This window comes from Nyctibius grandis, chromosome 3 (genome assembly GCF_013368605.1).
Source record: "Nyctibius grandis isolate bNycGra1 chromosome 3, bNycGra1.pri, whole genome shotgun sequence".
Classification (NCBI taxonomy): domain Eukaryota; kingdom Metazoa; phylum Chordata; class Aves; order Nyctibiiformes; family Nyctibiidae; genus Nyctibius; species Nyctibius grandis.
This window is the reverse complement of record NC_090660.1, coordinates 67599892-67744070: the sequence shown is the minus strand read 5'-3', so window position 1 is coordinate 67744070 and position 144179 is coordinate 67599892. Positions and strand designations below refer to the sequence as shown.

The 144179-nt window shown below is 41.3% G+C and overlaps 1 protein-coding gene and 1 long non-coding RNA gene across 7 annotated transcripts; one reads left to right on the top strand and one right to left on the bottom strand.

Moving 5' to 3' along the window:
- Nucleotides 1-25424: 25424 nt before the first annotated feature.
- On the bottom strand, nucleotides 25425-68549 carry LOC137661512 (uncharacterized). The gene is made up of 3 exons (XR_011047869.1): nucleotides 67552-68549; nucleotides 66579-66742; nucleotides 25425-26304 (listed from the first exon to the last, which is right to left on the bottom strand). It is a non-coding gene; the product is annotated as an uncharacterized lncRNA (long non-coding RNA).
- PCMTD1 (protein-L-isoaspartate (D-aspartate) O-methyltransferase domain containing 1) lies at nucleotides 68224-126460 on the top strand. 6 transcript variants are annotated; one of them, XM_068397084.1, is made up of 7 exons: nucleotides 68791-69047; nucleotides 75668-75761; nucleotides 90681-91104; nucleotides 95221-95323; nucleotides 118555-118726; nucleotides 120337-120460; nucleotides 123804-126460. In XM_068397084.1, exons 3-7 carry the CDS (start codon nucleotides 90798-90800, stop codon nucleotides 124172-124174), a joined length of 1077 nt encoding a protein of 358 aa, XP_068253185.1. In that variant the 5' UTR covers nucleotides 68791-69047; nucleotides 75668-75761; nucleotides 90681-90797; the 3' UTR covers nucleotides 124175-126460. The 6 variants fall into 6 exon arrangements, with proteins under 6 accessions (XP_068253187.1, XP_068253185.1, XP_068253184.1 ...); XM_068397086.1 differs by lacking the exons at nucleotides 68791-69047; nucleotides 75668-75761 and adding an exon at nucleotides 68224-68283; XM_068397083.1 differs by lacking the exon at nucleotides 75668-75761.
- Nucleotides 126461-144179: the final 17719 nt, after the last annotated feature.

Below are 144179 nucleotides of genomic sequence, written 5' to 3'. Positions count from 1 at the left end.
ATAACTTACCACCAGGTTTGTGGTGACAGCTGAATATCCTTATCAGAGCTCACGATCTTTTCATGTCTTATCTTATGCTGTTTCAGCCTCTTGGTCACACTTATGAACACTATTGTAGCCAGAAAAAAAAAGCAAAAACAGAAAAAAAAAGGAAAAAAAACTTACAATGAAATCTTTCTCTCACCCAAGGCAAGGAGCTATGCACTGCAGAAAGCTTATGAAGTAGAGCTTAAATGAGATAAAACGGGATTTAATTAATGCATAAGCCTTGTGTGCTTATACAGGACTGCCTTTTCCCTACATTCTGGATCTATGAGCTCAACTTTCTATTTCATTGCTAGGAGCTGAAAAGCATTCAAGTATGAAACAGTGCCTTCCTTGGATTAATTCTGACACTTAGAATTTGTTGTTTCAAGGTTCACATGTGAATATGAGTGTGCTAGTGTGACATTTTGGGGATCACTGCCCATGCAGCCAGAGAGAACAGTCTCACTCCAGGTAAACAGAGCAGCCTGGACTACAGCAGGAGTGACTATATCATAAAACGTAAGAATTATGCCAAAGTACAAGAAGATTAAACTATGTGAGGAGTTCAATCCTGTATCTTATTGTAAAATGGCTGTATTTTTTTATCACAGGGGTTTCTGGTACAGTAAAGACTACAGAGCAAATTCCTTTTCTAAGCAGCAGTTTGGTTCATGTGTTTACGTGACATTTGTGGTGAAGAGAATAGAAACCAAGTTACTAGTGTATTTTTACCAGCAGCAAGCCTTGGTTTTGCACCTGAAATATTCAGTAACTATTTTATTCATTATCTAAACAGGTTCCAAAATTTCACAAATTTTTCTCTGAGGGAAGATACTAGGCACAGCAAGATTTGCGGGGAAAAAAATCCGATAGGTCACTCTATAAAAGCAAACCAGCTGTCAAGGTTTTGCTTGTTCCCTTAATAGGTAGCTGTGGAAAAACGTTGTTTGCATAGAATAATTGCAAGTCTGGGATTGTGGCATTACGTGATGTGCACAGGAGGAAAATAAGGAAATGGAAGGTTTAATTTAAAGTAAAAAATTTAATTTAAAGGAAAACTCATTGAAGAGGGAGAGGGAGTGAGCTAAGAGTGGTAATGGGAGCCCCCCTTCTGCCTGCGGTCAGGGACAGGTAGAAGATGCAAGCTGGGCACAGACTAAGGAGAACTGGTCCTTGCTGAGCCTAAATATAATTTCTTGACATACCTGGCACAAAGATGTGTGGGCAATGGGCACCTACCGATTACTCTGGGTGCTTAAAGGACAGGATATCTGGCATTGACAGTGTTGTGGTCCCTCCCCCGGGAAAACCTTATGGGGTGGGTACAGTCAGCCTCTGGCTCCCGGGAGAGGCAGGCTGGGTTTGCTGGCATGGGGACAGATCTGCAGTGCCCAGGTTTGGCCTGGATGGCAACCCCCTCGCTTAAAGCCTGCAGAGAAACATTGGTCCATCTTTGGCCATGCACATAGATGTGTCCTTGAGTGGCACTTGAGACTCTTACGGCAGGAGTCCCCAGGGCTCCAGAGGGCTTGTAACAATTTATACGAGCTGGGATTCATCCCCGTGTATTTTAAATCCCACAACAGAGAAAAAAAATTTGGCACAATGCTTAAACATGTTAGCGTGAGTTGAACACAGTTGTTCTGCTGACCTTAATGGCTGTATTCACATGCTTACAGCAAGGCGTGCGCTGAAGTACATTGCTGAATCAGCTCTTAAGTGTGTACCAAAATATAACAGTGATTTCTGCAATCAAGGCCAGTGCCAAGCTCTGGTACGTCCCTGCCTCGAGTCAAGATATTAGACCACTGCTGCTGTGTGTAGTATCTGGCATCACTGCTCCTCTTCCCAGGCCTGCTGAAGATGAGCAGGAAGCATCCACACAAATTAGCTCATGCCGCTTCTTCAATAATTCATGTATTTTTGCTCTCTTCTATAGTTAATGAACCTCCCCCACTCTCACTCTCATTCTCTCTCCCTCTCCCATTCAGTCAGTTTGTTGTGGTTTCATGTATCTAATCCATCTGTCGCTCGATTATAGCTATCGAGCACCTGTTATGGATTTCTAGAGTTTCATTCAAGCTGTTGACAAGTTATTCACAAATTGGCCTTGTCACACTGTCATCGTGTGGAGTGCACTTTAGTGAATTCTTTTGGGTACACAAAATAATGAACAGAAGACAGCAAGGCTTGTGAATTAAGCAATTTCATGTCCCCAATATTTAAAGAAGCATTAACAGATTGGAAGTTTCTTGTTAGTGATACATTTTTCAAGCCCTTTTCTTAAAATATTTTGTCTTCTCCATCCAGACCCTTTTGCATGAATAATCACAACACAACTTGCTTGAGTTGTCAGGGCAAGCTATGTTGACAACGATGCCTTATTTTATACAGCCTATGCTGCAGCTGTGACAAGTTGATCATTGCTTCCTCTGCACAACCCTCCTTGTCTAAGCTGCTTTGGTACTAGCAGGGAAAGCAGAGGGCTGGCTGGCTGGCTGTCTAGCCCTCATTAGCTGCAAAGCTCTTCTCCTCAGGTGGTTGTTTTATTTTGCCCTGGAGGACACCAGGCAGAAATCGGGTATCAGAGATGACAAAGGTCGCTATCCAAGAGTGAAGCATCTCCTGAACAAAACCTTAAGAAAAGTTAAGATTAGAAGCAGGTTCAGTTATGTCTTGAAAAATTCTCACTTTCCTAACAAAATTTCAAAAATCTTAGTAACAGAAGTTCTAGAAATAAAGTTTTCCACCCAGTTTTTATTCCTGCTTCCATACAATTGTTGCTTACTCCTTACTCCTTAAGACTTTTGTCCTGCACTGCTCATGTACCTCTCAGCTTCTGTCTGTGCTCTGCTGTCATTCCCCAATGCTTTTGATATTATAAACAGTTTTTGAGTGTATAGTAAGGACCTTGAAAGTAATGTGGTACAAGGACAACATAAGCTAAAAGAGAATTCTACAATACTCTCACAGTGCAGCATGTTGGTGGTGTAGAAGAGTGCATTTGCAAATAAAGGCAGAGTGATTGATCTGTTTGTAGCTATGAAATAAGTTATTCATGTGCAACTTGGCTCAAAGCAAGTAAATGTAGTGCATGCATATATGTATATTTAGATCTATTTTGCATCAATAAACATATGTACATTTTTCTAGTGTAGTCTGCAAATCCTTTGAATAAGATTCCAGGTCTTCAGTGTTTCGATCTTTGAAGAGGATTTTTTTTTCCAAATTCAAAAGGACAGAAAGTACAGTTTAGCAGTTGCCTTGTCCATATGGGGTGCTAATATAGCACTAGAAAATTATCTGGCAATTGCAAGGGGCTAAATTACTTCTGATCACTTACTAGATTTCTTACTGCTTAGGGGTTTGATGTTGTAAGATACAGTTTCCTTTGTGGTTTCACAGGGAGAAATCCAGCTGGTCTGATCATGGCTCTAATAAACCAATAGGTGGCAGGACTTCAAAGCAAACTGTGAAATAATAAAGCCATGTTCCATTATAACGAAGCTTAAAATATAAAGTGCAGCTGTCTCGATAGTTAATAGCTTAACAGTTAACTCAGAAGAAGTTCTTTTTAGAGGTTTTTTGAATATGTTTATAACTATTCATTGTTCAATCTGTGAACTGCAGTTCAGATAGATACTCACAAAAACTTCCTTCCAATTAAATAAAACAAAGTTTCATGGGAGTTATGGGCTAACTTTGTAAGGGCATTTAGGTATTAGAGGATACTCATAGGCACCCTTGATTTTTAAAGTATGTAAGAATCAGATTCAAAGAAATACTTAGTTACCCAAATATTTAGTTACTTATGCTGGCGTGACACTTTTCACCTTTAGGGATCCCAGCGTAAATAGGTTATGATAATAAATCCCATTTTCAAAAAGAACTAATTTACTTTGAGCCAGATCAAAAGACCAAGTTATGCACCTGAGAAGGCTTCACTGAGAGGTTTAAGACCACATCACAGTGAAACCATCACTGCAAATCAGTAATAATACCTTCCCACCTGCTGCTATCTGATGCATTCAAATCAGCCTAATCACAACTTCAGCACCGCAGTAATGAGATGCTCTGAGCCCTGCCTGAAACAGAGGTCCTGCAAGCCCTGACACCAGAGTTTTAGCCCGGATACCAAAATAGTCCTTTCATTAGTGGTTCACCCATCCGGCAGTGTCCTCCGCGTGCCTGAGGCATGCTGTCTCCCAGGACCATGGCAGAAAAACAAATACAGGCCACTTCTAGATGGAAGGAAAGCCCAACTCCAGCCTACGTGATGGCTGAGGAATAATGAGAATAATAGAACAAGCTCAGCAGAGATGGCCTTCAAGACAGGCAGAGGTTTCGACAACTAGGGCACAGGCGGCTTAAGTAGTTGACTTGGCTGCAGTGCCCGCGTCCGGCAGAGAGCTCGCAGCCAAGGATCCTGAGCGAGGGCAGCCACCTCTAAACTGGCATCACATCAGTTGATTAGACACATAAGCCCCATTCTTCAGCCTTGCACTGTTGGCTAATTCAGGCAGCTCCCTGCTCAGCTGTTTGCGTTAAAAAGCTGAAAATCCCTTTCTTACAAGCTTAACAATTCCCATATAGGGATCCAAAGCTGCAAACAGGCACTCAAGTTGGTGCTGAAATTCCAAGCTGCGAGCGACCGAGGAGTTGTGTTGTGGTCCTCTGCCAAACAACGCTGAAAACCATCTAAATAAATCCCTTCAAATCCTAAATCTTGCTGGCTGTGAGGAAACTAGGCTGGGGGGCTTAAATCACTTTTGAAAATGATGTAGGATCCTAAGTCGCCTTTGAAAAATTTACCCTTAAAAGGGGGTTGCTGGAAAGTGATTTCCTTCCCAACTACAACTGTTAACTTTGTGAAATTATTCCTGAAGTGTGCATGAATAAAAATTATTCATAGAAATAAGGGTATCACCATCTGTCTAAATAAAAAGGAAGCATAAAATAGGCCCAAAACCATATTGGTGTTTGGGCTTTTCCAGTGAATCACTTCAAAATAAATAGGTTTTCATTGGCTTTGTGAAAAACATAATGTGTTCCTTCTAATTTTTTTAAACATATAAATCCAACATATTTTTCTAAGTATCTCTGATGAGTGGTCTGGGCATTTGATTAAAGGATCCTGGTAAATGAGGAAGTCTTGACCCTTTGTATTGTTTTCTGGGTGATGCCAAAAAGAAGTCTCAGATGTTTTATAACTGCTGAAGTATTTTACTGTAAGAGCACTCCCAACACCCCAAGTCTTATTTCTTATGAAAAATTAATAAAGGTTTATAAAAATGATATGTTTTACCTCCACTTCGGTTGGTATTAGTCTTTTGTCTTCAATGATGTGATTTAGGGGTGCTCCTTGCTACTCTGAAACGGTTCAAGGAGTGAAAAGTTTTGAGGAAAAGAGGTAAGTAACATTCCGAGAAGTAGCTGTTGAAGATCATTGACAGAACTGGATACATTTGGGCTAGATTCAGGCGTTAGTTAGTTACACCACTGAAAAATCAGCACAACTGTCATTTTTATACATGCTTCTGATGTTGGTGCTTTTCTATAATATGCACCTGTGGTGGGATATGAGGCTGAGCAGAACACCTTGTCTTAGTATTGCTTAGTTGCCTGCTCTCTTGAGCAAAAGCAGCCTTTGTATATCTACTCACTTCTTTCAAATGTTTTTCTTCTCAGCAGCTCTCAAACATTTTAAAACTGGGTTTTTTTCTTTAAAAATTTAGGCCCCCTTTATGGTCACGTATGTGAATATCCTACACATATTGTCATCTCTAGCATGCCCCAAACTCTACATCCCAACCTCCACCTCACTTCCCATTTTCACGGTGTCTATTCCCCCTAAAATAATCATTTTTCCGATACTTTAGGATAAAGTCACCACTGTCAAAGCAATGTGCGCTGTTCTCTCCTGCAGCCCACATGGCTCTCAGCAACCCAACCCAGAGCTGCCTCTGAGAAGGGGAATCTGAGAGAAGGTTTGTAGTACAGAGCAGGGGTGCAAAGTAAATCAAGACAAAAAAAAAAACAAAGAAAATTTTTCTTAGATCTTCTCCTGCTCTGAAGATTTAGTGAGTCTTTCCTGTACGTCACTGCTTCAAGCACTATTGGTCTAAGTTGTCTTTTCAAGCTATACAGGCAGTTGCAGGGCTGAGGTGGCTTTGTGGCAGGCAGTTGTGCTATTTCCTCCACTTGACAAGTATAATCTCCTGCCATGTCTTGTTTCATTTGCTTCTCTTGTTACTGAAGAGATGCTCAGTCTCATAAAAGCCAACATGTCCGGAGAAATTCCGTATACTCTTTCTTTTACAGAGCCCATGCATGTAGATCTCTGAAGGCATACAGTAGATGTTTGACTTTGCGTAGAACAAAGGCTCCCAAATTCATTGTTAGGGAATACCTGCGTGGGGAAAAAAAAAAAACCGACAAAACCCATCCTACTTGCCTTTTGACACGTACTATAAAAAGTCTGTGTTAGTGAGAAATAGCTTATGTGTACAAAATGAAAATGTGCTGTGTCAGCTTTTTTCTTTGGGGATCAGCAAAGAGAAAATTGATTTATTTTTGGTGGTGTTTCCTCCCCTGGGTCTAGAGAAAACCAAGACTCCAGATTATGCCCAGGTAGGAGTTTTAAAAAATGTGCAAACGTGTAAATATTTTTTCTAGTTAATATTGCTAAATTTAAAGCTTTCATTAACTAATTGCTAAGTCTTACATGTGGACTATTTGCTCAAAAATGCCTATAAAACTGTTTAAAATCTTATTAGCCTTTAAATAAACATTGAAATAAATGTTTGCTGTGGTGCTTATTTTACCATCTTTCATTCAGCTATCAACCAGTCTTAGATGGAGAGGTTCATAGTAGTGCAAAGATGTAGCAGATCAGGACTAGAACTATTCCTACGCAGATGGCAGGGTGGATCACTCCTTACAAATATATGTATGCGTATGTGTATATATATATATATATATATGTATATATTGGTTGAGCAACTATCATATATATATATTAGTTATGGTAGATTCATAGCTTTATATTTAAATATAAATAAATATATTTTGATTTTGATGAAAATTATTTTGATTACCCCTGTACCTGAGACAGTCATCAATAGTTGCACAAATAGGACCAGATCAGAATGGTAAATTCTTGCCCATTCTGCACAAGACAATATCAAAACCCATACAAGAATGATGAATCAGGCTTGTCAGAGGAATTTTGACTCATTAGTGGGCCAGGTATATAGGAGGATGAATGCATTTTTCTAATAAAAATTTGCTGTCATTTAAAACCACTGTATAAAGCATTTATTTTAACTCAGTTGCATAAGAGCACAACATTAAAATCAGTCAGGTAATGGTAAGATTCTCTTTCAATGACTTCTCATATCAAAAAGCTGCAATTCTGAATAAATCCCCTTGCAAAAGGCTTTCACTGTCTCTATGCATCGACCTTTCAGCAAACATAAGGTGAGTTGCCATTAAAGGTTTTTTAGGACATTATTGGTGAGTGCAATTTTTTTACTTGAATTTTCATGCTACTTTGCTTTTGACTATGCACGAGGGATATTTTAGATTATTGATGACTGCACCATCTGGCTGTATTCTATTAATACCAATACAACTGAGTTTTGCAAACTCTTTCTCCTTCAGTTCAAACCCTTAGGCAACATATCCTTTCACAGCTACAGCAGGTACTTTAGAGTGACCTTGGTTGCATTAAGCACAGAAAGTATTTGCTTATGTTTTAAGCAGTAATTCTACCTGTACTTTCTGACAGTTGGGAACATGGGGCTTCAAAGTAAGACGATGGAAACAGATTTCAAGGTTAATTATCACAGAATCACAGAATCACAGAATGTTAGGGATTGGAAGGGACCTCGAAAGATCATCTAGTCCAATCCCCCTGCCGGGGCAGGATTGCCTAGACCATATCACACAGGAACGCGTCCAGGCGGGTTTTGAATGTCTCCAGAGAAGGAGACTCCACAACCTCTCTGGGCAGCCTGTTCCAGTGTTCGGTCACCCTCACCGTAAAGAAGTTTTTCCTCATATTTAAGTGGAACCTCCTGTGTTCCAGCTTGCACCCATTGCCCCTTGTCCTGTCAAGGGATGTCACTGAGAAGAGCCTGGCTCCATCCTCTTGACACTTGCCCTTTTTATCTCATTTCCTTGACTAGTGAATCCATCTGGATTTTGCTGAATGCAGAAACTTGATGGTTGGGGGTTAGGTGGTTGTGTCATGGTTCAAAGACACACTGAAGGACCTTACCCAGTATGAAGAGCTGCAAGAGAGCCCTCACCAAGGGAGTGGAAATTCAGCATCAGATTTGTCAGTCCAGTGGTGGAGCTGGACATGGAGAAATTCCCAATACTTTTGAGCCTGGAAAAATTCCTGCTTGGCCTTTAACAGGTTGATCAGAAAGCAGCACAGAAGGTCTGGTTTGAGTTTTTTGTAAACTCTTTTCCTCATGGTTTCCAACCACCACATTAAGAGGATTCAAATATTTCAGTGCTTTGCTTTTAACACCTTTTCTGTTTAACAACTTTTACCTGCTTTGCTTTTAACACCAGCTTTGGCTGGCCTGACTCTTTAGTTTTTAAGTTCTGGCTACGTTGCATGCTATTTTCAGTGCTTCCATGTTTTTTTTAAAAAAGTGTAGTAATTCACAGAATTCACAAGAATCAGGGATTAAACACTTGACAACGTAGTTACACTGAATGCTGTTCTTTGCTTTCACGGGTAATAATGCAACTGTTTAACCATAATTTTATAATCCTTAGAACTCAGAATTAATCCTTGAGAGCAAAACTTTGTTAACACAAGGTGTTTCAATATTCCAATGCTGAGTATCCACGAACCTAAAACCAAAAGCCAGTTATAGAGTTAGAGAAAGTGAATTGCAAATAGTGAATGTCCTGCTTCTGCTGCAATTCATATGCTAAGGAATATTTTTTAAAAAATGAATGTGCAAAAAACCCACAGAATTGTTTGTGGGAAATTTATTAAGAGAGAAAAGGATGAATTAAAACTTCTCAAAAGTGCCATGAGTTATTTGTCAAGCTTGACTCAGAACAAAAACCAACATTGTAGTGGTATTGTCACCTGGATATATGCATGTGTGTCAAGATGCCTAGATAGACAAATAGCAACCCTATTTAGGAAGGTGACAATGGGACTTGAAACAAGGATATTTCTGCTGTGTGAGCTGCAGAACAAAGTCCATTATCTGAGAGCAGGAGCAGGGCTTTACCAACTTTTATTCAGCCACAGTGAGAAACAGTTGGCTAAAAGCATAGTATACTATTTTTGTGTTGGTTATAAACCCCTGACTATAATTCTTAAGGAAATTATTTTTATCTTCTCCAAAGGGGAAATGTTTTGGAAACTCCCTGTGGGTTACTCAGACTGTTGGTTCACTACATGAATTACTCCTTCAGTGTTCTGGGATCCCACACTCTGGATTGATTTGTGATTCTATATCTATCTGCATTTCTTTCTTTCACTGCCTTTTTCTTTCTCCAACCCACATTTTTCCCCACTGGGAAGTAAATTGTTTCATATTTTTCATTTGAAGCTAAGGCTCCTTAAATGACTTCCATTTAGGTTTTCCAAATCATGTTCCATTAGCAGAACAAAAATGAAAACAATTCCTGCTGTGGTGAGCCTTAAGAAATGGGTTGTGTAATGAACCAAGACAATGGGTGATTGACAGTCAAGAATTTAGTCAGCTTTAGCCCATTTAACAAAGCCAGGATACATATGAAAAAAACTCACTAACAAATAGATTCTCATGTCTTTCCTAACGTCAGCAAACAGTCAGCCTTACATACCAAGGTAAATAAATACTCGGGTTTAAGGATTTTGATAGTATATGTCCCTGACAATGAAAAAAACATGGTTAATATTTTTTCTTAGGATTAAAGAAGCAAAATTAACTTCAGAGCTACTATTGCCAGCTCTGTGATTTTGGACTAAAGCACAAGCAATAATGGATATTGCAAAAAGCACAAGGGATCACAGACTACTAGTATAGTGTTGTAATAGCAGCAGAGCAGAATACCAGAAAGAGTGGAGATGCTCAATAATTTCTGGTAAAAAAAGTGGCATGGTGCCAGCTGGGCTCTTCAGTGCCGGCTCACTGCCAGCGCTCTGGGATGCCAGTGGGGTCCTGCAGAGCCACTTTGGTGTGTGGTTCCCGTAGCAGCCAACACTTTATCTTCAGAGGTAGACTGATAAGTACTGTTGAAGCACGGCACCTGCACAAGGAGCAGGTTTAAACCAGGTGCTGCCCTGAAGTGAATAATCCTTCCAGAATATGTGTCATGATGGACTGTAGTGATAAGGCAAACCAAAGGCTCTTCAGGAACTGAGCTTGATCCAGTGGGAATTAGGTAGTTTGATGCACCTCATCCTACTAGCTCTAGCATATCACCAGTGACAGCAGACGCAGGCTGGCTCTACAGAGAGTTGCTCTAATGCGTCTGCACAGGGCTCCCTACAGCATTAGCAACGAAACCGCCTTATTCTGCATGTCTTCCTTGGATGTTCACTCTCCAGGAACTGCAGCACTGTAAAGCACAAGGAGAAACAAAATTCTGTGAGTTATCAGCACGGGTTTACTGTACCCAGAGAGTAAACCTTGCTGGACTGTGTGCCTAAATGATGCCATGTGAAATGGTGAATACACCTTGTCACTGTGTTGCTTATTGTAGAAAAGTTTCAGAAATCTCACTGAGAATGTTCTGGGGTGTCCTGATTTGGCCCAAACCAGGCCAATTAGTCTTAGAGAAACCAAGGTCACTGCTAAATTCCTCACTGCTTAGGAGTGAAGAGCCGAAGGGGGGTTGCACCTGCAGGGAGGAGCAGACAGAGCAGGTAGCCCAAAATTGACCAACGAGGTATTCCATCCCATACACGTCATTCTCACTTTCCTATTTATCACTAACCCACTGCCTCCTGGAGGTGCGGCCCAGGAGGGACGGGCCCTCCTGTCTCCCACTGATTGGTACCAGCTTTGCCAATTCTCCAGTTAAAAGCCTGCAGGTGTGATAGCAGGGGGAGCTACTGCATTTTCCCCTCTGCCTGTGCTGGGGGGAGCAACTCTGCCTGAGGAGGATTTCCAAGCTCTCGATCTTGGTTTTGTATATATTTGTATATATTTGATTATTTCTATTATTCTATTATTACTATTATTATACTCTTTTTCATTATTATAGTTTATTAAAACTGTTTTAACTTTCCAACCCGTAAGTGTCTCTCCCTTTTCCCTTTCCCTTAGGGTGGGGGGGGGAGGAGAGTTAACAGAGAGCATCTGCCACAGGTTTAATAGCTGGCCCAGCTTTAAACTGTGACAGATTTATTGGTGCCCAAGGTGGGGCTCAAGAGAAGCTCCAACAGGTTGCTCTGATAAGTTGAATCCTGGCTCTGGCAGGAGGAGACTTGGAGAGCTCAGCTGAGAGAGTATCAGATTTCTTCCTTTGAGATTTACAAGGGTTGGAAATCAAAACAGATAGTGAAGATGGTAATGTCATTTTTGAATGCTGTGTTATCTCGTCTTTTTATAGAGTTTCTTTCACAGTTGAGTATTGCAATGATGCCTTACCTGCCGTGGGCACTGTGTTATTGTTTGCTTCTTATGAATGTTTACATGCAGTTTAGCACTGGGCGCTGGTCGAAATGTATTGTTTTGATATGGGGTTTGATACTGATTTATGCTGTGATAAACCGGGCAGTTCCTATTCTGATCTCTTATCTCTATGACACAATGATGGGCAGCTTTAATCGCGAATCAGTAGCAGCGACTTCATCTGCACGTTCCAGGCGTCCTTTAGCTGATTGTGTTAATGATTACACTTCCAGTTTTACTTCGGGAAATAGTACCTTCTCCTTTTCTGCCAAGCTGATTCCACTAGATTCTGTGAAATTAGGATGGTGCTGTCTAGGTGGCATATTTTTATTTTTGGTTGTCCTGAATGTGTTTCTGATGTGGGATAAGATTAAATATCGGTGCAGGGACAGTTGTAGGTGTTATGCAGCCACCTCAGATCCTACAGCGTGTGCTGCCGCTACAGCCACTAAATCCACTGAAGCCTCGGCAGCCTGCACCACAGCTGCTACACCCCCCAAGATGGCCACTGCAGCTACTCAGACTCTAACGAGTCTCAGCACTCCCACGACAGCCACTGCATCTACTCAGACCCCAGCATCTATCGAATCTGTACCAATTGCTCCTGTAACCAGGAAGAAATACCAAAAGAAATCAGCTTGTGAAGTGAAGGATGATGACTCAGAGCCTTCTAAGGCAGAGCCATCATATGACCCAGGTGAGGGCCCTTCTCAGGCAGAGTCAGGGCCCGACACAGATGGGGGTTTCCTCGATCGTCCTTTTAAAGCAGACCCATCACAGAAGAAAGGTCCTTCTAAAGCAGAACTATCACAAGAGGAGGACTCGGATGTAGAAATAACCTACCACTCCTTATCCCTGAAGGACCAGAGAAATATAAGGAAAGACTTCAGCCGTTATGACGGTGAGCCTATTATTACCTGGTTGCTCCGATGCTGGGATAATGGGGCGGATAGCATGCAATTAGATGGCAGAGAAGCCAGACAGTTGGGATCCCTGTCCAGAGATGGTGGTATTGATAAGGCGCTCGCAAGAAAGTCAAACACTATCAGTCTCTGGAGGCGACTCTTGTCAGCTGTAAAGAGCAGGTATCCCTATAAAGATGATGTTATGAGTCACCTAAGCAAATGGACCACTATAGAAAAAGGTATTAACTACCTTAGAGAACTGGCTGTGCAAGAGATTATTTATAGACACCCATGGGAAGTTGTAGATCCTGTAGATCCTGATGAAGTGGAATGCAACCGATCCATGTTCCGGAAGGTTGTGAAGAATGCTCCACCAACATATACCCATACATTGTCAATATTAGTATGGGGAGAAGATGATATGGCACGTTCTACTGTGGGCAAAATGGCTAACTGTATGCAACAGTATGAAGATAGTATTTCTTCCCCACTGCAGGCACGCATCTCGGCTGTGGAAAAACTGACTAAGGAAAACAAGGACTCATTTAAACAACTGTCAGACAAACTGTCCAGGATCGAGAATAAACTTGACTCTCTACCTACACAGGCGCGCGTTGCAGCCGTTAGGAGCAAACGCCCTCCTACAGGACCAGCTCAAAGGAAACGGAACACATCACGAGGTATCCTGTGGTTTGCCTTGCGTGGTTATGGGGAGGACATGAGCAGATGGCATGGACAACCTACCAGTACCCTACAGGCACGAGTACGTGAGTTGCAAGCTAAAAGAAATACCAGAGAGAATTTTTCTAGAAGGATGGCTGCTCCAGTTACCAGTGAGCAGGACCCCAGTCAGGGGAGATAGGCCTCAAATCCCTTTTTCCCAAGTGTGAGTAGGAGAAATGAAGGTCCAGTCCCTGTGAGCAGCACGAATCCATTTCTTAATTAGGGGGGCCCTGCCTCCAGCCAGGTGGAGGAGAGGGACAACCGAGTTTATTGGACTGTGTGGATTCGATGGCCTGGCACATCAAAACCACAAAGGTATCGAGCCCTGGTAGACACTGGTGCACAGTGCACCCTAATGCCATCGGATCATAAAGGGGCAGAATCTATCAGTATTTCAGGAGTAACAGGAGGATCTCAACTGTTATCTGTATTGGAGGCCAAAGTGAGCCTAACTAAAAATGAATGGAAAAAGCACCCCATTGTGACTGGCCCAGATGCTCCGTGCATCCTTGGCATAGACTACCTCAAGAGAGGGTATTTTAAGGACCCAAAAGGGTATAGATGGGCCTTTGGTATAGCAGCTGTAGAGACTGAGGACATTAAACAGCTGTTTACCTTGCCTGGCCTCTCAGAGGATCCTTCTGTTGTGGGGTTGCTGAAGGTTGAAGAACAACAGGTGCCAATTGCTACTACCACGGTGCACCGACAACAATATCGCACCAATCGAGACTCCCTGATCCCCATTCATAAACTGATTAGACAATTAGAAAATCAAGGAGTGATTGGCAAGACTCGCTCACCCTTTAATAGTCCTATATGGCCAGTGCGAAAGTCTGATGGAGAATGGAGATTAACTGTGGACTATCGTGGCCTAAATGAAGTTACGCCACCGCTGAGTGCTGCTGTGCCAGACATGCTAGAACTTCAATACGAACTGGAGTCAAAGGCAGCCAAGTGGTACGCCACCATAGACATAGCTAATGCATTTTTCTCTATTCCTTTGGCACCAAAGTGCAGGCCACAGTTTGCTTTTACCTGGAGAGGTATCCAGTATACCTGGAATCGACTGCCCCAGGGGTGGAAACACAGTCCTACTATTTGCCATGGACTGATCCAGACTGCACTAGAAAAGGGTGGAGCTCCAGAACATTTGCAATACATTGATGACATCATTGTGTGGGGTGATACAGCAGCAGAAGTTTTTGGCAAAGGGGAGAAAATAATCCAAATTCTTCTGAAAGCTGGTTTTGCCATAAAAAGAGGCAAGGTCAAGGGACCTGCCCGGGAGATCCAGTTTTTAGGGATTAAATGGCAAGATGGGCGTCGCCAGATCCCGATAGAGGTGATCAACAAAATAACAGCTATGTCCGCACCAACTAACAAAAAGGAAACACAAGCCTTCTTAGGCGTTGTGGGTTTCTGGAGAATGCATATTCCAGATTACAGCCAGATTGTACGCCCTCTTTATCAAGTGACCAGGAAGAAGAATGATTTTCGGTGGGGCCCTGAACAATGACAGGCTTTTGAACAGATTAAACAAGAGATTGTGCATGCAGTAGCCCTTGGACCAGTCCGTACGGGACAAGATGTTAAAAATGTGCTCTACACCTCAGCTGGGGACAATGGTCTTACCTGGAGCCTCTGGCAGAAAGTACCAGGGGAGACTCGAGGTCGACCCCTAGGATTTTGGAGTCGAGGATACAAGGGTTCCGAGGCCAATTACACCCCAACTGAAAAAGAGATACTGGCAGCATATGAAGGAGTTAGAGCTGCTTCAGAGGTAATTGGTACTGAAGCACAACTTCTCCTGGCACTTCGATTACCAGTACTAGGCTGGATGTTCAAGGGTAAGGTTCCCACTACCCATCATGCAACTGATGCTACATGGAGTAAATGGATTGCATTAATTACACAGAGGGCTCGAATAGGAAATCCAAATCGACCAGGAATCTTAGAAGTGATCATGGACTGGCCAGAAGGCAAAGACTTCGGAATGCCACCAGAAAAGGAAGTGACACGTGCTGAAGAAGCCCCACCATATAATGAACTACCAGAGGATGAGAAGCAGTATGCCCTGTTCACCGATGGATCCTGCCGTCTTGTAGGAAAGCATCGGAAGTGGAAAGCTGCTGTATGGAGTCCTATACGACGAGTCACAGAAGCCACAGAAGGACAAGGTGAATCAAGTCAATTCGCAGAGGTAAAAGCCATCCAGCTGGCTTTAGACATGGCTGAACGAGAAAAGTGGCCAAGGCTGTATCTTTATACTGACTCATGGATGGTGGCAAATGCCTTGTGGGGGTGGTTAAAGCAGTGGAAACGAAGCAACTGGCAGCGCAAAGGTAAACCTATTTGGGCTGCTGAATTGTAGCAAGATATTGCTGCTCGGCTAGAGAAACTAGTCGTGAAGGTACGTCATGTAGATGCTCACGTACCTAAAAGTCGGGCAACTGAGGAACATCGAAACAACCAACAAGCGGATCAAGCTGCTAAAGTGTTCCAAATAGATTTGGACTGGGAACATAAAGGTGAACTATTTTTAGCTCGGTGGGCTCATGACACTTCAGGTCATCAAGGGAGAGACGCAACATACAGATGGGCTCGTGACCAAGGGGTGGACTTAACCATGGACTCTATTGCACAGGTTATCCATGATTGTGAAACATGCGCTGCAATTAAGCAAGCCAAACGGTTAAAACCTTTGTGGTATGGGGGGCGGTGGTTGAAATATAAATATGGGGAGGCCTGGCAAATTGACTATATCACACTCCCTCAAACCCGCCAGGGTAAACGTTATGTGCTTACCATGGTGGAGGCAACCACCGGATGGTTGGAAACATACTCTGTGCCCCATGCCACTGCCCAGAACACTATTCTGGGCCTTGAAAAGCAAATCTTGTGGCGACACGGCACGCCAGAGAGAATTGAGTCGGACAATGGGACTCATTTCAAAAACAGTCTCATAGACAACTGGGCCAAAGAGCATGGCATCGAATGGGTATATCACATCCCCTATCATGCACCAGCATCTGGGAAAATTGAACGGTATAATGGGCTGTTAAGAACTACCCTGAAAGCAATGCGGGGTGGAACCTTTAAAAACTGGGATAAGCATCTGGCACAAGCTACCTGGTTAGTTAACACCAGGGGATCTATCAATCGAGCTGGCCCTGCTCAGTCAGACCTTCTACATACAGTAGAAGGAGATAAAGTCCCTGTGGTGCATGAAAGGAATCTATTGGGAAAAACTGTCTGGGTTCTTCCTGCAACGGGCAAAGGTAAACCCATTCGTGGGATTGCTTTTGCTCAGGGACCTGGATGTACTTGGTGGGTGATGTTGCAAGATGGTGAAGTCCGATGTGTCCCTGGAGGTGATCTGATTCTGGGTGAGACTACTTAATTCTGAACTGTATGTTGCTGCATAATACTAACAGTGTTCATAAGTGTCTTTCAGGTTGAAGCAGTGGTGATGAGACCGGAGCTAGCTGCAAGTGGCGTCCAGTAACCTCCTCGAGACTGACATTTTGAACCTGCAACCCGTGGGCATGAACCGTGACAAAACTCATACCATGTCTCCTGCCCTGAGAGACTGCTAGCCAGATGGAAAGCCACAATCCTGAACTAAATGAACTTGATGAACTTTTTTGCATAAAGATGAATCATAAACTACGGATATGTGTGTATATATATATTTTAAAATGAAAAGGTAGTGGTGATCTGAGTATGACGTGAATGGTATGGAATAAGGGGTGGAATGTCCTGGTTTGGCCCAAACCAGGCCAATTAGTCTTAGAGAAACCAAGGTCACTGCTAAATTCCTCACTGCTTAGGAGTGAAGAGCCGAAGGGGGGTTGCACCTGCAGGGAGGAGCAGACAGGGCAGGTGGCCCAGAATTGACCAACGAGGTATTCCATCCCATACACGTCATTCTCACTTTCCTATTTATCACTAACCCACTGCCTCCTGGAGGTGGGGCCCAGGAGGGAAGGGGCCTCCTGTCTCCCACTGATTGGTACCAGCTTTGCCAATTCTTCAGTTAAAAGCCTGCAGGTGTGATGGCAGGGGGAGCTACTGCATTTTCCCCTCTGCCTGTGCTGGGGGGAGCAACTCTGCCTGAGGAGGATTTCCAAGCTCTTGATCTTGGTTTTGTATATATTTGTATATATTTGATTATTTCTATTATTCTATTATTATTATACTCTTTTTCATTATTATAGTTTATTAAAACTGTTTTAACTTTCCAACCTGTAAGTGTCTCTCCCTTTTCCCTTTCCCTTAGGGTGTGGGGGGGAGAGGGTTAACAGAGAGCGTCTGCCCCTGGGTTAATAGCCAGCCCAGCTTTAAACCGTGACATGGGGTAACTAAAGTAACCCATTTTGAACAGATCTGACTTCTTAGACAAAAGGTTGCCATTTTCTGAAATGCCTCAAATAGTCACTTAAAACCTGAGGTGGTAATGACTACTAGATGACTATGAAAAGTGTGATCTGGGCTTTATGAAATGCCAGTCCTTTAAACTAACAGATAATGTATTAAAATGATGTTCATCCAGAATATGGTGTATGGGATTTTTCAAAGCCATTTTTAAGTATTTGATAATTTTTTTTATCGAATAAGAACATAGTATTGCAAGTGGAGATTAGTGTTTAAATAGGAAAGGAATTATATTTGGATGGAGTGTGTAGACTTTTCAGTCCAGAAGGTTCACACTTGGTACCAAATCAATTATACTATCCTACAAAATGTTCCCACGGGATCTGACTATGGTATCATAGGACCACTTATCTTTTCTAGGCAGTGAACACTTGCAACTGCCATAGATTTAGGGGGAGGAGAAAGCTTGTAGTATTTCATGTAACAGGCCCTTTCATTTGCATTTTTCCACCCTAAAGATTAAATCATTATCTGCTGTGTTTTGGGTTCTGGTTAATGGATTCCTCAAGGTTACACCTCAAAATCTGGAGAGACTCAGATCTTAGCAGTCAAAGTCAGCCCTTAGTTACCTCACAGGCACGGAGGAGAGAAGATGTCTGATCTGCACTGCAAATTACCTATTTTCTGCTTTTCAGTTGTTTTTTATTTTAGAGTAAGAAGTGACTTTTTCAAGCCTCATCCTGCATGTTTTTTGATGAAGGCAAGATGAAAACATTCTGACCTGGGGAAAGACCAATGAAGTTGCTATGCCATGAGCTGGTGTGGAGGGAAATTATTTTTTCTGGTTGGTCCTGCAACATGTTTTTTGTTGATAGCACTTCTGGACAGCTCTAGTCTGGACAGTTTGACCACAATGTCTTTATCTGGGAAAAAAAAGAGTTCTCATCCCTCCCCATTCTCCTTCAAAGTATTACTAGGATGGTCTGATGAAAAATTAGGTAATCTTTAATAAAACAGAAGTATTGTCGCAGAAGCCTGGGCTATGCATAGCAGCATGTTTTTCTCGATCTGGAGGTTGTGACCTTAAAGAAAGCTGCAGCACTTACTTCTCAGCCACCTATGCTAGTTTGATAGAAACCAGGACCAGCAATAACAAGTAGGATTGCAAAAGGAAAACATTTGGGGGCCACCAACATAGGTTATTGAAACACTTCTTTTTTCTCTAATAAAATCTTTTTACATAGATTTTAAACTCAGCCTCAGAATCTTCTAATTTGGTAGCTCCCTACTGTAAGAGAGAAGATTAATGAGTGGTTCACACTTAAAAACTTTTGGATTAGTGCTTTGTGGAGAGCCATAAACGAAGCATGTTTCCACTTCCCACTTGTGGTGGGGTACGCAGGAGGGCATTAGGTTTTTTTGAGTCCTAATAATTCACACTCACCACATTGCCAGGGCTAATTAATGCTGCAAGATGTTCTCATGCAGCCTTTGTTCACCACAGCTGTATTCTATTCAAATCACTGGACTACTACAGTTTTTCATAGCGAGCTACTCCACAATCCAGTAGCACTATTGGAAAACATTTGATAGGCAGCCCTTCTCTTCCATTGCTGCATTTCATTTTACCAGGCTTCATATGTAATTCTTTTGTTTCTAATTGCCCTTTAAAAGTTTACAACCATATTGATTTTTGGAAGAAGTTGGGCAATTGTAACACGTAGAGTCTCCAGCAAAAATTATGGAAGAATTAGACTGTAATTGAAAGGAAAGCCGAACTAACAGGGAGGAAATGCTTATTCTTATTAGCCCAACGTATCTTGACCACCTCAACCACTTTGATCTACACCTGCCACCTGTAGCAGGACTGGAGGAAAAAGCTTTTATACTTGTAATGCCAGGGGAGGGGATGGTTCCCTGTAAAGAAGGTGTGTGGCTGTCACCTACAGAGGTGTTCTGACCTCTAAGCTTTGGCACAGCTTTTACCACTTCCTCCCATTTGCTAGATAAAGTGATCATAGCTGTTTTTGTGGAGACACCTGCATGTAAGATTTTCCGAAAAACCCAATCAGGCTGGCAGAATCAGGGTAAAGTGGAGTCGAACTTAATTTTTTGATCCTAACAATAGTCTGGGCAGAAGACACACTGCATTGCACAACTAAAAGCATTTCTGGGGACTGGAAGCAGAGCTCTAGTTGCCTTGAAAACTTCCAAGTCAAACAGGGTTGCAGCTATCAAACATAAATATCTCCAGGATTAGGGAGGACTGTTTTAGGTCTCAATTTGGGATTTGGGAATCCTTCATTCTAGCCAAGTCCTTCTGGAGGATTTCCTAAACTCTATAGCAGGTATTTATTTCAACTAATTACGGACAAGCTGTTCTGGAGAAAATGAGTATTAGTACAGGACTGAAATGTAATAGAAGATGCATCTGATGTCTGTGAAACATTCCCACTTCCAAAAAACATCAGAAATTTTTGCTCATTATTTTAAAAGGAACTTGAAGTCATCTGATAATATAAGTAGCCCTTCCCCAAACCTTCAAAAAACACGGACAACTGGCTTCTGGCTCTCAGCATCTTGTGCCTTTTGAGAATTTTCTGTGATTCTTTCTCTGCTGATAAATATCAACTCACAAAATGAAAACAAGGCAACCATGAGTGAGTGTGACCCTGTTTCAAGTGGCAAGAGCAACCATGTGCATCCTGGAAATTTCAGGTTGCAGTGTAGGATCTATAAAAAGCCTATCCAATGGATATGAAGGAGTTAGCCTAATCTGGGAATATTACCCACATCATGACTGGTGCTTCTGTGAAGGTGTGCCTGGATACAAACTGCTAATATTTTAAAGTCTCCACTCCACGAAGTTAGAAAAAAAATGATTGTGATAAAAATAAAAAGATAAAAATATCACTTGTTAAAAAAAAATCTATAGAAATTAAAAAAAAAATCTATTGGAAAAAAAATCTATTGGAAATTCATTTTATACCACCAAAATAATTTATACTAAGGTAAATAAACACAAAGAAATGTGTGTTTTCTTTGTGGAACTAAGGAAACACTTAGGAAAGAAATATAACAAAAAACACTAAGGAAAGAAATATAAAACCAAATCACAGATTCATGTTTTATTAGTCTTGTAGTTGCAGCATATTCCACGAAATGTCAAAAAAATTGTTAAAGATAACAGTTGACTACAGCAGCCTAATAAAACTTCAGGACTAAATTTTAAGGAATCTTTACAAATCTCATCAGAGCGCATATTGTAATGCATTACATAAAATCCTCTTCAGCTTAGATCATTTACAAGCACAGATAATTGTTTTGAAGGAAGTGAAGCAATGAAGTTTAAAGCACCAGATCTAGGAACACTATTGTTTCCTCGGAACACTATTGTTTCCTCAAGCAGGCTGGTACTAAAGGCTCCTAATCATCCTTAGGATAACAGTGGACTATAGACTGCAAGAAGTAGTGATAAAATATGCGATCTTGTGTTGATGAGCTATAACATAGTACTTGGGGAAAAAAAGTTAACACACCAATGTGGGATTAGAAATATGATGAAACGGGGATAGACATTGATTTATTACTCACAAATAGAAATTATGAAAATTAAAACTATAAATTATTTCCCATTAGTTACCTTCTATGTTTTTTGTAATGTTCTTCACAGCCAGGAATGAACTTTTTAAGTGTCATATAAGGATTAGCCTGTGGCAGGGGGGTTGGAACTAGATGATCTTTAAGGTCCCTTCCAACTCAAACCTTTCTATGATTCTATGATCCTATGGTTACCCATCTGACATAAAACACTGAAATGTAAACAACAATCTTCATTTTGCTGTCCAGCTTTTATCCTGAATTTCCTCTCTTTGGTAAACTAAATAGACACAGAGTTATTCTGCTACAAGGGGAACAAACCTTTTTGTTTATAAAAAGAAACTGTGAAATATCTATATGCTCTAACACTAGGCCATGGTGTATTTAATTTACTTCGTTCAATGAAAGGGTGTATCCATATCAGAATTACAATGCTAATAAGCTACAAACATTCATACTAGAGCAGCCAAGGATGGATAAAGATGTGTTTTAGTACCAGACAGGAGAATTTCCTCAACATTCCTTGGCTGATCTGCAAAGTCCTTCATCCAAAGTTGCATAAAAGTTGTCATGTTACCTTTAATAAAGAACCTCAGTCATTCAGTCAACTTTCTCCTGTCTCTCTCTCAAATATCCTGAAAATAACCTTCAGCTTCTTTAAAACATAAAGCTTTGGCATTTTTGAGAAACTGTAATGAGCCAATAAACTCAATTTGGAGGCTGGTTAGTATCACATAAATTAATTTCCCTGCTAAATGATCAGAGTCACATCCACCTTTTTCACTACCATCTGCCTCACAACAAAGTTGGCACTGTACTCCTTTGAGAGGCGGACTGTAAAAGTGTCATTTCGAAAAGGCTTATTAACAAAATCCTTTCTAAGTTCCAATTTTCCTGTTCCAGGGTAATGATCACAGGCAGCATATATATACCATTAGAAGGAAGCACTTAAATGTCCATATGGCATGTACTTTAAAAAAAAATAATAAAAAAAGAGTAAATTAAATGTGTGTATGGATCTATATAAATATTCACCTTCATTTTCTGGGATTTTCCTAGGTATTTGATCATGACAATTCTGCTAGCTGTTAGTTCTGCCTATGAAGGAACAGTCCCTGCCAGCTGGGGTATTTCCCCTTCTTGCCTCTGGACTATATAATCACGCATTTTGCCACACCTATAAAATGGCATTGGGACAAACCACTTTTCCAGAGCTTGCTCTTAATTTCTCCTCTCCATCTCACCTCTTTTGATGTGTGACAGACATTTAAGGTCACTCACTTGGCCATCTCATTTCGTTCCTCAACATAGCCAGGTACTTGGCAAGTACTTTGACATAGTCCGATGGTGGTGGGTATGCAGAGAAACATACATATGCTTCACCTCCATGTAGAAAGTCGTCTTTGCTTCTGAAATTCTCATTTCTAAGTTCTCAATGTCAAAGACCATTCCTAAGCGTATCAATGCAAAGCTCCAAATGGGTCTTCTCCAATTGACTGGCGTTGCCCAGAGCTCGCCAAGGGGAGATGTGGCGTGTTCACCCTCCAGCCCAGAGGAGAAGGTAATGTACCCACGCAGGTAAGGACTGCAGTCCCTCAGCAGCTTCTGGTGGAAAAAGACAGCGGACAGACTCAACACCACTGCTCTGCAGCATCAGAGCAGTGCTGCTGGGTATTCTGGCTTCGCCTGGAGCTGCTCATCACCTCCTGGGACTCTGAAGCACCACTCGCAGGTAGCAGGGATAGGGCATGCTGTGCCAGCTCTCTGAGGAAGAATCAGTTCAGAACATACACTTTCGTTTTCTAGTGCCCCTATTTCTCTTGTTTACATTTGTCTGCTATTTACTGCCTATTTTCTTCCCCTTGCCACATAAATGCTTTTTCTTCCTCTCTGTGAGATGTGGAGAAGCAAGCTGTCTTTGTACTTTGCAAAAGCCACACAAGCTCTCCAAGCTTAACTTAGCCCTTACATTTACCAACTGTTGTAAAGCAGGAAACCATCCCAACATGGTTCCTAAACTCAGATTAAAAACGTATTTCTGCAATTCCTTACTTGTTGTGAGTAAACGTACATGGAGGCTAAGATTTTCATTATATTGAGAAGCCTGCAGTGAGGGCAAGGAAGTTTTAAATTTAGACAGGGACTTTGATTTCCTTTTTCCAATAATGAAAAAAATGTGGTGACAAAATTGATTTATGGGACAGTGGGGTAATATGTTCTTCCATGTGAAGGAAGGGAAGAAGAAGTTGAATATTCAAGTTAAAATGTATATATATGTTTCCCTTTTATGTAGCAGGCATTTTACAGTTCCATCAAATAGAATTTTACCAGTGTCATTTATTTTGCAATGAATGGTTCTGTCCCTTCCTGGGCCAAGGTACTGGTGGGCCATGAGCTTTCAGACAAGGGAGCAGTATCAACATGACATACAAGCACCATGTTATGTTGTTCTCTTTCACTAAATGTCCTGCAGCATGCTATTGTTCTACCATATACAATGCAGACAGTAGCTGTGGTTTATTTTCAGGAATAAGATGTATTTTTTTCTCCAAATTCTTAAAACCTCCATTGTTTTCCCCCTTAACACTAGCCATGAATCCTGATGTAGTAACAGGAATTACTTGGGTTACAAAGATCTCTCTTTTTTAAATAACTGGACAAGACACCATTAAGATGGTTTCCATAGTTTTCTATCTTATTAAGTGTAATCAGATTCTTCAGTTTTAATTTTCCCTTTTAACATTTATTTCCTCTGAAATAAATGTTCTCTAATTCATCATTCTGGAGGTCAGTGCAGATTTTTCTGCTCATTATAGGAGCACATTCCTATTCTTACCCTGTCGTGACTGCAACCTGTCTCTCTGATCCTGAAAATATGAGATGCCTATTTTGAGCTAGGAGAGGTTGCTCAAAAATCATCACTGGCACTATTAGCTAAACCCTGTGGTCTAGGACTGGGGTGAGATCCTTTTGGTCTCTTCACTTTGGTTAGGTCCAAAAACTGGCAAATGAACTGTTCTGCACTTCCTAGGAATTTCAAGTAATTTCCACATGAATGAGGTTTAACTGAAACCTCTGAACTCACAGCTCTTTTCTGTTTCTCTACTTGAATTATGGAGACTTCCAAGTTCACAAAAATGGGAATTTCTTCTGGGGAAGAAAAATCTTGTGTAGATTTCTGCCTGAGCATACGAAAAATGTGAAAAGTGCTTTCAGGGAACAAAAGGTAGCTTCCTTACTGCAGGAAGCGTAGCCAGTCTACAGATGCATTGCAGCTTCTTCCTTAACTGCTGGGTGGTTTAGAGAGCTGCCTGCTAGCTGGTAGCAGCCTAATTGCCGTAGCACAAAGTGACTGAGCCAGATTTTCTCCCCTAAGAAACAGGGCACGCTGCACTACTTAAAAAATTTTAAAAATACATTTTCCTGGGGCTTGTGGTTGACTTTGGGTATGGGAAACATTCTAGCAATGCTTTATAAGTACTGCTTGCCTTTCTCTTAGTCCTATCCTCAACATCCTACAAATTCAGCCTATATTTCATTCCCGTTTTACAGGTTCAGAGCCATCTCACTGCCAGATAAAAACACAGGCTTTGTTTACAGTGGTCATTAAAACACCTATCAGTGTACCTGAGATCTCAGCTTGTCAAGTGAATTTTAATCTGGTCAATTTTCCACCATGTATACGGTCACAAAAAGCAGAACCCTGCTAGTCCTTCGTGCAAGTAAGAATACGTACACAAGGCACATTGTTAGTATTATCACTGGAAGCATACTGTGCACTCACATAAGGCTATTTTAATGTGTTTCTGGTGTATCATACCTTTTTATAGACATGGTTGCCGATTTCAAAAAAAGTCATTTTTGATAGCTTGCTTAAAACCAAACCTAAAGATTGGAAATACAGCCACCATTTCTCTGTACACGTTTTTGGCACAAATACAATTTTTTTTAGGGTACATTACTTGATATTCTGCAGATGAAAATGAGCCTGGTCACTCTATGTTTTCAGATGACTGGATGCAAATCTTCAAAGATGCAGAAGTTACATAACAATATTTAAGATGACATTGTGCTTGAGGTGGCAAGCCCTGCTCAAGCACAACAATATACTATTTGGAAAGCTTGCAAGGTTTATTAACCTGACCACAGCACCATGTAAAATGTGGCTCTGCCATTTCTTATTTTGCTCTGAGCATATCCAGACATGAAATATCCTGAATAGCTGTATTTTGACATACAATTGTGAATAGAAAATACTTAGCTGGGAGGAAGGCATAAACAAGTAAACTACAGTTTAAGTTGTTGTCTGCTCAGTTTCTACAGTCAACTGACTTCAGTGAACAAGGAGCAGGATGAAGCCACAGAGCCCGAACCTGCGCCCTCCTTCTGGAGCACAGTCAAATGCTGCAGCAACCACCACCAAGCAGGACTGGAGATATATTTTGGAACTGTTTAGATGCTCATCCTGAATAAACCACAACATTGAGGTAGATCTGCATAAATCTCTTTCTTGGAAGTAATCTCTCCCAGAATACTAAACGGGCTTTTTTAGATTTATAAGCCAGTTTTTTTCAGAATAGAAACCGGAAGAACATACTTTTAAATGTGAGAAAACTCAAAACGGAAAGGGAAGACAGAAAAGAACTTGAGATCTTCCCAGTCCTGAGTGTTGTAGCAGGGCCGGCCTCCACATCCAATCTTGGTTTCAAAATAACAACTCCGTGACTTGCTGAGTGCCCATACTGCCCTCTCTCAAACCTTAGGAAAGGGTGATTTTTTTTCTTATCTCCTGTTTTGGCTGTGATTTTGACGTTGCTTTCCTCAGCAGTCACCCACCCATGTTCGCTGTATTGTTTCCTTGCTGGCTCTTCCATTTTCCCTTCTGTCTGCCCTGTTCTTCAATTGGGAATCCTCCCTCCTCTGACGATGTCCAAGAGTTTCTGGGGAAGGTGGCATCTCCAGGAGGCAGAAGAGGACCCAGTGTGCAGCAGCTAGGACGAGGCAAGGTGACTTCCTTTCTGCTGTCCTGCAATACACTGTTGGAAGAAATTAACAGACAAACTTCACACTCCCCATATCCCCTAAAAATACCCCAAATCTTATCATAATGCACCTTTAAAACTAAAAACAAATAAAGAAAAAAAAAAATAAGATTGCCATCTGAGATATGGAAATACACCAAAGCTTAATGTGGCTGAGCAAATATGCCATTACGGTATACACTGGTACATCTAAGAGTTTCCTTCCCAGCTGGAGCACAGAACAAATGGAGTGAATAGGCAGACAGTAAAAGCAAAAGATAACTCCTTTCCAAGCACCATTACATTCCTCCTTTCCCCCCATACGTATGCACTCTAAAACAGTGCTTTCTGGGCTGCGCTTCTGTCAGGCTCTGCAGGTCTTTAAGCTCACACATCTGTGGGTCCCAAGCAAGATACCAAGCCCCTGGTGCAGACAGCATTGAGATCTGTGCCACATTCAGTATTTCAGTGGTGCCTGCTCAGCATTTCGACACATCAGTACCCCACTGAGTGCCCTGCTCATGCGGCCTGTGAGCATGTCCTGGGTCATACCACTGGGGCAAGTCACCTACACCGAGTGCTACAGCTCTGAGCCTCAGGCCAAGGCAAACAAACAAAAAAACCCCTTCAAACCTACCAGAAACCAGCTCAGCTTTACCAGGCATAAGGACACAGTCTTAAGAGCTAACAACAATCTTCCATGAACAGAAAAGAGTTCATCTGTTTAACAGCTATATTTGGAAAAAAAAATCTTGGTAAAATGTGGGATTGGAGACTCTGCCTGAGACAATGCTAAGGTCCTGCATCACACATCCAGGTGCATTTTCTCCACCCGTATTCTGAACAAAGCAAAGCCATACAGGACTGAAAATCATATACCTGCATCAGTGCAGAAGAGGACCTGGACTGATCCTTGCTGGTGTAAGCTGGTCCTGAGGGGTAGGACTAAATACCACAAGTGCAGCACCGAACAGGTATCCACACACACATATCTGCCTGGCTTCGGGTCCAGGTCTGCCACGGGTTCAGCTGGTCCCTGGCACCAACGGAGCACAAACACCATTGCCTGCTCACGGTCAGACACATCTGAAGAGAATTTGGATTATTTAATCTAGAATAACAAAGGCGAAGAGAACATTTGTCTTCTAAATATATCAACTATGTAAACGCTGGGGACAAACATCTGTTTAAGTTTAAAATTAACTTTTGATCGAGGCATAGACTGGGTTCAGATGAACTGTGAGGGTCTCAACCAGCCTTTTTGTGGGGATTGCAGGCAGCTGCAGAGGGGAAGGCAGGAGAGGGCAAGAGGAAGACAAAGCTATATTAAAGCTGATTATTTATAGACTGTAGTTAGGGGTGAATCAAGAGATGTGCAGGAAAAAAAAACAACCCAAACCAACCAAAAAACAGTAAGAAAGTAAAAAGATTGTAATGGTTAAGGCAACAGAATACAAGCCTGTAAACTGTTTACAGTCTGCCTGCTGTAATCAATACATATATTTTGTTGGGATTGGAAGGCTAAAGTCAGAGAGACATGAGACAGGTGAATGTATAAACAACGTCTGTCTGTGTAACAGTGTGAAGTGCCCATGACTGTTCAGGGAACAAGTTACTCAGATACCACTGCCCCTCAGAAAAAAATAAAGTTTATTTGGCTAAAAGGTGAAGATGGTGTTTTCTGGGTACACATCCTGGTACCAACTATTTCACTATTCTAAAATCCTCGTTTCCTTTGGTTATTCGGGTTTCATTCCCTTGAAAAGTTTCAGTGGTCAGTTTGTAAATACCTGATCTGGGCTGGGGGGCGGGGGGGGGTTGGCGGGAGTGTGTTTGTTTTGGTTCAGGTTTTGTGGTTTTTTTTGAGGTGAAAGCTTGAATTTTGTTGTGTAAGGGAAAGAAATCAGAGTGAAGGCAACAGCACAGCTATCCTTTAGCTCTGACAACCTGGTTCTCCCTTACAGTTTTGTGGAGCAGTTGGGAAGATCACAGTGTGACCCCCGTCCCGTCCGTCCCCCCCCCCGCCCAAAACACATGACATTCACAGGAAAAGAAATTCAGTGGGGATAAAAGTGGGGAAGGGATTGCTGTTGCGTTAGGGTTTTACTTGTTTCGGACTTATTTTTGCTGCTGGTGATGAGTTCTGGGGTTTACTGCTTGGGTTTTTCTTCTTTTATTTGGCTTCTTGATGTAGCTCCAGCTAGGGAGCAGCAGCCTTCCTTCCCCATTGCTCACTGGCAGCCAGCTGCTCTTTCCAGTGCCATGTCTAGAAGTGAAATCAGAAGTGCAGAATGATAGCATTGTGCTGCTGCTTTTCAGAGGAAATACTGTCTTAACTGACAAGACAACTAGACTATCCTTATTGTTTTGGAGAGCCTGTGGAAGCTTGGAAGTGGGTGGGGACACTTGGTATGGGCACGTGGATCTTTTTATGTCAGATACTGTACTTTTTGAAGTAGCCTTAAGATAAATAACGACATCACTGGACCAGCACAGCTACAAATGTGTCAAGAATTTGGGAAAAGTATGGGAGATGCTTCCCATTTTAGACTGAGAAAAGTGACCCGTGAGAGTGCAGGGAGGATCTGTCCGAAACAACAAAGAGGGAGAGCTGGAAGGATGGTGCGAATATGCCAACAAACTTGAAGACTTTTTTTTTTCTTTGGCCAGATGGTTTGACAGTTGGTGGTATGTCTGGGAATGATAAAGTGCTTGGAAAGGTGTTGCTGACCTCTTATAAGTCCCTCCAAAAAGGAACGAGAGAGTTACCTCTATAGGTGCTAAAGGCCTCCAGTGCATCCCAATAACCCACCTTCAGCAGGGATAGAGATCCTCAGTGAAATAAACTGTATTTGGCCTTTCTGCGCTGGGAAGAGGAACACTCTGTCAGTCCTGCTGACTTCTGCAGTTAATCCAGTGCTTACTAGATGATAGTGGGGTTTTCCTGAAATGTATTGCCATTACATATGTCTGTGATTGATAAGAAATATTACTCTTAACCGATTAAGTGGTCCTCTCTTGATTCTCTATATAGATCTACCCTGACATTGAACTGCCAGGTACTGAAGATGTGGTGCTTAGATATTACAGTGGTAAGGAACTTAAATATCTAGAAAGATCCCTGAGAAGTGATATGCTCTGCAGATAAGCCTCTGCCAAATTCTATTCAAATGGCAAAGAGATAATGTGAATATGACTCTAATGAAGGAAGGCTAGAGTTGCCACAATGCATGCAGGTGCAATTGCTCCAAATCTCTCTTAAAAATCCTTTTTCCTGCCAGTGTTCATTCTTCCTTTAAACAGAAGTTAATACTTTGCTGACATTACTGAACTCCATCATGCTCATTATCTCAGGCTTGCATTTAGATCAGGTTTTTGGAGGTGAAAGACCAATTCATTAACTCTATTGTGTCACTCAACGACTCCCTGTAGAGAGATCATAAGTCAGATGGTGGGTGTCACTGATGGAAGATAAAAGACAGCTATAAAGTAGGAAGACAACTGGTATAATTCACAAAAATGAGGAAAAAAATTACTCTATAGCCCTTAATTTCTATTCATAGTTCAGGGTTTAAGTATGTTATTTAGATAACAGTGCATTTGAGGGATTATTTTTATGAGTTTCAGATATGGAATGGAAGAGGTTATTGGTTGGTTATTTCTTTTTGACTTGAAGAGAAGAAATAATATACGTAACAAATAACACAGCAATTCCTGTAAAAATGAATTAAAAATGTGTGTTTTAAAGCCAGATGTTTTGAAATGCCCATATTTACTAACTTGTCTTGGCTTAAAGTGAAAAAAGTGTGTTTGGAAAATTATTACTTTGTCAAAATTATAATGTTATGAAACTGTTTGAATTTCTGTTAAAGAAAAAAACAGTTGCCAAGAATCAAAATCCACTTATTTGATAAAAACAAAAACAAAATCCCCACACTCTTTCCTCAGTGTAAAGAAAATGTTTATTTTTAGAACACTGAGATGAAAGAATTTCTTAACATTTTTTTTTAATGGAAAGTAGGAACCTACTGCTACAGGTTAAAGACTGAACATGAAGCTTCTCAGTTTGCACACGGGAAATGAACATGCAAAAATAGTTTTCATGCTTGTAATTGAGTTTTTCTAGAAAATTTTCAAATACGAGCCTTTTCAAGTGTAATTAACAACTACTAATGTGAAGAAGCAGAGTCAAATAAGGAAAGCCTTTGCCAGAGAGCTTCGCAGCTTCTGTTCAGCTTCCCAGCTTCTGTTCAGCTTCCCCCTACCTGTTGCTCAACAAATCCGCCAGAGGCAGTTTGGGCTACGTTTTCCTCCCTAAGCTGTAAAAAGCATCGCGGGGGGGACGACGACGACAACTTTTAATAATATCACATATTTGCAGGGGTTCTCTATGCTTCAAAGCACAAAGAAGAAGAGTACTGCGTTCAGCTCTGGGGCCCTCAACATAAGACGGACATGGAGCTGTTGAAACGAGTCCAGAGGAGGGCCACAAAGACGATCAGAGGGCTGGAGCACCTCTCCTATGAAGACAGGCCGAGAGAGTTGGGGCTCTTCAGCCTGGAGAAGAGAAGACTCCAGGGAGACCTTATAGCAGCCTTCCAGTACCTGAAGGGGGCCTACAGGAAAGAAGGAGAGGGGCTTTTTACAAGGGCATGTAGTGATAGAACAAGGGGTAATGGTTTTAAACTGAAAGAGGGTAGATTTAGATTAGATATCAGGAAGAAATTCTTTACTGTGAGGGTGGTGAGACACTGGAACAGGTTGCCCAGAGAAGTTGTGGCTGCCCCCTCCCTGGCAGTGTTTAAGGCCAGATTGGACGAGCCTTTGAGCAACCTGGTCTAGTGGAAAGGTGTCCCTACCCATGGCAGGGGGGTTGGAACTAGATGATCCTTAAGGTCCCTTCCAATCCAAACCATTCTATGATTCTATGATCATCTACTCATGTAGCTGTTTTGCTCACTACTGCTAGATTTCTGCTTCATCCAAAGGAGAAGGTAACCATAGAAGTGCGAGAAACCCAAATGTCTGAGTATATGAAAAATATACATTATGGATAATAGGTTAGAATTGTTTGAAATTAATTTTATTAATTTATGTTTTGTGTTTGCATAACATCAAAATGACATTTCTATAGAATTAGATGTTTACACTTCAAAGTGCTCCCAAAGCCAGAATAAAACTGCAAACACTTAGTGTATACTTAAAGTTGTCTTTTAAGTCTCTGATGTTGTTACTTGCACAGCAAAATAGACCTATTTGACAGAAGTTCAAGGCCAGGTTGGATGGGGCTTTGAGCAACCTGGTCTAGAGGAAGGTGTCCCTGCCTGTGGCAGGTGGGTTGGACCTAGATGATCTTTAAGGTCCCTTTCAACCGAAACCATTCTGTGATTCTATGATTTAAAAGGCAACAGCAGCAGCTCTAGAGCCCCCGGCCCCCCCGCAGGACAGACGCGGGGGGCGAGCACCCGCAGCAGCCGCCTCTCGCCAGCAGAGGGCGCGCTGCACTGGCCACGGCGGCTGCTCCATCTGGTTGTTACTGGGCGGTGCTGGTTGAGCCACTTCGTTACTGAACAGTAGGACAAGAATCCTTGTAGAACAATATTATAACGACTAAACATATTGTAATATCTTTTCGTACTTCAGTACCTTTCAGTAAACTCCCATCTTCCGTTGCTGGCCCTGGGAGTGCCAGCGGGGAGCCGTGCCCGAGAGCTGCGAGCAGTCAGGAAAACAGCAGCTGTTCATCGGTCACAGCATGAAAAACCACTGCACATGTCTTACTTTCAAGGTCTTGAGCTGTTACAAAAAAAAAACACGACTTGGGAAGCTTAAGAAGTTGTTCAGTTTCAGATCTATTCAAACCCTCTTATCCCAATAAACCCTGTTTTTTCCTGTCACAGAATCACAGAATCGACTAGGTTGGCAGAGACCTCCGGGATCATCAAGTCCAACCTTTGACCTAACACCACTGTGTCAACTAGACCATGGCACTAAGACTGCCACATCAAGCCTTTTCTTAAACATGATTCCTTCCTATTAATTAATGATTAAAAGGAGTGCAGTTCCAAAGCTACAGATGAAATAAGTTTTCCTTTCTCCTAGCTGGTTTGGAAACGGCTGCTTTCCCTTCCTCACCCTGCTCTCATGTCAGCTAACGCTCTTTAATGCTAAGCTATTCTTAACCTTAAGTGAAAATCCCCTTCTCAGCTCCTTTAAAGATGAAAGGCACAATTGAAAGGGAACCCAGAAAAAAAGAAATGCTAAGGTGGTATCAATCTCTCTATTATTCATACAGTTATTTATTGACAAATTTAGTTCTTCTTACTGTGTTATCTGGCAGCATCCTTTGCTCTATTTTTCATCTGGATTAATCACTCTTCACAAAACCCTTCATTACTTTTCATCCATTTTATTTCTTCTGTCCCCACTCTCTGCACTCTGAAATTGTAGTCTCTGCTCACTTGCAATATTTTCTGCTATTAACAGACTGGTTGACATTTTTGCATCAAGAAGCAGCTCCATAATTGGATACCTAAGAGTCACTTTATATAAAGATCACTGAGAACCGTAAACCATTTTCTTCTTGACCTTTTCTACCAAAATATTAGCTTCTGAGTCAGCCTGCTTTGAAGCTACAGAAGCACTACATATTGCGTTGTTGATTTCTGACTTCAAGCAATTCTTTTCTTCCATTTCCTCCTATTTTTAGCATCTGAGGGCTGAAATTTTACAATATGCTATTGCTCTTTTATTTTTTTTTTTTTTACAGGAACAAATATCAGCACATCAAAAGCTCACTGCTTTTAGTATGTGTCACTTGAGATCACTGGCAAAAAAATACTTTGTAAGTCTCCTTATTGACTGTCCTGGTTTGGCCTAAACCAGGCCAATTTTCCTTTCAGTGATTTTTACTTTCAGCTAAGTCTTCTCTAAGTAACTGCACTTTCTGAAACTAACTGCATGTTTTGCAGACAGTGTCTGCTTCCAGGACTGATAACGCTTGAAGTTTGTAGTTATCGCTGAGGCACTGGTAGGGATGTTGTGCAGAAAGGCTCTTGCTGTACTTAGTCTTAGAGAAACCAAGGTCACTGCTGAATTCCTCACTGCTTACGAGTGAAGAGCCGAAGGGGGGTCGCACTTGTAGGGGGAGCGGACAGGGCAGGTGACCCAAAATTGACCAACGAAGGTATTCCATCCCATACACGTCATTCTCAGTATAAAGCGGGGGGATCACGAGAGTCTCGCGCTCTTTCTGCTATGGCCGGTGTCCAAGGAGGACTTCGTCTGTTTTCCTGCTGCCCCTGATCCCGATCCGTGCATCCCTGAATCCAGCTCTCGACCGTCGCGAGGCCCAGCCTGGGCCTTCCCGGAGCCTGCCCTGCAGTGCCGGGGGTGACGTAGCTAACTTCAGGGGAGCTCAATCTTGGTTTTGTATATATATTTGTATATATTTGATTATTTCTATTATTGTTATTATACTCTTTTTCATTATTATAGTTTATTAAAACTGTTTTAACTTTCCAACCCGGAAGTCTCTCTCCCTTTTCCCTTTCCCTTTCCCTCTGGGGGGAGGGGGTGGATAACAGAGAGCATCTGCCACAGGTTTAATAGCCGGCCCAGCTTTAAACCGTGACATTGAGTCATAAACCGTGGGTGCTACTAAGAATACTTTTCACAAAAGTTCTGGGATCAGTCATTTGAGCATCACTTTGCTGATAATCAAAATCCATAAAACTCTCAACACAGACGAGAGGGACTAAAAATGAACATTATCCCAAAGGTGAAGTGGTATGCAATCAAAACACTGCTCTTGTATGTAGCTTTTGTAAGTGTTTTGCTACATAGATTATGCTTTTTTCCCCCCTATCAATTATACTGTATTTATAATGAAAATAACTCTACACATTCACATACGCAAATACTTGAGTTGCTCACCTCCTCTCTGTGTTTAGATGCCAATCTTACATCTTGCAGACCTGAAATGCTTTCTGCAGCAATCCAGTCTTCTCAGACAACCATACAATAGTTGTTTGTAAGGAAAATAGTTTTTAATTTCTATGAAAATGGTTCATACCATCTTTCTGATCTTTGGTTAGCAGGGAGAGGGGGATGCAGAGTCACTGCAGACACATTTGGCAGATACAGACAAAGGCCACGGCAGCTCCCCTGCTGCCTTTGGTGTGCAGCCACATAAATTCACCTTCAGTGTATGCAGATAGCTGCCTCATGGTCATATAGCTATGGCTATGGATAGGGTCAGTCTCCTCATAGCATATATAGCTACAACCATATATAGCCTGCAACACCAAGTATACATTAAAGAGTTAGAAGGACTCTTATTTTTCCATGATAATCAATAATTCACTGTCCTGCCACCTGGTCAGAGGTGTTTACTGAGGTGTTCACAGGCACTCACTGAATTTAATGAACATCTGGGAGGGCTGCGGTAAGCAGAAAGACTTCAATATATTTGGAAGGAACAGGCAGTACAGATTTTCCAGAACTACATTCAGTTTGCCTTTCATCAAGTTTGTGTCTAATACAATAAAGAAACTGAATATATTAAACATCTAGAACATGGCTACTAAATTGCCACCTAGTGGTCTTGTAACAAAGTTAATGCCTCCAGCACGCTGATCTGGGTCAAAAAATACCAGAGTGCTTTTTGTATTTTTGTCAGGGCCTCGGTATCGGTGCTCTTTGGCCCCTCGCCCATAGCGTGGTCAGATTGGAGGGGTGGCAGAGCACAATTTCCGGGCCAATGCAATGCGAGATGGGACTGTTGGGACTTCTGGGATGCCGGGGGCAGCTTGTGCAGGACTTTTAGACACTGAAAGGGAATTTCTAGGCCAATCAGCCAGCCTGTGCACAGGGCGAAAAATGCTGCCAGGTAGGAGCCTTAGTCTATTATCTCTAGTACTTGTTTATTTTTTCTTTCTAACAAAAAAGGTAAATATTTTTATATAAAAGGAAATAAAAGGTTTTCTCACTGTTCGTAAAGGACGAAAAAGTTAGGACTTTTGTCCTTCCAAGGCTCAACCAGCTCCAGTGTAGGAAGCACTTTGCTCTGCTGGGGTATTCTCTCATCTTCTAGCCTCACCCTACCTGAGCCATATGTTGATCAGCATGTGCTGTTTACAGAGACAAGCAGATGGGAAACAACGAAGGAGCACAAGTGGAACAGTAAGTTTTGCAGTTCTGCTTTGGTGATTAGTCACGTAGGTCTGTCCAGAAGCTACTATGAAAAACTAAAAATAATTTTCAATATGATGATCTGCATAAGCAAAGTCTTTAGGGATTAATACAACCTCAATCATCGTACTAATAAGCAGCCCGGGATGCACTGGACTGCATGCTGACAAAGATGATGCTCACAGGAGGTGGAGGCAGTAGAGGCTTTGTGTTGGGAAGCAGTCCTGGGGCGGGGGCTACAGGCTACATCTCTGGGAGGACACATCAGTTGTTTCAGAGATAAGTCAGTCCACGGCAGCAGAATCCAAATGATTCATCATCCTCCTCCTCCATCCTGTCACCTGCTGGGGCCTAGTGCAGTTAGCAGCTGAAGAAGAAACATCAGCCCTGGGAGACAGACTGAGAACCCATATTGCACCTTCACTGGGGTCCTGGGTAGTTTAAGATGTCACAAGTATGGCATTGGTCTAAGGATGCTGCATAACCCCAAAGCTTAACGCTAGCCAAAACACATCCCCTTGCAGATCACTGGGTCCTTCATTAAGGTATTGGCACTTCTCACATCTCCTGTCCTCCTGTGATGAACTGAAAGCCCTGTAAGCGAGGGCCACCACTTTCCACAGAATATGAAGTGAGACAGGTCAGGAAAACTACATGAGGAAGAGAAAACAAACAGGGCTGTGGCAAGGGATAGGACTTGGGTAGCAATAAAAACATTAAATTGGTGACAGGAATATTGTCTTCCTACACTTCAGGTTTTGTGACTAAAGTACAGCTCACCATATATAGTCCCATATATGGTTCTGTTTTTTCCTTTCATATCACATTTGGCCTGCTTGACCTTAATCTGTCTTAAGATACAGTCTGATTTTTATTTGTGGGTATTTTCCCTCCCTTTTTTTTGGTTTTGCACATCACCTATAATTCTCTTAATTTGTTTCACATTGTACTTTGTTCTTTTTCAGGATTGATTCAGTTAAATTTGTTTCTCTTTGTTTCACATACTTGATTTGCACACAGTTTCAAACAAATATTTATTGTTTCACTAGTGTCTGACCTCCATTAACTTAATAATATTTTATTTCAATTAAGTTCTCTGTAGAGTGAATTGCTATCTCTAAACTGATTCACTATTTTTTTTTTGCAAGACCACAGCTTCCTGCTTTTTAGATATTATGGAACTACAGTAGTACAGGAACCTGTAAACACAATCCACAAACTGACATGCCACTAATCCAAAGTACCTAACATAATAAAAAGCATGCAATTGAAAGTCAGTTTACTCCTTAATGTACTCTCGGTGATTTGATCTTTAAGGAGTATACAACAGAAGGTGAAAGGTAATCAATACAATACTGTCTGAGAAACTGCAGGTTTAACTGCATACTGGCTGTCAATAAAATTATCCAGGGACAGAACGCCCTATAAATTCAATCAGCTTTTTCAAAAAATAAATTGCCTGTTCCAAACCCCAGAAGTTGGTAAGCCACAAAATAGCATCTAGATGGCAATTACTCATTTGAACTGTAGTGTGTGGCGTGAGTTTCCATTTCCTTTACCCTCTCCTGAGCTGGTCTCTTCAGGGTTTATTAGGATTAGCTTTGACTAAGGGATTTACCCTAGAGTCAATCTCTCAGTGTTCTGCTACCCCAGTAGCTTCCTGATTTTTCAGATCCTGTTCAGATTGCCATGCCAAATGGCATCCACATAACTCTGGAAGACATGCCTTCAATTTCCGGGGCCTCGTGCCTGCAGTAGATAATACTGAATGCCTTCAAATACATCTCTTGACAGCTTCTGCTGCTGTTTCCAGGTAGGAAGCCCTAGATCCTCCTCTCTTCATCCCCACAAATAGCCAGAGTTAATGGCTTGAGATCATCTTAAATGGACCATTCATTAAGTTTTTTACTTGATGTTTATACGTACACTTACAAAACCACCAAATGCTTCCAGTAGGAAGAAAGCACAGCCCAGTGTTACTGTGCTAGCCTCAAATAAGAGAAGTAACTATTTGGTTGACACATGTAGAGAACATGTGGCAGCTTGAGGGTGGTGAGAACTACTTGCATTAGCTTTGAAACGGTCTAATAGCATATTGTCTCAGTCTTGTTTTTATCTTGTATGGCTGTGCAGTTTTTACTCAGTTCAGAGCAGTCAGAATGAACTTGTGCCCCTCAAAATACCAAACTAGTTGTCATACCTGAAGATAGGTTGTGTGGGGCAAGTTATCTACACTAACTCTTCTGGCAGAGAGCTGCCTTAAGACTTTCAAAAACTGAAGTACAGTCAGACACTTAAAAATGGACGCTAGCTTTCTCGGCCAATTAGCACAACTCAGGTTAACTGCCAAAACAGGGCTTTCACGGGAATTTCTTTGAGAATTTCTTAAAGACACGAGCAGGGTATTCACAGTAACACAACAGTTGTGATCTAAAATAAGATTGCTTTTTGAATGTATAGAATGGTTTTCAGTCAAAGGGGTGTAAAAGTTGAAGTAACTGGAATGTTGGGGTTTTTTTTAATAATTTTGAATAAAAATTGTGTGTGGCTGAAACAATTTGACCCCTTATGAGCAAGAGTTAGTTTTATTTATTCATTTTTTATTTTCACTTTGTGTGTGTGTGTCACCTCCAGGAATAAAAACAGCTGGGGATACTGAAGTCAATTCCCTTCTGCCTTTCTTTATATGGAGCTGATATTTATAATGAGCCTCCAGTCAGCTCTGTCATGTTAAAATGAACTTTCTGAATTATTGTTGTTCGCCTGATTTCACAATCAGCCCTTTGCAACCCACAACACTGTCACTAACAATCTAACCAAAGGCAAAAATTTCTTTAATGTCTGGATCAGTTTATGTTGGACAATCTCAACACCTTTCAGCAGCAGTAGTATTTAAATACAACCGGAGTGGAACAAACCAGAATGTCTGAATTTTCAAAAAGCCTTATATATCAGCTCTTCTTTCTCTCCTGCTGGAATCCTGTGAGTAATAACTGTTGTGGCTTTTTTTTTTTCCTTTTCTTTCTATGTCTTCCTAATACTTTATGTCCTGTCTTGGGTGTAAAGGTTAGCAAGTTTTAAGACTGATGGTCTTTGATACAGGAAAGTGACTTGTTAGAAAGCCAGTAGATTTATAAAGCTATATATAAATTATATGTTTAAAAACTTGGGTCAAGAAAATTTATCAATATATCTGTCAGGTACATCTCTGTTGTCCTTTCGATGTGGATAGAGCATACAAACTCTTGTCTTTTGGAAGAATACAGGAATAAAATAGCCAGAGACAGTATCTTAACTTGCAGCTTGAAGTCCATTTCCAGTTACCACTTCATATATATTTTTCTTTACTTTTCCATGACCACCTCTACTTGCTGTTTTTCAAAGAAAGACAGTATCAGGTCGATGGGATTGGAGGGAGGGAGCAGACGTTGCCTATGCCCATTCGCCATTCATCATGTTTTCAATCATCTTTTCATCCCCTCTCCTACAAAACTAAAAACCTTCAAAAAACACTAGCTAGGTAACTCTTCTTCCCATATGTGTATCTGTTGGGGTAAAATAAAAGATTTCTACTGTCTGGTTCTGATAACTATGCCAAAACCAAAAATGGACATAGATTCACAGCAGTTCTTTTTAAGACAATGTATTAGGAAAACAAAGCATCAATAAGGTTTAAAAAATAAAAAAGAAAGTAATTCTTATCTCTGGCAGCAACAGAACTGTTCAGCTGCTAGGGTCCAGGTTGAGATGAGCTTTGAAAAAATGCTAGAGAGAGACCACTGATGCGTATTACCAGGATAAATACACTCTTCGTTATCTAGTCCTCTTTGTTCAATAATGATACACAGGCTCAAACTCTGAATAAGTTATGTGATTTATTTCTAGTCCTATGATAGTGCAATTCAGACTACAATCTGGCTTTAATTCTGCTTCAGCACTGGCAGGGGTTTTACCTGTTCCAAGGGCAGTACAGCTCACCCTTGGCAGGGCTGCAAGAGCTTTGTACCTCTTTGAAGCAGCTCTTAATAAAACCTCACTACTAACCTCAACCACTTGCCTAAAGAGTTATCAAAACCGTAGAACAGCTCTGTCACTGTGCTGTAAATCGAAGGGGAAGAAAGGATGCACCCCCAGCTGTCAGCTCCCACTTTTTCCAGCACTTTACCCTGCTATAAAACACGTGCACCAGCAGAGGGCATGACATGTCTCCATAAAACAGAGGGAGAAACAGTTGGAAAGGAAGGGGAAATTCTTCTAGCCCTGTTAGGATATTGGACTTTTTATACAACTAATCAAAAGCTTAATACAAACTGAGATATCCCAAGCACAGGGGCTATCGGATAATCATCAAGTGCTCATTCATTCCAGTAGCTCCTTTACTGGGAAAAACAGTAGATAAATTAGTTCTCACTTGTAAACAAAGGGTGAAACTAAACTATTAGAGTTGAAACCATATTTTTCCTTCTAAACAGATGAATCTGAAGAAAAACTAAGAATAGTATGTTTATTTTTAACCTATTCATTGCATAGTTTTTGTTTTCATTTCTCCTACTACTTAGCTAACACACTGCAGCCTTTTTCTACTTAGGGAGACACGTATTTATGTGGATTTTGCTTTACTAGCATCAAGTAATACTGAATTCCATCAGCTGAGAAGCCAGCCTTTTGGATATCGTTAGTTAGAGAAATATGGCACAGCTGGGAGTACATTTGTCATTTAAAAATTATATTAGAAAATAAACCTTTCTTGCTTTCATTTTACAAGTCTGCAATCTTGTATAAGGATCCTGAACTTTTTTTTTTGTCTCAAAGAGCTTAACATGTAGACAGCCTCTAAATTTATATCTATAAATTGTAATTTTCTATAAATCAAGCAAAATGAATGCAGTCACTAGAACTAAAAGACAATGACTGGGGAAAACACAAAGCAAACAGCATTTGTCATAGTTCTGTGCAGCTTTTCATTGCAATTGGCTTAACATTTGCATTCAATATTTTTCAAAGTCTGCGGATTGTAGCAGAACTTGTAATGATCCCTTTTTTTCACACACAAAAACAAGTTTACCATGAAAAAATAAATTGCCCATCTTGAGATCTGAGAAGAAGTTATCTCACAAACATTTTTCTACCAAGTAATATCTTGCTACTTTGTAACACTGCTATATCAGAGGTCCCACCACAGTCAGAAAAACCTGACGGGCGTATAGCTACCTCCTCCACAAGTAAGAAGAGAAGAGTTTTAGTGGTTGGAGACTCCTTCCTAAAGGGATCTGAGGGCCCAATATGCAGAGCTGACCCCCATCACAGGGAGGTCTGCAGCCTGCCTGGAGCCCGAATCAGGGATATCACCAGGCAACTCCCCAACCTGGTGAAGGCCACAGACTACTACCCCCTGCTGATCTTCCAGACAGGTGGGGAAGAAGCTGCATCCCGTAGTCTGAGAGGGATGAAGAAAGACTACAAGGCCCTAGGACGGTTGGTGAAAGAGTCTGGGGCGCAAGTTGTTTTCTCCTCCCTCCTTCCATTTTCAGGTGATGACATGGGATGGAATAGTAGGATTCTCTCTATTAACGCCTGGCTACGAGACTGGTGCTACAGGCAGGGCTTTGGGTTCTTTGATAATGGCTGGTTTTATAAGGCAACAGGCGTGACAGTGATACATGGGAAAGGTTTATGTCGTAGGGGCAAAAGGGTTCTGGGACAGGAATTAGCAGGGCTCATTCGGAGAGCTTTAAACTAGATTCGAAGGGGGATGGGGTGGTAGCTGGGCTTGCACCACTGGGGCAATGCTCTAGTGTTGAGGTAGACCAGGAGGCCCCCCATCCCCCTGGGGTGAAGTCAGGGGGTGAATCTGGGATGAAATCGGTGTGCCCAGCTCGCTCCCTGAAATGCCTGTACACCAATGCACGCAGCATGGGGAATAAGCAGGAGGAGTTAGAAATCCGTGTTCGGTCAGGGGGCTATGATCTAGTGGCAATTACAGAGACTTGGTGGGACGCCTCGCATGACTGGAATGTGGTCATGGATGGCTATGTCCTGTTCAGGAAAGACAGGCCGCTAAAGAGAGGTGGTGGAGTTGCTCTTTATGTGAGTGAGCAGCTAGAATGTATTGAGTTCTGTCCAGGGGCGGATCAGGAGCGAGTTGAGAGTTTGTGGGTGCGAATTAAGGGGCAGGCTGGCAGGGGTGATACTGTTGTGGGTGTCTATTACAGGCCACCGGATCAGGATGAGGAGGGTGATGAGGCCTTCTACAGGCAGCTGAGAGCAGTCTCTCCATTACAGGGCCTGGTTGTTGTGGGGGATTTCAACTACCCTGATATTTGCTGGGAGGCCTACTCAGCCAGCCATCCTCAGTCCAGGAGGTTCCTCCAGTGCATTGATGATAACTTTCTGATGCAAATGGTGGATGAGCCAACTAGGAGAGGAGCGCTGCTGGATCTTATCCTCACTAACAAGGAGGGTCTGGTTGAAGAGGTGAAGGTTGAGGGCAGCCTTGGTTGTAGCGACCATGAGATGGTAGAGTTCAGGATCTCATGTGGCAGGAACAGAATAGCGAGCAGAATCACAACCCTGAACTTCAGGAGGGCCAACTTTGGCCTTTTCAAGCAATTGCTAGGGGAAATCCCATGGGACAGGGTACTAGAAGGTAAGGGGGCCCAAGATAGTTGGTTAGCGTTCAAGGACTGCTTCTTCCGAGCTCAAGATCAGAGCATCCCAGCAGGTAGGAAGTCAAGGAAGGGGACCAAGAGACCTGCATGGTTGAACAGGGAACTGCTGGGCAAACTCAAGTGGAAGAAGAAGGTGTACAGATCGTGGAAGGAGGGGCTGGCCACTTGGGAGGAATATAAGTCTGTTGTCAGAGGATGTAGGGAGGCAACTAGGAAAGCTAAGGCCTCCTTGGAATTAAACCTGGCAAGAGAGGTCAAGGACAACAGAAAGGGCTTCTTCAAATACATTGCAGCTAAAACCCACACTAGAGGCAATGTAGGCCCACTGATGAATGAGGTGGGGGTCCTGGAGACAGAGGATAAAAAGAAGGCGGAGTTACTGAATGCCTTCTTTGCCTCTGTCTATACTGTTGGAGGCTGTCCTGAGGAGCCCCGGACCCCTGCGGCCTCAGAAGTCATCAGGATAGAGGAGGAATCTGTCTTGGTAGATGAGGGCTGGGTCAGGGACCAATTAAGCAACCTGGATGTCCATAAATCCATGGGCCCTGATGGGATGCACCCGCGGGTGCTGAGGGAGCTGGCGGAAGTCATTGCTAGGCCACTCTCCATCATCTTTGCTAAGTCGTGGGCAACGGGAGAGGTGCCTGAGGACTGGAGGAAAGCGAATGTCACTCCAGTCTTCAAAAAGGGCAGGAAGGAGGACCCGGGTAACTATAGACCGGTCAGCCTCACCTCCATCCCCGGAAAGGTGATGGAGCAACTTGTCCTTGGTGCTGTCTCTAGGCACATCAAGGATAGGGGGATCATTAGGGGCACTCAGCATGGCTTCACCAACGGGAAGTCTTGCTCAACCAACTTGATAGCCTTTTATGAGGATGTTACCTGGTGGATAGATGATGGTAAAGCTGTGGATGTGGTCTATCTCGATTACAGTAAAGCGTTTGACACGGTCTCACACAGCATCCTCGCAGCTAAACTGAGGAAGTGTGGTCTGGATGATCGGGTAGTGAGGTGGATTGTAAACTGGCTGAAGGAAAGAAGCCAGAGAGTAGTGGTCAGCGGGACAGAGTCCAGTTGGAGGTCTGTGTCTAGCGGAGTTCCGCAAGGGTCGGTTCTGGGACCAGTTCTATTCAATATATTCATTAATGACTTGGATGAGGGATTAGAGTGCGCTGTCAGCAAGTTCGCTGATGACACAAAACTGGGAGGAGTGGCTGAGATGCCGGAGGGCTGCGCAGCCATTCAGAGAGACCTGGACAGGCTGGAGAGTTGGGCGGGGAGAAATTTAATGAAATATAACAAGGGCAAGTGTAGAGTCCTGCATCTGGGCAAGAACAACCCCATGTACCAGTACAAGTTGGGGACAGAGCTGTTGGAGACCAGCGTAGGAGAAAGGGACCTGGGGGTCCTAGTGGACAACAGGATGACCATGAGCCAGCAGTGTGCCCTTGTGGCCAAGAAGGCCAATGGCATCCTGGGGTGTATTAGAAGGGGTGTGGTCAGCAGATCGAGAGAGGTTCTCCTCCCCCTCTACTCTGCCCTGGTGAGGCCGCATCTGGAGTATTGTGTCCAGTTCTGGGCCCCTCAGTTCAAGAAGGACAGGGAACTGCTAGAGAGAGTCCAGCGCAGAGCCACGAAGATGATTAAGGGAGTGGAACATCTCCCTTATGAGGAGAGGCTGAGGGAGCTGGGTCTCTTTAGCTTAGAGAAGAGGAGACTGAGGGGTGACCTCATTAATGTTTATAAATATGTAAAGGGCAAGCGTCAAGAGGATGGAGCCAGGCTCTTCTCAGTGACATCCCTTGACAGGACAAGGGGCAATGGGTGCAAGCTGGAGCACAGGAGGTTCCACTTAAATTTGAGGAAAAACTTCTTTACTGTAAGGGTGACTGAACACTGGAACAGGCTGCCCAGAGAGGTTGTGGAGTCTCCTTCTCTGGAGACATTCAAAACCCGCCTGGACGCGTTCCTGTGTGATATGGTCTAGGCAATTCTGCCCCGGCAGGGGGATTGGACTAGATGATCTTTCGAGGTCCCTTCCAATCCCTAACATTCTGTGATTCTGTGATTCTGTGATTCTGTGATTTCTGTTCTTCAGGTAGAAGTAGGGTCTTCAGGGAAAGCAATACAACAGAGGAGTTCACATACTAATGCATCAATGCATAATTATGTGCTACCAGATAATCTAATATACACTTCTTCATTGTAATATACTAGGAATTTTCCAGAATGTTCTTTAAAAAAAAAAAAATAGGGTAAATAATCTTTTTTAATACAACATAGCAGACAAAATTTGGAAACAGCTGTATTTCTGAAACACATTAAAAACAAAGCTTACTGAATAAACTACATAAAATAATAATTTTATTTCTAGAAAAATACTGAATTATCATTGAAGTTGTTGACGAGATTTTGTCACATAAGAAAAGAAAAAATTTAAAATGTCATCAAATAGTAAGAAAGAAAAGTAATTTCTTCAGTGGAACACATTTTTTTACACAAGGATGTAAAGAACATAGCAGCCAATGATCTTTTTATTACACAAAGCATTCCAGCTGTTCAAGTTTGTAGATGAGTATGTAAGCTTAGACCTTAGAATGTAAACATAACATATTAATTATATGTTTGTTTACAAGGCAGGGATGTGCAGTGACTTAAATCTATTGCTTGGATATCACAAGTCCATTGGGTAATTTTCAAGGTGATTTACAGAATATCATTTCTGAGTAGGATGCACTCACTTGCCTGTTCATCCAGTGTGGTTTTGCTTTCTTACTTGAGTACTGGCATGTCACGGTTTAAAGCTGGGCCGGCTATTAAACCTGTGGCAGATGCTCTCTGTTAACCCTCCCCCCCCACCCGAAGGGAAAGGGAAAGGGAAAAGGGAGAGAGGCTTCTGGGTTGGAAAGTTAAAACAGTTTTAATAAACTATAATAATGAAAAAGAGTATAATAACAATAATAGAAATAATCAAATATATACAAATATATATACAGAACCAAGATTGAGCTCCCCTGAAGTCAGCCACGTCACCACCGGCACTGCAGGGCAGGCTCCGGGAAGGCCCAGGCTGGGCCTAGCGACGGTCGAGAGCTGGATTCAGGGATGCACGGATCGGGATCGGGGCCAGCAGGAAAACAGACGGAGTCCTCCTTGGACACCGGCCATAGCAGAAAGAGAGCGAGACCCTCATGATCCCCCCGCTTTATACCGAGAATGACGTGTATGGGATGGAATACCCTCGTTGGTCAATTTTGGGTCACCTGCCCTGTCCGCTCCCCCCTGCAGCTGCGACCCCCCTTCGGCTCTTCACTCGTAAGCAGTGAGGAATTCAGCAGTGACCTTGGTTTCTCTCAAGACTAAGTACAGCAAGAGCCTTTCTGCACAACATCCCTACCGGTGCCTCAGTGATAACTACAAACTTCGAGCGTTATCAGTCCTGGAAGCAAACACTGTCTGCAAAAACATGCAGTTAGTTTCAGAAAGTGCAGTTACTTAGAGAAGACTTAGCTGAAAGTAAAAATCACTGAAAGGAAAATCGGCCTGGTTTAGGCCAAACCAGGACATGGCATAGCAAATTAATAGCTTATAATAATGTGTGTATTAGAAATCTAACATTTGGAAGTACAATGTTTGCATTTCAGTACAGTCCTAAAATTAAAATACTATTTTCCTTCTGCTTCAGTGGACCAGAGGAAAAATGTCTTTCCAATAAAAGGATAAATGCCCAGAGACATGTATACAAATGACACACTGACACTTTGTGTATGTTTTCCTTCTGCTTGTTCCAGAACTCAAAAAAATACTCCGCTGCTCATAGATGAGAAAAGTCCTTGTCCACCTAAACCTAAAATGATCTTAACTTTCAGCATCATCTAGGCTGCTCTACTAACAGGAAGGACTGTGCTAGGCAGCAAAGGCTAATTGGTCTTGAAAGCAGGTGTCCTGACAAGTAGAATATATGTTCATGAGAAACTATGGGGCAATATTAATTCAAACTCTAAGGTTAACAGGGCCTGTATTTGAGATGTAAAACTCTCTAATGCAAACGAAAAAGTTCTTTGAGTTTAAGTGAACTGATGTTTAGCGACTTCTATCGATTGAGCCTGTAAGTCAGTGAACTAGAACTCAGCTCAAAGCCGGTTTCTGGGTATGGGCCCTGCAGTCCCATGTTATGCTGCTGTAAAAGCTCATGCAGGTCCTCTGAAATTTGAGTTATCAAAGTCAAGGAGACTGCTCTCAGGATTAAAAAAAAACCCCAACTTGTGCTTCATATTGGAAAGAAGGGGTGGCAGAAAGCTTTAAAAATACCTTACATTTCCTACCGCTTTTTTCGACACTTCTTTTTTTAAATGTCAACTGCATATCACAAACACTGTGTAACCCAGTTGGCAAGCAGAGAGGTTAATTTGCCTCATGTCAGTCAATGATTCTTAACTAAAAACTTCTGCAGAAATTATAAAGAAAGACTAAGTATGTATGTGGTAAATTTTCATCCATATCTTAACTAGTAATAAACTTACTGAAAAGTTATGCTCTCTAGCCAAAAGGTTCGCTTTCAACAAATGTTCTGAATAGTTATTGTTACCACATCATTATCAGATCTATAATTTATGAATGTATTGGGTGGGGGCTTTTTTTTTTTTCGCTTTTAACACCATTTTTTCTTTTTGATAGACAATAGGTAGAAGGGAGTTGCGAAGAGTCATCCGAGATTATAGCAAAGCCCCAACAAAAGAGAAATTTAGCCTAAACCACATGTGGAAAAATATGCAGCCACTACTACTGGTGCCAAGATTAGGAACTGCAGGTCAATGGCAGCAGCTGGAGGGAGTCTAAAAAAGAGGTGAGAGGACAGGAGTCACTAGTATGATCAAGGGAGAGATGTCCCTGCGTCACATGTAAACAAGCACTTTAATCATGTTTGCTACTTCATTAGCATCTGAACAACTCTTAAGACACTGTCTTGAGATATGAAAGATGGTTTTAGCTCCCTTCTCCTTTATGCAGGTCCTGGATGTCTTTAAGTAAAACACTTCTCATCTGAATAATGAAGATAAGAATAATAACATTTCTCTATCTCAAAGGGCTATTTGTGAGAATAAATTAGATGCTCAGATGTTGTAGCAATGCATCCCAGGAAGTTAAAAAGAATTTTCAAAACAAAATAATCACATTTACATTACTTTTTAGATATCTCCAATTAAAAAATCTCTTTTTGGCAATCATAAGCTATTTGTATGTAAGCAAGGAATTTCTGGATGGTTAACCCCAGAAATGTGAAGAACACTTATCGGGAAATACTTCAGCTAGTTGACAGCAGAATGGATAAAGAGGAGACTATTAAATTATTAAATGAGCTACACTACAGCTTCTCATACACAGTTTTGCAGCTGGAAGAGAAGTGACAGCTAGGATGCTTAGTTTGGTCTCTTCAAATCGTCTACAGTGAGGCTCTGGTTTGAAAAGTGATTATGTAAAAATAGCACTTCCTACTCAGCAGATCTGTTCTTGTGTGCTTTAGTGGGGAGAGGGAAAAAAAAAAATCACTGCATGTCTTCACTGCTGAGCCACCATGTCTCTGGGGGAAGAAACTGCATTATACTCCAGTTTATGCAACTTCATCAAAATCACCAATTTAAAGCTATAGTGTACCTAAGCAAAACCCATCATCTCAAAATTGTGCCCTTTGAAATCAGACCTGCATAACCTCATTACCTTCAGCTGAATGGAAAGGAATGAAATGAAAGGAAATAAATCCTTCAGATTGAAAAATCATGATTGGATTTCCTCCAGCTTCCTATCATCACCCAAACTAATCAAGCTATTTCTCCCCCAGGTGGAAAATGAAAAGAAAGAGAGAGGTAGTGATGATTCTTTTTTTAAATATTTGGCAAGTAGTCTCAGAGCATGAAGCCCATATAAGTTTCAAGAGGTTACATGAGGACTGCAGAAGGCTAATAGTATGATAACAGCTGCTAGCACAGGGATGTAAGCAATGCAAAAACCAAATTCATGCAGTTTGGCCAGCCTGTTGCCAGGGATGTCAGACTCCTGAGTGATGAGAGTGGGGCTTTGCCACTACCAGCTGCTTCCAAAGGATCAATATATCACAACACATGTTCCTCTTTCAGCCTTTCAAAAGAAGTAGTCTTTATCAGTGTGATTTTTTTCCCCAAGAAGGGCAGATGAAGAGCCTCTTGTAAAAAGGAAAAAAGAAGTACATTTCTTAACACTGGAAAATCCATACTTAGTATCTTTCTAGAGATTTGAAAGGATACTTTGATCATTCTTGCCAATTACGTACCTGTTAGAGGCAAGTATGTTTATGTATTTAATATTCAGCTAATCTCCAAAACCTTCTTTGATCAAACAGACATGCCATTTATCCTCAAACACTGTACCAAAATCTCATCTCTAGATAGCCTAATGTGTGAAGTGATGAATTTGTTTTCAAGTCTTTTACAGAATGCCTTCCATTTTTCACTTCAGATTAAAACACCTACCCTTTTAACAAGTGTATTGCCTCTCCTGAACATTATCTTTAAATATAAAAGAAATCATACCAGAATAGCTCCCTTAGGGTTTTGCCTTTTGACATTTCTCTACTTAGAAAACTTCTGAGAAGCAAAACTAATGGTATTATCCTTGCAGATACAATCCTTTTCTAAATGAACAGAAATATCTACATATTTCTCCTTCCCATCTGTGACACATTCCAGTGTGCCTTACAGACACAGATCCTGAATGACCTTCACAAACTCCCTGAAGCAGTGGACATGGAAGCTTGACTAGCGCTAGAACTGCAAGTTAGGGCTTCCATGCTCCTTCTAAAACGAAAGATTACTTCGTAAGTTTGCAGGAAAAAAACACATAGGTTTTGACATAAGTCAGTCCACCAACAGAGGTTTTGCAACAGAATCTGGACTCAGGTCTGTTATGTTAGAGGTCGACATGACAAATCCTAATAAAAAGTGTCATATTTTTGTGATTAATTTGCATTCTTACAGAACATATGCTTTCCAAGCAACATCCAAGCTTGTAATTCTTTTCTTCCTCTGTACCAAGCTTTCTCTTAAGTCTCTTCAAAAAACATTCCCAAAATGAAAATCCAGCCAAGAGTGCTTGCTTTATTCAACAAAGCAACAGATGCAAACACAGCATCACAATTCCTTTATGTATTTAGAATGTAATATTTGCTTTGAACCTCAGGCTGGGTCTTGGAGATGTTTTAAACATGGTCTTCATGTTTACTGAGGAAGTACTGGGCATTCCTTTCCTTACAGTACCAGGCATCTAACAATAGAAGGTTAAGACCTCTGGCAAGTAAGGCATACAGTCTGACAACTACACTGTAATATATATGGAGTCACCATCAGCAAAGCACTCCTTGTTTATAGTCCTAAAATTGAAGTACCAGAAGAGAGCCTCTGAGGAAAAACAAAACAAAACAAAAAAATACAACACTGTTGTAGGTGCAGTAAGATTTCATTTTCAAGTCCTACCAGAATTACTCTAGTATTTTTGCAGAACACACTTTAGCGTGGCCGCTTCACGGACTAAGTGTACGAGGCTCTGCATGCAGGTAGCTCTGGTCTATCACACTACAGTAGTCTGGGGTCCACCCATCTGATTTTGTACAATTGTTTTCACAGTGTGAAATGCAATTGTACTGACTTACTTAAGCACAGACCGCAGAGCTTGCTAATCTATAAGATGCAAAATAGACAATGAAAACATTAGACAGAAACATTTCATTACAGAAAAAATGCTCCTTTGTAGAGTGTAGCAATCTTTTCATCCTCACCTATCACAAAAATATTATGGATTGTCTCTGTTTAGCCTGCACCCAGGGCTAAACAATAACCAGTTGCTCTACCACCCAATGTCCCCTCCCTGACCAAGAAAGGGAATTGGGAAAAGAAGGAAGACTAGTGGGTTGAAATTTAAACAGGTTTAATAAAACAAGAAAACTAATATCAATACTAATACAAAAGACACAAAGTTATACCCAGCCCATGGAGCAGTGGCAAGTTGCCCTAGGGATAGCAATCAAGGAAGAGGAATGAATCCTAACCATCCCCAGCAAGATTTTCAATTTATAGCTAACCTGACATTAATGCTACAGAACACACCTGTGGGCCAGCCTGGGTCAGCTGCCCTGGATTTAACTGCTAATGGCCTTGATCACTATGGCTGGCCACACATTGAAACAAAATCTAACAGAAACTTGATTCTATAATTTTATCCCCACAAAACCAGGACAAGCATTTTTTCTTACCAATGATTAGATCAGTAAATAGTAGAACTTACTACAAGGATACTAAGAATACTCTTAAAAATTTACAAAGATAAAATTAAGTAGCCTTCAGCAAGTAGGTTTTTTAGGGTTCTCTTTCCAAATCACTAGATCTTTTTTTTTTTTTTCTTTCCCTTTAGTCAGAAGAGTCATTTTCTTTGCACAAATGTGATTTCTACCTGGGACAAATTTGTAGAAACAGATTTACAGAGAAGAATTCTGACACTTTTCTGGCAACTGGCAGTGATGCCTGGTGAAAGTAGCTAAATTTTCCTGTAGAAGTAATTTGCAAAAACTCATGAAAACAGCTTTTGAACTCATCCAAATGTCATCCCCCTAAAGACAAATCTAAATAGAAATGTCAGGATTATAATTTTTTACTCTCTTCAGGAACCTCATTTGGTATACTGCAAAGTCCCCTCTGTCATTATTATCCACGGGTAATAAACACCACCGTGACACTGCTGGAGGAAGGCTTCCTGGCCTTCTGGCTGCTTAGTGCAAAGCTACTCTACAACCACGATGCAAACTGAATGTATTCAGAGGCAGGCAAGAGTGAGATGTTTGTGCAGCAAGAAGCTGAGTTGAACTTGCTCAGGGTGGGGAGAAGGTGATGAGCGATACGGGCATGCGTCCACTCATCCACATCAATGCACCTGCCTGTTGCTGTGGTATGTGCTGGACTCCTCCTTGTGTGGGGTGCCCTGCTCAGAGCACAGATGAGTAAGCAGCTGTACCCCTTGGCAGGGACATGGGTTTGCACAGACACTACAGCCTGACCTTGTTATTTAAAACCAGTAGATAATTGCTACAGATTAATATTAAAGTGGTTTTTTTTTTTTTCACAGAAAAAGCACTGACTTTAAGTGTTGATTCTGATTTCTCTTTTAAAGCTGCCTAAACTGGATATCTATCATATAATTTTGCTAGGAGACTGTTTTGCTTCTAGCGATTTCAACTTGAATTCTCCAAAATCTGGTAAGATCTATTGAAGAATTAAAAAAAAAATGGCAGGTATCCCTGTTTTGTCTAACTCCCCATAATCAGGCACAAGCAAGTAAAAGAGGGTCCAAAGAAAAGCTGAGAGCTCTGTCCCTGCATGTGATAAATTACAGATCACTTGCTTTCGCCTTATGAGAAATGTAAGGCTTGTGGTACAAAAGCTGCCAGAGGACATCTCCAATATTTTGGGCTCCCTACAGTAGCAGGAAATATGTTCTGCGTAGACGAACCCAGCAGTACCACAAGCTGGCTATTTCTGCTATATAATCACACTTTTGGTTTTGTTTTGGTGAGTGCTCCAGTCATAAAAATAAAGTTCATGAGCAATCTGCATTCAACAAAGCAGCATGACAGGGACTTTAAACTGTGTATACCTGACAAAACTCATCTTCAGTGCAATGCTTTTTATATCCCCTGTCTTGATAGTTCATCTCCTAAACAAACTTTAGAAGCCTCTCATTTAAATTATTCATGGGTATAACCTGCTAAAAGGTGCTTCAGATGACAACTTAATAAAGGTTGATCTTGTGAAAACAGAACAGAACAAGATGACAAGAAATTAGAGTAGTATTCTTGGTTTTCCTTATTTTTTTTCTAATCCTGAGAAAGTTGTTTAACCTTGCTGTGCTTCATTGTATTCTCTATAAAATACGGATAATGATACATGCCTATTCTACGGAGAACTGGGAGAATAATTAACTTTACATTGAAAAGCTATGGGAATTAAAAGTATCATTACTTCACTGTTATTGTATAAAAAATCATCCTTCGACTTCCATTAAAGCCTTTGGTATTAAATATAACAAGAGTGGGCAGAAGTAATGAATGCCACAGTCCTTTATTTTCTCTATGGGTAAAGGTGTTTACTTATATGAATCAATTGGCAGATCCAAGTCCTTTTAGAGAAACAGAGCCAATCTTCTGTTTGAAGGAGGAAGAATCCCTATCAAATTCCTATCATCCATTTAGCTTAGGTTCTTCCCAGCTATTTTGTAGTGTTTCAGGTCTGGGAGCTTTTGAGTTTTGCTAGCATTACAATGCTGCTCTAGTAATTACACTGTGAAGAAAAATAATCTAAAAATAAGCTAAAGAAATCAAGCTCTGGTGTTAATGTCCCAGATGGGAGGAGAACAACAGTATGATGCTGACTAAACACAAATCTCTCTGCAGCTTTTTAACAAACCTTCCTCAATACAGTGCTGAAATAAATAAGGTGTTTCAAAGAATTCTTTGTTAAATATGAATCTTATTTTAAGACAGAGCCAATGTCCCAGTGAAAATTAGTAACAACTAGGAGTAGTGCAACATACCTCCCTCTTTCCTTTGCACTAACCAATGACTGTTTCTGAGAGCAACTCTTGCAAAATCAGAAGAGTTGTCAGCAGAAAGATGACTACATCAATATCAGAAGGTCAGAAGCTATTTGATCTATTAAAAAGGAGCATTGTGATAGCTGAGCTACACAGGTGAGATGCAGTAATAAAACCATATAATGACATTCCCTGTCTCCAAAGAATTTGCACTCTTATTATTAGGCAGAGGAAATAATTAAGATTTTGGATGTTATTGACCTTTGCAGTAACACCACCTTTGGATGTTACTGACGCCCTGTAAACCTCACCAAAAAAAAAAAAAGTGTGCAAGAATAACCCTAAGAATATTTAGAGGGTGCTTAAATAATAACCATCAAGGAAGATGCTTACCAGAGTTAATTTATTTTTTAAATTTTTACACATTTATATTCATTAAGTTTTTATGGCTTCAGATAAAATGTAGGTATTGAGTAAGATGGTTTGAAATTTTGGAAACTTGTTATAGCAGGTCAGATTTACATCCTAGCAAGCTGCAAAAGGCTTACCTCATGTCTCACAGAGAAGGCAATTTGCATTATTCGAATGCTGGGTCTTTACCTTTCCGTGGTTCCATGTCTTTTCCTTTCTGTGAAATGAAGAGCATATTTCATCCTCTAACTATAAATTTCTTCAAACATTACAGTCCCCTGCAGCTCTGAGTCACAATCAAGTACTTATTACAGTCTGGACTATCAGTATCTGATTGTGTTTTGATTCCCAAGTTCTGATTGAGATGAATGGTGTCGCTCTTCTGCAACAGCTAAATTAGTTTAAAAAAGCCACACAAACACTACAACCATATACTGTTTGTTTCTGTTGCAGAAAACTGATTAGCCTGCGACAAAAGAAATTAATTCTAATGTTTGAAGGGGGTCGGTGAATGAATTAAATGAAGGTTCTGTAAACTTCTCTTACATTTAATCACTAGAATAAAGAAGAGCTACTGTTATCTTCCAAAATGATCTTTCCTCGCTGCAGGGTAGAAAGTCAGAATAAAGAAAGGTAATACATTGACTTTATTAATGTCAGTGATAGTAAAGATAGATAGTACCAAATGAAAGGCCATGAAAAAAGCCTCAGGGTCCCTTGGCTAGATGAACTTGCAACAGCAGCATACCCACATTACACAAAGGATCGAAGCCACCCTGACAGTCAAGGTCTAAAGGGCCCAAAAGTTCTAAGCAAGAAATTTCACAGAAATTTTTAAGGATCTGGGATAAAGTTGGATTGAATAATGTCTACAACTGCTTCTGTGTCGTAACAGAAAAAACAAAATCCTAAAGGAGAATCCAAGAAAGTGCGCCACTTGTAAAATTGTTCAAAACAGCTCTTAGATGTCTACAATGCATCTTTCATTGTGGTTTTCTAAGATCTGTTTCTAGTGAATTATTCCAGAAAATAAGACGCTTCTACCCTCTCCTCTTCACAACTGAGGTTCAAGAAATTACTGCAATTCCTTTTTCTTTTATATTCCTAAATATTCCTCTAAAGATTATGGCAACTTCTGGAAAGTAGAAGACTATCATAAAATATATGGAGACCCATACAGTAGCCTTCATATAATTTTTTTTAATGTTAAAAGATGTGTACGAACAAAGTGGAGTGTGATTAAATAGCCTTAGTTGTGTGGGCTCTTTTTGTTTTGTAGACCTGTTTTTCATAGATCTGTGTAATTTTACCCTTAATACAGATGCATGTGAAGAAACCCCATGAACCCAGCTCGATACCAAATAATTTCATGTGTCATACAAGTTTTAGCTACATGCTTATTTACATACTGGGTAGTTTCTAGTGGCTTCTACTGCCCTAGAGACTTGAAATCATTTGGATGCTATTCTATTCATAGGTATTAATCACTAATTTTGTGTTCATTATGGGTTCAGTTTGCTATTATATGCCAAAAACACAAGTGGCTTTAATCAGGTGAATTAAAGCATACTGAGAAAAAGCATCAGTTACTTTCTTATACAAAGTTCTTGAGCTTCATTTCCCATTCTGCAGCGCAAGTCTTCTTTCTAGAGAATGAGTGTTAAATCAGCAGGGCTCTGCAATTACTGACTACTTAGAAGCCAAAGCGAGATTCAAGTGTAAACTTTGTTCGTTGATCTAAGTTGATACTGGCACAATCTAAATATGCATGTTTACCTGCCTGTGCTGGTTTTGGCTGGGAAAGAGGTAATTTTCTTCATAGTAGCGAGTATGGGGCTATGTTTTGGATTTGTGGTGAAAACAGTCTTGATAATGCAGAGATGTTTTCGTTATTGCTCAGCAGTGCTGACACAAAGTCAAGGCCTTTTCTCCTCTCACACCACCCCACCAGTGAGTAGGCTGGGGGTGCACAAGAAGTTGGGAGGGGACACAGCTGGGACAGGTGACCCCAACTGACCAAAGGGATATTTCATACCATATGGCATCATGCTCAGCATATAAACCTGAGAGAAGAAGGAAGTGGGGGATGTTCGGAGTGATGGCATTTGTCTTCCCAAGTAATCATTAGGTGTGATGGAGCCCTGCTTTCCTGGAGATGGCTGAGCACCTGCCTGCCTCAGGGAAGTAGTGAATGAATTCCTTTATTTGCTTTTTTTGTGCACACAGCTTTTGCTTTACCTCTTAAACTGTCTTTATCTCAACCCACAAGTTTTCTCACTTTTACTCTTCCGATTCTCTCACCCATCCCACCAGGGTGGAGTGAGCAAGCAGCTGTGGGGGGCTTAGTTGCCAGCTGGGGTTAAACCACAACACTTCCACCGATAGATTTACCTGTAATCTAGAGTGTGCTTTGAGTTCTATTTTTTCAATAGGAAATGGTTATGTGAAGCACTGGCACATCTAAAAATTAGCTAGAAACAGACTTTAAAAACAGGAAAGACAATAGAAATAATTAGTGAGCATTCTCTAATATTAACATATTTTTGCCTATACACTGTCAAACATTTTCATGAATGCAGATTCTGATTGAGTATATCCCAGAAAATGCAAAAAATCCTTGCATTTTTGCCTGCTTCTGTAGCAGGGTAGTAAGTCATACAGATGCAAACTGAGCATATAAAATAAATAATTGTATTCTTTTTCTTTAATATACTGAGACTTTAATTGTTCCAGGATGAGATTCTGCCATTGCTATAATATATAGCATAATGTTGACAAAACACATTTATACTTTTCTATCTCAGAGTCCACTGAAGACTTTCTTGCCACTGAAAGGCTCAACACACACACACAAGAAGAAATGCCATGTAGGTATACCCTCACACTTGCACATAGTCCCATTGTTTTACTTGAGAAGTTGCAGACTTTAGCAGAGTAATTTTCATGCTATAAAAAAACAATGAAATAAAACTTTCTCTCTCATACCTGGGTTTTCTTCAACGGATTTTTTGCTTTTGAAAAATTAGAAAGCTATTGAGTAAAACAGTTAAAGGCATTCAATCCCTATGAAGATTTATAGTTGGTTTATTGCCAAATATTTGATTATTTAGTTTTTTTATTTCTTTGGGTTAGTAGAAAATTGAGAACTTCCAGAAATCATGATGAAACAATCTTTCACATGATTTAAAGGGTGGAGACTTAGGCACTTATTCAGACCTTCTGGAGTACAAAATGCTCAGTCCTGTAGTTGCACGCAAGAATGAGTTAGCTTTAACAAGACCTTCCACTATTACCAATATGTAGTAAGAGGAAAACATTGGCCTTTGGCATTTACTCAAGGCTTAACACAAGCACCGGTTTGCTTACTTGTCCTTGTCTTGCACATGAAGATATGTGCATTAGGCCAAACAAAACAAATGAAAAAGATCACAAATGTATTTCTTATCACAACAGTTAGCCATATAATTTCTACAAGGGACCTAATGCCTACCTAAGGTCATCTGAAACAATCAGAAGCTTTTTAACTTGGCATACCTTAAACATGACTAATTAGTACAATCTTAATCTGTTTATTATACCCTGAACTCATGTATTCACTGCAAAGTTTGGCCTGCTAAGTTATGTCATGAAAGAGCTCCATTTGGGCTGGATCAGTTGAAAAGCTCAATGTCAGGGCTGAGTGCAGCAACAGGCTGTAATGGCCCTGATGAGCCCCACCTGGAACCTCCACTCACAACCCCTGGCCATGGCCCCTGAAGATCCATTTAGCTTCTGGTTGCTCTATGATGTAGGTTTATCTTCCATCTCCATCCCTGCATTGTTGTTCAAATTTCCTGCATTCACCTTAGATCTGGCTTGTTGCCTTGCTTTTGCCTTATGATCCCTGGACTGTTCATAGGATCTATTGCTGTTACTACCCTGCTTTGCTTATCCAGCTCAGATGCTATTGGACTGTGCCCTGGCAACGAGGGCACTGCTCATCCAGTGCTGTGGCTGCTCTCAGCTCCTGGTTTGCCTTTAACCTTAGAGTCCTGTCCTTGCTGCTCCCTGGTACTCAGTAGCCACCATTCCTGTCAGAAGTTAATCACTCTTAGAAGTGAGGCACCTGAAAGCACTCAGCATGTCATGCAAATAAGTATGCATGGAGAAGCACAAATCTACCAGGCTCACTATCAGCATATTTCACACGGAAGATTTGCCTTCAGTATCTTTTTTCTTTCTTTTTCTTCTGTAGCCACTCTTGCTTTTCAGAACCTTTCTAAAATGTGCTAGTGACACTTCCTCCATGATGCAGACACTAGGGTCTAGCTGTGTTACAGTCTATACGGCTTTGTACGAGAACAGCTGAAGGCAGAACATATCTTGCAGTTAGTGCTAGCAGAAACAGCTGCAGAAATGGCCAAAGAGAGATTTGTGCAGACAAAAAGAAGAAAAAAAGTTAAAATCTTGAGCTTTGCTTTGCACTATTCTCATTAGCAACCTCATTTTCTGCAACCTCTGTAACTTCTCAGATCCCAGTTTCATGTCATACCCTTTTCCTTCTCTCTCATCCTTTGTTTCCTGCCTTGTCCTTTTATCCATCCTCTTTCCTTCACTCTTCACTTAATCTTCTCCTAACTACGTTTACATGTCATAAACTTGTGAAACTACCCCAATGCTTGCTGCCATACAGTTCACTCATGCATATTGTTCCTCATATCCATATTCTCCCAACAATCTAGTTTCATATAACTTACTAAATAATGTGCTCCTCAGACACAGATCTGAAGTTTCATTTTTACTGCCCCAGCCATCTGCACATATTCCAAAGACTTAACAATAGTCAACTGCATCATCCAAAAAGCAAAAACAAGCAAAAAAAAATAGGTGTTAAACCTCTGCCAAGTTTGGAGAAAAATATCAATTGTTTTTTTTGGAAAGCATAAAGAGTTTGGAGAAGGCTAAGAGCAAAGATTATGTTCTGTTAGAAGACCTTTAAAAAGGAATCTGCATGCTGAATATTAAGCATAAATCTTTTGCTAAGTCTGTTGGATCTAATGCATCCTTTCTCCATTTCTCATAAAAAATATTTAAAACATAGAATATTAGATCCTATGAACTTAAAAAAAAAGCACATTAATTTTAATGATCTCTATACAAGAAACGATTGTTTCCTTGCCTTTTTGGTAGCCTGTTGGTAAAAGACGGTTTTATACAGTCCAAAAGACGACTGAATTACTGTCTATGAAAACTCAATCCTATAGATTAAAAGACATAAATTCTCTTAGGGAAAAAACTCATATAAAGTTCACCTTCTCACTTTGCCAAAATATTAAATGTGTTAGAAATGAAACTAGAGACATTTGCATTTTTTACATATTTACAACATGCAGCTAGCTGTCCTCATCTTTCCTACTTAAAGGTAAAAGCAGCATGAAAGAAATAGATATAGAATAGATAGCCACTCTACGTAGACCGTTGGTCTTAAAAGCCTCTGAAATTATTGCACATAGGCGAGATGACTATCCGTAAGAGGACTAATGACAGTGTATTATCAGCCCATATACAGAGGAGAGGCTCTACAAGTTAAATGTTAATTCATATAAATTAAATTACATATTGTTCCATGTTTGATTAACAAAATCAGGCAAAATTACAGGCAAATTCCCAACATTAATTAACTTCAGAATAAAATCTTTGCTATTATTTAAGATACAAAATACAGTAACTTCCTTTTAACATGACTCATTCAAGGGAAGCTCATAGACTGTTTGGCTTCAAACTGTTAATCATGGTGGCATACAATTTTTCTCAGTTCGAAGGACTGTGTTGCTCCTAAAGAAAATAGCATTATAAATTTAGCAAAACACCCTATTGATTTCAGCAAAGGACGACACACAGAGTCTGTTGTTGGCTCACTGTCAGTTACAGCCAGAGACAGATCAACATATTTCCATGCAGAATGTCTCGTGCTTGCAGTTTACAATCAATGAGTAGGACAGAGGTGACAATATATGACACTTTCTGCTGAAACATTAATTTTGTATCCTAATATACCTCTCAGACAAGTTACAAGTGGTTGAAAGCAGAAATACTGAAGGAAGACATTTCTATTCCCATCATGGGTCATGGAAAAAAAAGAAATGAAAGTAGGTATCCATAACCTTTTGAAAGAGAAGAATGGCTTAATATACCCTGTTATTTGGAAAATATCATTACAGAGGAATAAGTTACTTCTATATGTGAAATCTAAAAAACAAACACTTGTCCTGGTACCAAATTCTAAAAGACTTTTTTTTACATTTGATTGCATGACTAGATTTTATTTTATAGTATGTCAACCGTTATCTAGATGTGATCAGTTTGTTATGTTCATGAAAAACATTTGGTTACATACTTATCAGTGACTACAGGCCACTGGAACCTTTCCACTGCTACAACCTCAGGCTTGTTCTTAACAGAAGAAAAAAGCACGAAGGCACAAGTAGTACATTGGAAAAGTAATCTGAAGAAGGCCAGACAGCTGATCATGAGAGACACATCCTTGAGACCAATGTCTATGGCCACAGATTCCATTTAATTTCATATTTCATTTCAGTCATTTACATCTTTAAGTTAATATATATATATTTCTAGTATGTGCTTTAAATGTTTTGAAATCTGAACTGAGCATAACTCATGTTCTGACAGCTAAAATAATACTTCTGGCTCAGTGCCATCCTTTGCCTGCAGCCAGGAGCACTCCCAACATGACTGCTCCAGGGTGCCCGAGAGTGCTAACACCACCCTAGCAGAGCATTTCATGGCAAGGTAAAAAAAGCCTCTTGCACCTTCCTAACAAGATGTATGCAGGTATATCACTTTTGGTAATTATCACTGCTATTCCTGCTTACTCAGGGCAACAAAAGAGGATGTTTCTTCTACTGTTGTATCATATTTCCCTGATAGACCAGATAAGAGTTGTGATCACTTAAATGGGGCATGAGAGCTGGGATGCATGGACAGATTACAGGCATCCCAAATAAATGTAGGTGACTCAAACCTCAACACATTTTATTTGCAACTGATCCTGCCTGCTTCAGAGGAGCGTGATCGTGACCCACAGCATGTGTGACACTGTTCAACTGCTTAATGCAATTAATCTCTGAGAAGACTGTATTTCAAAATGTACAGCAACGAAAACCTCTATTCCTAAAAATTAAAAATGCCTTAGTGCACTGGTTTTGGCTGGGACAGAGTTAATTTTCTTCACAGTAACGAGTATGGGGCTGTGTTTTGGATTTGTGGTGAAAACAGTGTTAATAATACAAGGATATTTTAGTTATTGCTGAGCTGTGCTTACACAGAGTCAAGGACTTTTCTGCTTCTCACACCACCCCACCAGTGAGTAGGCTGGGTGTCCTGGTTTGGCCTAAACCAGGTCAATTTTCCTTTCAGTGATTTTTACTTTCAGCTAAGTCTCCTCTAAGTAACTGCACTTTCTGAAACTAACTGCATGTTTTGCAGACAGTGTCTGCTTCCAGGACTGATAACGCTCGAAGTTTGTAGTTATCACTGAGGCACCGGTAGGGATGTTGTGCAGAAAGGCTCTTGCTGTACTTGTTCTTGAGAGAAACCAAGGTCACTGCTGAATTCCTCACTGCTTACGAGTGAAGAGCCGAAGGGGGGTCGCAGCTGCAGGGGGGAGCGGACAGGGCAGGTGACCCAAAATTGACCAACGAGGGTATTCCATCCCATACACGTCATTCTCGGTATAAAGCGGGGGGATCATGAGGGTCTCGCTCTCTTTCTGCTATGGCCGGTGTCCAAGGAGGACTCCGTCTGTTTTCCTGCTGCCCCCGATCCCGATCCGTGCATCCCTGAATCCAGCTCTCGACCGTCGCTAGGCCCAGCCTGGGCCTTCCCGGAGCCTGCCCTGCAGTGCCGGTGGTGACGTGGCTGACTTCAGGGGAGCTCAATCTTGGTTCTGTATATATATTTGTATATATTTGATTATTTCTATTATTGTTATTATACTCTTTTTCATTATTATAGTTTATTAAAACTGTTTTAACTTTCCAACCCGGAAGCCTCTCTCCCTTTTCCCTTTCCCTTTCCCTTCGGGTGGGGGGGGAGGGTTAACAGAGAGCATCTGCCATAGGTTTAATAGCCGGCCCAGCTTTAAACCGTGACACTGGGGGTGCACAAGAAGTTGGGAGGGGACACAGCCGGGACAGCTGACCCCAACAGACCAAAGGGATATTCCACACCATATGGCACCACGCTCAGCATATAAAGCTGAGAGAAGGAAGGGGGGGATGTTCGGAATGATGGCATTTGTCTTCCCAAGTAACAGTTACACATGATGGAGCCCTGCTTTCCCAGAGATCACTGAGCATCTGCCTGCCTCTGGGAAGTAGTGAATGAATTCCTTGCTTTGCTTTGCTTGTGTGTGGCTTTTCCTTTACCTATTAAACTGTCTTTATCTCAACCCACAAGTTTTCTCACTTCTACTTTTCCAATTCTCTCCTCCATCCCAACTGAGGGGGAATGAGCAAGTGGCTGTGTGGGGCTTAGTTGCTGACTAGGGTTAAAACCAACACTTAGCAAGGTTACAGCACCAACTGCCTCTCTGAAGGGGGCGGGAGAGGGACAGAGTGTGAACTACTAAAAGACATTAAAGAGGCAAATGAAACTTAAAGACCAGTACAAATACTCCTTGAAGTAACCTGGCACATAGACATGGCCTGAAGTAAATGATGATTTACTCATTTTAAAGATGCCTTTTTCAATCAACTAGCTCTGGAACTTTTGGGAGTCTTTATTCTGATCTAAAGCTTCATCAGCATCCAACCACTTTTATCTAAGACAGTTATGCTGCATTTGTTTACCCAAATTGTAGATTACTAAGACCAAAGATGCAGAGACACTAGAGCTTGCATATGTAGATGTTATGTCTTACAGGTGAAATCTTTCAAGTCTCACCTGTCAAAGCAACACTAAAGAAAAGTGACTAAACTACTTCCAGAGCCAGGCCACACCTGAAAGCAGCATAGCTGCATTCCAGTTTCAGAGGTCCACATCAACAGCCTACTGAGCCAGCTTGATGTTTCGCTGCTCATCAGAACTGGGGGTGGGTTACAATGTGATATGTGACTGTACAGTCAGACTAGTCCATTACAGCTTAACTATGAGTGGGTTGGTGCTGTATGTGCAACTGAACGGACTCATCTTGGGTTTGGCACTCTGTGGGGTCTGATCCAGCTCCCTTCCTCGGAACCTGAACACTACTTACTAGTAATATTGGAAATGGCATGATGGCTGCTGGGGTACAAATGAGAGCCACAGAAGGTACACTCCATATCTGGGAGCAAATAATGCAAAAATAAAACATTTTAAATGTATGATAGGCAGGCCAAACATTAAGGGTAAGAGAAACTGCTTTCCAGCAGTTATTACTTTCCCCTTTATGTTACTTATAATTTTCTCAACAGTACAGTATTTTTTGCTCTGAGACAAGATGTTAATGTGGGAAGACCAGGTCTGCAAGACAGGAGAAAGCCACTGCAGCACTTCTCCTTTTCAGAGCCCGCTTCCTGAAACAGGCTACGCCAATGATAATATATGATACACCGTGAAGTATGTGCTCACTGTATCCAATTGCCAGAAGTGATATCTACTGTAGGGAACACAGCACAGTATCGGAAAACTGTAACTTCTACTTCTATAGCAAACGCTTTTTGTGTTCTACACCTGTAAAACCAACCAGTCAAAGCTTGTCAAGAAAGAAAATCCATCAAAAATAAAGGAAAAGAAAAAAGGCAATGAAAAGAAAAATGAAAAAGACAAAAGAAAGAGCTCAATGCATATATTGTATGAAGGCAAGAATATCAGGAAGATATCAATATGAGAAGGCATACAAAACAGATACAGTAAATCAACTATAACTTTAAAATGCTTGATAATTAAAGGTGAAAAAAGAGCAGAATGAGATTAGACTGGGGGAAGGAAGTCTAATAAGATTGTGGAAACTAGAGAAAAAGATTAAGTTACATGTAAAACGAATGAGAAAAAGGACGTTACACAAAGACTCATCAAAAGTTGTAAGTTTTAAACATAAATTAAAAGTATATGACCGTTCAGTGTAGTTTCAGTAGGAAGACACTACATTTTTAAATTTTGTGGAATAGAAGGAAAGCAGCAGCTTCTGATCTCCATATCAGTCTAAACACTGGACTAAGAATAACGGGAGAGGTGCCTGAGGACTGGAGGAAAGCAAATGTCACTCCAGTCTTCAAAAAGGGCAAGAAGGAGGACCCGGGGAACTATAGACCGGTCAGCCTCACCTCCATCCCCGGAAAGGTGATGGAACAACTTGTTCTTGGTGCTGTCTCTAGGCACGTCAAGGATAGGGGGATCATTAGGGGCACTCAGCATGGCTTCACCAACGGGAAGTCATGCTCAACCAACTTGATAGCCTTTTATGAGGACGTTACCCGGTGGATAGATGATGGTAAAGCTGTGGATGTGGTCTATCTCGATTTCAGTAAAGCGTTTGACACGGTCTCCCACAGCATCCTTGCAGCTAAACTGAGGAAGTGTGGTCTGGATGATCGGGTAGTGAGGTGGATTGTGAACTGGCTGAAGGAAAGAAGCCAGAGAGTGGTGGTCTATGGGACTGAGTCCAGTTGGAGGTCTGTGTCTAGCGGAGTTCCGCAAGGGTCGGTTCTGGGACCAGTACTATTCAATATATTCATTAATGACTTGGATGAGGGAATAGAGTGCACTGTCAGCAAGTTCGCTGATGACACCAAACTGGGAGGAGTAGCTGACACACCAGAAGGCTGCGCAGCCATTCAGAGGGACCTGGACAGGCTGGAGAGTTGGGCAGGGAGAAATTTAATGAAATATAACAAGGGCAAGTGTAGAGTCCTGCATCTGGGCAAGAACAACCCCATGTACCAGTACAAGTTGGGGACAGAGCTGTTGGAGAGCAGCGTAGGGGAAAGGGACCTGGGGGTCCTAGTGGACAGCAGGATGACCATGAGCCAGCAATGTGCCCTTGTGGCCAAGAAGGCCAATGGCATCCTGGGGTGTATTAGAAGGGGTGTGGTTAGCAGGTCAAGAGAGGTTCTCCTCCCCCTCTACTCTGCCCTGGTGAGGCCGCATCTGCAATATTGTGTCCAGTTCTGGGCCCCTCAGTTCACGAAGGACAGGGAACTGTTAGAGAGAGTCCAGCGCAGAGCCACGAAGATGATTAAGGGGGTGGAACATCTCCCTTATGAGGGGAGGCTGAGGGAGCTGGGTCTCTTTAGCTTGGAGAAGAGGAGACTGAGGGGTGACCTCATTAATGTTTATAAATATGGAAAGGGCAAGTGTCATGAGGATGAAGCCAGGCTCTTCTCAGTGACATCCCTTGACAGGACAAGGGGCAATGGGTGCAAGCTGGAACACAGGAGGTTCCACATAAATATGAGGAAAAACTTCTTTACAGTGAGGGTGACCGAACACTGGAACAGGCTGCCCAGAGAGGTTGTGGAGTCTCCTTCTCTGGAGACATTCAAAACCCGCCTGGACACGTTCTTGTGTGATATGATCTAGGTAATCCTGCTCCGGCAGGGGGATTGGACTAGATGATCTTTCGAGGTCCCTTCCAATCCCTAACATTCTGCGATTCTGTGATTCTGTGTAATAAGTTCAGAAAACGATGGATTCTTCTCATCCTACTAATGGCTGCTCTTGGTGAAACTCTTTGTCCAGTTCTTCAGCTCTAACATTTTTAGTTTCTAATGACTTTCCTACATTGGACATGTCCCTCTGGTGAGAATAATAAAAGAAACAGAAACAGCAACTACCATTAACTCTGAAAACTCTGGTCCTACTGTCTTTCTGAGGACAACTTTTTGCTCCTGCTTCATTGGTATAATGGAAGATGATGGATATTTTCAATTAGGAAAAATATGTGAGAAAAAACCAATTAAATATGTGAGAACTGGCAATATTACATCTTTCACAATTATTTTATTCAGTTATACCACTAACAATTGGAATTATTTACTCAATTAGAAATTCATAATCTTAACATTTCTCTGAGTTATTTTAAAAATTACAATTTTTGTCTTAGCTTTTTGTCTGCCTACGATGTAACATCAAGTACTACTTACCCACATCTTTGTATTATCCCTCTCAAGCCAATTCATCTGAATATACAGAGAGCATCCATGCTCGAAACAGAAATTTAACCTTTAGCTTTATGGATCAGGTTATCTATTTACATTTCAATAGTATTTTGATTATAAGATATTCTGCATTGATTCATCACTATTTACTACTCTGTTGGGGGTATTTTTTTTACGTGAGCTTTCTGGACTACATGCAGACACAACATTACATCCTGTTGTTTTTTTTTTTCCATTTTATGGCCTTCAAAAAGCATCAGTTGAAAAACTCAGGCAGAAGTAACTTCCAATAAAGAAGGAATTCTGATTGTTTAGATCTCAGGGCCACCATGAATTACTTCTTAATTATTTTTTCTCAAACTGACGGAACCTCTATATGGCTAGATAACAGTTATAACAAATGTGGTTGAAGAAGTTAAGTGCTGACATTCAGAACACTTCTTCAGATGTTTGTCAGTAGGGAAAACAAATGGCAGGTAACCCACAGAACAGTAAATATCCATAATTAAAACAGCTACATGAGGATTTGTTTCTATGTCTGCACACAGTGTCTAACACAAAAGCCAAGGCAAAAAGGGAAAGAAAGAACAAAAAATTACCAGAAAAATCTGATTTCATTAACTACAGAAAAGAGCAGAATCAGGAAACAATCACTTTTTCAAAGTGATAGTAAGTTATGAATATTTTCTAAAAAGTTGTGTCAACATTCAAATGCATGCACCAGAATGTGAAATAACTAACTAGGAATAGAGCTAAGGTGTACGTCTCTCATATCGTTCTCCTTGCATTATCTTTCCATTGCTAAACAAGCAAGTAAAGAAATTCTTACTTGGTATGGATAATACTTAAGAAATCCAAGCCTTAAGAAATCCAACAAAACATTACCCTGTTATAACTATAAAATAAGTTATTAGAACCAAGTACTGAAAGAATAAGTTTGCAGAGATGGTAAAAAACCCCCAAACTTTCACAGAATGTTTTGGGGGCGTGTTGGCCCACACAACCCATTGTTTTATAAGGGTGAAAGGATGTTCACTGTGCTTCAGCTAAGAAGTGCTCTACATGGGTTTTGAACTCAGATAACCTATACAGAGCTTTGACAGGCCTGTCATGTAATACTTAAACTGAGATATGTTTTTTTGAGATTAATTTACACTCAAATGAAAAGAAGCGTTGCCCAAATTATGCACATCTCAAATTTAAAATAATGACAATACATATTTTTCACATCAAAATGCAGAAGTTACATACTGTAACAGAAAATATGTACCTTACTTCTGGTTTGATGATGGATAATGCAAGTTAGAGTAGATTTGGAGAATCATATACGCTTGAGTAGAATTTTCTGCTTAGACCTCAATGCTGAAGCTTCTTTTCAGCTCTGAGAGAAGACAGCAGAATGATCTTCCTAATTGGATGTCATGTCCATGTGCCCTGTAAATGGAAAAAAAATGGTATCAGTTCAAGCATAACATGGTAATTTACAGGGAGAAAAGGTATCTGAAAAATTCCCTTAAAATTAATGAGCAAAATATGGCCGTAACGTCTCTCCTGAGTGAATACTGATTAAGGGCACTTTGTCTGACAGGTAACAAGTATGTGTCGGTCATGCATGAGAAGATCTAGGGTATGATGGAAAGAGAGGGAATGAAAAACAGGAAAACCTCATACATGCAATAGGCAGGGAATTACATCTATCTAAAAATTCTTAATAGAAAAGATATTCAATACTCAAGGCCAGCAAAAATTAATTAAGTTTACCATCTGAGGGCAAGGCATGTTGCAATGTAAAAAAGGAATTCATTTGCTTCTCCTCCCCTCCATTTCTCTCATGCAAGGGTGCGTCAGTTGCAGCAGTAATAGTATGGCAATTTGTAGGACTATTGAATCCCTCAGTCCAAGTAACAAAAGACACAATTATTTCTCAGTCTTAGCCTTAGCAGAAACTCTCCTCCTTCTGTTGCCAATTATCTCCACCTCAGCTGTTGCCATCTACAACCATTGTGTCCTGCAGGTTCTAACTAATTCTGCCGCCCCAACAGAGTAATACTCACTCCTTGCCTCTTACCAGCTACATTTTTGTGTACTTCATTTCTCAGGGCTTTTACTTAGAAATCCTGTTCCACCAGTACTCAAACTTTGGCTAAAGCTCAAAACTTTATGCCTCTCAGCTGCATTTCGCAAAACTCTCAATACTTAAACCACTCCAGATTAAATTATCGTTGTAAATGTCACCAAATTACCTTAATTGCTGTTTTTATTGTAACATCCACTCTTGATCTTCAGGTTTTCATACCCAGTACCTTGAAATCCATAACTACTACACCTTTTGACAGATCATTTGGTGAATATGAACTTACTGTTACACAAGTGTGTATATAATCCATTTTCTGATACTGATCTCCAGTGTTTCTCCTTCCTTTCCTTAATGGAAAACTAATTAGCCAAGCTACTGCAAGTCCTGACACCTGTGTAATTTTAATTCTTCAAAACACCAGAAGCTTACTTTCACCACTCTCTGACTTCCCAAATCTCATGTCATTCCTTCAGCCCCCTTTGAAACTGAACATGAGACGAGGCCTCACTTGAAACCAGAGCTCAGAATGACCCAGTACTTTTGAACACCTCGGTCTTCACCACCCGGTACCAGGGCCCCAGGACATCTCGACCTCTACTTACTCCTGTCTATTGCCTTCCACAGTACTTCCTCCTTTACCAAATTCCTCTGAGTTTTCCCTGGGATCTCTCTTCCTCCCTGTTGTTTTTCCAACTATCTCATCTTTCAGAGCATCGGCAACATCAGAGCCTGACGTCCCTTCTCTCCAAGGGGGCAGCGCCACTTTCTACCTCCCCTTGTGAGAGGCCCTACAGAAGCGGGAACTGAGACGCCGACCTCCCCCTCGCCTCGGCTCGTCAGAGAACGGCGAAAACGCCAAAAAAACCTCGGAGGCCCGTTGTAAGCGGAACGATGTCGGGTGAGTACCGACCACCTCGCGCATTTTTTAACCACGGGGCCTGAGAGGCGGCCTATCCTCTTTCGCCCTGCGGCGTTGCGGCTCCTCACCCCGCGGCGGGCCCCGACCCCCGCCCGAAACGCGGGCGTTTGTTTCGCCCCGCCCGCCCGGCTCCACTGCGAGAACCCGGTCCTGTTTTCCTTCCTCAGCGGCTCACGGGGGACAAGCGGGCCGCGGGCCGCCTGCCGCGGGGCCCGACCCCGGGAAGGGCCTTCCAGCCTCGTGGGGGAGGGGGCAGCCTGTGGCCGGGCGCTACCGCGAGGACTCGGATCCCCACGCCCCCAGGCGACTGGTGACGAGCGCAGTGAACAGCGCTCTCCCATTGGCTCTCGGGCTGGCAAAGCGCGGCCAATCACTGCTCGAAGCGGAGCGACTCACCTCCCCCTTCCAAACCGCCCCGTGACGCGGAGGGGGTTCGGCCGCCTGCGAAGGCAGGGTCACGTGACCCTCTGTTTACATCCTCTCAGCTGTTAGGGCTCCTCCTCCCCGCCCCGTCGCTCACGCCAACACGAGCGGCGGTGGCCCACGGACCCCTGTGACGTGCGGGCCGGAACAGGGTAACGCCGGGGCACGCCGCCCTCCGCCTGCGCCAGCTCCCGCTACCTCGGTGATCGCCCCCTCTGCGCTCCACGCCGGCGACCGGAGCTCTCTCCCGCCTGCATTTCCCCTTAGGCGGGTCTCGCCGCTGCCGCCCCGCGCAGGGTCCGGGGCCCGCTGCACAAGGGGTGAGTGTCCCGCGGGGGTGGTGGCGGGCAGAACTGCGCTCCTCGGCCGCGCTGTGCGGCGTGGGGGCCGCCGTCGGACAACCAGGACGGTGAGTTGCGGTGGGGCGGAGGGCGGCCCACCGGCCCCCTGCCCTCCCCTCGCCTGCACGGGCGCTCCGGTTCCCATTGTCCGTTGGCCCCGCACGCAGGCGCGCGCCCTTTGAGGGGCGGGGGGGGCGGAGAGGTTGTTTTCGCGCAGCCGGGACAGGGCGAAGGCTTGGTGCTCCCGTCTGCGGGGTGAGGAGGGACGGGACGGGGAGAGTGTGCGTACGGCCTTCGGCAGCCCATTCCTCCTCCTCCTCCTCCTCTTCCTCCTGCGCCCGTTCCCCTCCCCCCCGCGTCCTTTCGCCGCCTGCGTAATAAATAATCTGTGGCCCAGAAAGGAGTGGGAGGAAAGGTGGTTGATGTAGGGTCAGGTGCGAGGGGACGGGGACAAGAGTGAAGGTTCCAGCCTTCAGATCCGGGCGAGGAGGGGGGTAGAGACAAGGTGAGGCAGCGCTCGTCCCCCGCAGCGGCTCTGCGGCCTGCCTCCTCTCCGTTACGGCTCGGGTGTTTTGCCTTTGAGGAGATGCAGTGAGAACGGGAGCTTAAATTTTTTTTTCTTTTTTTTTCTGTCCTGGGCCCTCACAGCCTCAGGGTCTTGTGGGGGCTTGTGCCGTCCAGGTCCACGCATTTTGGAGGAGGCAAAGGGGAGTGTGAGACAACGTCTTGTTTTAAGAAAAACCTCTGGGCTAAGGAAGGGTATCTCTTCTGTCGGGAGAGGAGGTGGCGTGGCAGGAGCAAGGGGGAGATACTTCGTTTACATAAACACAGTGCGTAAAAGGCCCGGTAACTTCGCTTTCCGGCCCGTGAGCCACGGTGGGCAGGCGGCGGCGGGAGCCGGTGAGCGTTCCCGGCGGCGGGAGCCGGTGAGCGTTCCCCGCGGCAGCCGCGGCGGAAGGTGAAGGCTGCCTCTGCCCCCGCTTTGCCAGCGACGCACATTTTGTCTCTTGTTTACGTTGTGGTCTCTGTTTTGGCTGGGAGCAGCGTAAGGGGAGGAGCAGGAACTCGCTCCGGGGCAGCCACCTCCACCCCGCTCTGTTTTCTTTGTTGTTATCTGCGCGGGGGAGGCGTCCCGGGGTCACGTCTGCCCGGAGCTGAGCTGCGGTCTGCGGTTAACGTGATGCCTCTTCGGCCCCAAACCTCGGGCCGCCTTCTTCTGTGCATGTGCAGGTCTGCTCTTCCCTCCGCGTTTGCCCTCCTCCCCCCTGCCTCGGCAGTTGTCAGCGGCTCGCAGTGAAGTTGGAGGAAGGGGAAGGGAGGGCGGAGGGGGAAGGAATCTTGGCATTTATTTGATACGTAGTCGGCAGCCTGGGCCTGCTTTATACGGCTCTGTCGTCTTTGATAGCAAAAGGGAAAAAAGAAAAAACTCCTGTGGTGGAAGGGCAGAGGATGGAAGACGAAAGAAAACATCTTTAGGGTCTGCATGAGGGAAGAGATGGAAGTACTGAACTGCTGCAAGGTGTGGAGAATGCTTGTGTCCCTGCAGTACTTAGCAGTGCACATGTAGTTACTGTTCTCCTCGTGGGTGTTTTTCGCTCCTGTCAGGTAAAAGTCAAGCACAATTGAACTGTAGACTTTAGCAAGGAAGTAAGGTTTCTTATGCTAATGAGCAGTAAAGTTTGAGACACACACAAAAGAGAGACACAGGTAAGGCTAGTCAGCACTTCAGTGAATTAATGAAGATACCCAATCCCTCTGGACCATATGCCCTCTGTATTACAGAGAATGCTTTTAAGATGCAAAAAAGTCTGATGCTTAAAGTTAATATCGACAAGAGTGTTCTGTGAGAATGCCTTTGTAACCATAATTCATTATTCTTGCAAATGAATCATAATATGTGTGATACATTTTTTTCCCTCCCCACAGGACCCTTCCCTTACTCTGGGCAAACCATCTGTGGAAGGAATCAGGGATGGATAAATGTAGCTGTCTTCTGCAGAACTCCTGCCTGATTTGTTGGGAAAGTTTGAAAAATATTTTGGATGTGTAGGTGGACAAATGTATGAAAGATCTGACTTTGCGTGAATAAATATAATGATGGGAGTGTAAGTAGTACGTGAGTGAGGTCAGAGAGCCACAATGAGTGCTTTGGACATGGACAGTTAGCCAGATGTTCTTTACAACAGTCACTGTCCCTCAGAAATGCAAGGAAAAACAATTGGATGTTGTTGGGAGGTCTGCAGTGAGGAACATGTTGTGAAATTACAGAAATAGAAAAAAGTATGTAATACTGGACAGCCCTGGATGGCCAAATGTTATCACTGGGTCTGTGCAGGATTAAGTTCCTTCTTTGCATAATCTCTGATCCTCACTCCAGAATTCTTGTAAAAATCTTTCTGCCTCTCCTAATTGGCTTTCGATCTGGGTTTTCTGTGTCCAGTCTCAGACTTTGTGTTGTGACTTGCTTTAGATATTTGACCAGCCAGTTTCAATTTTGCAGTACTCTATTTATAAATTTATGAAGTCTTGCCATTTTTATAGTCCTAATCTTGGCAGATTGGTGATTTTTATTGCTCAGTCTTCTGTTTGCTGTCACTGAATGCCCCAAGCTGCAGCAGCTCCTTTTGAAGAGGCTTCTGCTTAATAGGAGACTAAGAATAGGACCTGACTGCCAGACATATATTGTAGTTTTCCGTGCCTGTGCTGAACCATACCAGAGCAGTCATTGGCTGTGTTTCTGTGAACTTGGAAGTGCGGTTGCTTTGAGATGGTAAGTGTGTATTCTGAAGCTAAAGGTAGGCTTAAACATTGTATCAGTGCAGGTGGAAGTCACTAAAGGGCGTATTGGCTGTGACTTTTTTTTTTTCAGGCAGACTTGAAAGAAAAAACAGTAACACAAAGATGAAATTAGAGGTTCTTACTGCAAGACATGGTTAGCAATACGGAGTTTGTTTCCCAAAGATGCTCCCAAAAGTCAGTATAGGCAAGATAATTTTTCCATGCAGTGTTCCAGAAAGGTTTATTCCAGGAGTTTTAGGAGTTCCCCAAAACAAATACATTAAAAGCAATTCTGAAATAGTTAGGCTGAATGGGAATGCTCATCCCAGTCTTCAGTGCATGGTGAGAAACACCTGAGAATACAGTCATTGCTTCTGGATGAGAAGTGCCTTTACACATACCTGTCCTCTTTGTTTCCTGTTGTATACCCATTTTTAGCAGGAATGTCACAGAGATCTCCCGTTTTACCCAGCTAAACTGAAAGTGATGCTCTGAAGCTAATCATTAATTAGCTCTCTGAAGTGCCTTGAAGTCTACAGCACTTGGCACTCTTGAATGCAAACATCATTGAATATTATCTCATTTATTTTACCTACTTAGAATGTAAATTCCTCAGAGCAAAAGTGGGAAGAATATATGTGCCATCTTGTTTTGCAAATGAGTAATCAGGTATGTGACTGGCCTAAAGGCACTCTAGGAATCTTCTCATAGAGTCAGTAGTTGATCTGTATGCTTCATCTTCTTCAGCGAATGAGTGTGGATTTTTTTGGTGGAGAATTCTTTCAATGTATCTGCTTTGTAGAACTGTGATTACACTGTTCCACTTCCTTTTATGCAGTTCTAAGGAGTAAAGTGAGGTAGTTTATATTAAATATTATGGGTATAATTACGTTAAAACATCAGGAAATAACTGCTGTGCTCCAATTCCTTTGGGACTTATTTGTGTGCACTGGATGTTAATGAGAGCCTTCAGGCCTGCCTAATGCAAGCTCTTAAAGCAGTTGCTGCTGCTGTGCTGTTTAAGAAAATTGGACTGGACTTCTGGGCCTTGAAGAAAGGATAGAATTTGTAGCAGCTTAGGATGCTGAATATTATTTTTTTTGCAGGACTGAAAGATAGCTGGCTGCCATTCAGAATAGTAGTGTTCTTTGTCCTTTTTGTCCTGCTACATCATGCCATCTTCACGTTTCAGAGTTAGTTGCTACTGCAAAGTTGGCAGTGATGTTAACTAATCCCAAGGAGCTTGAAATGTATTTCTGATCAGAAGCTTATTGGAAACCTTGAAAGTAAGTAAAAGTAAACTGAAAGTAAAGATGTCTTTAAAAATGGCAGTTAGTCCTAAGAAACTTATTTCTGTAAGCAAGAAGTATTGGAAGTTGTCTCTTGAGAGCAACTGTGATGTCCATTGCTTATACGTTGTGACTGCGATTGACATGTGACTTACTTCTCCACAAATTTTATCAGTCCTTTAAATTGAAGGACAAAAATAGAAATTGTCCTTCATTGTGAGGAGAAAACAATGATTTAGAAGTCATCATAGAGCAGTTTAAAAAAAAAAAAAAAAAAACAAAAAAACACAACCCACAACAAAACCCCAAACTCCACAGCCCTGGAATAGCTTAGAGGTGACATCAGGAGTCACCATGGTAACTCTCAGGCTACAGATTCTGGTGTATTCTCATGTGGGGGAGTTCTAGAGTGGGGAGGTGACTGTGTAGCAGGAGTAAACTGCTCCTCTGGTTAAAGGGCTGTCTTGTGGCAGAAAAAGGCTTGGAGCCCACTACTTAGATGATGCATTTAATGAAGTCTAATTTTGGAGTCTGGCTTTGTTTCATACAGTATTTAGCAAAGAAAGGATGTAAAGATCTAGTTTATTACAAGTGCAGAACATTGAGTTGTATGAGTTGCACAGAGTTGGAGATTGAAGATATTGTGTGTGTTGTTAAGGTGATGTAAAATGTTGATGCTTAGAATTTCTCTCAAGTATTGCATTTCACTCCAGATTTTCTCAAAGTAGTATTTGTTCAGCATACAGTTGGATAACAAATGCTGAATATGGATTTGCAGTGTTTCTAGGATGTAAAAGACAAATGGAATTAATGTTTAAAAACTTGTTCGAGGAAACAATCCAGAACGTACCAACAAAAACTGAATTAGGTTTAAAAACCAATTAAAAAACTAATAGGCTTGGAGCAAGTGGTTTGATAGCAACGTGGGGTGTTTGGAATCCTGTATGAAGGACATCTATGTGAAGGTGCTATAGGGCATCTGAGTTGTCATCATGGAGCGATTAGATAAGAATATGTGCACAACCAACCTTGTGCGGCAGCGTGGTGACTAAACAGGATCTCTGTCCTGATAGTTTTTAGAACTTGGTGATGACAGACTGCATGTTCAGTTCTGGTTACAAGTCAGAGTGTCTCCGGGTTCTTTCTTTTGGTCACTTTTCTTATGAGTCTTTTGGCCAGTGATGCCTTAGCTTTTATCTGGTTGCTTTTCCAATCCTAACTCTTGCATTCCTTTGAAAGGATGCATCCCTTGGCTTTATGCGGTTTGTGTTCTGTATAGGAGTCTTAAATCACAGAACAACAGCAGCTCTTCGTGCTTATTTGTGGGGAGGAAAGGACAGGATGTGGGCAGAAGAGTTTTTGGTTGTGTTACTCAACACTGATTGTTGCCATATCGTAGGCCAAGTAGCCTATAGTTAGCATGAGCACCTAAAATAGCACTAGGGGTTGGTATTTAAGCACCTGAGTAACATAACAAGTATCAAAAGCTTGCTGTTACTATTACAAAAACTTTTCTTTGCATGATTTCTAAATAGATAATGCTTGTTAAAGCTGTCAGTAATCATGATTATTTCTTCCTTTTTTTAACAGTTGGCTTGTTAAAGTCTTAAATGATAGGTACATATTTCTAATGGCAGATTAAGCAATCTTGAAAACTATTTTCAGGATGAATAGCAGGAACTTTGTAATGCTGGATAATGTTCCACCAGGAGGCATTTGTCTGTCATTGGGAAGATTTTTTCTTTTTTCTTTTTTTTTCCAGCAAATGTCTACAAATGTTTTTATAAGTCTAGCAGTAGTAATTAGAATCAAATTAGAGTTCTTATACAATAGTAGTTTAAGATGTAGTGACAGGCAGTATGCAGTAATACAGTAAACACAAAATACTTGTGCTCCTGAGTGTAACTATTCAAAGTATGTGTATTGGTACTATCCTTCAAGCAAAGCAAATAACATTTGCTATCAGCTCCTGTTGTCTTCAGGAGTGAAAGGGAACTAAATTTCAAGGAGAACATCTGAGACATGACATGTCTTACTTAATGGTTTGTTCATATTTTTTTAAAAAAAAGACAAACCTGCTTCTCCAAAAAGCGATACCTGCATCATCAATGTATGACTTCCATAAGTGAAGTGATACAAGTCATTGGAATTGTTTATGGTGATAGCTAGTGAATCACATCTAGCAATTGATATGCCTGTGGTGCTGCTGTCCCAAATGAAAGGCTTGATTCCTATAAATGGTTGTTTTAACATTGAAAGAGGAATTAGGACCATGTGGTTGGGAGAAAATGAGAAGTGGTTACTATTCTGAGAATTTATTTGTGTTATTTCTGTAGCAAATGTTTTCAGCGGATATTCAGGAATTGCCATGTGTTTTTTTTGACAGTTATTTGAAAGAAAAAGCCAAGTAATGCTCCTCAACCCAGTCAGGTTGCTATATAATGGTCTATACATCGAAGTTAAAAAAGAGAACAGAGTTGGAGCCACTATCCTGGTAATCGTATTTTCAAGACAATTGTTTTTGCTTGATAGGTATGGCTAACATGTATGCAAATCAGCATTGCTGAAAGAATGAACTCTGAAGTTCACTAAAGGAGATGCTTAATTTCAGCAAATGAAGCAAAAGGTTAGTATTCCTGCAGTACTAATAATCTCAAGTAATCAGGAATGCTGTGAGTATTTCTACTAAGACATCAGTTTGCCATTAAAGGATTTGATTTCCATCTGAAAAATCTTTGCCCGAGACCCATAAAGTTCTTGTTTACTCTTGTTGTTTGTTTTGGATTCTGGCAGGTGGGGTTTTGCTGGCTCTTCTTCTGCTGGGGCATGTGGCCCTGCTGTTTATTTGCAAAACTCTCCCCTTCTTGAGAATGAACTGCGATATTGTTTCATTCAGTGTAGTTACCTGCTGTCCAGCTTCTTAAGCTTTACTGTGTTCTTCCTTCAAGAAACTCTAAATTTGGCATTACTGCAGTCAGGTCAGTGAAACAGGAAGGACACAGAAAAGTTGAGTTGCTGAGTTTCTTTATAACTTCTGCTGAGCTGACAGGTGCGACATTATAAATCCCATAGGCCTTAGTCTCTGGTTATATACTTCAACTAATTATGCATTCATTATGACTAAGACTCATTACTGGGGAGTTTCCTGAGATTCTGTGATGTTTTCTGGAGTAACTTGGTTAGACAGAAAAAGTCAGTGTATGATTTGACTTATCCATTCTGGGATGCTCTAGACAAACTGGAGTTGTTCATGATATAACTAAGGCAGGTTATGTGACTGTAGCAGCCTCTTGTGTTGTATCTGTAAACTACACTTCTCTTAGGTGAAAACCATGTGCTTTGTGTGACTGAAAAAACCTGATGGGTGGTAGGATTATGGGGATGAAGATATGCTTATATCGTGGAAGTGCACAGCTGCTATGTCAAGCAATGATAGGCTCTCAACTTCCATTTCTTGGTGAAATATTTATATATCTTGAAATGGTTACTGAAGCTTTCCCAGATGCTCCAAATACCCTCTAGACCACATCTGTTGTTAGTACTGTAAGTGAATCATAACTTTGGAGCCATATTTGCAATAGCACTTGATCCATACCTGGAGACAAAAGCAATAGTGCAGAAACATTTTCAAGTTAAAAAATGTACTTACGTATTTTGGTTTTGGCTTTTAAAGAAGGCCTATAAGGGGTTTTGTTGAAGTATTTCTAGTTCTTAGTTCAGGCATGCATGGCTCCAGGTCCAGCCAGTAGTGAGGCTAAGCACGTATTCTCAGTAGCACACAGACATGCATATTCAGCATGTATGTGTATAAATACGTAGTTGGCCACCACATCAACACAGAAGACACAGCGCTAATGCAAGCACAAACAGTGCCAACGGCCTTATCCTGTTGCCCTTCCTGGATGATCAAGCTGAATGTCTGCTAGTGGCAAACACATGCATGTATATCACAGAATCACAGAATCATCTTGGTTGGAAAGGACCTTTAAGATCATTGAGTCCAACCATCAACTCAACACTACCAAGTCAACCACTAAACAATATCGCTAAGCACTACATTGCTCGTCTTTTAAATACCTCCAGGGATGACAACTCCACCACTTCCCTGGGCAGCCTGTTCCAATGCTTGATAACCCTTTCTGTGAAGTTTTTCCTAATATCCAATCTAAACCTCCCCTGGCGCAACTTGAGGCCGTTCCCTTTCTTTCTATCACTTCTTACCTGGGAGAAGAGACTAACACCCTCCTCGCTACAACCTCCTTTCAGGTACTTGCATACAGCAATAAGGTCTCCCCTGAGCCTTCTTTTCTCCAGGCTAAACCACCCCAGTTCCCTCAGCCGCTCCTCATAAGACTTGTTCTCTAGACCCTTCACCAGCTTCGTTGCCCTTCTTTGGACTCTCTCCAGCACCTCAATGTCTTTGTTGTAGTGAGGGGCCCAAAACTGAACACAGTATTCAAGGATATATATATATCCTTGGAAGGATCCATATATAGTATGGATCCTTCCAGTTACTGGGTTTAGACACCTGTTCTGCCCTGAAACTGGCCCTGGGCTCTATTTATCTCCCATTGCCTCTTGCACAAACATACTCAGCCACCCCAAAAATGTTACAGGCTCTCCAGCAGCTCATTTGGACTCCCCTTGCCCTCCAGCAGCCAGCTCCTTCAGTTGCCTCACTAGGACAGTCTGCGCCATCCCTGGTTCCCAGGCTGTGCTGCTGGTTTGCTGGCTGCTCTGGCTTTGTACTCCCTGTGATCACACCCTGACCTTCAAAAGCTCACCCCCTCTTTTGCTGGCACCGCAGACCCATGGGCCCCTGTGACCTGTGGTCTGACTCCACGTGTCACAGACGCACATGCACACTGAATAGAGCCCCAGGAAACGAGTTACAAAAGGAGATAATGGGCAGACAGGACAGAACGCTGTGATTTGAGGCAGAGTGCAGCTAGACACACGTACTGACCTGCAACCTGTTCACAGGTGACCTGTCCCTCTTGTCACCATAGCCCTGGTTTTCCCATGCTTGTTCCTCTCCAAGCCACTTTTGATCCTGCCCTTTCCCCACCTTTGGTTCCTCCCCTAAACATCCTATGACAGGACTTGTGCAATCCCCAAGTGCCTTTCCTCTGCATCCCATGGTAAATCGAGTAGCCCTGTGAGTGGTCGCACCTCTCGGTCTGAAAAGTGCCCTGGAGAAGCCTGGTGGTGGTGGGGCCTGTGATAGCCCTGGAAGCAGCTGCGTCAGGGTGTTCAGGTAGGTTCCCCCATCTGCAAGTGTGCCTTTGGTCCTTTTTCTGTGTGCAGAATAGCTTTCATTTGCATAACCTAACAGGGTTAACTTTGATATGTGCTGGCAAATAATCTGTTTAATCATTTGCAAGCACAGTTGAAAATTTATGGTAGAAGTTACTGGCTGGCCACGCGTGTGCATACTGTTACAAAAGCAGTATTTTGAAATGTTACCTCAGAGTAGGGTGTTTTAATAGCAATAGGAACAGGGAGAACGCTAGAATGATTAAATAAAACGTTGTGGAACAGGCTTTGATAGCAAGCTTTGGTAACAGTAGTATTGCTGTAACCTTTTCATGTGTAAAATAAGGAGTTGATTTTTTTTTTTCTGGATGACCAGCTTTTGTGTAGAGACTTCTTTGGTAGATTTTTAAAATATATTTTGTTTGTAATGGACTTGTATGTTTTGACATACAGTTTTGCTAAACCGTCACTTTCCTTTGGTAAGAACCACGAAGGGGTAGTTAATCTTTGTTTTATATAAAGTAAGTATCGGACATCTTCAGAAATAGGGATTTATGGACAAGGTTATGTCACTTTAGGGTATGCTGTTCATAGATTTACAGTATGTCTGGAGAATGAAGTAGATTATGACATGAGCCTTAAAGTGTGAGGTGCTTGGAGATACAGAAGTGCCTCCCACTGTAAGAGAAGATTAGGTTCGTGGCCGCCTGAGGAACCTGAATATACATAAGTCTATGGGACCCGACGAGATACATCCCAGAGTCCTGAGGGAACTGGCTGACGTAGTTGCCAAGCCACTCTCCATGATACTTGAAAAGTCATGGCAGGCAGGTGAAGTGCCTGGTGACAGGAAAAAGGGAAACATTACAGCTGTTTTTAAAAAGGAGGATGCTGGGAACTACTGACCTGTCAGCCTCACCTCTGTGCCTGCGAAGATCATGGAACAGATCCTCCTAGAAGCTATGCTAAGGCACATGGAGGACAGGGAGTTGATTCGAGACAGCCAGCATGGCTTTACCATGGGCAAGTCCTGCCTGACCAACCTAGTGGCCTTGTAAGATGGAGTGACTACATCAGTGGACAAGGGAAGAGCTACAGATGTCGTCTGTCTGGACTTCTGTAAGGCCTTTGACATGATCCCCCACAACATCCTTCTCTCTAAATTGGAGAGATATGCATTTGATGGGTGGACTGTTCAGTGGATGAGGAATTGGTTGGATGGTCACATCCAGAGGGTAGTGGTGAACAGCTCAATGTCCAGATGGAGACCAGTGACAAATGGTGTCCCTCAGGGGTCTCTACTGGGACCAGTACTGCTTAATACCTTCATCAGTTATATAGACAGTGGGATTGAGTGCGCCCTCAGCAAGTTTGCAGACGACACCAAGCTGAATGGTGCGGTTGACATGCCTGAGGGACGAGATGCCATCCATGTGAACCTCATGAGGTTCAGCAAGGCCAAGTACAAGGTCCTGGACCTGCGTAGGGACAATCACTGGTATCAGTACAGGCTAGGGGGCGAAGGGATTGAGGGCAGCCCTGTGGAGAAGGACTTGGGGGTACTGGTGGATGAAAAGGTGGACATGAGCCACCAATGTGTGCTCGCAGCCCAGAAAACCAACTATATCCTGGGTTGCATCAAAAGAACCATGACCAACAGGTTGAAGGAGGTGATTCTGCTCCTCTGCTCTGATGAGACCCCACCTGGAGTACTCCGTCCAGCTCTGGAGTCCTCAGTACAGAAAAGACATGGACCTGTTGGAGCGAGTCCAGAGGAGCACCTTGAAAATGATCAGAGGGCTGGAGCACCTCTCCTACGAAGACAGGCTGAGAGAGTTGGGATTGTCCAACCTAGAGAAGAGAAGGCTCCAGGGAGACCTTAAAGCAGCCTTTAAGTACTTAAAGGGGGCTTATAAGAAAGATGGGGACAGACTTTTTACAAGGGCATGTTGTGATACCACAGGGGGGAATGGTTTTAAACTAAAAGAGCGTAAATTCAGACTAGTTATAAGGAAGAAATTTTTTACGATGAGGGTACTGAAACACTGGAACAGGTTTCCCAGAGAGGTACTAGATGCCCCATCCCTGGAAACATTCAAGGTCAGGTTGGACGGGGCTCTGAGCAACCTGATCTAGTTGAAGATGTCCCAGCTCATTGGCGGGGGCGGGGACGGGGGACGGACTAGATGACCTTTAAATGTCCCTTCCAACCCAAACCATTCTATGATTCTATGTGCGTGATCTGGGGATTAAAAATAAAAAGTTAGGTGCAAGTAGATACCCATCACCGTCTTTGACAAGACAAAAGTAACTGTTAGTGTGCATGTGTTTTAGTAAACAAGTTACATTTGAAAAAAATTGGTGAATCCAGTGTAATGCATCTGGAAGATTGCATCGGTGAAAGAATTTTGTAGTATGGTTCTGAGGAAAAGAAGCAGGAAACAGGAGTAGGCATTACTCATTCTTCCCTCTTGAGGATTACAGGGCTAAGCAATAAAGTAATTTCTCAAAACATACTGTTGCATTTCACTGGACTATTTTAAGAATCTAGTAAACAGGATCAAGACTTGATTTTTTTTTTTTTTTTAATCTAGTTAGTGTTTCATAAGAGGAGGATGCATAGTAAAGTGGAAATTCTCAGGCTGTGAAAGTAAACATTTTGATAGTACAGTGTTAAAAGTTGTTTGTGCTGCGATTATTGCATGCTATTTGATGCTTTTAGATATATTTCTAAAGATCAGAAAACCCAAAGGTTTCAGTGCACTTGGAGCTTGATAAAGTTGATTGGTATTTTTGGTTTTTGTTTGGGACTGGTGTTGTTTTTTTGTAGAGACTGCAGTAAATGCATAGCTCTAAGATGAGGTTTCAAGTGTCAGGAATGTAACCATCTTCTATTTTTACACTTGACCTCATTTCTATTTTCTTTTGCTAAAGGCAACAGGCGTATGTTGTTCTGTTGCTGTTGGAAGTGAGTTATTTAAATAACTTGAAATGTGTATGTGCAATAAGCTTTTGAACTTTAGCACTGTCTGAAATAGTGAATATTTTGTCATGGGCCACATTTCGCTTACTCAAAATTATGTAAACTGTGACTTGATCTGCTTAAGAACTATAGCTGCAGAAACTACATTTGTGGTAAAACATTAGGAAAGTATGTTTCAGTTCTTGTACTAAACCTGCTTTGTATGTCATGATAAAAGAGGATTCTTCCTTCTTCCTCCCCAGCTGTTATTAGTGGCTCTCTGAAGGTGATACTGAAAGTAAAGAAGCATCATATTTTACTGTGGTTTATTACCTTCTGGTCACCACAGACTAAATTATTAAGCATTTCCTTTTATGAAAAGAAACAGGTTTTGTTTTACTAGTTCCTCTGAAATATGTGCAGAGACAGCAGTTTCTTTTCTCAAAAACAGGTGCATGATACAGACTCAGTGAATATCAGACATCTGTATGTATTAAGCATGACTGATTGATATCTGTCTTATGAAGTCCTGATATTTTAGTCTTGCCAGTGAACAAGCCACTATCACCTGGTACCTCCTGTTTCTGTGGGCCTGTTAGGCCTTCTAGAGAAGCTTCTCATCTTTCTCCTTTCTCCCAGCCAGTCTGTGATAAAGCAGTACTCTTCAACTAGTTTATACTTCACAGACTTAAAATAGTTGTAGACTGGGAATAGGCAGAGCTGTAGTCACACCTCTCAGGGACCGAGACCTTTAAAAAGAGTGTGCTACGTAAGAGGACTGCCAGGTTCTTTCATGGACACTTCTGTCAGAGAAAGGGTAGGGGATCTTCTATATGTTGGATGTTGGGTTCAGCTGACATCCTTTGACTGTAAGATCTTTTGGTGGAACTTGAACAGGTCACTAAGCCATCTTAGGCTCCCCGGAGATGAGACCATTTTATGCAGTGTCTTACAAACAAGCACCACCAAACATTTTGGACCGGCGTAGGCAGAGAAACAATACTAATTGTTTTGAAATCTACAGCTGATGGTATACTATAGGGTACACAGAATTGGGCAGAGCTAGTGTTCATTCACTCGTAAAGGTATACGTACAGCCTCTTGAGATGTAATCACCAGTTTGCGTATAGTTGACCTCTAATCATAAGCGACAAGCTGGCAACTGTTGTTTTGTTGACATCTTATCACTGTGTACTGTGAAAAAAGTATGCCATGCTGCTCTGATTGAGTACTATTACCAGGAACTGTCTAGTTCTACCACTCAAGCTGCGTCATATGCTGCCATAGACATCAGTTCTTGTCGTTGTCAGTCAAGTATTCAGACTTTTGTTAGCAGTTAACGCTGCTCTCTGAAATTATTGAAATAATTTAGTGGGGTTTTTTTTTTTAAATCTTGTAGACTATCATTGGACTTGCACAGTGAATTTTAGTTCTTTGTTTTTTCTAATGAAACTAGCTAACATCATCTTTCTTTTTGGAAAATGATTTTCAGAGCACTTAAGAGGCTGTTTTGTTATCGGCACTTCTGTTCATCTGCTTCAGAATACGAGGAGGAGCTGGTTCTGGGGACTGAGCAGCTACTCATTATTAATACTGTCCATCAATAATGGACAAACTCTTTATGCCTGACAGACCAATGTCTTCTGCACAGGTAATAATGTCAGGTGCCTAAAATCTCGTGAGAATTTTGCAAAGATGGGCTCATCAGAGTGTTCCAGAGCTGTTTATCATCTCATCAGCCTCTCATCCATGGAGGCTTTTTCATTTTACAAATAAGAGCATTTCTTAACAAAAGTTTTATGGCAGATACTGGCTAAATTAAAAAGTACTGTGAAATTAGATACTAGCAAATCCTTTTAAGAAAAGGAAGTGTTTCTGTATGTGGTCCCCATTTGAAGCTTTTTGTAATATGAATGACTAGATTCAAAATGTTTGTAGGTGTGCAAATCCCAAAGATCTCATGATTTGAGGTGGGATGTGGGGGGAGAATAATTTTGTGCAGATGACCAACAGGTATTCTTTACTAGCAATTAATAAGTCAGTAAACTAGGGCAGTGAGACAGCTTTCCTGTCTCAGCAGGGAGTTTTTGCAGGATATAATTAAGTAAGGTCAGTTAGTGGCCCAGAGGGCATGCTAGATGGTGAACATTGAAGCTGGGTCTGTGGTGACCATAGTGACAACTATTGGAGAATCATAAGCACAGCCCTAAGTAGACAGAGACTTGTTCTCTGAGGGTATAGGGCTGCTTTAGTGCTTACTGGGTCTATAGATCTGCACCTTTAAATTTCAGAAACTATCCTGTACTCTAGGTTTCATCCCAGTATGGGAAATTACACTGCTAGCTGTCTCAGGTGGAGATGGTGAACTCTTATTTCTTAGTTTTGAAGTAGGCATCCAGAAAATGTTTATGTGGTGTCACAGGTGGGAAACTTTGAAAAAGAAACTGCTTCTGAAGCCTGTGAGGCTCAGCTTTGCAAACATTTTTTGGTTACACAGATTTTAAGCAGTAAGGAGAACTGAGTCAGGATGTGGTGTTAAGCTATGCATTAGAAGTTCCATCCAGGAAATACGTAGGATTCTTTGCTTTGCTTTGTAATAAAAGGTAATAAATTTTGAAGTCTTCATCAGCATACCTGAAAACAGGTTTGGCATATAGAACTGGTGTATAGAAAACGTTCCTTTCAGCATTCAATCCTTGCCATCATTTGAAGAGGGCAGATAGAATTTCAGATGAGAAAAACAAATGCAGTACAGAAGAAGACATAGACTGAGAAAGAAATGTAGCCCAGTTCAAAGAAGGAAAAAAAATAGTGCCTTTTTTTTTTTTCCTGGGTGGACAACCAACAAAATTCTCTATTTTATTTTGTACTTTTAAGTTCTGTGAACTGTCTCTGTTTAAAAAAAAAAAAAAAAAAAGAAAAAAAAAAGTAAGAAAAAAAGGTAGCTCCAAAAATTATGCCCTTGTGCAGCTACCAAGGTTAAGGTCATTTGATTATGAAATCTGCGCTCATGTGCTTGTCACTGTTCATAGATTTGTGGAGTGCCATAAGCCTCAGTGCATCTTCTGAGAGAAATGCAGTACCATGTGTGTGCTGTTTGGTGTATTTAGGTGACTGGGGGTGGAGGAGGAGTGAGAGCAAGCACACACCTGGAATCTTGTATAAACAGCTGTTGAAGGCCTAAACAGGAGCATCAGGGTTTAAGCTTACATCAGACTTGACAAACATTTTCTGCCCAAGTAGGTCAATGCAATTCAGGTTAAGTCAGTAGTTGTAGCTGTTTACATTCATTTGGCTTAACTTTAATCCTGTGGTCTGCTTCTTGTTCCATTGCTATATTACAAAGAACCTTGAAGTATGCTTTGTGGAGTGCATTACATTGGAGGGCTGACTGTACTTGGTTTTGTACTTGTTTCAGTTTAACTTGAAAAGCTGCTTGAAATGATCCACTGAACAGTAGATTAGGAGTGAATGTATTTGAGTGAGATGAGTCTAGAGTATAGACTTCAAAAAGGTGTGTTGTTTCTAACAGTTTTCCTTTAGTAACATACAATAGTATGTTTCTGTATCCTGAAAACAACAGTTTTCTTTCTTCCTAAACGATTTGAAGTGACAAAACAAATAGCTGTGGAAGAGAAAGCAGTTCAAGTAGCATCTATTTTTCCAAAGCATTTAGACTTCCTATTGACTTCAGTAGCAGTTTAGCAGCAAGGCGTATGTATAAAAAGCCTAAAAAATGTTTGTAGAGACTTCATTCTGAAATACTGCTGTGTTCCCCAGTTTATTCTGATTTTTTTTATAGTCATCTACTAAAATTACCTCCAGCACACAGTTCGTATTTAGGTTTTCTGCAGCCTTTGCCTGGTGAAGCTCATGTTACAATTTCTCTTTTCCTTTCAGACAGTAATAAATCATTCTGTGTATTCAAAAGGTCCTGCTGAAATCTGAGACTGAGCTCTGCAGTTTGGAGTTGAATTTCCTCTTGGGCAGGAAGGGGAAGCTAAACTAAAAATGGAGTCCTTTTGTTGTAGGAGTTGCTGGACAGGACAAGAACAGGCAAAACATGATCTTGAGTTCATTATGGCTGCAGCAGCGGCACAAATTGACTCTTAACAGAAGTAGGTCTAACACTTGGTTGGTGGCCTGGGAAACTTTAAACCTTTGCTGATGAGAGTGGTGTTGCTGACTTCTGCCATGGGTAAACTGAAACTGTTAAATGGACTGAAGTGTTTCAGACCCTTGTGTGCATTTGTGGTTAATTGCCTTTTATTGCCAGTCACAGAATTTTCCTTTTTGGGGAAACTTAACAGCTGACTCCTAGGTCTATATTAATGAGTAGCTCAGTGGCTTATTGTTGTCTCTTCCCCCTCCTGGGTAAGGTTCACATGTCAATTTTGTATGCCACCTATGAGTTTAAAGTCATGTATAGTCATGTCTTGATTCAGTGTGGTGTGGTGTGCTCCAAGCTGATATCTTAGTGAAAATAGTTCTGAGGAGGAAACTTCCATTACTTCTGAGGAGCAGACTTGAAATATGGCTGATTCCATTATATTTTCTCTCTTGTTTTTCATCCTTTGAAACAAAATAAGAGTCAAGTTAGTAGGCTCAAATAACTTGTATTTTTAAGGAGTCATCTATGTAGAGTCAGGATGTGTCAGTATTACAAGATTCTAAATTTGTAAAATATTTGACATTGTATGGATTTAGCAGAGGCAAGGTTTTGTCTGTCAAATTAACTGGATACCTTGCTAGCATGGTATTTAATTTGTATTTAAGAGAGTGTGCAGTCCTTAGTGACCTAAGGAATTAACTTGAAGTGCGAATGTATTTGTAAAAATTCTGAAATGTGCAAGACTTGTGTCCCTTTGAGAGCTGGCTAATAAACCTTGACAAACCTTACATCTGGTTACTAATTTCTCAGATAAGAGTTTTGCATAGCTTGTAAAATGGTGAAGAATTAAAATGCACTCAACCTGTCAGCACTTCATAGAATCATAGAATGGTTTGGGTTGGAAAGGACCTTAAAGATCATCCGGTTCCAACCCGCCTGCCATGGGCAGGGACACCTTTCCACTAGACCAGGTTGCTCAAAGCCCCATCCAACCTGACGTTGAATACTTTCAGGGGGGGGGCATCCACAACTTCTCTGGGCAACCTGTTCCAGTGTCTCACTACCCTCACAGGAAAGAATTTCTTCCTAATATCTAATCTACACCTACCCTCTTTCAGTTTAAAAACGTTCCCTCTCGTCCTGTTCACTACATGCCCTTGTAAAAAGTCCCTCTCCAGCTTTCCTGTAGGCCCCCTTCAGGTACTGGAAGGCTGCTATAAGGTCTCACCGGAGACAGCCAAAAGACACCTGTTCAGCCAATGTGACAATATTAAAAAAAAAAAAAAAAAAAAAAAAGGTAATTATTTATGATAAGGAATTCCAGTAATATTGGTTATGAGTTAGGTCAGAAACAGGTCAAAGGTGTTGTGATACAGTTGTGGGTTTTTACAGAAACTGGGAAATGTGGTGACGTTTCATTTTCATTGTGAATATGAGAACAAACTTCAAGATAAAGAGTTTCAACTTGTAAAAATAAATTTGTGAGTAGTGTGGAATGAGAAACAGAGTTTTGTAATTGTAGTCGGTTTTAATCAGTGAACAAACTTTTTGTATTCAAGACTATATTGAAATTTTTACTCCTAAACTACAGTTTCTGTTGGCTTCTGTATTCCAAAGATTCCTAAGGCTAAAGGCAATTGCTCCATTTAAACGTTACGCACCCTTCCACTTTCTTCTGAAATTTGTTTACCTATGGGTGTAATAGGCATCAGAAAGCTGCTCGTGCTCTTTGTGAACTGCCTGCGTTTCAGTTTAGGTATGGGTGAGCTTCACAGGATGTTTTCTGTGAGCTTTGCAGCTACGTAGGAAGTTTTATCATAGTATGCTCTGCTGTCTTTATCTTGGTCCTGGGTGAGCTGCAACAAGGAAGCTTTGACTAACCTGCCCTTTTTCTCTAGCTACGCTAAAATAGCTTGTGGGCTGGCTTATTGCGTGCTTAAAATAGTAGAAAATGTATCTGACTTCACACATCTATTGCCTCTCTTAGAAGCAAGTAATTTTACTTTCAGAAGGTAAAAGCTTACAAACATAAAAGCAAAGGATGAAAGTAAAATATCAAAAAATACTTCTCTTCAGAACAAGAGGTCACCTTTCATGAAAAGTTCTCTTTAACTTCCTAGGTTTTTTTTTGTTTTTTAACAAAAATACTTTCCACTTGAGTAGCATTTTTGCATACCTGTAGTTGTAGAGGCTGGAGTAGAGCACCATAGTTCATCAATGAAAGCAAACCAAAAGCAAACAATATCACTGTGTACCTAATGCCACACCTTTTTCAGCCAGGGGCAGTGTGTCCAGAGTGAGGCACAACCCTTCCATGACACTTCCAACTAGCCACTCCCTTCTGCTCTGTAAGCATCCCATGGAGAGAAGGGTCTCTGTTTTCTCCCCCACTTCCCACAATGTCATGCTGTGTACCAGAACTTTTCTGTTCTTGCCTTTGAAATCCTGCGTGATAACCACTAGTGAAGGTGAAACGCTTGGTGGGTATCATCGGTAGAAAATCTTGTGATACTACAGTAACTTTAGCTGTCAGATAATACCAAGAATATAAAACTACAAAATACCAGAAGAAATTAATTCTGTTTTAGCATAGTGACTGTATTGAAATTAGCAAATGCTATTTACGGGAAAGAAATTTTATGTGAAACTAGTGAAGACATTTTTAAATAGAAACGATAAAGCTTTAGGTTGGAAGAACAGCCTTTTTCTGTCTGAGCGGTTTGTGTATTTGACTGCTCACCAGTTGAGTGCAGATGGTTGGTGAAGTTCTCCATCTGCTGGTGCGAGGTGGTGGATGCACTCTGCAGGCAGGGCTGGGAGTGGTGTTGCTGTTTCTCAAATGTAGCAGCTGCATTGGTCGTCAAGAAACTCAGTTCTTACACTTACTTTTTAGTTAAAATTATTTCCAAACATATCTCAAGACAATCATTAACGTTATAGGATGAGGGGATGGTGAAAACTATTGTTTTAGTCACTGTAGATTGTTTAACTTGTTAACTATCATTCGATTCAGTAGTTCATTGAACTTTTAGATTAGATACAAGTGCAGACAAGCAAGCAGGGCAGGAATATTTCTACAAATTATTTTTTACTTTTTTTTTTTTAAAAAAAAGGATCCTCCCTCAAGTTCCACATTTCCTGTCGAAATTGTCCCTTAGTTTTTTCACAAATAGAAAGGGATGTTCCTGTGCGATTAAACACACACAGGCCTACTTATTCTGCTGTGGAACGCTAAGATGTTGAGAAGTACAGTTTTGCTACTTTCACCAAAGGTTTTCATGCTGGTTGATAATTGTTCCCGGTGAATTTTTTACCTCTTCCTGCTCCAGAATGTCAGTGACAGTTGGTTTTGTTTCAGACAGAAGCACATAGCTGAGTGATGAACAGTCATCATTTCATCCATGATTTTACAGGGCGTTAGCAGCCCTGAGCATTTCCCCTCCTCCCTTTCTTTAAGTATGTTTGTAGTTAAGGAGAAGCATTGTGGCTGTATAATCTGGTAAATTTGAGCTTGTGTGCCTGAAATTTTAAACCCAACTATGTATCAGCACTAGTACTAGATGGTTATTCATCTTTATTAGTGACTTGGTGTTTTATGTAAATTAATGCAAGGCAAGAATAAGGAAACACTTCTGTCAGTCAGAATTGCAAACAGAAGTGAGGTTTCCTTTGTTGGGAGGACTGTTTTGTGATAGCAGGGATAAGAATTGTACAACTTCTGATGTTGGGTACTGTAGAAACTTTTTTTTTCTTTAAAGCAAGAAGAAAATAGTGAGCCAAAACAAATTTCAAAGTTTAATCTTAGCTTTCCCTTATTTAGGATTATGTGTATCTTTATACATGCCCTTTCAACTCAGAACTGATCTTTAGTAGTTTTAGTACCCTTTTGATCCTGAGCTTGATCTTCAGAAATGTGAATTTACTCATTGGACTACAGTCCAACACATGAGCACATTTTTTGCATTCACAAGGATGTTTCATTGCTCTACTTCAGAATCTTTGTTGTTTGCAGTTTCATCCTTCAGAAAAATGGTTCAAACTCTTGTAAGTCTTTGTTTAATATTGCAAGGGGGGGGGGGGGGGGGGGAGCTGCCAAATATGAAGCAACAAGCAATGAATGTTTGTTTCAGGAGGCAGGTGGAACTTTTTAAAAGGTGATATGCAGCAATGCAGTTAGAGAGTCAGGGCTGAGTATGTCTTTGGTTTTTGGTTTGTTGTTGGGTTTGGTTTTGTTTTGTTTTTATTTTGTTAATTAGGTTACCTAGAACATGCACCAAGATTCATGATGGTCATAGTCGTCATCTTTTGGCTATCTAAGTTGACTTTGTAATTAACAACTAGCTCACTATGGGTCCTCTCTTCATCCAGAAGTGGTGGATTAAACTTTGTTTTCCTTTCTTTCAGTCTTCTGTTGCTATTTTACTGGTAATTAATGCAACATTAAAAATGTTAACATCTGGGTTTTATGAGTTCAGTGATCAATAATGTAATAATTGCAAATTAAATACAGATCAGAAGCAATTATTCTGAACTGAACATGCTGTGTGGAATTCATAAAACTTGCTAGTTATTTAAGAGCCAGCAAGCTCTTGACAACTTCTAGGTACTTAAGGAATTCATACTCTTCTAGTGAATATGGCAGGCGTTAGGAGGAGCTCAGATACTCAGAGGGTTTTCTGTGCTGAATCCAGAACAAAGCAATGTGTGGTTGTGTCTGCACTAGTATTCTGGTTCAACTCAAAAGTGAACATCTGAGAAGCATCTCCTGGACATCTCCCACTGTGGGGTGATTTCAGACCATGTAAACCCAGTTCCTTTCAAGTGTAACTAAGTTGGTACGTGCTCCAACTGCTGTTGGACATCTAGTTCTCAGGACGGGACTAGAGCTAGTCCAAAGGCAGCTGCTGTACTCCCCCAAATATATACAATGTGGGAAGTAAGTTCTTAACACTGTTTTCAGTGTCTGTGTAAACTCTTGCATTGCATTGCTTGCTAACGTAGACAGCACATGCTGACGTATTAAAGCTAAGCTGAAAAAACATTGGATTGAGTTAAAATTTGAAGGGCAGTATTTTGATTAAATACTAGCTGTCCTGACTCTTAATAGTTCTACTTAATAAAGTGATCCAATACTAACAATATTGCATCACCCTCTAATAGTTGTTGATTTGTTTCTCTTTTGAAACTCAAGTTATGTAAACTTATATATTTTCCAGGTGTCGTTTGTGATGTGCTTCTGAAAGAACTGAGAACCCATTACGTACTTACACTTTTGGGAAAACTCTCCTCCTAATGTATTTTGCAAACTAATTGAATTAGCATAGAAATTCAGCATGGGAGGAGCTGTGAGTGCTGGAGAAGACAACGATGACTTAATTGACAACTTGAAAGAAGCTCAGTACATCCGCACTGAGAGTGTGGAGCAAGCCTTCAGAGCAATTGATCGTGGTGATTATTATCTGGAAGGATACAGGGACACTGCTTATAAAGACTTGGCCTGGAAGCATGGAAATATACACTTGTCAGCACCTTGCATTTATTCTGAAGTCATGGAAGCACTGAAGCTTCAGCCTGGATTATCTTTTCTAAATCTGGGCAGTGGAACCGGATACTTGAGTACAATGGTGGGATTAATATTAGGTAACTTGAACATTTTTATTTTCATATAGTGTTCCTGCATATTTTTAGAATATTTTACAAGCCCTGTAAAACTTTACTTTTACTTCTTTAAAAATGACAGTACTATACTTAAGACTGGGTGTTTGAGATGTGGTGTTAAAATGTTGTACGTTATCTACAAGCTGTTCTCTGACACTGCTGTTCAGTGACATTTCATGGAGTGTTTTGGAAGAGGCAGTTGCTCCTGCTTGCCTTTCTGTAGTCTAAAATTCTCATTTGAAAAGAAACAGTCCTTTTGTTGCTTAAAAGGAAAAGGCATAGAGGAACAATTTTTGAGGACTAAAATTTTAGTCTGCATTTGCACCATGTTTATGTCCTTACTCTAGGTTACTGTTTTGAGCTTCAGTTTATGGAAAGAAAAATCTAAATTGTAAAGGCTGATGACACTTGAAGAAACTTAATTGAAAAATTATTCTTATCAGTGTGCAAACAATTATTTTAAAATACATTTATTCAAGGATTTTATTAGTGAGAAAGTTTTGGGATGTAGACTGATAAGACTGTTTAAGCACTGCAGGTCTGTAGGTTTTTAAAACTATTTTAACAGATTAGCGCTGTGTTTTTTCTTTTATTTTCAGATACTTTTCCTGTATGGAAAAAAGGTGAAATGAAATATTGCTGTCTAAATTTAAATTTTAAAACCTACTCTAGAGAGAAAAATGCTCTAATTCTACCCCTTTCCCCAATATGTGTGTGTACCAACAAATATTTTATTTTTTTTTTTTTACAAATGAATTTCATTACATGAAATAACTTCATTTATTTTAGTGTGTAGTTTTCATAGATATAATTTTATTGACTGTATTACATGGAGCTCTCATATTTCCTTCGTTGCAGAAACCTTGCTGACAGGTAATATAAAGATTTTGCATATATTCATTTATATACACAACTGAGGTGTGAAGAGTTGGTTTGTTAATTTTCAATTAGTGTAGTTGCTTTCTGTCATCTGTTCTTATTTATTGAAGAGTAGAAATTATCCCTAGTAGTACATAACAAACATCATTTGTTGACATCTCCGACAGTGTCTTTTGTTCCAGTTGATACCAATAAATTCAACAGATTCTACTGTTCTCTTGTGGAAACAGGAATTCTGTTCATTCACAGGTAAAAAATGGAGAGGAAAAAAAAAAAGATACCTACTCTATTAGAGTGTTGCTTTGCCCTTTTCAAGAGTGTTTCTGTTTGAGAGTAGATATTTAGATTGTAATATTTGAAGTTCAGTGTTCTGTTTCAGTATTAATTAGTAAATATTGCTGCATTTTTTTCTTTAAAATGTTGGATGAGGATAGTGAGTAAGGGTATTGATTTATTTCTCTGCCTTGTGGAAAGCTTTGTTATTTCATTATTCTTTCTTAACCATGACGTTTAAAGAAGAAATTGTGGCTTACATATATTGCACTTGTATCTGTGTATTTATGTAACCTATTATGAGTGGCTGTTGGCTGGCTGTTGAATGCTCCTGGGTTTGACCTCTCCTTATCCAGCAGAATTCCTGTCCTTCAGAGTATGCAGAGTTGAAGAAATTAGACAGGAAAGGGCTTGTCTTCTACAGAGGGTGAGATTGGCTGACAGCCCCTGAGGGGCACGGTTACACTGCAGATGTTCCCCCCAGAGCCAGCTCAGGTGCTGATACTTCTCTAGCAGTGCTGAGGAGCCTGGAGCAGTGACTGCTCAGCTCCTTACACAGCAGACTTTCCATGTTTCTGTAGTGCTGTACACAGTCTCTGAAGTCTGCGTAGTGCTGTAATGTGGTTTGAGTGCTAGGCTGAGGCATGGAAGGTATAAATACAATATGTGTGCCTTTATTTTCTTACTCTGCAGTCTTTGATAAAATTACTAGATCATCTTTCCTCTTCATTTTAGTGTTTGTTTTAAACCAGGGAACAGCTGCTTTAACAAAGAAAAATAGATGTAATTTTCTGGCAAATAAACCATACATGTTTTTAAAAGCTCACATTTTTTTTGACTGATTTCAGTGTGCACTGCCATTAGTAACATGTGCAATTAGTGCCATGTGTTTTTTGACGGTAGTTGGGCGTCCTTCAATTTGACAATGTAGCGAGTAGTATTTCTGCAATGTTGACAGTGTCAAAATGACTAGATTAAATTAGCAAATATCTGAAACTGGTAAACACTTGTAAGTACAGCAACATACTAAAAAAAAAAAACAAACCCCACCAAAAAAAAAAAAAAACCCAAACAAAAAACCCCCCACAAAACAAAACCCTGCCACTCCATAGAGATTAAATCAGCTGTTGCTGATACTATTAAAATGTAAATGTAGTTCAGACTAGATGGTGGAATTGCTAGCTCATTATGCTGAAAGAGGCCAGTTGACTTTGGAGAGCAGCAGAGGATTTGCTTTCACATTTTTAGAATGGCTGACTCTGCTTAAATGTAAGGTGTGACTTTCCTGATGAAAGAAGAGAACATGTTTCTTGTATTTCTGTTTGAGTTATGAATACTATGGTTTATCATGTGGCGGTGGTGTTTTGGATTCGTAGATTTAATTTCAGGCTGTTGGAACAACTGACATTTACAGTTTTTTTAGTTCTTTGTTTTTCAAAATTGAGTATTGAAAGGCATGTATATGTGAATTTTGGGACAGATTACATCGATGCATTTTTAATTTACTTCAAATTATTAGGTTAAAGGAATGGCAATTTTTAATTAAAGAAAACATACCTTGGGTGCTGTTGCATGCTGTAGAACTGTAACTACACTGGTTAGAAACATCATAGCCTATTACTGTTCAAGGAAATGTTAAATAATTAAACAACTAGGAAGAGATTGCCTATGATAATGCTTTTCTTAATGTAATAGGTAATAAACTCAATTTACAGTAGGTATGAGTGTCAACAGGAGGTACATGTTTTCACAAGTTCTAAGAACATCACTTGGATGATCTGCCTACCTCTTGCCTGCCATCAGAGAGGTCTTACGAGTGCTGCCTATGGTAACCGATTAGATTTGTTTTATTTCACCTAGTAGAAAATGTTCTAAACTATGTTAAAAATTGCAATTATTAATCAGCTTAGTGGCATATACTTCTTTTTTTTCTTGCAGTAAAGTGAAACCTTTCTCAGTAACCCTAGGTCTGTTTTGTTAATTGGTGTCCTAGAAAAAAAGTGAATTCTCTTTCATTGGAGCAACATCTTTAAGCTAAATATTTAGGAAAGATTTAGAATGCAACAGAGGATATAAATATAAGATTTGTCTAATCTTATTGATGTTTACTTTCCATTCTTCCACTTCCCTCTCCCTTTTCCAATTTTGCACTCCAATGACTAAAGTCCCTGGGCTGTGAGTTCATGTTAAATATAGAATCCCCGCAGCAAATGTGACTATCTGATTCAGATTCCTTCCTGATGTGGATAATCCTCATAATACTATCTCATGATTTTTTCTTGTTCCTGAAAAACAGCATTAACTTTAGGCACACAAATTAACTTGGAAATATACTTGGATTTGATTGCAGAAAAGCAGTGTTGCAATTGTGATGGGATTGTGATGAGTGAAGATAACATGGTCAATTTCAGTGTTCTAGATGGAAATTATTACGTAAGTAAATCAGGAGCAGACTTCTGATTTTGGAACCTGCAAAATAGAAGAGCAGATGTGGCTAAGGGATATAATACCTGATCCCTGAATTGTCAAAAGCTGAAAATTTTATCATAAGAAAACTTTTCATAATTTAAATACCAAAATACAGACTAAATTATAATTTGAAATTGTATTCCAACTAAACACTGTGTTGAAAAAGAAGTTGCTCAGACTGACTTAAATGTAGTCAGAGTCATTTTTTTTTCTACATACTTATGAAGAAAATTCATTCTATAAAATTGTTTTGCCGCGCTTCTCTCCCTCTTCTTCTGTTGATCCTTCGGCCTTTTACCTTCCTCTTAAGCACTGGTAACGTGGATGCAAAAAAATAACTTTGGCAGTGTTGGGGGACTTCTGTGTTTTATGTGATGTTAGTGCTTTCACTGATGAAAGGTGTAATGCCTGTTCCATGTGGTTGTGCTGTGCTTAAAGGAAGAAAAAAAAACAACACCCTGCTGTTCTTATTTGTAGGACCTTTTGGGATAAATCATGGAATAGAGCTTCATTCAGATGTGGTAGAATATGCCAAGGAAAAATTGGAGAGCTTCATAAAATACAGTGATAGCTTTGATAAGTAAGTATCTAATTTGTCTAGTTTACTTTGCAGCAACGTTTTTGTTTTTAAACTGAGCGCGTCATTGGTTACAAGTTTAGGGAGGGGAGAAGAATGGCATCACACGACCAAAACATAAAACTTCCAGTTTGTGACACTAGTTCATGAGGTAAGTTAAGGCTTAAGAAAGCTCTCTGTAGAAGTATGGGAGTATTCCTGCTCTGTAAGACTTAACAAAATTGATTTCCCTGCATTTTGGCTGTGAGCATATATACACGCACACGCATGTATGCGCACATACATGCATATATGCATATGTACTTAAGAGAATGATGTGATATGCAGGAGTCTTCGCATGTATAGAGTTATTTGTATTCATTAGGTTAGGTTTTTTACATAACTGGACATCATCTTTCTGTACAATATTAATTTTTTCTGATCTACCACTGTTCATCTAGACATGAGTGAATTTATCTGATTGTCTTCATGTTTATTACCTGAAGAGATGGACTTAGGAGTATTCATCTGTGCTCATAAAACACTCATTTTTACTGGTATACTTTTGTGTTACACAGGGCTTTGAACCTTATTGGTTCTACCTACTCAGCAATTTATTATTATTAGTTTTAAGTTGGCCTGTAAGAATCTGGATCTTGGGCCTCTCTGTGAAAGGGAAAACAAGGTTCTAACTGGGGCTATTTGTAAAGACTTTTTTCCTTACAGGCAATTAAGTTCTCCAACAGTGATTTTAAGGTAGCTTCTGGAAATGAAGAAAAGCTTTTTCAGTTGTAGGAGTAGCCTAAGAATTGCACGTCCTACACCTCTCCTCTTCCCCAGCGGGCAGCAGAGAAAATTCTTACTATCCCTTTACCTTTGTTGTAATGTGCTTTGTGAACTGCCATGCTCTTGGTTATTTTGACTGGAGCTCAGTCCACTTTTTTCTGTACCCCAAATGTCAGCAGCTCTGGTCTGAGCACAGGCCTTCCTCCTTATGCTCCTAAGTAACGGAAGGCTTCTAATTAGAGTATAAAGTTAAGTTTGAAGTATCATCCTAGTGTTACCTGTATCTGAATTCAATTCTCTACTTCTCATTTTGGCTAGATGATTTTAGTACTATGTTCCCCTGTTAGATTAAACACAATTATGTGAGAGAAGATATGTATGTTTTATTGTTACTCTCTTAAAATTAATACAAGTGCTTATGTTAGCTGAGGTTAATACTTTATGATGCACTTACATAAATCTGTCTTACAATAATGTGTGTGAAATGTAGTCACTTGTGATCATTACTAATATTGCATTAGTGGCTCTGTTAAGTTAGATGTACCTGCCAGCTAATCAAATTCCTGCACATACCTGCATTACTGCATTTCTGTAGGCATGTGTGCTCAGACATAGAAAAAGCTGGTTTTGATTGAAATGTCTTTCCAATCTGGTGATCGTGTATGGAAATAAAGAGAAATTGAGTGAAGGGGTAGCAAGGAAATGTTATTATCATTTAAGCGAAATCTGATTCAGATATTTATGTAAATGAATATCAGAACACTAGAGTTTACACTTTAAAACATGCAAGAACTGGAAAAAAAACTGCAAAGTTTCTAAACTTGGCATAAGTGAATGTCAGTGTTGTATGTGTATTGTATTTGAAGGAAATAAGTGATCATACATAATAAATGATATAAGTATTCTTAAAGGAGAAGAGATGTGTTTTTCCCTAACTCAGAGAAGATCAGCTCTGGGAACAGTGTTACACATGCTGTGTGCTATTTTACAATGATAACTAAAGATCAATTTAACTATACAATGTTATTCCAATGAGGGGAGAAAGTCAGCAGGTTGGTGAAATATGATCTAAACTTTTACTAATTTGTATATTATTATCTTGGCAGATGCTGTTTAACAATCCACCTTTTCTTCACAATAGTAAAATAATAAGTAATGGCTACAGAAACACCCTCCTTACCAGCCTAACAAAAATTATACTTCCATGGAAGTGCTTTTTGATACAAATCTACTTGATAATGGCTGTGCCACAGCTGACATGATACTGTTTGGCTGTTTGAATTTTGTGTTTTGTGGGGGAATTTGTAACTTGTCTGCGTAGCTGATTCTGGCTAACTGCTGTCTTTGTAAATGCTCTGTATTTTAATGTTGTTAATGAAGATGGTGTTTGTGTTTTTCTGTGGTGGGGTCCTTCTATATTCTTTTTTTTTTTTTTAATATAAGCCAATTTGTATAGCATGTCTTGAATTTTAATTTGCCTCTCAAAGTAATGTGCTCTGGGTCAGTAAGTCTGGTTTTGATTCTTGTTTCAGTAACTTTTTCCTGCATCTTCATTTGTAAGTGAAAGATACTTACCCAAAATTGAGCAGACTATGGCATCTGAACTTAACTACTGATTTGGTCAGCTTAGTATTTGGATGAAAGACCACCCAAGAAAAAGGTGTGCGGTGTCTGTCTACTGTTGAACACTGGCGTATACCTAGGAGGCGTCCTTACTGTTTGAAAACAGATTTTATGTGTCAGACTGGTATGAATGAAGTTAATTGAGTGGATATGTGTGTGTGACGGGGAAAAATACCTTACATTTGCCAGCAGGCTCTAACGAGGCATGTGGGGGACAGAAGGAGCACAGAGACCACAATTTGTTTTCCTGGCAGTTAACGGAGTTACGTGGCTGGGGAATTCTGTAAAACTCTGCATTGCCACTTCCCTGCGTTCTTTCTTTAGTGTATAATGTTCTTTATCTGCTTTGACTATTTTGAGCAAACTCATTTTGAAACAAAAAACGGGTTTAACCTTATGGGTAGGTACTTGGGAGAGCTTTGTGATAAATGACCAAGTCCCAATAGGATTAAAGTTTATAATTTATTAACAAATCGAGATAAGAGTGCTGGGTACGCCGGGAGTCTCCGCTCCACCAAGACGCACACCGAATCATACGGGAAACATCAATTTATTAGACAAAGCATACATATTCATTAAGATGAGTAAGGGTTATTACAATTAGTTCTGGGAATGGGTGTGATTATGTTAATTATTTTCAGGAACTCATTATTGTAAGTCTCTTCCCTCTGGCGCTTGCGTTGTTAACCTGTTTGTGTTTCGACAGTTCCTCTTATCTATGCATTTGCCGTTTGTTGGTCCCGCTGATATTTCCTTATCTAGTTACAAGCTTAGCACATGTTACTCTAAACCTACTATCCTACATAACAGGAGGTTCATCCTGGATTTAAGAACACCTTTTTCTTGTTACACGAATCATCCCATTTACGCCCCCCTTTACACAGTCCTTAGTTCCTGCATACGCGGCCTTCAGAATCCTCTGCGTTGTGTCTGCGCCCGCGTCCAGTTGCTAGGTGGTCGTTATCGGCCTCCTGGTGGTCGTTGGGATGAAGGCCGAAGTCTTCCTCAGGTGTCCTTTAGGAGACCTGGGTCCTGTACACGCGCTGTGGGAGTATCTCTAGACATTTGTCATTAGTCAAGCAAATAAGTCAGCGGTCGCATCTGTATATGGCATTAGTCAGCAAACAAGCGAGCAGATGTTTACTTATCTGTATATTTGCGGTTTCTCTTAGCTAAGTTACAGTGAAGCCCTCTACACCCTCATACGATTTTATGAACAAAGTTAATCCACTCATTACAATCCCCCCTTTTCTATTTTATCCTGATTTTGTTCATGAAATCGGTCTAAGGTTTCTTTGGCCCGTTGGAGGGAGGGAGTTGTTTCTTCCTCCCCAATTTGTTTGTATTGTTTACGTAGCAGCATTAAATGCGCAGCTTCCAAGCGCCCTTTAACAATACTAATTAATTTGTAGAAAATACACGGTCCAAAAGTTAACCCCAAAAGTAACAAAATCAAAGGTCCTGTAATTGTCGATAGTAAAGTAGTTAACCAGGGTGAGTAGTTAAACATAGATTCATACCAGCTTTGTTGTGCCTCTCGTTATCTGCGTCGTTTCTCCAGCCCTTCCCGCAGTTTAGTCATTGTGTCCCTAACTACTCCAGTATGGTCAGCGTATACACAACACTCTTCGTGTAAGGCTGCACACAGTCCTCCTCGTTGTAAAAACATAAGATCCAATCCTCTTCTGTTTTGTGACACTACCTCGGATAATGATCTTACTGATTGTTCTAGAGCTGTCATTGCTCTTTCTATTCTGGCCAAGTCTTCATCTATGGCTATTCTCAGGGATTGGAATTTTTGGTTTTGTTGAACCAGAGATGTTATTCCTGTACCAGCACCGACGGCTCCAATGGCCATAAGAGTCGCTATAGTGAGTGCTGTGATGGGTTCACACTTTTGTAAGGAATGAGCCTAAGTAATCTGATGGTCGTATATAAAATTTTCGGGGTGATAGATAAGTCTGGGTATTATAGCAACCTGTATACAATAATCAGATGTCCAATTAAAGATCTTTAGGGATATACAGGGGGTAATCCCACTCTTGAGAACAAATCCATTTGGTATTTGTCGCAGGGAGTAACCAATCAGCGTTTTTTTCCTTTATGTTTTTCTCTAGTGATGTTACATAAATGTTTTCTATATTCAGGGACGTTACCTATACATATCCCTTTTCCAGATACTTGGGATATTGTCATTCCCTGTTTGTGTCCAGCTTCCTCTTTCCACAGGTATTCGGTTGGATTCGTTCCATTGGCTTTTCTGGGTTTACCTACAGTCCCAATGGCTTCATAAAAGGGCGGACGAATATCGTAACACAACCAACAATGTTATGTTATATTAGGGTTAGTATCGTTCGATACTTGATAACTTGCTTCACGCACGTCCCACAAGGGGTTAATTCTGGATTCTGGGGTTGGGGTCCCTGTTTTTATCAAAGCTTCTTGACTAACGCTTTCAGTGGGGTCGGGGTCTATTCCCCCACCTTCTTCAAATTCCTCAGTTATAACAAGGTTCGGTCCGACAGCTAAGGGTTCATGAGGTATTGGTTCCTTTTTGATTACAATGAGCCCTCCTCTGTCTGCCCCTGGTTCCCAATATCTCACTCCCCATGTCTTTCCACCCCAATTCCACCCCGGGTCATTTGGAAAAGACACATTTAAATATAGATATTTGCAAGTTCCCCGACTCCGATTCGCTACACCTCTCATTGCCAGTTGGACATCATTTTTTTCTGGAGGAATACATCCGGTGGGGCCCCATCCAACGGTTAAAAACCTATCTCGACCTCCTTCAGGGGTCCAATAGGCTGCTATAGTTTCACAGCCCCAATAAGCACAATAGTAATGTCCTGGATAATTACAATATGGTTTTCCTGGGTTCGATGCTGGGTAAAAATAATATCCCATGTGGTCCAGGCATGGATCGATGGCTACTAGTTGGCACAATGTTGCTGTAAAACTAGGAGCTCCTGGGGTAGTAATAGTTTGTATTACCCGCTTATTATCAGGCTGGATTAGCGACCATTTGAACGGTTGATGATTAACACTGATACCCTCGGCAGGTGTCCCAGACCCTACAGTTACACACAATAGCAAACATACCCATTTGTGGATTGTTGGTGGAGGCCTTTGAGAAATGTAAATCTGTTTCCATGCCAATTCCAGTTTTTCTATAGGTCGGGGTGCGATCCGGGGAATAATCCAAGCCCATCCTTTTAGTTGAGGTGTTTGGCCCCCGCCATTGCCTGTGGAGAGACTAGCCGGGTACTTACGCTCCCTTTTTGGTATGTCTCTGCCTCCTTCGCCTCCTCCGGTGCCTGGAGCAGCGAGGTTTTTCATCTTCTTGGCAGCAGTCATATCTCTTAGGGGTGTACTTCCAGCCTTTGTGTCTCTCTCAATTTCAGGCCTGTGCAAGGCGGATATGATGCCTGGGGCGACAATGTATTTATGAATGTTGAAAGGATGGAATTTTGAGGTTCGTTATATGGACCACACCCCCTTTGGGATTAAGTAGCTTCCCAATTGAATCCCCCACCCTTGGGGCCTTACGGTTTGTTTCCCCTTTTCTCGTGGGCAACACTGTGTACAGCTACCTCAAGAAAGGGGATAGCTGTATCTACAGTGTCTCCATCAACACTCCTTGGATATTATATGTTTAAGATAACATGTTTATATCTCTTCCAAGTAAATCTAACAGTACACTGTTTCACTACTCTATTCCAGTCTTTTTCATATATTTCCCAAATTTCAGGCACCAACAATTCCCATCCACAAAATAATTGACAGATCTCTATTTCATGTCTTTGTTCTCTCTCTTCTGAATAATCTTGACTTTTTCTACAGTTCATGCAATGAGAATGTCGTCGGTGTGAAGTACAGTACCATTTTCTGTTATACCGTGTGCATTTACAAATTACCCACCCTTTATGTCCCGAAGTGGGATGTTTTATACAAGGTATAGCTCGAAGTTCCCTTTTGGGTTCTCCGGGAATTTCAGTCTCAATTTCACAGCAAAATGGAAAATATACAGGAGCTCCCGCTATCTTATATATACCAGATCCCCCGGTGTGATAGGGTATCCCTCTCTGACACCAGGGTGCATCATTGGTTACTTGTCTAGGTAGTTCAGTTCTTTCGCTGTGCCTGCCAATGCTGTATGCTGAACAACGCTTAGGTACTTTCTTTTCCCTTGCCTCTAACGCACATCATAATCATCCCGTAATGCAAAGAACGAATTCACATACGACATCTCACTCCACTTTCCCTCTCGCCTACAGAACAACATTAGTTGCAGTATTGTGTTGTAACTTACACTCCCGTTCTTTGGATATTTCTCCTTATCCTCTAGGATATATAAAGGCCACCATTGATTACAATATTCTACAAGCTGCCTCTGGGTCACAGGGTCTTCCCCCCACACACACCTTTTTCCAATGTTTTAATATACATCCTAGAGGAGATTTTTCAGAATCCCCCTTCCACCAAGGGTTTGTTACCCCATTGCAAAATAATATCAGAACACAAAAACAGTGTTAAAACACACAGAGACACAAAAGCAACAACAGCACAGACACAAACCCAACGACTTAACACAAAATAACAAGATGCTGGGGACTCAAACCCCTTATACCACTTTCAGGTGACTCGAATCCCTTATACCACTTTTAGTGGGACTCTAATCCACCCCTTCAGTAGACTGTTTGTTTCCCATTTTACAAAGTTTCAAAATTAACACGAATACACGAACAAAGCCACACAAGTACCACAATTACCATAACCACAAATAAATCCCTCACAGTTCAAAGCCGGACCGGCTGTCAAACTGATAGCAAACAGCAAACGGCAAAACACCGCTCGCCCCCCCCTTTTTCTCCTTTCCCTCCCCCAAGAGGGAGGAACGGAGAACACAGAGAGAAACTTGCAAGCTGAAAGTCAAAAGCAGTTTCACTAAGCAGAATGCCCTAAGTACTGCATACAGCTCACAAGCCTGCGCTGACCAGCCAGGGCTCAAAGGTCCAGCTTCTCTTAACGTAAAAACTCCTCCCATCCACCTCTATCTTAAGCCTAATTATAGGATTAAATCCCTACCCAACAAATTGTCCTCTGCTTCTGGTACTAATAAGAAGGTTCCAATCCCATATTTACAATTTGATTCTATTGCCACATTTTTGATAACAGGGACCTTAAAGGGTTCCCCTTTTGCCCCAACCACATTAATTTTATCCCCTGATATTTCACATCCCGGGGGTAGAACCTGTACAGTGGACCCTTCAGCTTCTGTATCTACAAGAAAGATGATTCTTTAGCGCTGAGGACCCACTTTTAAGGTTATCAAGGGCTCTTTTTCACGTGGGGTCCTCTAGCAAGTAGAGCCCCTGACCCCCCCCTAGTCTTTTGAAATGCTTTCTCAGCCCGAATTCTCTTTCTACAATGTTTCTTCATGTGTCCCTTCTTCCTTTCAAATTTCTCTTTTTCCAACTGATTGGGTCTACTAGGTCTCCCTGCCGCCCCTCTTTGTCCTTCCCGGACAGCTGCAACCAACAACCTGGTTTGCCGTTTTTCACTCTCTTCTTTTCGCTTGACATACACTTTCTGAGCCTTCCGCAACAATTCATCTAATCCCCTTTCCTGCCAGCCCTCTATTTTTTCCTATTTCTTTCTAATACCTCCCCAGGATTTTGCCACAAACTGAGTTTTTAACAATGCTTGCCCCACGGGAGTGGCAGGAGGATCCACTCCCGAGCATAATTGAAAGCTCTTTCTCAGCCTTTCAAGCCATTCGGTCGGTGTCTCGTCTTTCTTTTGTTGTTCACTGAAGGCTTTGTTAATATTTTGGCCTCGGGGAACAGGTTCCCGTATTCCCCGGATTATGATTGTTTTTAGGTCTGACATATTATTTCTATGGGCGGGATCTTGATTATTCCAGTTTGACCTATGTAAGGGCCACTTCTGATCTGCCGCCGGACCTGCCTGATGTTGTTGGTCCCATACTCTCATTCCAGCCCCCCTGATCATGTCTCTTTCTTCCACCATGAATAGTATATTTAGTATAGATTGCAACTCTTCCCACGTATACAAATTAGGTCCGAAGAATTGATCGAACCTTTCAGCTACTCCAATGAGATTGTCTAATAGGGCCCCTATTTCCTTCTTAAAATTTCTCACATCGCTGGTATTCAGTGGAACTGCCACAAACCCGATGCCTCCTTGATTGCCTCCGAGGGCTACCTCTCGTAATGGATTTAAAGAAGCTCCCCCAGATGTTGTGGTCTTACTCCTAGTACGTGCCCCCGGAGGTTGATCTAATTACGGGGCGGTTGGTGTTAAAGGCAGAGGCAACGATGGTGCTGGTGGGGGTAGTACAAGCATCTGAGGGGAGCAGACGGAGGTGGATTGTTAAGATATGGAGGTGGTAAGTTATCTAGTGACTCCCATTTATCATTTTTTTCTTTTTCTTTTTCGTTTTTCTTCTCTCCTTTAGACTTTGCATCTGTTTTCAGTGTAAATAATGGAGTCCGAAAAGGACGTGAAGTCCTGGTCCACAACCCCGCATAATCACTTTCCTCCTGACTAAAAGGTTCCTTTGAATCAACATATATTTTTAAGGCTTGGCAGACCCAATCCTCAAAAGATCCGAAAGCAGGCCAAAAGACATGTGGTCTTAAAGGTTTCTTTGGCCATTTTATCATGTAATATTGAACTAATTTTAATTTATTTTTTTTCTTTTCTGGGGCCCCTGTTATTCCAATTTTTAATCATTATCCTTAATGGACTTTCTGGCGGTATATCTGGTAATTCGCTCGCTCTCTTCTGGTCCTGGGTCTTTGACTTTATCTGACCCATCTAGGAATTTTACTCTGGCAATTCCTACAGCCCTTGGTTACCTTAACAAGAGTGTCTTGCAGGAGGCTTAGGATCTATCACCCACCCACGAATCCTATAGGAATTGCTTCGGTCCTTCACCGGCCAAGTCCCGCGCGGGAGATTGGAACTGCGGTTAGAAGACCTCCGCACTCGCTTCGGAACTACGTTCCGTCTCAATCACACATTGCACACACACAGGCAACCGAATCCCACCCAACCGAACAGTATACTCCTTTAACACTTACGACTCCGTCGTCTTTGTTCACAGAATCACAGAATCACAGAATGTTAGGGATTGGAAGGGACCTCGAAAGATCATCTAGTCCAATCCCCCTGCCGGAGCAGGATTGCCTAGACCATATCACACAGGAACGCGTCCAGGCGGGTTTTGAATGTCTCCAGAGAAGGAGACTCCACAACCTCTCTGGGCAGCCTGTTCCAGTGTTCGGTCACCCTCACCGTAAAGAAGTTTTTCCTCATATTTAAGTGGAACCTCCTGTGTTCCAGCTTGCACCCATTGCCCCTTGTCCTGTCAAGGGATGTCACTGAGAAGAGCCTGGCTCCATCCTCATGACACTTGCCCTTTCCATATTTATAAACATTAATGAGGTCACCCCTCAGTCTCCTCTAAGCTAAAGAGACCCAGCTCCCTCAGCCTCTCCTCATAAGGGAGATGTTCCACCCCCTTAATCATCTTCGTGGCTCTGCGCTGGACTCTCTCTAGCAGTTCCCTGTCCTTCTTGAACTGAGGGGCCCAGAACTGGACACAATATTGCAGATGCGGCCTCACCAGGGCAGAGTAGAGGGGGAGGAGAACCTCTCTTCACCTGCTAACCACACCCCTTCTAATACACCCCAGGATGCCATTGGCTTTCTTGGCCACAAGGGCACACTGCTGGCTCATGGTCATCCTGTTGTCCACTAGGACCCCCAGGTCCCTTTCCCCTACGCTGGTCTCCAACATCTCTGCCCCCAACTTGTACTGGTACATGGGGTTGTTCTTGCCCAGATGCAGGACTCTACACTTGCCCTTGTTATATTTCATTAAATTTCTCCCCGCCCAACTCTCCAGCCTGTCTAGGTCTCTCTGAATGGCTGCGCAGCCTTCCGGCGCATCAGCCACTCCTCCCAGTTTGGTGTCATCAGCGAACTTGCTGACAGTGCACTCTATTCCCTCATCCAAGTCCTTAATGAATATATTGAATAGTACTGATCCCAGTACCGACCCTTGAGGGACTCCGCTAGACACAGGCCTCCAACTGGACTCTGTCCCATTGACGACCACTCTCTGGCTTCTTTCCTTCAGCCAGTTCACAATCCACCTCACTACCCGATCATCCAGACCACACTTCCTCAGTTTAGCTGCGAGGATGCTGTGGGAGACCATGTCAAACGCTTTACTGAAATCGAGATAGACCACATCCACAGCTTTACCATCATCTATCCACCGGGTTACGTCCTCATAAAAGGCTATCAAGTTGGTTAAGCATGACTTCCCGTTGGTGAAGCCATGCTGAGTGCCCCTAATGATCCCCCTATCCTTGATGTGCCTTGAGACAGCACCAAGAACAAGTTGCTCCATCACCTTTCCGGGGATGGAGGTGAGGCTGACCGGTCTATAGTTACCCGGGTCCTCCTTCTTGCCCTTTTTGAAGACTGGAGTGACATTCGCTTTCCTCCAGTCCTCAGGCACCTCTCCCATTGCCCACAACTTAGCAAAGATGATGGAGAGTGGCCTAGCAATGACTTCCGCCAGCTCCCTCAGCACCCGTGGGTGCATCCCATCAGGGCCCATGGATTTATGGACGTCCAGATTGCTTAATTGGTCCCTGACCCAGCCCTCATCTACCAAGACAGATTCCTCCTGTATCCTGACTTCTTCTGGGGCCTCAGGGGTCCGGGGCTCCTCAGGACAGCCTCCAGCAGTATAGACAGAGGCAAAGAAGGCATTCAGTTACTCCGCCTTCTTTTTATCCTCTGTCTCCAGGGCCCCCACCTCATTCATCAGTGGGCCTACATTGCCTCTAGTGTTGGCTTTACCTGCAATGTATTTGAAGAAGCCCTTTCTGTTGTCCTTGACCTCTCTTGCAAGGTTTAATTCCAAGGAGGGCTTAGCTTTCCTAGTTGCCTCCCTACATCCTCTGACAACAGACTTACATTCCTCCCAAGTGGCCAGCCCCTCCTTCCATGATCTGTACACCCTTCTCTTCCACTTGAGTTTGCCCAGCAGTTCCCTGTTTAACCATGCAGGTCTCCTGGTACCCTTCCTTGACTTCCTACCTGCTGGGATGCTCTGATCTTGAGCTCGGAAGAAGCAGTCCTTGAATGCTAACCAACTATCTTGGGCCCCCTTACCTTCTAGTACCCTGTCCCATGGGATTTCCCCTAGCAATTGCTTGAAAAGTCCAAAGTTGGCCCTCCTGAAGTTCAGGGTTGCGATTCTGCTAGCTATTCTGTTCCTGCCACATGAGATCCTGAACTCTACCATCTCATGGTCACTACAACCAAGGCTGCCTTCAACCTTCACTGCTTCAACCAGACCGTCCTTGTTAGCGAGGATAAGATCCAGCAGCGCTCCTCTCCTCGTTGGCTCATCCACCATTTGCATCAGAAAGTTATCATCAATGCACTGGAGGAACCTCCTGGACTGAGGATGGCTGGCTGAGTAGGCCTCCCAGCAAATATCAGAGTAGTTGAAATCCCCCACGACAACCAGGCCCTGTAATGGAGAGACTGCTCTCAGCTGCCTGTAGAAGGCCTCATCACCCTCCTCATCCTGATCCAGTGGCCTGTAATAGACACCCACAACAGTATCACCCCTGCCAGCCTGCCCCTTAATTCGCACCCACAAACTCTCAACTCGCTCCTGATCCGCCCCTGGACAGAACTCAATACATTCTAGCTGCTCACTCACATAAAGAGCAACTCCACCACCTCTCCTTAGCGGCCTGTCTTTCCTGAACAGGACATAGCCATCCATGACCACATTCCAGTCATGCGAGGCGTCCCACCAAGTCTCTGTAATTGCCACTAGATCATAGCCCCCCGACCGAACACGGATTTCTAACTCCTCCTGTTTATTCCCCATGCTGCGTGCATTGGTGTACAGGCATTTCAGGGAGCGAGCTGAGCACACCGATTTCACCCTAGGGGGATGGGACGCCTCCTGGTCTACCTCGACACTAGAGCGTTGCCCCAGTGGTGCAAGCCCAGCTACTACCCCATCCCCCTTCGAATCTAGTTTAAAGCTCTCCGAATGAGCCCTGCTAATTCCTGTCCCAGAACCCTTTTGCCCTTACAACATAAACCTTTCCCATGTATTACCGTCACGCCTGGTGTCTTATAAAACCAGGCATTATCAAAGAACCCAAAGCCCTGCCTGTAGCACCAGTCTCGTAGCCAGGCATTTATAGAGAGAATCCTACTATTCCATCCCATGTCATCACCTGAAAATGGAAGGAGGGAGGAGAAAACAACTTGCGCCCCAGACTCTTTCACCAACCGTCCTAGGGCCTTGTAGTCTTTCTTCATCCCTCTCAGACTACGGGATGCAGCTTCTTCCCCACCTGTCTGGAAGATCAGCAGGGGGTAGTAGTCTGTGGCCTTCACCAGGTTGGGGAGTAGCCTGGTGATATCCCTGATTCGGGCTCCAGGCAGGCTGCAGACCTCCCTGTGATGGGGGTCAGCTCTGCATATTGGGCCCGCAGATCCCTTTAGGAAGGAGTCTCCAACCACTAAAACTCTTCTCTTCTTACTTGTGGAGGAGGTAGCTATACGCCTGTTCGGGTCTTCACACGCAGAATTACAGGTAAAATCAACTGCCGCAGCCGGCAAGGGAGCTGAGCTCAAAAAACCGAATTCTTTACTTGTCTCTATTTAGGTTCAAGATGGCGTTGGTCCTGACCCGACCTGAACAGGAGCCACCAAATGGTGGGGGCGCCCCTCCTAGATCAAGTCAGAATTCGGGAACCAAGACCATCACGTCGGGGTCACCAAATTGTGATAAATGACCAAGTCCCAATAGGATTAAAGTTTATAATTTATTAACAAATCGAGATAAGAGTGCTGGGTACGCCGGGAGTCTCCGCTCCACCAAGACGCACACCGAATCATACGGGAAACATCAATTTATTAGACAAAGCATACATATTCATTAAGATGAGTAAGGGTTATTACAATTAGTTCTGGGAATGGGTGTGATTATGTTAATTATTTTCAGGAACTCATTATTGTAAGTCTCTTCCCTCTGGCGCTTGCGTTGTTAACCTGTTTGTGTTTCGACAGTTCCTCTTATCTATGCATTTGCCGTTTGTTGGTCCCGCTGATATTTCCTTATCTAGTTACAAGCTTAGCACATGTTACTCTAAACCTACTATCCTACATAACAGGAGGTTCATCCTGGATTTAAGAACACCTTTTTCTTGTTACACGAATCATCCCATTTACGCCCCCCTTTACACAGTCCTTAGTTCCTGCATACGTGGCCTTCAGAATCCTCTGCGTTGTGTCTGCGCCCGCGTCCAGTTGCTAGGTGGTCGTTATCGGCCTCCTGGTGGTCGTTGGGATGAAGGCCGAAGTCTTCCTCAGGTGTCCTTTAGGAGACCTGGGTCCTGTACACGCGCTGTGGGAGTATCTCTATACATTTGTCATTAGTCAAGCAAATAAGTCAGCGGTCGCATCTGTATATGGCATTAGTCAGCAAACAAGCGAGCAGATGTTTACTTATCTGTATATTTGCGGTTTCTCTTAGCTAAGTTACAGTGAAGCCCTCTACACCCTCATACGATTTTATGAACAAAGTTAATCCACTCATTACAACTTCAACCTAGATCCTAAGTAAATACTTTGTAACTTTGTGGTGTTCCTTTGCTTGGAGCAATAGACCATTGGCTTTGCGTCTTGATTTCTGCGTGGGGGTGGGTCATGATGATTTAGGTGGATTTTTGCCTGATAAAGCAGAATGGAATATTGCTTTGCCGTTTTTATGTGTGACTCATCCAGTTTTGTGTGGTATAATACAACTTTTTTCCTTGATTCCTAATAAGAATATTGAAAAGTAATTAAAACCTTACTTTTCTGTGTTGGGATAGATGCTTGACCAAAGACTGGAAGTAATGTAAAAATAGCATGTCCTGGATTTGAGGCACTCTGCCTAAAGGGAGGGTTGTCTGCCTCTGGTAGCTGGTCTTCTCTCAGTTTTGGCCTCTTGAATTGTTCATCGGAGGAAAAGCTTTCAGATTTCTGTTTCAGAAAGACAAGTAATTCTAGTAATCACTTGTGTCTGTATCCATATCCCACCCATCTACAAAAATAGTTTTTCTCTAAATGGAAGTGGAGTTGCTCATTCTGAGAGGTAAAATGCTGCCTTGATTTTGGTTGACAGCTTATGTTTGCTGGTAGAAGCAAAGGAGAAGTGCCATCTGAAAGCATCTGAAAGTTTCATGATTGAGGTGCAAAGATTTTAGGTACAGACTAAAGAAATTTCTCTTGTCTGTCTGAAATATGCGTAAGGCACTCTTTCATTCTTAAAACCTACAGGGAATGCATGCCAATTACGGGGGAAAAAAAATCCTTCCATGAGAAGGCTCTATCTAAAACACTTATGTGCAAGTACTAGGCCCCGCTTCACCTGTTTATTGAAGGGGAATGTGTTGTCTTTTCTGCTCCCAGTCAACTTCTAGACCTAGAATATCCAACTCGGAGAGAGAGCCACAGGGCAAGGCTAGGTTGCCCATCTTCTAGCACCCTATCAAAAACCAAACCTGGGTAAGCTGGTGAAGTTCCTGCTGTGAAAGAAAATCACCAATCCTTCTCAAGATCAAAAGAAACCACTTTAATGGTGACAAGAACCCTAGTACTACTTCTGGGATAACTGTTATGGGTGAAACTTCTTACTGAAGTCCTGTAGTAGGTTTTGTTGGCATTGAAAAATAGTAACCTTAATCTTCTAACAGAATATGTATGTCTTCATCTAAATTCAAGGCTCCTACTAGGATTCTGAAGGCTCATTTTCTTTTAATTAAAGCAGTTTTGAAACAAAGTTCTTTGTATACACACAAAGAAAATAAAGCTCCTTCCTGCCTGTGCAGCTGGTTAATGATTGCAGTAAAAATCGAAGCAGGAAAGCAAAGTGTCTCCAAAACTCACTGGTGGCTTTCTCAGTTTAAATCTTACGATAACTTAGTCTTAGTTTCAACTAGTGTAAATGATGTTTTTTTTAGTGGTAAATGCATTCTTGTTGAGGTTTAGTCTAACCAGAACAACACAGGGACTACAAGAATTACAGTGGAATTCTTTGATGCTAGTGGTTATGTTAAACAAAAACAAAAGGAAAATAGGCTTTTGGAATATGCCTCTTTCGTTTAGAGATATTAAAGAGAAGTACTGTTTCTAATCCTACACCTCATAAACCAGAAGGCTCCAAAAATGACAATTGAATCTACTCTTATCTAAAAAGGAACTAGATCTGCGCTTTTAAAGTATTTGGTAGTTGCAGAAATATGTATTCTTGCTCTCTTGGAACCACACATAAAATATCTTTTAGAAACAAACGGATAAATCCCATGGTGGACACTGTCTGAAATCTCTCATTGCTACAAGTTTTGATAGTATTTAGAACGTTTGTTACATTAAAGCAAGTGATGACAATGCTCAGTGCATGGTTCCTATAAAATCTCTTTCTTCACAAAGAAGTGCAGTATAAAATATGACAATTTCAACCTATAAAACCATTTTTCTGCTTCAGTAAAAAAAGAAAGCAAATACTCTTCTGTAAACTGAGAAACTTCTCTTCCTGGATATATGAGGGCCCTGACGATAAACTGAAGTGACAGAAATTTTTTCTTGCCTCCCTGTTCCTGTCCACGTTTCTTAAAGTTGACTGTGGAGTAGATAAAATTATTCCTTCAATATGTCTTCATTTTACCACAAAAGTTTAGATATAGTATATAATGAAGTTTAAATTTTGTAAACCACCATTGAAGGGAGTGAGATTAGTCCTAAATATTTTTAAGAACCAGTGTTTGAATTTTTCTTCAGAAATAATTGAGAGTAGTGTGTTTTGGTCTACTTTAATGAAACTGATGAGAGTATCAGAAATTATAAACAAGATAGCTGAGGTTATATAATAGAAGAACAAAGACAATTTTATGAAAAAATGGAGATGACAAATGAAGTAGAGATACAGGTTTTTCACTGTCCCTACAGCATTGCCTGGAAACTGCAAAAATGTTCAAGACAAAATTACTGAGTAGAAATTTTACCAGCATCACTTTTGGCTGTTACTGTAATGCTGATTTAAATTACTATTATTGTAATTAGATGCAAGGGACTTAACAAAATCGACAATGACAACTGTTCTCAAAGTTTTAATATTTTTATTTGTTTCTGTTTATTCTAATGTTTGTGGTGTACATGCAGAAGTTATTTAGTACTAATAGGTAAAATGTGTGTAACTCTTCAACAAAAAGTGCTAGCAATCCATGGATATGCATTTATACATGAACCAAACACTAGTTCAAAGGGCTTGAAAAAAAATGCTTAAAGGAGATGGAATGAGCAGTGGAGGAAAAAACTACAAAAAAGGTGGAAACAGCTTGCCATCTTGCCCTGCTATGGTCCCACTTAATAGGAAGAGAATTAACACTCTTTAAAAATTGTTTTCCCATATTAACTGATACAGGTTTTAAGTTTCTTAGCTAATGATTTAATCTTAAATAGACATCACTGACAGGATATAACATGGGAAATATTTATTCAGAAACAAATGGGAAAACCTTTTCCTGCAATATATAAGTACCTTTAAATCTGACTGGTTAGTTCGAAAGCACTTTTGCAGTCAAGTAAAATGAGAAGGGCTAATGAGGCATAGAAATTGGAAAGTGTTTCATTATTCTGTTGCATGTTCTTGTGGTATGCTATATTACACAAAACCATACAAATATTGACTTTCATTTGTGGTTTTCAAAGAAGATAAATTTTATGTCAGTTTAAAACCTGAAAAATTGACTAAATGATCTGAAAGCTTCTTCAAGGTTGCTTTCAGTGAATGCATTAGTGTTTGCATAGGTTCTGGGAGTACTTGGAGTAAGATTACTGATCTATGAAATTCTTATGTTTGACATGGGAGAAGCTCAGAGAGTATTGTCTTCTAAATGCAAAAGGAAAAGGGAGCCAGAACTTCCTAGATTAAATTATGTGTAGCTTTTCAGTCTGTGTCTTAAAATAAACACAGGAAACACTTATTTTCAGCTGCTGTAGTGGTGTTTTAAAAAGATAGGCCAGTTGTTTGTTGGTGAAGAGAGTAAGAAACTTCTTAGCCAATCTGCCAGAACTGTGGGGTTTTTTTGTTTTGTTTTCTCCCTTCTTCCCCCATCCTGAGGATTCCCTTTGCTGAAAATATGGTCAGCAGTATATTAGAATTAGGACAGCAGTATATTAGTATAGGACAAAAGTAAGTGTTATTTCCCCATCACAGTAGCAAAAATAGTTGAATGTTTTATCATATGTTTTCAGAGTCTACACATTTTGCAGATTCATTTCAGTGTCTGGTTATTGATGTATTTGGTGGTTTAAGAGAAGTTTAATATAAAGCTAATTTCATGACTTCTTACGCTGGATTTACTATTCTATTTTGGAATATGTATTAAAACCTGTTTTTTTTCCATGAAGAGTTATGCATGAAACTTGCCTTGCAGTGCTTTTGAATTCTTTGTTCCAATGTATGTCACTAGTTCAAATGGCAAGTGTTAACAACTTGCCAACCTTTTCTTATAGTTCTATAGTTCAGCTTTCTTAAAGTTGAAGAGTAGTTCTCTGTGCCCAACATGTGAATAAATTTCCTGTTAGAGGAGAATAATTTGGAGCAGCTTGGTGGTACTGAATGAGATTTCAGACTTTTTGGAGGGTTTGAGTTGACTGACAAAATAATTGTGGATGGGAAAACAGTGTACTAAATTTATACTGAAATGGGTTTTCGTTCTGTAAGGGCTTTGAGCAGCAAGCTGAGATATGAGTGTGGTTAGTACATACATAGGGATAGGCAGAAGTGTACTGTCAGATGATATCCTGGTATGAATGTAGTAGTTAAGAGGTATAAAAGGTAGCTGGAGTGATGCTGGTTTTAAGAACAACTAATTAATTTTTCTCTTAGCAGAAGACAGGTGTAAGTAGTTTAAGTGGTTTCTCAGTATTGCTTTTTTTTAAGCATCTTGTGATGTTTTTTCCTGTTTCCTTCAAACACAAGCCTGTGGATGTTGAAAGTTGTTTTTCCTTCAAATTACTTGATTTTTCTCCCCAATTTTATTGAACTTGTTCCTTTTTAAAGAACCACGTATGTATACCACTTTAAAAAAAAGACAATTCATACCTACTTGCACGTAGTTTCATCTTCAGGAGACATCAGGATAACATCCTGCTTTCATGAAGGTTGTATAGATGGAAGAGCTTAGCCCAAGAAGCATCATGTGCATCTTCAGAGTTGGAAGTAATTAAGGGTAGGTTCTGTGATATGGATACAAGAGCAACAAACTTCCATCTTAGTTCTTTGCTGTAAATGTTTTTTTTTTTTTAAGTGGATGTTCATTTTATTACAATAGTAATACTTCATTGTGCTGATATCTATGGGGAATCTTAAAAGAACATGGGCAGTAACAATCTATTACTTGATAATTTTCTTGAGTTGCTGCAGCAAAGACAGAAATGCACTTTAAATTCTACAGAAGTTTTTTACATTTAGCTGGAAGAAAAGTACTGTGGCTGTGTTGAGGATGAACTTGAAATGCCTATCCTTGAGGGACAGATGACAAAAATGCAAAAGATGGAAGGGCAGAATCAGGTCAACAGGTGTTTTATGTGCTTGAAACTGCTTGATTATCTTGGGCCATTGCTAAACGTGATCTGTGTGTGCTTAGATTTATCCTATGGCAAGTGCTCATTTAAACAAATTTTTTGTTGGTAAGTTATCTATAATGGGAACTCTTAATTTCTGTTTTGTTGGCTCTTAGTTCTCTTGTAATCAAGATACCAGATTCAACTGAAGTACCTGATGTGATTAAAACTTCTCCAGATTGTTCCAGCACTTAATTTTTGCCCTTTTTGGCATCTGATGTATGAAATAACGTAAGAGTTTTTTTCATGTTATATATATAATTCTCTGTAAGGCCACCCTGGCTGTGTGGTACAGATGAACAAATGGTAAATAACACTTGGCATTTCTTACTTCTGTTTTCAAGTCAGTAACTAAAAAAAAAAAAAAATATTTGAGAGAAATACTGCCTCGTCTTGATAGGTAGCTTATGTGATTGTCAATACTGCATGTTAAAGCAATAAACCATTTATTTTCAGTGATGTCATTAATCTAGTAAAAGATAGCTCAGTGTAACACAGAAGGAAATTGAATATCTGATCTGTTTTGATATCCCAAAGACAATAGGAATAAAATCTACTTGTTGGATATAGTGACAATTGGGACTAAAAGAATTTGGGTTTGATTAGGTCAAGTTCCATTGTAAAACAATGTGGTTGATACTGCTTTCACACTGTAAGACTAACAAGCTTGTGATGCTGTTGGCAGATATTCTTAAAATCACGTGCTCACTTGTATTTGCAGAACCTTTGTGCTTAAGTTTTAGGTCATTTCCTGTTTAAATGATGGAGTCTTTTATACTTTGGTAAAACTGAACTTAACTTTGCTTATTTTGGAAATTACTTGAGAAAGTTGGTAACACAAATTCTCTAAATGACACTTTAGCTTCTGTTGGAAGATCATCACAAATTACTGAATTACATAAATACAAGAAAATGGTACATGCATTTATCAGTTCTTTCTGATTCAGAGGTGCATGTGTCTTTTTGTGAAAATAGAATCAGCTGAAGATTCAGGGAGCAGGGAAAGAGTCTTGTTGCATCACTGGTGAGGTTTACTTTACATGGGAGTGTGGAGGAGTAAGGTTGACTGTTGTACAACTTAACTAGGGTTGAAAAGTGTGGAATTGTCTACTGAGTATGAACTCTGTATGCCTTTCTTTCTGGTATTTTGTCACTGTTCATACTGTAACACATGAAACAGTTGGTTCTGCGGGCAGCATGAATAAAGAGGGTCAGCTTTTGAACTTGCGTCTTGTGATGACTGGACACCATTTATAACCTTTTCCTCCTATTTCTTTTACCTACTTTTATTTAGCTTTCTGGGTAACAGGAAGCTAGATATGGCAATTCTTGAACTGCCTATGTTCCAAGTGGGCAGCCAGCATACCAGTGCAGGCCAGCTGAATGTTACCATTGCACAGCCAGGTGAGCTCAGTAGACACCCTTGTTTTTCATCTGATATGGACTAAAGAGATGTTTTCAGGAATTACATGTACCATAGTCCATATAGTGTTTAGGTTTCTGTGGGAAATTAGTCTTTGGGGAAACTCCTGCTGTTGACAAATTGGATTGAAACTAGCTGAAGCTATGTGGGGAAAGAAGGTATTACTTGAAGTAAATGGACTAACAAATAACTGTCTGGTTTGATCATAAGCCTTGTGTCTCCACAAAGCTGTGCTGATAGCATGGAGCACAGTCCAGCCAATTTACAGTGCCTATAGATGGAGTTGGTCTCTAGTGCTTAACCCATCTCATTCGTACAGGTATAATAGGAAGTTGCTTCTGTGTCTTCATTTGTGCTTTGTGCCCTTCTGGTTGCAAGCTAAATAAGAAATGCCTTACTGTACTTGTAAAGACCACTGTGGATTTTCATCCACAGCTCATGTATAGTGTGTTCTGCATCTGAGGAATGCTTTGTGGGTTTTTGTTTTGTCTTGTATTTTTGCTTCCTTGGAGAGTTGGTGTTCCTGCTTGTTTTAAGCAGGGTGTGACCAGTGGCTTCATGAGCTTTAGAGTGGTTTCTGGTAGAGGGGTATCTGGTAATAAGCTTGCCAGCTTTTAGAGGAGCATTCTGAGAAGATCACAAGTAGTGGTAAAAGTTGCCAGTTCAGGCAGGCAGACTGTCTTCATTTTTCTAAAACTAACCTGGAACTGTCTCAAGATTTAAAACTGCATTTTAGACAAGTACCGTATTCTCTCTCCCCCTGTCGTTCCCCCCTTCCCCTCCCCCATACTTTGAAGCCCACAAAGGTACTTTGCTCAAACTTTCAAATTAAATTGATGTGGTGATGCTTGACTTAAACTGTAGGCAACCTGAAATTAAAACTATAGCATGAACTGCATGATTGACCTTCACTGAATGTGGAAAAACACATGATAATCCAAGTGCTTATGAAATGAGAGCACTTCTTCAGCAAAAATGATCAGTGCCTTGGGTTTCATTTTCTTCCCAGCATTTAACCTTGCCTGATGTATTTCTAGATCTTTCTGTGTTAATCTGATATTATTTCAACCACAGTTCCAGCTGGGCTAGCTTCAGAGTTCTGTGCAACAAGGCAGTCATTCCCCACTCCCCTCTCCCTTTTTTCTTTTTAAGCTACTAGTGTTGTTTGTATCTTTCAGTTTTTGCTCTAATTTGGATGAGGAAACAGTATTATGGACTGTTGGCTGCATATAGCATGAGAGCTATTCAGTAGTTGGTAAAGGATTTTGGGGTCTGTCTATGACTAGTCAAAGAAGGAAGCCTTGCATTATTTTTAAGATCAAGCATCCCATCTTGGGGGGGAAAAATATACTTCAAGCAAAAACTTCAATTTGATAGAATTCTGATTTGTTAATGGCAAATAGATAGGAAAGAGTAAAGCCTTATAGGCAGCATCCCTAAGCAGTGAAAGCTGCCAAGCTTCACTGTAACTGAAGAAATACTGATTTGAATGTTGTCAGGTGGTACTGGGATTTGCTACTACTAGCCAAGTAAAAAACCAATTCTTTTCCAATGGCAGTCAACTGTAAAGTTCATAAAATGGCAACATGTATTTGAAGAAGTTTCTAAAAAAATTCATTGCTTCTGGATGAAGTTCGAGATGCATTGGATTTTAATACTGCCAGATGAAGTTTATGAAATTTCATGCAACAACAAGGTGTTAGGTTTTACTTAATATTTTTTTCAAATAAAACCATGAATCCTTTCTATGAGCTGCTGTGTAATCTCTCTTCTGAACTTTAATGTGCTTCGGGAAAACAAAGTTATTTGCTGAAGGATTTTTTTTACAAAAAGGTAAATTACTTTTATTATGGTGTTAACAGCTGAAGCATTAAGGTCCTGCAGAGATTTGAAAAATGTCAGAAAATATCAGTGTAATGGAGAATATATGCAGCTTTGGCAATAAAGCTCTGTCCTGTACATCTTTCCTTCAGTATTTTATGCAGTGACAAAGAGTACTTACAGTCCTTACAAATTCTGTTGTAAACGTAAGTCCACTTAAAAGCAGTTGTATAACTTCCATTGCTGATGAAAATTTAGAATAAATGCATTTGAGATAATTAACTTTTTTTCTTCCTTTGTGTGTGGTCAAAAAAATGACAGACTTTTTCATTACATTCCTTTTTTTGGGAAAAATGGATTGGGCTCAAGGTAGAAAATTGGGAGGTAGAGGAAAGTGACTCTTAAAAGCCTAATTTAAAAAAAAAAAAAAAAATGAGGGGGGCTATTAGTAAGTGAACTGTTTCAATATTTATTCAACAGCCTGGGTATCACACATTGTTGATAAAGGTACTGTTTTAAAGGCACTTTTACTGTATGGCTTGAAAGGTTTCTTTAGACAAATCTATTTGCATGCAGTTAGGAAGTCTGATGATGCTTTGAGGCCTTTTCTGTTTTGCATAATATATAACTGCTTAAGAATTTGGTGGTCCCTGACATGGCAGAAAAAAACGCAGATTATTTTCAAAGAGATATTGCCTTAATACAGACTTTTAAAGTATGTATGCTAATCTTTCTTCATTACGTAAGAGAAGATATGAAAAATATTTTTCTGTCTTTATCTGGACTGATTTTTCTTAAAAATCCTGATTTGAAATGTGTCCCCTCTTTTTTTTTTTTTTCTTCCCATTAGATTTGAGTTCTGTGAACCTGCCTTTGTGGTTGGTAATTGCTTGGAAATAGCCTCAGACAGTCATCAATATGACCGGATTTACTGTGGAGCTGGAGTCCAGAAACACCATGAAAACTACATGAAAATTTTATTGAAAGTTGGAGGCATTTTAGTAATGCCTATAGAAGATCAGGTGACTTAGTGACAATTTCCGCTTTTTATCTTTTAGTATGAGAAATACATACTTTAGGGAGTGCTTTTAAATGTATATTTGCCTGAGTTAATGTTCAGTGATACCTTGATTCAGTGTATCATTGCAGTTAAGCAGATATTAGTCTTTTTAATGAAGTCTTGAACTTTTTCCCTTAAGCTTGTAGGAAAGCATCAATATCCTGCTTCGAACAAAGTCTGTGGCAAAACCGTGTCTTTAGTGAAACTAGAACTCCATTCATAGTATTTTCAGTGTATTATACCAGTCCCAGACCTGCTTTGAAATTTCCCTGCCACACAAATGTTTTCAGTCTGTACTTCAAAACAAAGAAACCACCCTCTAAACCAAGATAATTTATTCCAGAGAAATATGAAATAGCTGTGATTTAGTGAGACATTGTAAGGGGAGGAAAAAAACTGAAGGAAAAAGTATGACTTAATTTCTAGCAGCTTTCAGTGTTGCTTTTCCATGTTAGATTAAACATTTTTCAGGCAGGTGTATTATTTTAATAATACTTCGCACTTTTATCACTTTTCATCCTTAGATCTCAAAAGGCTTTACAAAGGTAAGTGTTATTCTCCCTGTTTACTAATAGGGAAATTGAGAAAGATTATATGACTTAAGTTGATGTTCTCATAAATACATATAATTACTAAAATGCTTGTTGATATACATGCTAGTTACTTTATCTTCCAAAAAGAATTACCACATTATGTACTGCTTTCTCAAAATACCAAAGTGATTTAAACATAGCCTGCATGATTCAGTTCCATAAATACTTTTTTTTAGTATTTATTGGACTAAGATACTGTCAGGTGAAATTGATGGAATCCAACTTAAAAGTAGTGACAATTTGAAAGCAAAATTAAAACTTGAATATTCCTACTTTATATACAAATGTTTAGGGGGCTAGAGCATGTAAAGTACAAGGAGCAGCTGAAAGATCTGTGTTAATCTAGTCTGCTTAGAAACAGCTAAGGGAACATTTAATTCCTGACTTGTCTTCCTAAAGGGGTGGAGAATTTACCTAGTAGACAGGAGTCCAGTTCTCCTCGCAGGGGCAGAGCAAACTGAAAGAAGAATGTTACAAATGGCAGCAAGGGGGCATTCTGCCTGCATGTAGGGGAAACAGTTTTTCATAATGAGAGTGGTTGAACACTACAGCAGGTTGCCTAGACAGGTTGGGGAATCTCAGTCCTAGGACGTCTTTTTTAACTTCATCGGAAAAGCTTCTGAGTTGTATAATTTACCTTTGAAGTTGGTCCTGTTCAAGCAGGAGGTGGAACTGCAGAGGTTGCTTCTGATCTAAAGTATCCTGTGATCTTTTGGAAAAAATCAGAAAAAGTGAAACTTACTTGGCCCTTAATTTTCCAGCTGCATCTCTTCCTATAGCCAAAGAGCCTTATTCAGTACACTAGTGACCAAGTAGTATTTCAAGGAATATGAAAGTCCTTTCTGTTCATAAAACAGCCTTTATAAATTAATTTTGAAGCAAATCAAAATAGCAGTGTGTTTGAACACCAGTATGAATAGTATTGAGTATGACAAAACTGTAACAACTGATTTTTTTGTTTTGTTTTGTTTTTATGCAGCTAACACAAATCTTGAGAACAGGACAGAACACGTGGGAAAGTAAAAACATCCTTCCTGTTTCATTTGCTCCACTAGTGCAACCAAACAGAAATAATAACGGCAAACGTGACACTGTGGGGCTGCGTAAGTGTCATTTGTGCTCGTTCCCTTTGGCTTGATGGGTTGTTACAGTGCCTGTTGGTGGTGTTCTGGAAGTGGGGAGACTATGCTATACAGATATAATATGATAGAACAGGAACATTTGGTTTAGCAAAGCAGTAGCTCACTGATATGTTTTTGTGCTCCTGGCACATGTACTGTGTTGCTAAACAATTAATATCCTGAATTAAAATGATACAGTGTTTCCAGCTTCTTTTTCCAGATGACTTTTAATTTTAGGTTCAGCTTCTCTATTTCTAGCGAGGTATAGATAAAATAGGAAGCTAATACTGGGTCTGTCAGGAATACTAACTTTCTGATGATTTCCCAGAGAAAAGTTTTTCTTCTCTTCCCCCTGAAAAGGAGGGAACAGGTATAAAATGCAGCGGTGATACGGTAGGTTATTAATGGCTGAGTGTGCTTGTGCAACTGATACAGTTATGCCGAGCTGGTTTATAGTAGTCATTGGGGTTGGCTTTCTAGCTGCGATGCTTTGAATTAAGTTAGTAAAGGTATTTAGAAAGTCTCTGAAAGTACATCTGTTGCCTAGATGATAAGATAGCATGGTAAGAGGAAGGGAAAAGAGCGGCAAAGAAAGGCGTAGAGCTGAAATTTTCTGTCAGAGTAGCCAGGGCTAGGAATAGAATAATACTCAAGAGCTTCAGTAGCATGTAGGAACTTATATAAACCCAACAAAAAGCCTAGAAGGTAACAGCTTTTTTCTTCTGTTTTGTTCTGTTAACATATAACCAAAGGGCACTGATCCCCCTGTCCTCTTCGCATGTTTCTTGCCTCCATGCGCATTTTTTTAACTGTGAAACAGGTATAAACCCTTCAGGAGTCCAGGATGTCCTGTCAGGTTGCATTGCCTGTAACTACTGATCTGTGTTAATTTTGAGTGTGTGTGTGAGCTTGCCAAGGATGGTTGCTTATAGTTACCTTTACTTTTTTTTTTTTTGTTCAAAGTATAGAAGATCCTTTCCTTTATGTAATCAGTTCTTCTGAAGAAGTAATTAATTTTGATTGTTTAAACACTTGTTTTTTGAGACCTCAGAAGTTATTTCATGAAATTAACTTGTTAATACAAGATTATTGTATTCTCTTTTATTTGCTTTAGATGTAGTCCATAATAGGCTGTATCATGACTAACAGTGAAATACAGAGGTGGCTTGTCAAACTTTCTGGTCTTACTATGATTTTGTACAGTCTTAGTTCCCTAGAACATAGAAGAGGATTTTCAAGTGTTCTCTTGTCACCATTCCTGAATTTTCAGAATGAAAATAGTGCAGACCAGTAGCATTCAGAACTGAACTGTAGTACAAGAAAGGTGTTTCCTATAAGTAGCTTAATGTAACTTCAAAATGACTCTTTAGTGAGAAAAGGAAAATAATACATTAATGTGGTACTAAGTTGGCACTATTTAAAAGAAAAAAAAAAGCGACAACATTAGGGGCTTGAAGTTGCACTGTAAAATGAAATCAGTAAGATATGCTTTTTTCTACTGCTTAGGTTGGTCTAGTTTTATGAAGCTTTAAAAAAAAAAAGGGGAGGAGGCTGTAAAAAGTAGTGATCTGAAGCTCTTTCTCTTTTATAGTAACATTGTCTATTTGTTTAAAATCCACACACCTATTAATTATCTTAAGTGTTCAGAGTAGTCTAGTAAACATTATCCTTCTGTAAACTTCAGCCTTTATGCTATCTGTGTGTCTGGGATTGCTGAATGGAAGTACAGGAGCTTTAGGTCTTGACTTCCTTTACATAGTATGAATGGTTGGCAGTTACCAATTACAGCTTATGATCTGGGATGTGACTGTGAGGAGCTTACTTTGTCTTTAAAGCTTTTAGATGCTGTTGTCTTCAAAATCAAATAGGATATAATTAATCATAACTAGCACTAAAAGTAATATGGTTGTTTTACATTATCTTACAGGATAAGAAGAGAGCTTAACTGCTTTTACACCTTTTTCGGGATGCAGTGTTTCAAAGTTTTGTTCCATCCTCTTCTGAAGGAAATAATTTTTTTCTTCTGATTTTATGAAGTCTCTCTTACATAGTTCTGTATACAGGCGAATGCTAGCAGTCTGTTACTTCAACATCATATACCTTGTGCTTGCATTTACTATGATTGGCATGCAATCTGCAATCATCACTTATTCAGCCTGATCTTATAAGTGTGTTTTGAATGAATAGATAGGGTTTTGTTCTTGGATTTTGAGTTGGTCTTACATTAAACAAATGGGTCTTGTTTTTTGGGGGTTGGTTTTGTTTTTTCTGTTGGCATTAGCTGAAATCAGTATTGCCAGTCATAAATATCTTTTCTATCTCAAATATGAGTAGCTAGCATGCAACTGAAAGTCAGTGTAGAAAACAAAAGATTTTGTCTGAAATACATGGTGTTTTTTAAGCTGAATGCAATATTGGAAGTGTATTTATCAAAACTTTTTCTTCACTAACTTTTCCCTTGCTGCAGTCCCCATGTTACTTTGTATAGGAACAAAAATGAATATCAAGGAAGTTGAACAGGCTGCAGAGTTTTGGTTGGTGTACTTTGTTTTTGTTTTCCTTGGAAGTAGCCAACCATAGGTCATTTGGGGCAGGCATCCACCAGCCCAGTGACACTTAGTCATCACCTGCATGTCTGTCATTGGAAAATATGTGGCTTTTGGCTTTTTGTTACTTGCTTTTTTTCTTCAGGACCTCAGTAATTTTGATTCCTTTTCTGCTGCAAAGATATGGATGACTTACCTCATTGGTCAGCTGTGAAGTTGACATGGCCCTCCCTCATCAGTTGGGTTCAGTAGGAGGTAGGGAAAAGCATAGTGAGTAGAAGAGGGAGGCAGAAGGCAGGCACTTGCCTAAACAAATGTGACAATAGGGGTAGAAATTCTTGCCCAGCAGCAGGATCTCAAAACACTTCAGCAGTAGGTCTGAAGATTTGCCAGGTTCTAGAAGGTGACAGTATTTGTTGCATGCTTTCTTAAATTTATTTTAATAATCTGTTCATGCTACTTCTCTTGCACATCTGTCCAAAGACCTCTTAATTTCTTGGACTATGTATTTTCTCTAAAAGATTAATCGTATTCCAGAAGCCATATTCAGCACAAATCTGAGTCCTTTACATATGTCTGTGGAATAGAAATCTTTCAGTAGTGAATATGCCACAGGGGTTGTCAAGGTGGCTCTATCTACCGTTGTTTCATTTGCGTATTGTATCATGTACTAAAATTTCAATTGTTCTTGAACGTTAATCTTACTGCCCTGCAGCTAATTTTTTTGCTAGAAGGAAATTTCACTTAGTGAGTGTAATTTACTCTCTCTTTCCTTTTAGCTCCATGTGCTGTTAGGAATCTCCAGGACCTTGCTCGAATATATATCAGACGCACCCTTAGAAACTTCATAAATGAGGAGATGAAAGCCAAGGGTATTGCTCAGAAGGCTCCTCCAAAACGAAAACGGAGGAGGTGTCGTAGACTCAGGATTAACACCTATGTGTTTGTTGGTAATCAGCTCATTCCTCAGCCTCTAGATAGTGAAGAAGATGAAAGAATGGAAGATGATAACAAAGAAGAGGAGGATAAAGATCACAGTGAGGTCTTGAAGGCAGAAGAGCCTCCTCGAAATCTGTTGAGAGAGAAAATTATGAGTCTACCATTACCTGAATCTTTAAAAGCATACTTGACCTATTACAGAGAGAAATAACTTGTTTTAAGTAGAAATAATGCCTACTGATAGTTCCTTTATTCTTGAAAATGTAGCATTTATTAAGAAGTAGGTGGACAAATTATTCTTAGTCTTTCATCAAGACTGAAGTACAGCGATAAATCGTAACTTGTCTCTATCTTGTCTTTGCTACAAGGAAGACTTGCATTCAACAGTAGAATCCCTTTTTAAAAATCTATTTTTCTTTAAATTTTGAAAATGCTGTTTTAACTCTGATAGAAATATATATTCCATTATGCAGCACTAATCAATATTTTGCATGGTAAGTCTTTTTTGATCCCTAACAGATTTGTATTCATAAAAGGATGAGTGAAATTTTATATATGCTAAATAATTGTTAAACGTGTGCATCTGACTTGATGAGCAATTTGTCTGTATTTATTATTAGGGGAACATTTTAAACATGCAAACACCCTCTAATGTCAGAATCGGACCCTTTTAAAGTTTATTTTACTATAGCTTTGTTGCAGTCATTATTACTATGTTGGTATAGATGTATTCCAACAACACAAGTGCAATAAAAGTATGCAGACACTGAATGAGCTGGCTTTAATGAAATAGGAAAGTACAAGTTCTGAAATGTCAGATGACCCTGCTACTTCTGCATTTATATCTTTTTGCCTAAAGATCTTGAGAAAACAGCCTCTCTCAGAGCCTTAAAGAAACATCATATTGAATAAGAAACAACGTAATGCTTACTTCAGCTCTTCTTTTATTAAACTCCATTCTACACTTTCAGTATTTCTAACTAGAGGCATTTCCTCATTTGTGGGAAGTTTAAGACAGTACATTTTGTTTATTTCTGCAGCTCACAGCATTGAATCAAAATGGTAGTACAAGATTGTAATTTAGATTTCAGTCATCTATATTAACTGCTTTTAAGTAGAGGTAGAATTTCAACAGAGTTTAGTTTGTATTGCTTATTGGGATAGCTATAATAGTAGAAGTTAGAATTTGTTCAGCAAATGCACTTTAGTAAGTGAATTTTATATTAAACATGCATCTCCAAGAAGGTAGACTTGTGCTAGCCTATATTTTGTTTCTGAGCATGGCTCTTAGCACAAAAATATTTATGAACTCATATACATCTTTTGGAAACCTAAGAGTAGCAGTGCAACTGTGGGGACCCACAATAGTGCTGATTTAAATCCTTCTACAGTTTTTTCTCTTCTAGTTGTGAAGTTACTTGCAGTTTTCATTTTAACTTTGTTTGCTTTTACCATCCTAATTTCTTCATTTTGTTGTAACGTAACCACGAGGGAAAACACTGTTCATTAAGAACTTGGCATGATATGCATTAAAAGCCACAATCATTGGAATCATATGCCTGTTGGACCCAGTGAAAAACATTCCTCTTGAAATACCCTGCACGATACATTTTTATAATACTGGTAACAATTTTCTTTTGTGTAATAAAAACCAAAATAATCGCATCTTTCTAAAACAGTAAATGTTCCTAGTCCAAGTATTTATAACCAGCCAATATTCATGTGGTCTAACAGTCCAATATTGACTTCAAAATATGTAAGCATTTTGTTGCATCTGAGAAGGAAGATAATACATGATCCCATGACACTGACTCTTTATGGTGCATTTCATACTATAGTCCCTGTTTTTTAAGGTACATCATAGTAGTGTTTAAGTGGAACTTCATGAAGGCCTGTTGTACCAGCATGTGGAGTTACTTTCCGCAATATATTTACCGTATAAGTTAACAAAACTATTTGAAATAAATATTCTGACTTTATTTTAAAAGCAGGAAAAAACTAATGAGAAATAGTTTTCCAAAATAATGATACTAGTAAAGTAATTGTGATGCTTCAGCTATAAGAATTGAAGATAATCTTGTTTTAAATGGATTATTTTAGATGGAGTTTAAATCTGAAGTTTGAGATGTTTTTTGTCTCTCCTTTTTCTGGAATCTACATCCATAAGCTCAAGAGTATGAGATTACTAAATACTACTTAAATACTTTAAGGACTTTTTACAGGATGCTTTTGGAGAATAAATTTCTGCATTCTTTCACGCCTGTATACTTGGAAAAATGGATAGCGGGTGACTTGTCATAATTCTTCAGTATGTAAGGTTTTTTTTGAGTCACTGAAAGAGAATGCTTCTTCTGTGTTTTATACGTGGATTTATTTTACACTCTTGAATTTATATTTACATAAATAAAAAGATAGAAATGCAAAATTAATTAAAACCTAATTTTTGCCATCTCAGTCGGTGATGGGGACATTGTTGCAATAAAATGTTTTTTTTTTTTTTGGTGGTTTCTGCTTGTTTGAGTTTCTGTATTTCTTTGCAAGTATTTTAAGTTGTTTGGAGATTGACATACCAGTTTCTTCCTAGTTAGGTTAGTAACTTCTTAATAAAGGCTATTCTTGAATTTCAGGAATAGAGTAATATACCTTGTTGCTAAATTTTGAATTTTTGCAAAGGTTGAAAGTTGAGGTGTTATTTATGACACAGGAAAACTATTTTGGGCCCAGCACTACTTTTTAAGTACTCATGTGGAGAGTTAGTTTCCTCTGGAGAGCCCAGAAGCTGTACTGAAGCTATATACTCAAGAACAGTTTCATGGTTTGTGTGCGTGGTTTTCTTTTTTCTAAATACTGGTATTGTTTTCACCCTCAACAGAGCAACAATCTGGGTCAAAATAAATAAGGAAAACTTTGATTTAAGAACAGCAAGGGTGGTGAGCAACTAGCGAGTTGCACTCGTATTGAAATTCCCTCTTGATGCAGCCTTATTTTCTTATCAGTTACAGGAAAAACACAAGGTGGGTAGGCTAGGCTGACTAGCAGTGCTGTTAACTGTGGTCACTGTAAGGAAGGATGTGATGCACTGGAACTTCCAGGGGTTTTTATCATCTTTGATCTGGAGGAGGACTCCAGACCAGTGCAGTCTTTTCAGAAGACCTGGAGTTTTTAATCCCATGTTGTTCAGGAAAAACTGAGCAGCTGCCTCCCAAAATCTTGGCAAACAGTTTTCATTGAAGTGAACCTGAACAGCTCTGTTCAGCTGAGCACTGTCTCGTGCTTGTTTAGGTGCTGGCAACTTAGTCTATTTAAATCCTGTCATTTTTTCTCTAAACTATTTTTTTAAATGCATCTTTACCTGTCAGTTGGAAAACAAATAGAGAGTGTAATCAGATGTGCTATGTTCTAATTAAAGCTGTTTTAACTCATTAAATAGTAATCCATATCTCCTCAGGAGGGTCTCTGTCCATCATTCATCTAAGTGAGTAAAACTGAAGGCGTCTACCTTTGTGTGATTTGCTAATCAGTTATAAAAGATAAAGCAGTTGTGTGCTGTGCTCTTCTTAGAGGTGTATACAGAACTCCACCTTAATGAGCTGCTAATTATTTCGACAACACTTAAATCATGTATGAAGTCCTTTCCATAAACTTGGTTTGAGGTCATTGGAGTGTAACCGGAACAGTAAGGCTTTAAAGTTGTGTATTTCTTGATACCCTTTAGTAAAATTACTGTCTGTAAAATCTAGATGGCTGGCTTGATAAATGCCTGGCTCTGGCTTCTGTAGCTTCACAGTGTACGCATCAACTTGTTGAATTACTCTGTTCAAGTAAAGCTGGCTTGTTTAGCCACATGATGATAACATTTTCTTTCTAGAGTCTTCTGATCATCCTTCATATTCTGTGATGCTTTAAAGAGTTTTGTCAGGGAGACTGAGGGAAATTACACCTCCCTGTTAAATCTCCATCCTCTGCTACTGTGAACTAGGAATCTATGTAATACTTTGCCAGGATATTTTGCAATATACTTCAGTGCTGGAGAGAAGTGAAAGCACTGCAGAAAGGACTGAATTTTTTTCTCTCCCTCTTCCTTTGTGCATTCACAAGCACCCATGATGACTGTAGTCTGGAAGGAGGTGGAACAGAGGGCAAGAGTGTGTCAGTACATCCTAAATGCTCGTTTTTGGTTTTATGAGCATTTCCTTGCCATTTTGCTAGCCTCTTCCTCCTGACTGACAAATAGTCCATTAGGGTTTCCCGATTTAGGACAATACTGAACCATCCTACTGCTCTACTGCTTACTTGACTGCCCCACTTCAAACATCTTTAGTACATGCGGATGATTTCCACAAACTAGGAAATGTTCCTTGCAGGCAGATAGACGTCTACAAGGTGTTTTGTTGATACACGCTTTGGTAGTCTTTCCTCTCGGATATCCTTTTGAGTTCTTAGACCAGTATATTCAGTTTGGTCAGGTTTCTACATACTTTGATTTTGAAGCGTAGTGGCTTCTATTCATGTCACATTTCTGAAAATTGGGTCTATTTAAGTAAGGAAACTAACTAGTTCAGGAGCCTTACTTCTGACTCTCACTCCTGAAATTGTGTTGGTAAATTGCAGATCTTTATTACAAAGCTGTAAGGTAACCTATGTGTCCAAGATAGAGACACTTTTCGTCTTCTAATATAAACCATCAAGACTGAAGTGGTCATTTTTATTGAAGCTTTCACCTGATTCTTGGTCAAGATCTGGAGGCTCACCAATCTCTACTTCCAAGAAAGAGGTGAGTAGTGTTTCTTTTTCAAGGTGTTGCACACAAAATCATTGTTCTAGGCAGATTCCCCTGCCCCCTGAGATCTTAACAGTGTAATTTAAGTATCCTGGTTAGTCTAGATCTAAATACTTTAGAAAGGAATAGTGTAGATACAGTAATTTTATGTAGAGGAAATAAAATCACGGTAATACAGCTAAAATTGTAGCATGTGCACTTCCACGTTTCTGTTTCTTCTCTTGGAGTTATGCTCAGCCTCCCTTCGTTTTGCCCACATTAAATCTACAGCTAGCAACTGCTGGGGGGGGGGGGTGGCAACACAGAGTTCTATGCTTACGCAGTCCTTTGTGGGAGGAATACTGTTGATATTGCTGGTTTCTTCTTCCCCAGGATCAGCTTGGTTGTAGTTTGTATGTTGGCTAATGTGCTTTTGCGTCTTCTTTCTTCATTGTTCTGTAGCTCGAGCTTGTATCCAAGTTTTCTGTATTTGATAATCTGCATATGTTAGATACTATATTTTGTTACCTCTAAGACCAGTTTTCTCAAGCTTCAAGTCTGCATGTTTAAGTGACCATTATAGAGCTGTGCACAGCTATGGGATCGCCAGTACCAAGCATGGGCCCCTCTCTTGCCATCCCATGCCAATATTCACCTACGCTGCCTCCTGTGTCCCCACTTCTCAGGGCTTCTGCTCTCATACCAGCACTGCATTTCTCTGCACTACAGCATTGTGTGAGAATGATGAATACTTGGTTCTGCCAATGATAACTGCTTGTTACTGTTATCTATATAAAACTACGGCTGTACCACGCAAAGACAAACCTGAGCGGAACAGGTTACCTATAGACACAAGGTCAACTAGAGAGACTGCTGTTGCAGCTAAACTGAGTAAAACCTGTGGGAAAATGTAGGAAAGCTCAGATGTAACCAGTCCAGAGGCCTTGCAAACTCAGTACAAAGCGTATGGCCTGCTGTTGGCAATGTCAGTACCATATTACAGGTTACACAGGTGAAAACAAGCTTTCGTATCTCTCTAAGTGATCAAAAAGCATTTTTAATTTTAGGGTTGGGCCAGGAGCAGGGGTAAAAGAAGTGAGAGGTGGGGGAAGTGACTGGTAAATAAACAGTAGCAACAGATTAGTTTATATCGTAAAACAAATAGCAAGAAGTTTTGATTCCTGTTTCAAAATCTTTTAATTTCTGTCAGTTTGCAGGTCTGTACAATCAATAGTCTTTGTATGTGTTAGCTTGAAAGGAGATTTTGCTCAGTGTTTTAACCACTTTAAATACCTGTGTTTAGTCTTTCTAACTTTAGTTTTTGTCCTGGCCTTCAGTTTGACTCTCTACTAAATGATACAGTGTGTATTTGTGCTGTAATCAGTAAGAGCAAACATACAATGCACTATTTTTGTAGTGTTCGTTCCACTTGTAACAAACTCTCTAACGTTGGTTTTTAGTAATCTGTTAACAATGTTGACCTTTTTAGGTCAACATCCTACAAAACTGTCTGTTATTTGTAGTACTTTGTTTGGTTTAGTTTGGGGTTTTTTTTCAAAACTCGATGGATCAATTTTCTACGAAATAAACTAGTACACCCCTAAAAAATGCTTTCTAACCTTGCAGAGTTGTAACAAAAACATTGTGCCGCATAAATTACACCCGAAGAGGGCAGTGTTGCCTCACGGGAAACTTGCACTCTGGGTGCTGACAGCTGGTAGAAAAGACAAATAAGATCATATCTACACTGATGTTTTTATAATGAAATACTTCTTTAAGTAACTTGCTTAGATATATATCTGAAAGATGTAGTATCATTCTCTCTGTCTTTTTATGATTTTTCCAAATAATTTGTCTGAAATTTCTGGCTTAGGGGTATAGTATAATAGTTTGTTTTTTTTTCTGGGGCATGCTTTGATGTAATCTGAGACCTTTCCAGAGTTGCTGATGTGGATAAAGCCTTCCATTCATAGAAATTCAAGGTACCACACTGTGAAAGGGTCTATGAGGGCTTGACTAGCTGTGCAATTGGGCATTAGATGTCTTCAGCTGCCAGAGTTGTTCTGGATTTCGTACTAGTGCTTACTTGAGACCATATATGAGGACTAAACATTTGGGCATGTGAGGGAAGCATGGCTGTGCGAAAAAACTGCCATGCATGATGTCATCCGTACCTGTGCACGACTCTTAGACTGATGTAATGCAGCAGCCAGCTGCTGCTGTGCCTGCTGTACAGCGCTGCTGCTCTTCTGAGTTGGAGAGCAGTGTGTGTTGCAGCGGCATTGGCTGGAAGGGAGGCCGTAGTTGTGAAGCAAATATGCATTAAATGTTACGAAGCATGTGATGCTAAAGCCTGGCCTTAGCGGGACAACATTTCTCAGAGAAAGAGGTGTAACCTGAGGGGAAGCACCCTGGAGCGGTGCTTGCTGCTCTGCTGCCAAGGGCCCTAGCAAGAGTTTTGTCCATTCCAGATCCTCTAACTGTGCTACAAACAGATGCCAGTCCTACCTTGAGCATTTGCAGCAACAACCAAGCCTCTGGATTATGCAAACTTGCAGTTTTGCAGTCCTGAGAGTTTATAGTCTCTGGCAGTTGCTGATTTACTTCTGAAAATGGGGAAAAATATGAAAAGGTGGCCAAAAAAGCAAGTGTCGTATTTAAAGCATGACACAAACAGATCTGTCATACTGTTTCCACAGCGGGACCTCGGCTTTGCTAATGATGCCAGTGCTGACATGAGCATTGGCACCAGTCTTGCTTGGATGCAGTTTCAACTTGCCTTGAAAAACAGAACACATTTCTAAACTATTGTGATAGCAGAGGGGGGACATGAATGCTGAATGTTCAAAGGCCAGAGTGAGGTTTTGCATGGATGCAGAGGTTGGCAGGCTTGTTAGCTCTTAAATGGGTTAAAAATGGGTCTTAAATGGGTTGGCAGGCTTGTTGGACTCTTAAATGGGTTAAAAACTGGCTGGATGGCCGAGCCCAGAGAGTGGTGGTGAATGGGGCAAAGTCCAGCTGGCGACCGGTCACTAGCTGTGTTCCCCAGGGCTCAGTTCTGGGGCCGGTGCTGTTCAATATCTTTATAGATGATCTAGACGTAGGGATTGAGTGCACCCTCAGTAAATTTGCAGATGACACCAAGCTGGGTGGCAGTGTCAATCTGCTGGAGGGTAGGAAGGCCCTACAGAGGGATTTGGACAGGTTAGATAGATGGGCCGAGACCAACGGCATGAGGTTCAACAAGAACAAGTGCTGGGTCTTACACTTGGGCCACAACAACCCCATGCAGCTCTACAGGCTGGGGGAAGAGTGGTTAGAAAGCGGCCCGGTGGAAAGAAACCTGGGTGTGCTGATCGACAGCCGGCTAAACATGAGCCAGCAGTGTGCCCAGGTGGCCAAGAAGGCCAATGGCATCCTGGCCTCTATTAGGAATAGTGTAGCCAGCCGGTCTAGGAAAGTGATCGTCCCTCTGTACTCGGCACTGGTGAGGCCGCATCTTGAGTACTGTGTTCAGTTCTGGGCCCCGCACTTCAAGAAAGACGTTGAGGTGTTGGAGCGAGTCCAGAGGAGGGCGACCAAGCTGGTGAAGGGTCTGGAGAGTCTGACCTACGAGGAACGGCTGAGGGAGCTGGGGTTGTTTAGCCTGGAGAAGAGGAGGCTCCGAGGTGACCTTATTGCAGTCTACAACTACCTGAAGGGAGGTTGTAGTGAAGTGGGAGTCAGCCTCTTCTCCCGGGCAACTAGCGATAGGACAAGAGGGCACAGCCTCAAGCTTCGCCAGGGGAGGTTCAGGTTGGACATTAGGAAGAATTTCTTTTCAGAAAGGGTTATTAGACATTGGAATGGGCTGCCCAGGGAGGTGGTGGAGTCACCATCTCTGGATGTGTTTAAGAAAAGACTGGACATAGCACTTAGTGCAAAGGTCTAGTTGACAGGGTGGTGCAAGGGCAACGGTTGGACTCGATGATCCCTGAGGTCTCTTCCAACCTGTGATTCTGTTAGCTCAAATGCACAAGGTATGCAAAGTGCTGCTAAGCAGCTTTCAGACCGGAGTTTGCACATGCTGAGATGTGGGAAAGGGGTAACAAGAGCCATCTCCTTATGAAAACCTCTAGTGCTTCATTCCACAGCTCCTCTTTTCTACTCTCAGATACTCCCTAAAATAGGGATTGTGTGAATATGTTGTAGAAAGCTGTTACAGGATCATCATCTTAAGTACCTGCACTCAGTGACTTCTCCCATATCCAGAAACTGGGATTTTAGGTTTTCTTTAACCCTTACTAAATCTTTTCAATAATAATATGCATCTCTATGACCTTATCTAGCTTCAAGAAATTTGGTTTAAAAATTAATCAGACTTTTTTTTCCCCTTAAGCACAAAAATAAATCATTAATTTTTGTGGAGGAGGTAACACATTTTGGGGAGTGATAGTGATGTGATACTAACTTGAGATTAATAATAAATTCTGATGTAAGGGTTTTCCTGTAAACATAATACCTACTTTTACTGCTATTAAAATCATCACACTAATGTCCTTTTCTCTGCAGTGGTGGTAGCAATTGTGGTGAGACAGTTTAGTTCTGTCACAGTAACCTTGCTTTTTTTATGCCCTACTGGTCTTTCACCTTGTATTTAATCCGTGGACTCCAGGGGTCACTCATTGGAAGCCACTGCCTGGATAAGATGCTGGGAGGAGAATGTCAGTTCTAGGAACTGATCGCAGATGAAAATGTTGAACGCCAGTGGATAATGGAGTTACGAGATCCTTTTCAGGCAAATACAAATTAAAAAAAATCCAAGGACTTGCAAATCATGTAGGCAAAGGTCCACAAAAGAGTTCAAGTGTCCAGCTGCCACTTGAGGCACCTGAAATAAAAGTTTGTATGTCCATAGCTTCTCAACGCAACTGCTACCTCGAATTCCCACCTGCCTGCCATGGGGCTTAATATAACTTAGTTGTCACTTAGATCCCAGCAAGGATCACAGATGGTATTCCCCAGTTCAGTTTGTCCTGAAAGCTCAAAACACTCCTGCTGAATTAGGCCTCAGACCTTGGAGAAGATGAATAATGCTATTGCAGACAGCAAGAGATAGTGATGCAAGTGCTCTCTCAGAACCAGGAAGACAAAGGTTTTCAATGAAAGTTCCGCTGTGACAGGTAAGAGATCTGACTTCCATGTTGGGAGACTTTATGGAAGTGAATGACAGCCATCTTTTCCTCTCTTAGGCTTCAATATTTGTGGCTGGTTGAATTAGTTCCCATGTCGTCATGCTGACTGCTGTGAATCCCATGCTGTTCCCCACAAGTTCTCAGATGTGTGGTGGATAGGTAGGGGGATACCAGCTCTCAATCTATTTAACCCTTCTGGGGAAAAAGAGCTGCACCATGGTCTCAGCACCATAGAGCAAAATGGGTATTTGCTTGCACGTGCTTTATGTTAGGTTCAAATGTTGGGGTTTTGTTGGTTTGTTGTTGTTGTTGTTTGGTTTTGTTTTTTTTTTTTCTGGGGATGATGGCTTATCTAAGTCAATTGCCTTTAATGGTGCAGCTTTGCTGCTAAGTTGGTTGGAGATTTCGGAATCGATATTAAAAAAAAAAGAGAGATTGAAAATGTTTGGTCACAAACAAGAATGGCAAAAATGCCAGCTATGCTTTTTTGACAAATGTAAAGCTCTGTGTCAAAGCAATTTCCTAATTAGTACTTCGGGATACGGCTAAGAACAGACAACAAAATCAATTAACGAAAATAGCTGAACAACAAGCTGCTTGCTGTATTGTTCTCTGACATAGTAGAAATAAATATTCTAGAAACTTTACTTCTTTAAACAGAGTATAAGTTTCTGACTTGGATTTTACCTATAGCATCAATGTGCTAGCAGTTGCAAATATATCTCTAATGTATTTTGATAAAGAGCAGCAGTCTGCTCAGGAGTAACTGTGAAAAAGATGAAAACCTGATTCCATTCAAGTCAATAGGAGTTCTGCTGTCACCTCCAATAAATACTGGATTTCACTGTTCCAAAAAAATTTCCTGTCTCTGAAGAGTTTATAGGATAAGACAAAGAAGAGATGAAGTGTGTAGGAAAGGAATATGGTATGCAAGTAGTGTGTACCAGTTTAATGCCACACTAGTTTTTACATTTTATTTTTTCTTAAAAGAATTTGTTCAAATTTAAAGTGAAGCTTTTTCTGGAATGGTTTGAAGTATGCAAAATGGAGCCTTCATAGGAGCATGAAGGTTTCGCTAAGATCTGAGAACGAGGAAGGTTGGAAGGCGAGAAGAAACTGTGAATAATAGGAACAAAGGATGTACTTGCTTTGCTCTGTGATTCTACAAGTAGGAGAGGGCGAGAGGGAGCAGGACTAACGAACAGCAATGAAAGAGAAGATGCGAAATGGCATTGATAGTGCTTGGAAGAGCAAGCTGCTGATTTTTGTACCCGGCGTGGGAAGCTCCTGAGGTTTTGTAAGCCTCCAAATCCCCAATGGGACCTGTTGGCTTTGGTAGGTGGTGGTTGGGCTGCTATTGCACAGCCTTGCTCAACTTCTGACTTAGTCTGACTAAAAGGGATACAAATTCATTCTCCCAGATCTGTCTAAATAACTCGGAGGATGGGAAGAAAATTTATTCAGATGTTTATAACATTTCACTGACACAAGTCCTTATGTCTAGAGTGAGTTGGTCTTGTTCACATTGAAACCCCTTCATTCTGAAAATTTCTTTTCTTCAACTCTCTTGCTTTGGGGGTCCAATCTAAAATGTATGTAAGGCCTCGAAGGAACAAATTCTAATAGCCCACTGAACATATGATGTGCCCTTGCACTTCTGTGCTAGATCAGAGTGTTTGAAAATCCTCTTTGTCTTTTGAATGTTCTAACTTTTGAGCTGTAAGAGTATTCTGTGTTGAAGATGAAAGGAAATTTGATTTTTCTGAGTCTCTTCAACTGAAATTACTTTTATTTTAATGGAATAATTAAGTAAGCATTAGGTCAGAGACAACTAAAAAAATGTTTTTGGTGGGTAGGGTCCTCACTGAGAGAAGGGACCTGAATTCCAACCTGCAATCCAGTGTGTGTTTACATATTTATTTTAAGCACCATCACAAGGAACAAACTAAATCCAGAAAAAGACAGGTAAGTTTTCTATGCAAAAAGGGGAGATTGAGTGATGGAGAGACAAGGGTTTGACTGAGACAGCTTTAAATGTGGTTCCCGGGGGGAGAAAGGGACAGGGAGATGGAAGGGAGAGGAGGGGAACGTGGTAGGAACTGGACTGGGGCAGAGCCACAAAAATGGAGACAGTTCTGACTGTAAACACGTAGCAGATATGCAGAGATTATGAGGGGGGGAAAGGGCTGTGGCTGCCCCCAGAAAGGGAGTAGGATGAACTCACTGGCAGCCACAGGGTGCTGATTCAGGCACTGGCTCCTGTTCCCTGCGGGGTCTGTCTGGCCCTTCCCCAGCCAGGGCTCGCCATGACAACCCCATCTCCCAAAAGCACAGCATGTTTCCCTCAAGGGAGCAGAGAAAATATTAGAAAACCATTCCTGTAGTAATTCAGCTACTGAGGAAAGAAAGAGCTGACATTGGCACTTTTTTTTCATGAGAAAGGAGCAGCACAGGCATCTACCAGGTGAATGCTCAGCCCTTTCAGTCTCAATGAAGATAAATGGTAGGACTCAGTGAAATACCCTGTTCCTAAAACTAAAATTTCAGACTCACCTTCCAGTCCCACCTTTTCTTCAGCATTTCCCTTTAGCTCTGACTGACCTTTGCGGTTCCGCTGTCACCTGGCCCCAGCTTTGGTTTTGGGGCCTACAGACACACAGGGAGGGAGAGCACTTAATGTAAGTACCACACGTATCTTTAAATCTGCAATTAAACTTAAGAGGCTGACTGGAGATGGGGAGAGGGGAGAGGGCTGCTGTGGAATGTCCCTTTGGTATGGGGCCCAACAGGAGACTGTGAATGAATATAGATGCTTTACACTGTGGTTCAAAGGAACAATATTAATTTCCTCTGAAGATGCCAGTCTATTTCCATCAAAACGCAAAGCTGAAAACAAAGAGCCTGTCTCCAAAATTTTCTTCTTAAAAGTGTTGCCTGGCAATAGGAGCACTTATAATCTGTAGGCAATGTGTCCAAAAGTTAGGGAATACTACACAATGCTAATGCTAAAGCTGTGAGTTCTAAGCTGTTTAGTGGATCTAGCCATAAACTTCAAATTCTGCCAGCGGATCCAAGGAAACAGCCTTTCTTAGTAACAGGGATGCAAGAAATCTGGGGGGAAATGGAGGGTCCTTCCATGGTCTGTTGGTGACTGTACACATCATTAGCCCATGCCTCAGTTTACCCATTGGGAAAACATGCTTTGTGTCACTGAACCCCTTTGGCAAATGCTTTCACAAGAAGGACTACTTTGCTATAAGAAGCACTTTATTATTTAAATGAGACCTTATGCAGCTGGGCCTAGATCCTGGTGCAGGGCAAACCAAGTCAGCGAGCTACTTTCCTCCTAGTTTCTTCTTGTTGGAAAGGAATGGGGAAAGACAGCAGTGAAAGACAGAAGAATGAGCAAGAGCGAAAGAGAGGGGGTTTGCCTGCCCAGTCTGCAGGGAATGTGATGTAGCTTTTACGCTCTGCATCTAGATAGCTTCTTGCTGGTTACAGCCTGAGATTGATGATAGCTCTGAGGAATTTTGGAAGCAGACTGTGTTTGGCGGCTGTCCTCTTGCAAGACAGTTTGGCATCAGCAACATTTGCCCCCTTTCCCTGTTGGCATGTGCACAGCTGAGTTGTCCAGACTGGCCTTCATTACTTTTCAGGTGAGAAGCTCTTCCTCTACCTCCTTTTTCCCTTTGAAAAGTCTCTGCACCTACTGACATGCAGACACCTTCCTCAGACGTTACCCCAGGCCACAGGGTAACGGCCTTGCTCTGCTGGATTTTGGGAGAGCTCAGGGGAAGGGTCAGACCACAGATGATTGCCTGGGTTGGAAGAGTTTGAGTGGCAAGGAGAGATGGGATTGGGGGCAGTGGGAAGGGGGAAACTGTCTCAGTGCATAAGCAGAACCTCAAAATATTTCAATTTCTGGAAATCACAGAATCACAGAATGTTAGGGATTGGAAGGGACTTCGAAAGATCATATAGTCCAATCCCCCTGCCGGGGCAGGATTGCCTAGACCATATCACACAGGAACGCGTCCAGGCGGGTTTTGAATGTCTCCAGAGAAGGAGACTCCACAACCTCTCTGGGCAGCCTGTTCCAGTGTTCGGTCACCCTCACCGTAAAGAAGTTTTTCCTCATATTTAAGTGGAACCTCCTGTGTTCCAGCTTGCACCCATTGCCCCTTGTCCTGTCAAGGGATGTCACTGAGAAGAGCCTGGCTCCATCCTCATGACACTTGCCCTTTCCATATTTATAAACATTAATGAGGTCACCCCTCAGTCTCCTCTAAGCTAAAGAGACCCAGCTCCCTCAGCCTCTCCTCATAAGGGAGATGTTCTACTCCCTTAATCATCTTCGTGGCTCTGCGCTGGACTCTCTCTAGCAGTTCCCTGTCCTTCTTGAACTGAGGGGCCCAGAACTGGACACAATACTCCAGATGCGGCCTCACCAGGGCAGAGTAGAGGGGGAGGAGAACCTCTCTCGACCTGCTGACCACACCCCTTCTAATACACCCCAGGATGCCATTGGCCTTCTTGGCCACAAGGGCACACTGCTGGCTCATGGTCATCCTGTTGTCCACTAGGACCCCCAGGTCCCTTTCCCCTACGCTGCTCTCCAACAGGTCTGCCCCCAACTTGTACTGGTACATGGGGTTGTTCTTGCCCAGATGCAGGACTCTACACTTGCCCTTATTATATTTCATTAAATTTCTCCCCGCCCAACTCTCCAGCCTGTCCAGGTCCCTCTGAATGGCTGCGCAGCCTTCCGGCGCGTCAGCCACTCCTCCCAGTTTTGTGTCATCAGCGAACTTGCTGACAGCGCACTCTAATCCCTCATCCAAGTCATTAATGAATATATTGAATAGAACTGGTCCCAGTACCAACCCTTGCGGGACTCCGCTAGACACAGACCTCCAACTGGACTCAGTCCCATAGACCACCACTCTCTGGCTTCTTTCCTTCAGCCAGTTCACAATCCACCTCACTACCCGATCATCCAGACCACACTTCCCCAGTTTAGCTGCGAGGATGCTGTGGGAGACCGTGTCAAACGCTTTACTGAAATCGAGATAGACCACATCCACAGCTTTACCATCATCTATCCACTGGGTTACATCCTCATAAAAGGCTATCAAGTTGGTTGAGCATGACTTCCCCTTGGTGAAGCCATGCTGAGTGCCCCTAATGATCCCCCTATCCTTGATGTGCCTAGAGACAGCACCAAGGACAAGTTGTTCCATCACCTTTCCGGGGATGGAGGTGAGGCTGACCGGTCTATAGTTACCCAGGTCCTCCTTCTTGCCCTTTTTGAAGACTGGAGTGACATTCGCTTTCCTCCAGTCCTCAGGCACCTCTCCCGTTGCCCACAACTTAGCAAAGATGATGGAGAGTGGCCTAGCAATGACTTCCGCCAGCTCCCTCAGCACCCGCGGGTGCATCCCATCAGGGCCCATGGGTTTATGGCCGTCCAGATTGCTTAATTGGTCCCTGACCCAGCCCTCATCAACCAAGACAGATTCCTCCTCTATCCTGACTTCTTCTGAGGCCGCAGGGGTCCAGGGCTCCTCAGGACAGCCTCCAACAGTATAGACAGAGGCAAAGAAGGCATTCAGTAACTCCGCCTTCTTTTTATCCTCTGTCTCCAGGACCCCCACCTCATTCATCAGTGGGCCTACATTGCCTCTAGTGTTGGCTTTACCTGCAATGTATTTGAAGAAGCCCTTTCTGTTGTCCTTGACCTCTCTTGCAAGGTTTAATTCCAAGGAGGGCTTAGCTTTCCTAGTTGCCTCCCTACATCCTCTGACAACAGACTTATATTCCTCCCAAGTGGCCAGCCCCTCCTTCCATGATCTGTACACCCTCTTCTTCCACTTGAGTTTGCCCAGCAGTTCCCTGTTCAACCATGCAGGTCTCCTGCTACCCTTCCTTGACTTCCTACCTGTTGGGATGCTCTGATCTTGAGCTCGGAAGAAGCAGTCCTTGAATGCTAACCAACTATCTTGGGCCCCCCTTACCTTCTAGTACCCTGTCCCATGGGATTTCCCCTAGCAATTGCTTGAAAAGGCCAAAGTTGGCCCTCCTGAAGTTCAGGGTTGTGATTCTGCTAGCTATTCTGTTCCTGCCACATGAGATCCTGAACTCTACCATCTCATGGTCACTACAACCAAGGCTGCCCTCAACCTTCACCTCTTCAACCAGACCCTCCTTGTTAGTGAGGATAAGATCCAGCAGCGCTCCTCTCCTCGTTGGCTCATCCACCATTTGCATCAGAAAGTTATCATCAATGCACTGGAGGAACCTCCTGGACTGAGGATGGCTGGCTGAGTAGGCCTCCCAGCAAATATCAGGGTAGTTGAAATCCCCCACGACAACCAGGCCCTGTAATTGAGAGACTGCTCTCAGCTGCCTGTAGAAGGCCTCATCACCCTCCTCATCCTGATCCGGTGGCCTGTAATAGACACCCACAACAGTATCACCCCTGCCAGCCTGCCCCTTAATTCGCACCCACAAACTCTCAACTCGCTCCTGATCCGCCCCTGGACAGAACTCAATACATTCTAGCTGCTCACTCACATGAAGAGCAACTCCACCACCTCTCCTTAGCGGCCTGTCTTTCCTGAAGAGGACATAGCCATCCATGACCACATTCCAGTCATGCGAGGTGTCCCACCAAGTCTCTGTAATTGCCACTAGATCATAGCCCCCCGACCGAACACGGATTTCCAACTCCTCCTGTTTATTCCCCATGCTGCGTGCATTGGTGTACAGGCATTTCAGGGAGCGAGCTGAGCACACCGATTTCACCCCAGGGGGATGGGGGGCCTCCTGGTCTACCTCAACACTAGAGCGTTGCCCCAGTGGTGCAAGCCCAGCTACTACCCCATCCCCCTTCGAATCTAGTTTAAAGCTCTCCGAATGAGCCCTGCTAATTCCTGTCCCAGAACCCTTTTGCCAATGTGGAAGACCCTCAGCCTGCAAAGAGCTGTGCTTTAGTTGGGGAGCATAAGATTTGCTTGGGAACACTGCACTGAGAATAGTTTTTGCTTGCTTCTGAGATAAAGGAGCCGAGACCAGTTCACAGGGCTCTTTGAGGCATGTAACAAGTAAACGTGTTGAAGGTCAGTTCTGAACACAGAGCTGAAAACAGGAATGATTGTTGATGTTTTGAGCCCAGGACACTGTGGGCTCTTCCCAGGATGGGTGATGAGTGCTTAGCGTGTGAATGTTGATGTTATCTTGAACTGCCTATTCTGGCTCCTGCATTGTAGCAGTTAAATAGAGTAGTAGCATAACAATAAAAAGCCTTAGGCCTTTCGGCTTCAGGCCCTTGCATCCTCGATCTCAGAGTCTGTGCCTTCCTTGCCGCCCGCCGCAAATGGCGCCCGAACAAGGTTGAAGATTAACGAAGAAGCAGCGGCGACTCTGATCGAAGGATTGTCAGGGGCTAGTGCGCACCAGGACTGGAGAGTCCCCAGGACCTGAGAGTCCCCAGGATCGGAGAATCCCCAGGATCAGAGAATCCCCAGGACCGGAGAGTCCCCAGGACCGGAGAATCCCCAGGACCGGAGAGTCCCCAGGACCGGAGAGTGAGTCCCCAGGACCGGAGAGTCCCCAGGACCAGAGAGTGAGTTCCCAGGACCGGAGAGTCCCCAGGACTGGAGAGTCCCCAGGATCAGTGAGTTCCGCAATCGCAATAAACATGGGACAGGCTAGTTCCCAAGAGCATAAGCTCTACACTGAGGTATTACAGCGTATATTACGCGAACAGGGCTATAAGGTCCAATTAGCGAAATTGGTGCAGTTATTAGTATGGATCAAAGACAACTGTACCTGGTTCCCTGTATGAGGGACTTACGATGCAAAGATTTGGGCGAAAGTGGGAGTAGAAATACAAAAACGGAACACGTTGCAGTCTGATATTCTAAAGGATTTAGAAGCAACGTGGAGGGTTGTTTTTACAGCACTCTCTGCACTCCAGCCTGCAGAGGAGTACTTGCAATCTCTGTCATCCACTCCTATTAACACCTTAGTGGATGTGAAGGAGCAACAGGAGCCTGTATATGAAACAGTCTCCGGAGAATCAGACGATCCTTACAATCTTGATTTCACAGATCCAGACATACAGTCCAATTTATACCCACCATTAACATCGGTAAAAGAAACGGCTGCAGCCATCCCTTCGGTGCGGGGGGTCTCGCAGCCGGCAGCAGCAGCGGCAGCGGCTACGGGCAGAGCACAGTTAACACCAACAGCTCCTCCGTATCCTGCGTCTGCCGAGCCACCTATTGGCTTTGCTGAAAAGGCATCAGAGTCTCATGTAACGAAATACAAAACGCTGGCAGAAAATTGTAGAGAGGAAGCTGCTCGTAAAGGAGATTTTGCCATGCTGACGGCGATGCTGGTAGTCTATCGCCCAAATCATTCTCCTGAGTATCGCTACCTTAGTTATGAAATGATTAAGGAAGTACGGGCCGCGGTGAGAGACTATGGTTTGCACAGTAACTATACTTCAAATTTAGTAACAGTCATTGGGGAATCCTATACTATGACTCCACATGATTGGAAGTCACTTTTACGGATTATTTTAACACCTGCACAATATTCAGTGTGGCTGGCAGAGTACCAGGAGGCTGTTTCTGCAGACACTTTGGAAAATAGGCAAGAATATTTGGGAATTAATCAGTATGCGACACCAGAGGTACAGGCACGGTTACCTCGGCAGCGTTTACAACAGACCTCTGCATTGGCTTTAAAGTGCCTGAAACGCGTTCCGGAGGCAGGGAAACGCCAGCCCTCTTTTGCGGCAGTCAGGCAAGGAGCTCAAGAACCCTATGTTACATTTATTGATCGTTTACAAACAGCACTGAGCAGGCAGATTGATAATGAAAATACAGTAGAAACGCTGTTATTACAATTGGCTTATGAAAATGCAAATGCAGATTGTCAAAGAATTTTGGGCCCTCTAAAAAACTCTTACAAAAGTATAGCAGAATTTATTAAAGCCTGTCAGAACGTGGGTTCTGAAGAGCATAAAGCTACTTTACTTGCAAGTGCCTTGGCTCAGCAACTCGTGGGACGAGCAGAAATGAAATGTTTTGAGTGTAATCAAATGGGGCATATTAGAAAGAACTGCCCAAAGCCGACAGTAAAGAAAAAAGATGAGCAGAAAGGAAGGTTCTCCCACAGGGCATGATGAACAGTCCCACAATTTGTCAGTTAGTGGTCTCTGCTGCAATAGAGCCGACTGGAAGTATTTTTAAACAGTCTTTTATTTACCATTATATGGATGACATTCTCATTGCAGCTTTGACACAGACAGAACTGATGAAAACTGTAAATCATCTAAAAGACTCCTTACAACAATTTGGGCTTCATATTTCCCCAGAAAAAATACAAACAGAACCGCCCTGGAAGTATTTGGGATGGGTACAGTTTACCAGAACCTTACGACCACAAAAACTTCGTTTGGTAAACAATATCTCTACGTTAAATGATTTGCAGCAACTACTAGGGACAATTAATTGGATTCGTCCTGTGCTGGGTATTTCTATTGAACAGTTAAGTACCCTGTTTAACACCTTGAAGGGGGATTCAGATTTAACTTCGCCTCGAATCCTTTCTGACAAAGCAAAACAGGAATTGGCATTGGTAATTCAAAAACTTACAACTTCCCAAGCAGGACGTATAATCTTACACTTGCCTCTTCTATTTTTTGTGATTCACACGAAATTCCAGCCTTATGGGCTATTTGCTCAATTGACAGAATCACAGCAATTAGTTACCCTGGAATGGATTTTCTTATCACACACCTTTACAAAAACAATTACGACTCCTTTGGAGATGGTCATTATGGTGATTCAGAAAGGACGGTTCAGGATACAGCAGCTGACAGGTCGAGACCCTGACATTATTTACCTACCCTTTCATAAGAAAACGCACATTACTCTGATGGGGGACAGCCTTGAATTTCAGGCTGCTCTGGCTGATTATTTGAATGATATCCATTTTACTTTGCCACAGAATAAAATCTTGCAAGCCTTACCTTCCCTCTGTTTACAACCACAGAGAGTGATAGTGCCTCACCCTATACCAAATGCAAAAACGGTTTTTACAGACGGCTCAGGTAAAACAAAGAAGGCCGTAGTAGCCTGGAAAGAAAAGGCACAATGGCAACACACATCAGTTACTGTGGAAGCGTCCACTCAGATTGTTGAATTGTCTGCGATACATTTAGCTCTGACATTGTTTGCAAGCGAACCTATTAATATTGTATCAGATTCACT

Coding starts and splice junctions, on each gene's coding strand:
- PCMTD1 (XM_068397086.1), top strand. CDS start 90,798: ATGGGAGGAGCTGTGAGTGCTGGAGAAGACAACGATGACTTAATTGAC. Junction 91,105..95,220: donor AATGGTGGGATTAATATTAG/GTAACTTGAACA, acceptor TCTTATTTGTAG/GACCTTTTGGGATAAATCAT. Junction 95,324..118,554: donor TACAGTGATAGCTTTGATAA/GTAAGTATCTAA, acceptor TCTTCCCATTAG/ATTTGAGTTCTGTGAACCTG.